Here is a 122,419-nt window from a genome sequence, read left to right as displayed (position 1 = left end):
GATTGTGTGTTCGAGTGTCACGGCCCCAGTCCTTCCATCATCTGCAAATTTGTACAATTAAAAAGTTGGGGGAAATACATAGTGTGCTAGGGAATGGTAAATGCTACTGAGTAAGAGCAGAATGGAGAGTTGTAATTTTTGATCTTTGGGGGTTTTGATTGTTTTGATTTGGGGGATGGATCTCAGGGGCTTGTGCATGCTAGGCAAGTGCTGAACAACGGAGACACCCCGGTCCCTGCAGTTTTCAATGGAATGGCCAGGAAAGGCCCCACTGAGAAAGGAGATACTTAAATAAAGAGCTGATGGAGCTGAGGGGAGTGAGCCAGGTGGATAATCTGGAGAAGTATGCTCCAGAATGCAAGTACAAAGGCCCTGGGGTAGGAGTTGGCCTCGCTTGTTTCAAGAAAAGCAGAGGAGCTTGTTGTGACAGTTCCCAAGGAACTGTCATGGTTTGGATCTAGAATGTCCCCCAAAGGTTTGGGTGTGGAAGGCTTGGCCCTCAGTGCAGCAGTGTCCAGAGTGGGGCTTTGGGGAAGTGTTTGGATCATCAATGGATTACTTGATGTATTCACAGTGAATGGACTATTGGAGGGGGTAGAAACAGTAGATGGTTAAAGACAGCCCTTGCTCCTTTCCCTCTCCCTCTCTCTTTCTCAGTCCGCCTGTCCCTCCTCCCTGCCCCATTCCTGGCCTCCACAGGTAAGCAGCTTTGTGACACCACCTACTCCCTACCAGGGTGTTCTGCCTCATCACAGATGACCAAACTCCAGAATCAACACAGCCGGGTGACCTGAATCGACACCTATGAAACCTGGAGCCAAAACAAATCTTTCCTCTTTAAGTTGTTTCTCTCAGGTATTTGGTCACAGCGACAGAAAGCTAATACAGGAGCATAGTAGGTAATGAGGTCAAAGAAATATAAGGCGTGGGGAGTGTCAGGCCTGTAGGACATTGTGGACTTTCCCTCTCAGAGCAACAGGGAGCCTTGAGCGATGGGCTCAGACTTACATTTTAACAGATGCGGTCCTTCCCTGAGAGTGGACTTGGAGGCTAAGGCAGTGAGAAGGCCAGCCAGGAGGCCAGCGGAGACTGTGGCAGAAATCTAGATGAGAGACAATGGAGTGACCCCCCTCCATTGGATCATCACAGCAGGGTGGTGTGAGAAGTCGCCATCGCTGGAGGCATTAGCTCTCCTCTGTGGGAGCTTTGAGAGCTGACTGTGGAGCAGGAGGGAGCCCACCATCTTCTGCTTCCACCTGCACTTCCTACAACCGCAGATTCAGTGCTAGGACAGAAATCGTATGGACTGAAAAACCTGAAATATTTCTATCTGGCCCTTTACACTATGTGTGTGTGTGTGTGTGTATAAAATGTTATATATATATATAATGGGGCTGGGGTTGTGGCTCAGTGGTAGAGTGCTCGCCTCACACGTGCAAGGCCATGGGTTCGATCCTCAGCACCATATAAAAGTAAATAAGAAAAATAAAGTTATAAAAATATTATATATATACCATATATACACATGTATTATACACATATATATGTGTGTGGTGTGTGTGTGTGTGTGTGTGTGTGTATATATATATATATATATATATATATATATATATGCTTTTTTTTTTTACCAAGCCCTGTTCTGAAATTGGGTTTCAAAGGTCGAATAGGAGTTTGCTGGATTAGGAGAGTAAGAACATCCTAGGTAGGAGGACCCCTTTCCTCTGGGGAAAGGTCACCATCATGAGATCATGGGGATTGTTTGGGGAACATGAACAGATTGAACATAGGCATGTGTGAGTCAGTGAGGCCCAGGTGGCAGCCCACACCTGTAATTCCAATGGCTTGGGAGGCTGAGGCAGGAGGATCGTGAGTTGAAAGCCAGCCTCAGCAATAGCGAGGCACTAAGCAACTCAGTGAGACCCTGACTCTAAATAAAATACAAAATAGGGCTGGGGATGTGGCTCAGCAGTTGAGTGCCCCTGTGTTCAATCCCTGGTACCCCCCAAAAAGAATGTGATTAGATGAGGCTTGAAGCCAGGTGTGCTGTGCACACCTGCAATCCCGGGTGCTCAGGAGGTTGAGGCAGGAGGATTACAAGTTAGAGGCCAATCCAAGCAACTCAGTCTATTTCAAAATTTAAAAACAAAAGACAAATTTTAGCTCAATAGTAGAGTACTTACTTAGCATGCACAAGGCCCTGGGTAATCCTCAGGACCACACAAAAATAATAATAATAATAAATAAAAGAGGCTTGAGGGAGCCTGTTTGCCCCCTTCTGCAACCCCCTTCCACTGTGTAAGTGGACTTGGAAACCAAGCCACTGTCTCTGAAGCAGAGAGTGAGCCCTCACCAGATGCCAAATCTGCTGATGCCTCAATCTTGGACAGAACTGATGAGCTTCCCGAACCGTAAGCAACAAATGGCTGTTTGCAGATTACCCATCTAAGGTGTTTTGTTACGGTGGCTTCCCGAACCGTAAGCAACAAATGGCTGTTTGCAGATTACCCATCTAAGGTGTTTTGTTACGGTGGTCCAAACAGGCTTAGACAACATTCATGAAAATGTAGTCAAAATTATAAAATTTCAGTGGATTACATTCCAGCCTATAGGAAGTAGGAGAGGCAAGGGCATGCTGCAGTAACAAACAGCCCCTCAATCTTGGCTCAGCATGATGTCTTTGTTCACTCTGTGTGTCCAGTGTGAGGAGGGATAGGGGTCTCTGTTTGTGGAGAGGCTAAGGGGCAACTCTCAACATGAGCTTCCATGACCTCTGTGGCAGGAGTGAGGGACTGTGGGGGATCAGGTACTGATTCTTAAAGCTACTTCTCAGAAGTGACATGATGCTTCTGCTTTTCAATGGCTAGAGCAAGCCACATGGTCATACCCAACTTCAAAGAAAGTGGGAAATGCAGCCTTCCCTATGGCCAAAGGAGGGAGGGAAGAACTGAAATCTATGAAATCCCACGTGACTTCTACCTTGATTGACAAGGTGAGAGGTTCTGTTTTGTCTGTGAAAACAGAAAGCCCTCACGCTTAGTCAACTCAACTCATCTTCCCCATCAACCTTCAGCATAAAGTCTCTCCAGTGTGTTCAAATGAGCTCAACACGACGATGCGAATGCATTTCAGGGAGTTCTGGCAGGGGCCCGAGTTGAGAGGGCCAGGGTTCTACGGGAGCAAGAAGAAAGATCAGAATGAGTCAGACTCTCTTGATGGTGAGAGAAACCCAACTCAACATCAGTGTGGGCGAGTGAGTACACCACTGGAAAATAACCAGAGAATCTGCCAGAGTACAAGGAGGGGCCAGCCAGTGGTGGAGACATCAGGGTGATCCCTCGGTGGGCCTTCCACGGCTTGTCTTTCTGCACAGTCACTCCTTCTCCTTTCTCTGGCTTCTTGTGGGGATGGCCTTGGGCCTGAGCCTAAGCAGCTCCATGTTAAAGCTCCAGTTTGACACCTGCGGTCTCCCCAGGGACACCCACGGAGCCCCCCAATGTGGCCCTCGGCACAAGCACGTCACTTCTCCCCACCCTGACAAGCTCAGAGTGAACCCTCTGGCATGTTGCCCTGGCCCCATAAGAAGAGTGAGAAGCAAGAAGATCAGGGAGGGGACCACCAGACCAGAGGCTTTAACCTCAGGACAAATGACGTCACTGAGAAATCCAGTAGTAGCTGATAGGGATCGAAAGCGGGGTCAGAAACCCCAAAATTTAGCATAAATGATGGAGCAAGTGAGCAGACAGCGCTGACACGGGTGCCCTCACCTGAGAGCCTGGGCTGACACCCCAGCTCTTCTCACCTTCCTGGTCCTCTGTGTTGTCCTCACCACTGTCAAAACCTACAGCCACCTCTTGACCCTGGTGAGAGCCGCGACTTCTCCCGACGACCGCCTCCTCCACCAACTGGTGTCAGCTCCACCCCAGGAGAAGCCTGCCTTGGCTCCTGACCTCATCTCCGTGGGCTGAGTGAGTGGGCACCTGCTGGACTTAGAGCCCAAGTCTTGAGACTTTAGATCTGGCACTTGAACTTATCACTCGGAGGGAGTGTCTGTCATGAGCCTGTCATGAGTAAGTGTGTTTGCAGTGCTTGGAATTAACCTAGAATTTTTTGCTGTGAATTGATCATGTCTGTTGCAGTGCCCAGCAGTAGGACTTTGTTTTCTTGATTAAGAACCTATAGAGTGAAGCTGTATGGGGATCTGAGTGAATAAAGCATTGAAGGAGGCAGAAGTACGTGGACATTCTTTGTTTCTCCCCTCGACTGCGTAAGTCACACCTTTTGCTCATCGCGACAATTCTTCTGCCCAGGAAGGAAGGACACAGCCCCTACAACCCACAGCACTAGGCTGGAGAGACACTGACCTTCTCCCCTGGGTCCCCGTGGGAGGGCGAACAGAGCCAAGGTGGGTGGTGCGCCCGCCCCTGAGCAGCAGCTCTGGCCAGGAATCAGGAGCTACCACTGGCTCAGCTTGGGACCAGCAGCTCTGACGACTCCTGCGATGGCTGCGCATGGGCAGAGCCAGCAGGAGGAGTGCACTGGTCACACAACAGCACCCAACTGCCCTCTGAGCCCTCCAGGAGGTGCCCTGGTCTGGGGAGGTGCCCGAAGCCTCAAAAGTGGAGAATGGTGGGAAATCCTGGATGACAGGCGGGAGGCCTGGGGAGGGAAGTGGCAGAGAGTGAGAGGGCTTGAGGTCGAGTAAAGGCTGCACCCCTCGACAGCCCAGGCTGCACCAGCACCAGTTACCTACTCGCCATCCTGGGGGTCCTCTTCTGGGTCCCAGGGTCTCCTGACCACTGCTGCCAATCACGCCTTCCTGGCAGGTCCAATGGACTTGTTCGGGGATGATGCAGGGAATGGCAAGGATCCCAAGAGCCAGAGTGGTGGCCCTGCCTTTGGCAGGACGAGATGGCAGTCAGTGACACAAGCAGGCCCACGTCAGGGGGCCAAGGGACCTTCTAGGAGGTGAGCAACGCCCCCTTCCTTCCTCCCCGCTCTGCCACAGCCTGAGCCTCCCTCTCCAGCCCAGGCCCAAGGCCCAAGGTCAACTTCATTCATCCAACTCGGCTCCTACCACATGCCAAGCCCTGGGCGAGACACAAACGTGAGAAAAACAGGCTCCCTGTCCTTAGAGAGCCTGTGGTTTCAGCCACAAAGACACTGAGTCAAAGACACTGTCACACAGGGATGTGCCCCCTGTGTCCTACCCGGCGCCGGGAACCACGCCAGCAGGGCGGGAGGAAGCCTGCCGAAGAAAGGACGCCAGGCTGGGGGCTCCAGGTGGAGGGCGCTGCGGCCAGACAGCCTGGAGGTGCCCATGAGACAGAGGTCCTGAGTGACAGTGAAGCAGACGGAGGCAATGGGGGGCCATGTGTTTGGAGAAGAGGCGTGGCCAGGCCAAGGTCAGGGTTCAGAAAACTCGCGCTCCTTCTCTTTCACCCAGGGCCTCTCACATGCCAGGCAAGTGCTCTGCCACTGAGTCACATCCTCAGTCCAGAAAAGTCTCTGTCCTCTGGAGGCAGGGAGGCTGGGCAGGAGGCTGGCTGCTCTCTCTCTAGAGTGGCTACGGAAATGTAGTGTCACCAACCTGTTAAAGCTCATGAGAGGGGTACAGGTGGGAGGGTGATGATAAGTGCCACTGTGACAATGCTGAGCTGGCTGGGAAGGGCAGAAGTGGACCTGGAGCATGGGAGACAGCCCTGAGCACAACCTGGGAGTTGGTCACATTTCACAGGACGGATGCTCAGGCCAAGGCTGAGTCTCACTACTAACTAGGAGTTCAGGAGAGAGCAGGATGGAGGCTGGAAGGCTGAGGGGAATCCAGCCTCTAGAAGCCAAGCTTTAGAAAGAGTGTTTCAAAAAGAGGGAAAAAAATCTGGTCATGGGGTGCACATCTGTCGTTCCAGCTACTCTGGAGGCTGAGGCAGGAGGATGGCGAGTTTGAGGCCAGCTGGGCAATTTAGTAAGACCGTCTCAAAATAAAAAGGGCTGGGGATGAGGCTCAGCAGTAAAACACTAGCCTAGCATGTGTGAGGCCCTGGGTTCAATCTCTAACACACACACACACACACACACAAAAAAAAAAAAAAAAAGAGGAAAAAATTAAAAACTAAAAAAAGAGGTTAAATTGCACCTGGCCTGCCTGCTGTCAAAAGACGAGAGAGATGAGGACTAGCTCAGACCCTGGGTTTAGTGACAGAGAGGTCCTGGGACCTCAGCTAGAGGCCTGCGGTAGAGCAGCACCCAGCTGGGAGGGGTCCAGAGGCAGGGGCCACGACAGGGGAGAAGGAACAGGGTGGGGCTGGGGTGAGGGACGAGGGAGAGGTGGGGCTCAGGGGTGACTGTTAGACATGACAGCCACTTGAGAACAATCCAGGGGTGAGGGACAGATGCCCGTGGGAGGGCCCAGGAAGGGCAAAGGTGGGTTTGGGGCAAGCTTCTGGGGGACTGGGAGAAGGCTGGGAACCCCGGCAGAAGCTGTCTAGCGGCCTGGCCTGCTTCCTGCTGAAGCCACAGGTGGTAGGACAAGGAAGGGTGCTGAGGTGAGCAGGGACCGGAAGGAAGGACCCCTGGCCACTCTGCCGGCCTGGTGGGCCCGGAGAGGACCACCTTGCAGGCTCTCTCCCGGGCCCTGAGCAGCAGGGCGCAGCAGGCGGGGCGGAATGGCGGCTCTCGGGTTACAATTGGACAAGCCCTGGCAGGGCCTGGACGCCTAGTAGGCATGGCTCTCTTCCAGGCCACTCGGGGCACCTCAGCTCCAGGATCTGAAGCTTTCTGAGCGCTGACGTGAAGCCACCTGTGGAAAATTCCACACCTGACCTCACGTGACAGTCGGAGTCCAGTGAGACGCTTCCAGCAGTACCCCACGTCGCCTGCGGACGGACAGTGAGCAGGCGTGAGGAGCACGGGTGGACCGAGTTTAGACTTGGGCCCCCCCGCAGGCACCTCACGAGGCACAGCAAAGGTTCTAAACCAGGAACCCGACACCCTCCTGGTTCCCAGTGTTTCAGATGCGGGACACACAGCCCGGAGGCTGAGGCTGTCAGAGGGCAAAAGGGCTTGGGGGCGGGGGGAGCAATGGGGGAGTAGAAGTCAGAGGGGGAACTAGGGCTGATACCCCGGGGGCCTGCCCTCCCTCGAGAGGCAATCACCTAGCTCTTTCATTGTGATCATTCTTCTATTTATTATCAGCTATTGTCATTAACCTCCTACTGTGCCTAATTTCTCCTAGGTGTGTGTGAATGGGAAGAAACTTGGTGCCCACAGGGCTCCGTGCCCTCTGTGGCTTGGGGGTGCCTCTCCCAGAAAAGCCCATCCCTGGCAGGGGCAGCAGGGGACACCAGTCAGCCCTTGTAGCTGAGCCACCTGAGTTCAAGACCTCCTCTGGCAGGGACCGGGGACTGATGTTGGGCTGATTTCCTTACCTCTCACGGTCTCCATTTTCTTGTCACAGCATGGTGATGACCACACCTGACTGCTCCAATGCGGGACAGTGTTAGGGGCAGTCAGGGCACAGAGCAACACACTGGGGACCGGGCCTGGGTCCCAGGGCAGCTGGTGACTCATGGATCTGCCCATTTCCTCAGCTCTGAGCTGGTGATCATTAGTGCGTACCAGTCCCCTCACCAGGGAAGGCTTCATGAGTAGGGAAAGCTGAGACTCTGAAATGTCAGTGTCAGACTATTTCCCCCCCCCCCACCCAGTTTCTTGGCAGTGAGAGAAAACAGTGGGTGAAAAAATACAAAATACTAACAGGTCATGAGCACTGAGCACAGAGCCGGGCCCAGAGGAAGTGCCTCATTAACATTCTAATCATCATTATTAGATTAATTATTATTAATTACCAGTAATAAGAAACTGGTGTGAGTCTGTGGTGGGTGGAAGTGTCAAGACAAGGTGCCAACAGTGCAGAAGGGGGTTCCTTTGGCATCGCTTAAATCCAGCAAAGGGACCCATGGAAATGTGGGACCTGACCCAGGGCTGGATGTCTGCCCCACTGAGAGTCCCAAGGACAGAAGCCCATGGGGAGTCAATCTCGGTACCAGAGAGCAGCACATCCATAATGAGAGGCCATATATCAACCACCGGGTGCTGAGGCTCAAGCCCAGGACCTGTGCAAGTAGCCAAGTGCCCCACCTCTGAGTTACATCACTAGTCCCTTGACCAGGGCGCGGGAAGCCAGCCCTGGCTCCTCCACGGCAGCCCAACTTCTGGCTGCTTTCCATCCTGGGACATGCTGCAGGGTGACCTCTGTCTGAAGCAAGTCCAGCGTGGCTTCAGGCTGTCCACTCACCTCGCAGTCTGCCGATGGGGAAACTGAGCCTGGGGAGAGGAACGCCTCCCACTTCCCATGGAGTCAGCCATGTGTCCAGTCTGAAGTGCAAGGCTGGGCTTGGGTCGCAGCCCTCTTCTGTCACTGAGCATCAGACAGGGGCCATGCCCTCCACCGCGGGCCACAGTTCTGCTGGGACTCGGCCGGGCACTGTTCTGTGGTTTGGACCCCCCCACCCTGGCAGGTGAACAGGGGAACCAGCCGGACTAGTTACAGTTCTGTGGGGCCCAACAGGCGGAGGGCGGGTTCTTCTCTAGAAACTGGCAACAAGTCCCCTCCCTGTGGGTGGCCGGTGAGGTCTCTCTGCAGGGTGACTTGGTGTCACTAAAGTCACTCACCCCTGGGAGAAGCAGGTTTCTCAGAGGGAGTGTCCTAGGAACTCTAGGGGCACTCTCTGTCAAACCCCATATAATTGATTTTTTATTACACACTCAGCACCTGCTGCCAAAGGCTCTTTTTTTTTTTTTTTTTCCCTCATTTCTTTCTTTATTGTTGGCTGTTCAAAACATTACATAGTTCTTGATATATCATATTTCACAACTTAAGTGTGAACGAATTACATTGTTTCAGAGCCCGGAAGTAGGCTTTATTAGGAAGCCAGGTCACAGAGGACAGGGAGGGCAGCTGGGGCGGGATAGGGCTGGGTTTCCATCCTACACACTAACTTGGGTCCCTGCTTACAAGTTTTTTCATTATGACATAATTTCAGATTTAAAGAAAATTTAAAGTATAATAGAGCATTTTTAGATGCTCTTGGCCCAGACGCCTCAAAGTGCCCTTATAATAACCCCTGGTATCTACGGTGGGGGGCTCAGCAGCAGCAGCTCATTTCCCTGAAGCTCTGAGCCTCAAGGTATAAGAGTGGCTGGTTTCTTCTCTCTCCCTGGTTTACCGCTGACCACCTTCTGGCTGTGTCCTCATGAGGCCTCTCCCTGCGTGGGCAGCCTAGACATCTGGGTGTCCAGACTGTGTCTTCTAATAAGGAGACCAGCTTGATGGGATTAGGACTGCCCTTTCACCTCCTTAAAAACCCGACATCCGCCAGGCGTGGTGGCGCATGCCTGTAATCCCAGCAGCTCAGGAGGCTGAGGCCGGAGGATTACCAGTTCAAAGCCAGCCTCAAAGCAACTGTCTCTAGACTAAGACCCTGTCTCTAAATAAAATATAAAAACAGGCTGGGGATGTGGCTCAGTGGCAGGGTGTTTGAGTTCAATCCCCGGTACCTGCCCCACTCCCCCCCAAAAACCCTAACATCCAAGTATAGTCACATGCTGAAGCACAGGGGCGGGGCGGGGGTAGAACTTTAACAGATAAATTTGGGGAGACACAATTCCATCCATATATTATCTCCAATTTTTTTTTCCTGAACCATTTCAGAGTAAAATGCAGAATGAGGCCTCTTTGCCCCTAAGTATTCCGGTGCATAACTTCCTGAAATCAAGAACATTCTCTGACACTGCCATCATTTTTTCTTACTTTTTCCTTCTACATTGCCATAGATCAATCATCAAAACAAGGAAATTGACATCCATAAAATGCCATCACCTAACTGTAAACCACAGACCCCTTCGTCCCATTACTGGTGAAAAAGAAATGTTTTTTGTGCTGGGATGGAACTCAGGGATGCTCCACCACTGAGCTACGTCTGCAGCCCTTTTTAAGTTTCTTTATTTATTTTGAGACAGGGTCTTGCTGATTATTGAGACTGGCCTTGAACTTGCCATCCTCTGCCTCAGCCTCCTGAGTCACTGGGATTCCAGCCTGTGCCTGGAATCGGTTCTCATTAACTTAACTGACAATATTAACTTGGGAGTCTCTTAGTGAAGGTTTGGATCTGCCTAATTTCTTCAATGTTAGAGTTATTATTTTCCATCCATAGTTATGATTGTCTTGTGGGGAAATATCTTGAAACTATGTAAATATCTTGCTTCTCATTGAATTTTCATACGCACTGATGACACCTGCTACAATCCATTACTACCACGGTAGTAATGGCGGCGTCTGGATGGTCTTTTTTTTTTTTTTTTTTTTTTTGCAGGTGGAAGGCCCAGGGATGGAACTCAGGGACATTCGGCCATTGAGCCTCATCCCCAGCCCTATTTTGTATTTTATTAGAGACAGGGTCTCGCTGAGTTTCTTTTTTTTTATATATATTTTTTAAATATTTATTTATTTTTATTTATTTTTAGTTCTCGGCGGACACAACATCTTTGTTGGTATGTGGTGCTGAGTATCGAACCCGGGCCGCACGCATGCCAGGCGAGCGCGCTACCGCTTGAGCCACATCCCCAGCCCTTTTTTTTTTATATTTTTAATATTTATTTTTTTAGTTCTCGGCGGACACAACATCTTTGTATGTGGTGCTGAGGATCAAACCCGGGCCGCATGCATGCCAGGCGAGCGCACTACCGCTTGAGCCGTATCCCCAGCCCCTCGCTGAGTTTCTTAGCACCTCACTTTTGCTAAGGTTAGCTTTGAGCTCGTGAACCTGCTGTCTCGGCCTCCAGGGCCACTGGGATTACAGGCGTGCACCACCGCACCCAGCTCGGATGGTCATTTTCCAATGCCATCATACCTTCTGTTTGAGAAGGTTCCCTTTTCCCCTTGGTCTGTTTACATATTTACGTCAGTATGGACTCACAGATTCTCATCTTATTCAATAGGTTATAAGTCACTATTTCCACTACTTATTTTGTTTTTTGTTTTTTAAATTTTCAGATTTTCCCATGACAGCAGTTAATTAATTAATTATTATTATTATTTTTTTTTAGAGAGAGAGAGAGAGAGAATTTTTAATATTTATTTTTTAGTTTTCGTCAGACACAACATCTTTGTTTGTATGTGGTGCTGAGGATCAAACCCGGGCCGCACACATGCCAGGCAAGCACACTACCGCTTGAGCCACATCCCCAGCCCAGGAAGAAACTTTTAACTACAATGTTACATGATACCCCTTGACCAGAAAATGAACCACATCCGTGGGAAGCAGTCCCTTCAGGGTCCATAATGAAGCCCTGACTGTCCTGCTCCTCCAGGCCAGGACTCTAGGTAGCAAGGGCTCTAGGTAGCACGGGGACCACGGGTGCTGTGCAGGTCCGCGGATCACTCACTAGTTGAGCACCTCTGTGCATCAGAGGTGGCCCCAGTTCTTGAGAAGCTCCAGAGAAAATGGAGGGTGGAAAAGATAGACAAGTCACAATTGTGATGTTTCTAGAACTGAGGACTTTTGTGCCCCGAGAGGCAACCCGAGTGGCTCTCTTAGCTGTGCAAGCAGAGGGCAGTGAGCAATTGGTGTGGGATGTTATTTTGAGTCCTAGAGAAAGCTGGCTCAACATCTGGTCACTTAGGAAGCGAGTGGGTCAACTGCATGGGAAACCTCTGGGAGGTAAGGGACAGATGTCACAGTGCCAGGGAGACCAAGGCTGGGAGGCAGGAAAGCCTAACAAGGACCTTGAAGTCTAGTTACACTTGTCAAGGGAAAGAGCCTTGAGGTCCTACACCCTGTGCGGTAGAATAAGCATCCCAGAGCCCAGGCTGCTGGAGTGACAGCCTCCCGGCAGTGAGAAATCCCAGCAGAGGCAAAGGGGAATGAATGGACTGCAAGCCTTCTCCCTGTTGCCTCCGAAATCTCGGCATGAGGGGGACTCCCAGCCACTGCACCCACTACTCACGGACGCTGCCCTCCTTGCCCATTAGGTGTACCTCCAGAATATCTGGACCAGAAGTCAGTCAGACCCGGATGCAAATTCCAGTTCTCGTACTTCCTGGCCGAGTGACTTTAGAACGTCTCACCAGGTTGACCAAAGTGCCCAGTGTCAAAGTTTCCACCCATTTATTCCTTCAACATGCATTTAGTGTGGCCCTCCTCTCCCAGGAACTGCACATGCTGTAGTGACAAGATCTCAGGGTCCTGCCTTCTTTCCATTCTGGTTGGAGAAGACAGACTAAGAGTTAGCAAACATATAGACTAACACCCTAGAGAGATACTAAACTAACACTAGAATAAACTTCAGAGGTGAACATTCCTTTAACCAAGGACGGGAAGTCCTCTCTAAAACAGTGACATCTAAGCTGACCTGCAAGATGAGAAAAAGCCAGGCAAGTAAACAGACGAGGACACAGCCCATGAAGAGAGCCTGTGGCAAGAATGAGCTTGGTGCTTTGGGGGAACGGGCCATATGGTGTGGACAGGTTGGGTAGAGGCCAGATGGGCAGGGCTCTATAAACCTCCTGCCTTAGCCTCCCAAATAGCTGGGACTCCAGGTGTCATCCAGCCCTGTGACATTGATTGGTACATGAAAGCCCTTAAGGATTAAAGAAAGGGCTGGGGACATTGCTCAGTAGCACAATGCTTGCTTCACATGCACAAGGCCCTGAGTTCCACTCCCAGAAGAAGGAAAGTAGGGATACGGCGATGGCTTGAAGGTTTCTATGCGGACTGTTGGAGGTAGAGCTAGTTGGACTTAGGATTTAGAAAAAGAGGGATGGACAAGACTTGAGCATTGAGACGCGTGTGACCGGGGAAGCCGGAGGCAGGGCTGACCATCAGGAGTTGAATTTGGGTCGAGTCATGTTTGCAGTCCCTATCTGACACCCACGTGGAAGCGTGGAATGAATGGGCACCTGGCTGCGAGTTTGGGACTCAAAGAAGGTATTGGAACTCTGGAAACACAAACCTGGGAGTCAGGCACACAAGTTACCTTTGCAACCACGGGACTGGATGATATCATCCAGGCAGAGGGTGTAGTTCAAAAGAAAGAGGCCGGGACCGTCCACTGTAAAATGAAGCAAACGACACTTCCACCTACGAGTCTCTCCGGAGGTGTCACATGAACGTATCCCTGGGTCCTGGGAACAAGGGCCAAGAACCCAGGCAGCGCCAAGACCGCGGCGGCCCCAGGGGCGGGGCTGGCGGGGCGGGGCTAAGGCTCTCGGCTGCCTCTCCGGGCCCGGGGGCGGCTTGGCGGTGACGTCACCGCATGACTGGGTTTTTATGAATGAAAGGAATCCTGTGAGTGAGTAATTCCGGGAAGCTCGCTTTACAACTCCGCGCGCCCCGGCCCCCTGCGCCGCCCGCTCCACAACAAAACTCGGCTCAGCGCTCCCCGGAGCTCGGCTCGGAGCGCCCCGCGGTTCTGGCCGGAGGGGAGACGGACCCGGGCGCGGGCCGGGACAGCCGCGGGGACAGCAGCGAGACGCGGGCGTGCGGAGGGCGCCAGGCCTAGCGGGCCGAGAGGCGGGTGAGAGACGCGGGTCGGGGACGGCGCGCAGGACCCTGGGGCGGCAGGGCTCCTGCGCCCCGGGGTGGTGCCGGGCGCGGGCGCCGGGGCCCGCTCCGTCGGTGGCCCTGGGTATCCCTCGCCGGGTCGGCGCGGGGGAAAAGGAGACCGAAGTCTGGGGACACCTAGACGCGGCCGAAGCCAGCTGGGCGGGGTGCGGTGGAGACGGGCCCCTTCCCCGGCGCCGGCCCGGGCGGCGGAGCGGGAGGAAGGGGCCGCGCAGGCCGGCGGGCGGCGGGGGCGGGGGCGGTGTGCACGTACGTGACTCGCAGGGAACAGTCCCTGGCCCGGCGCCCGCGGGCGGTGTGTGCGCGGTTTGTTTACGTCCGACGGCGGCGGGCGTGCGTGTGTCCCCTGGCAGGCGTCCTGGGCTCCTGCCCGGCGAGTGCGTGCGCGGTCTACTCGGGGTGTGTGCGCGTGTCCGCGCGTGCCCTCCCCGGAGCTGGTGCGTCCCACGGTGACGTCCCACGGTGACCACTGGAGTAAACCGAATAGGGTCACGAGCGAAGGAAGCGGCCCGGTCACAGGGTCTGGGAATTCTCGCCGGGCCGCCCCGTTGCCATCAGCCCGGACGGCCCAGCCCCTGCCCTCCGCGGAGTTTCCCAGGGCCGCAGCCATGTGACTCCAGTGTTTGTCCTCCGCCCAGAGCCGGCGCCTGCAGCCACAGGGTGGGGCGGAGGTATCAACCCCCCGCCCAGTTGAGCAGGGGGCGAGGCGAGAGCGACCTGCAACAGAGTGGGTTGGAGCCCAGGTCCTTGATCCCAGGTTTTCGGGCTCCCTGGGGAGGGCGGACCCTTGGGACTTTGTACACCTCTGGACTGCCCATCCCCTCAGTCTCAGGAAGAACAAGAAGGGCCAAAAAACCCACAGCAGAGATGGGGATAGGGAAGGATCTGGCTCATTGGGATCTGGTGGCTGTACCTGCTGGGTCGTGGAGGATAGGGCGGAGCTAGTCCACTCTCCACGTAGTTTCAATTCAAGGTGGGACTAGTTGGACTGGGCTCCTGCATGAACTGTCAGATCCCAGAGGCTACTTAAGGACCTGGGCCAGTTGGTAGACCTGGAGTGTCCCTCCACTCGCCCCCAACGCCCCTCTGGCCTGTAGGATCAGCAGGCAGTAGGCATAGGTGTTTTTCCTCTTGAAGGGTTGGTGGGAGGGGTGGAGCCGATCTAGCCCCACCCACCCACCATCCCGGCCCAAAGCACCTACCCGTTTTGTTCTGCAGCCTCAGGATGGGCTGGGGCTAAGGCGCCCTCTTACCTAATGTGCCTTCCTGCGCCCCCCACCCCCCGGGTCTATGGCATTACGGGGGGGGGGGGCAATTGAGTTTGCTGTTTGCTGGGGTGATCTAATTTTGAATCTTTGAGCCCTGGTGAGCTCTGCTACCACATCTGGCGACTGTGTCCCCCTCTCCCCTTGTGTCCCTACCTGCAGTAGGAACTAAGCAATTCCCCAGTGGCAGAGCAGGGGAACGGGCCATCTGGAGTAGTTTCCACACACAGCCTATTTTCCTGGGCAACTGTAGGAGAGAGAACAGAGCCAAGCCCCGGGCCATGGGGGTGTCCAGGAGCATGTGAGGTGTGAGTAGGGGCACAGGAACCAGGCAGGCCCATCTCCAGGGGTCAGGGCCAGGGGATGAGGGAAGTGGCTGGTTTGCTCAGTCATAGATGGAAAGTGAGTAGTGAAAGGTTCATTCTCCCCTCCAGTCATCCTGGGAACCCACTAGGGCCCAGGACCCAACCTGGGTTCCTCACTGATGCTTTTAGTCCTGCATTGCCCCTGGGCCTTATGGTGGGCCAAGTGCTGGGAGACGACAAACCAGATCCAGAGACACCCCCCCCCCATCCCTGGAGTTTACAGCCAAGCCCAGGAAACAGCATTGAAGGAAGAGCCACAAAACTGTACGCAAAGCCACAGCTGAGATGGGCTGTGGGCAGTATGGGGTGGACGGACATCACTCTGGCTTGAAAGTATCTAACAGGGTTCTGATTTAGCCAGCAATCCAGGCAGGTTTCCCAGGGGAGGTGACTACTCAGCAGAGCCTGGTGGAGCCGTAACTGTCTGTGAAGCCCTTGAGGGCAGGGGCTTGATTCCTCTGGCCCAGAGCCCAACACAGAGCCTTTCACACAACAGGTGCTTCTTGGATGTTTACTGATTGAATAATCGAGCACCTGGTTCATGTCCTTGAAGAATTCCATGACACATGGAGAAAAAGGCCTGAGACCCCAGGGAAGCAGAAAATCAGGGCATAGGCTGTGGGACTCTTTTTTTTTTTTTTATACTGGGGATTGAACTCAGGGGCACTGGACCACTGAGCCACATCTCCAACCCTATTTTGTATTTTATTTAGAGACAGGCTCTCACCAAGTCTCTTAACACCTTGCTTTTGCTGAGGCTGGCTTTGAACTCGCGATCCTCCTGCCTCAGCCTCCCAAGCTGCTGGGATTACAGGTGTGCGCCACTGTGCCCAGCTAGGCTGTGGGCAGCCTCCCCAAGTGAGCAGATCCTGTAGAGTTCAAGTCATTTTGTTCTACACACACAGTCCCCTTGTCCCTTTTGGGAGACAGTAATTAGGGAGGTCTGCTGCTTGCTGTTCCTTCCTTGTTAGCCTGATCCTGGGAGGGAGTGGAGGAGACGTGTTGAGGCCCCAGGGACCCCCGTGGGCTGGAGGAGAGGCTGGTAGTGCCAGTCTTTAAACATGCCAGTCGTGGCCAGGTTTGTAGTCTGGGGTCCATGATGACCCCTCTGAGCTCTCTTGGGGCTGGAGATGACGGGAGGCAAGACTCAAGGCCAAGGCTGTGGTCCTGGTCCAGCTGAAAGAGGACGTAGCCAGGCTGTGCAGGCGGAGCAGGATGACCAAGGCTGAGATGGCATTGTGTCTGGTGCCTCTGCCCCCAGGATGCCCTCACTGATTCCCTTCCCCTCCTGCAAGGCCCCCTTTCTGCTGAGGGTCTGGGAGCTGCATTCTGGGCTAGAATCTCTAACCTCAGAGATGGTTCTTGTAGGAGGTTCCCTAAGCTTGGGGAAGTTAGGCATGTTGGGGACCTGAGGCCCAGAGAGATGGGGTGACACACCTGACGCCGCACAGCGAGTGAGTGGGCTGCGCAGCTGGGGCGTCTCCCCAGTCCGCCGCTGCCCTGTCCTGCCTGTTCTCCGCCGCTGCCCTGTCCTGCCTGTTCTCCACCGCTGCCCTGTCCTGCCTGTTCCCCCTTCCAGCAGGGAGGAGGCTCCACAGCGCCGCTGCCAAGAACCAGGAAAACACATTTTTTCCCTCTGTCCTCACAGAGCAAGCCAGAGGGGTCAGCAGCCAGGGCGGAGCCTGTGCCAGTGGGTGGGCCTGTCTATAGGGTGTCTCTGGAGTGGCCCCGGGGGCCAGGCCGGGTGTGTGGGAGGGTTCACGGCCACCGCCTGGGCAGCCCACGACCGCGAGTCAGCTCACCGCGTGGAGCGCCCAAGAGTGTTGGGAAGCCAGACCTGAGGTCCGCTCTGCTGTCTCTGAGGGAGAAGAGCAGCAGCTGGCAGGGCCGGGCCAGGTCAGCCAGCCTGACGGAGGTGGAGGACACGTCCTAGAAGTCCCGGCCTGGGCCTTGGAGTTGAAAGCCCAGGGCCGTAGGAAAGCTCCCGGTTCTTGTGACTTTGCCTCGGCAGCTGCCTAACTGCCGGGCCAGGACGTCCCTGGGCAAACAGGGTGCCCCAGCTCTCAGCAAGGATGCCGTCAGGGGGCTGAGGCAAGGCAGGAGGGGGTGGGGGACAGGCGGGAGGAACCGCTGAGAGTCTTCAGAGCGCAGCCGGCTTCGGTGGCCTCCAGAAGAGGGGACGGCCGCCGTTCAGCCTGGGCTTCCTCTGGGGGCTGTGCTGGGAAGGATTCCGAGGCTGTGTCCGCGCTCAGTGTTGAGAGAGGGTGGGGGCTGAGTCTCACCTCCCTGGGGAAGTGCTGTGATTGGGCCGTGGTGTCCCTGGAGCTGGGAGCAGAGAGAAGGGGAGGTGATGCGGATGAGCCAACCGTGCGCAGCCGCGATCTTGTCTAAGCTGCCTGTGTTCCCTACGTGGATGCAGTTACGATCCTCCCGTGCTTTACAAATGGGGAGACCAGCTCCCAGAGGAAAAGTGACCCGAGTGAGGGGCCAGGCTATGCAACCCAGGTTCTGTGCTAGGCACAGCACCCAGTACTCAGCACCAGCACCCAGCACCCAGCAGGCTTAGTTACCTGCGCCAGAAAAGGCTTTCCCTCTCCCATTGGGTCTCCGTGTGGCCCAGACATCACTCAACACACCAGCTCCCCAATCCGCCCGTGGAGAGGGGCCCTGGATACTTGAGTGCCTAACCCAAATCTTGGCGTTCCAGAGCTGAGGGGGCCTGGAGACTGTCAAGTCCACTTCCTCTGTGGGCGTAAACAGGACACAGGGAAAGGGCTCTGCCAGGGCCACACTGTGAGGAGGCAGGCGGCCCCGGTGGCCTCCTCAGGGTGGGCTACTCCAGAGTTGTCAGAGGCAACTTCACAGAGTTGTCAGGAAGGCCAGGGATGGAGTGGAGGGAAGGGATCAGGATTCAGTCCTGGGCTTCTACAGCCTTTGGAATTCCTCTCTCTTTGCAGGGAGGCAGCCACTCACCTGCTGTGTGACTTCAGGCAAATGATGCTCCTCTCTGGGTCTCTACCTCCTGTTGGGCAAAATGGGGTTGGGGTGGGGGCAAATGGCCTGTAAGCCTTTCCTGCAGGTCCCTGTGTGACTCTGGCCAGCAGGAAGGGCACTGAATCAGAGCGGGACCCCAGTGCTGGCTGCAGGCCTGAACCCCGCTCCTCCTGGATGGTCACTGACCTCTGCAGTTATACCACTTGCTTCCACCAAAACCCCATGAGGCAGGTGTTGTTCTGTTCCTACAGATGGGAAAGTGGAGACCCAGAGAAGCTGAGCAGCTCACCCGAGGTCACACAGCCCGGAGAACACGGGGATGGGACTGAAACCGGGCTCGCCTCTGACCACGCCACTTTCTCTGTTTCCCTCGCCCTCTGCGGGCCCAGCTGCACATAGATGGGGTCCCTACTGCTCCCCTCCTGTTCTCCTGGCATCTGTAACCTCTCCACAAGGAGGCAGAGGGAAACAGAAAGAGCTGGAGACCGGGCCGGGGGCTTCCTCTGCACTAGGCTTGGGCTCGGAACTGGGTTTGGACACTGACCAGCTGGGCGACTGCATCAGAGACTACCCAGCCCCTCCCAGTGCTGGCTCCTGCCCTGCAGGGCCCTGCGCTGGGTGGCCTTAAACCCCCAGGGCTGACTCAGCTCATCGATGGAAAGGAAACCCACCGTTTTGACCCTGGGACGGCGGCTGTGGTGGGGAGGGCCGAGGGCTCGGAAGGGCTTCCTGGAGGAGAGGTCTGTGCCCAGGGCGGATGGATGAGCAGGAGTCTGGTGGGAGAAGTGGGGAGGAGGGAACAGCGGAAAGTGTCACAAGGTAGGGGACAGCCCAGAGGCATGAACATGGGGGTGGGAGGAAGTGAAAGAAATTCCTCCTGTCTGGAATGCAGAACGGAGCCCTGTGGTGGGAAAGGGCCAGGGCTGACACGCAGGTCCTGGGGTGCTGCGCGGGTGGCCTGGACTGCATACTCAGGATCGGAGGGAGCCATGGGGGTGGCTTACATTCACCTGGTGGAAAGATTCTCCAGTTGCCGTGGGGAGGGGGGGCTGAGGCCAACGGCAAGGCATGCTGGACTCCCCGGGTGTGTGGCAGGGGCAGCGCCCTTTCAAGAGGCTGTGTGGCCGGTGGGATATGAGTGGTGTGTGGACATCTACAGGTAGCATCCGCTGAGTCAGGAGGCTGGCACGTTCCATATTTGTCCAGACAGGAGGGGTGGGCAGGGCGTAGAGGTCCCCAAGGACAGCTGAAGGGGCAACCAGGGCCCGAGCCCCATAGTGGCTGGAGGGCCAGGAAGGGAACCCGGCCAGAGCCCAGGCTGAGCCTGCGTTTAGCAATGTGGGCTGCAGCTCAGGGGTCCACCCTACGAAGTGGGCCTTACCCCCTGCGCCCCCACCAGGATCTGTGAGGAAGTTCCCAGCTGCCTAGGGCCTTCTCTTGGTTGTTAGAAGAACACTTTTAGGCCCGCAGGGAAGGCACTGGGGGCCGATGGCCGCCCCTCACCAGTCCATCTGCCCAGGGACAAGTGGAGTTAGTGCCCAGCAGCCCCAGGCAGTTGGGGAAGTTCTCCTAAAACTCAGGCCTTGGGTCTCTCAGCACACCCCAGAAGCCTGGTGGCTCTTAAGACCCTCCCAGCCCCAGGGGCGCAGTGGCTCTTCTCTCCGAGGAATCTCTTGAAATGCCAACTTCCCTTTTCTGTCTGCTGCTTCCCTCTGAGGTGCCAGACCCCTGACTGTGTGGGCCTGCAGGGGCTGGGGGTTCCCAAAAAGCCCTGGACTGTCCCCACCTCAGCCTGAGTCACCCTGAGAACTCAGCCACTAGCACCCTAAGCATGCGCTCTGGCCAAGCGCTCTTCTAAGCCCTGGGGAGTCCACGGGTGCAAGCTCTGTCCCTCCGGGAGCAGGCACTCTCGGGGAGGCAGATGCTGAACAAATATGTAAAATGTTTGTAACTAATAATTATAAATTGAAAAGTGCTGTAAACACAGGCAGGGGCGGGAGAAGGGGAGAGAGCTTGTGTGGGTCTCTGCCAGCGCCGGGGTTGGTTCTACGCTGAGATTTGAAGAGACCTGAGGGGTGGCACAAGCTCTGCGGTAGCTAGTGGATACCCATGCAGGCAGAGCAGGCGCCATGCAGGGGCCCTGGAGCAGCACATGGGGGCTGGAGGAGCCGCGAGGAGGGGTCCAGGCGGAACAGAGACGGGGAAGCCAGTGGCTGGTCAGAGGCGATTGCGCGGGGCACATTGGGCAGTTCCTTGTGGCCACTGTGATGACCTGGCTTTACTTCCAGTGAGATGGGAGCCCTGGAAGGGTCCCAAGACTGGCATGAGGTGATCTGATTAACACCCAACTACTCTGTCACCAAGGGGAAAGCGAGCATAGAGGGGGTCACATACCCGCCAGAACCCCATGGTTGGCAAGGGGACCCTTCCAAAAGGCTCAGGTATGTCTGGTACCAGGTCCGTGCACTTTCCATTTCTCTGATGTGTCCCCAGGAGACCCCTGGACCTTGCCAGGATGTGTCAGAGGCTGGGCTGACCCATGAGGTCTGACCCACAGACAGCTCAGACCGGCTTTCGCCTCCTGGGTATCGCTAATGACAGTGCCTAGGGTGCCACACCTCAGATCACAAAACACCTGCCTTTTTCTTTTTTTTTTTTTTTTTTTTTTTTTTTTAAATGGCAGTCATTTCCATTTTTATTTTATTTATTTATTTTTAATATTTTATTTTTTTAGTTTTCAGTGGACACAACATCTTTGTTTGTATGTGGTGGTGAGGATCGAACCTGGGACGCACGCATGCCAGACGAGCGCGCTACCTCTTGAGCCACATCCCCAGCCCCGACACCTGCCTTTTTCTTTGCTCCTTACCACTGTCCCCTCCCCAGGGGAATTGTCCCGTGAGTAAACTGAGGCGCACACTAAAGCAGAGAGAAGATCAGATCCACAGGGGACAGAGGATCCCTTCTGAAAGGGGCATGGTCCCCTTTGGGAGGTGGGTCCCTTCTCCAGCCTAAAGTGATGACCACTGACCTCTTGAATGTCCCCTCCATGAAATGTTTTTGGTTTTGTTTCTTGAACTCGGGATTGAGCCCAGGAGTGTTTTACCAGTGAGCTACATCCCCAGACCTTTTAATATTTTTTTTTTTTTTTTTTTTTGAGGCAGGGAGGGTCTCACTACTTGCTGAGGCTGGTCTTGAACTGGTGATCCTCTTCCCTCGGCCTCCAGAGGAGGTCTCCTTGCTGGGATTATAGGCGTGCACCACCACGCCTAGCCCTCCATGAGTGCTGTATTCACCTCCATTCCCCAAGGGCCAACCATATGGCTGGCAAACAGTAGCTGCTTGACAGGTCGTTGTTAGAACATTCAGGCCCACAGGGAAGGACTGGGGGCTGAAGGTTCCTCACCAGCCCAGGGCTGCTACCCCATCTGCCCAGGGACAAGCTGAGTTAGTGCCCAGCTGCCCCCAGGCAGCTGGGGAAGCTTTCCCTAAAATACAGGCCTGAATGAGGGTGACCTGGGGAGGGGACTGGGATGTCATATCTTGTTGCGGTGCTGGCTGTACTTTGGGAAGTCACTGTACACGTTTTGTGCATGCGTTTTTTGGTTTGGGTTTACTGGGTGGTAGTGGGGGGGGGGAGTCAGGCCTTGAGCATGCCAGGCAAGCACTCCACCATGGAGCTGCACCCCCAGCCCCACCCAAGTTGTTGCACAGTCTCTCTGTAGGTTATACTTCCATGAAACTTTTTAGAAACATCAAATAGGCATGTCTTAGCTTCTCGGAAGAATGGCCTGTGGGCGGTGCCTATTTATTGAGAGCCCCCTGCATGTCAGTCTTGGAAGTGGGCAGAAGGATGAAGTGGTAAGGCAGGTGATGGCCCTATTCTTATGGCCTGAAATTTTGGTGGAAGAGGTGTGGGAGGGAGAGACAAGGCATAAGCCAGAATTGGAACCAAATAGAACTTCACAAAAGATGATTGTTATGAGGCTTGATAAATGGAGTTAATGATATGACACAATGTGGGGATTGAGTCTGGATGGTCAGGGAAGATCTCTCAGAGGAGACAGCATTGGGCAAAGACCTGGATGACCAGGAGTCACTATGGGGAGAGAACAGTGGAGAAAACAGCAAAGAAAACAGTAAGTGCAAAGGCCCTGAGGCTAGAATGATCTATTTAATTAAGAAGGCTGCACCCTCGGGGTCAGAGGAAGGTGTTAGGCTTCAGTTCTCAGGTAGTGAGTTTGGATTTTACTCTAAGTGTGTGTGTGGGAGGACCCCAAAGTGATTTTGACCTCCTCTGTCTCCTAGGTCTGCAGCTCAGAGGGCACCTTCTGCAACCATGTCTGTGGATCCCTTATCCAGCAAAGCCCTGAAGGTGAAGTGTCTGCTCCTGTTGTCCTCTGCTCCCTCTCTGCCCACACAGAGCCTCCACATCCTAACTTCCCCTTCCCTTCCTGGCCTCCCTAAGGGTGGGTGGCTCAGCCGGCATCAGGCATTTATGGTGGCATGGGGCCAAGTCACTTCCCACTCTGGGCCTGCTTCCCCATTCAGAGGTGCTTTCCGGGCTGGGTTCTGGCTGAGTCCAGGACTTGACGCTTGGTTAGATTTCTGCAGAGCCCTGGGGTGGCCTCCTTTCGAGTTCTATCCTGGTTTGGCCTGGTTTCTCCTTCCGGATTCCTGTTCCCTTCAAGGGCCTGGATCAAGTCCAGCCACCGCCTCTGTGGCCAAGGCGGCGACGGAGGAACACGGGGCTGGGGGGGAGTGGGGGAGGGAGAGGACCGTCCCCAGCGCGGGTTGCGCGCCAGGCCCGGGACTCGCGACCCAGGGGCGGGAGCGGCTGCGGCCTCAGTTTCCCCCGCCCGCAGGTCAAGCGCGAGCTGAGCGAGAACACGCCGCACCTGTCGGACGAGGCGCTGATGGGGCTGTCGGTGCGCGAGCTCAACCGGAACCTGCGCGGGCTCTCGGCCGAGGAGGTGACGCGGCTCAAGCAGCGGCGCCGCACGCTCAAGAACCGCGGCTACGCCGCCAGCTGCCGCGTGAAGCGCGTGTGCCAGAAGGAGGAGCTGCAGAAGCAGAAGTCGGAGCTGGAGCGCGAGGTGGACAAGCTGGCGCGCGAGAACGCCGCCATGCGCCTGGAGCTCGACGCGCTGCGCGGCAAGTGCGAGGCGCTGCAGGGCTTCGCGCGCTCGGTGGCCGCCGCCCGCGGGCCCGCCGCGCTCGTGGCGCCCGCCAGCGTCATCACCATCGTCAAGTCGGCGCCGGGCCCCGCCCCCGGCCCGGACCCCGCCCCCGGCCCGGCCGCCTGCTCCTAGTGCGCGCCGCGCCTCCCCTTCCCGCCACGCCCACCCAAAGCCACGCCCCTCCGACGCGCTCCTCTCCCAAAGTGCCTGAGCGCCTTCTGTCCCCAGGTCCTGTTTTTCTGCGGTCACCTGTCCCTGTGGTGAACACACATTTCCTTCCCAGGCTCTGTCTTCCTCTTGCAGTTCCCCAAACTGGGACCTAATGGCCCTGGCGAGGGGCAACTTTGCTAGGTTGCGGGGGCATCCGGGTCCAGGGTCTTCCTTGCTGAAATTCCGCCTTCTTAGGACTGGAGTGAAATCGGGTGAGGAAGGCATGCTCATTGTTCGAAACTGCTCGAATCATGCCAATGTCCAACCTCCCAGGATTCGGGACTAGGTTTGGCCCTGTGAGTGACTTGCCAGGCAGGGAAGCTGCACTGAAGAGACCTCCCACCTCTGCTTTGGGTCCAGGGCGTGCCGGGCTTCCTAAAGCTAGGAGGGTCATTCGAAATGCTGAGATGGGGCAGCCGTACAGTGGACAGGACATAGCCAAGGCGACATATCACTTAGTGTCTGAGCTAGAACCAAAAGCTGGGCCTTCTTACTGCTGCCCCAAGATTCCAGCCATGATTTTTGAGGGGACAGTGAACAGGGACTGAAAAAGGTGGCAGGAGGACCTCCCTGGCCTGGGAAGCAGTTCTCTGTAAGGGAGGGAGAGAGAAGCAGAGGGAGAGAGAAGGTGACAGGTGGAAGAGAGGGAGGGAGCCGGCCTGGATCCATGCAAGGCTCTCCTTGCAGCCAGGGTGCCCTGGAGCTGGCTAGTCCAAGAGAAAGGGGAATGGAGGTGACCACTATGACAGATGCGGAGACCAGGAGACAGATCCACAGTCCCAAAGCCTGGAGTTGGGGTCCTTGGATGTAAGGAACCCCTTCAACCTTTGTATCCTCTGTGGGGTGGGGGCTGGCCACTGCCACTGTTTGCAGTCCTCCTGGAAAGCCCAGCCCCCCAACACTGTATACAACCGCCCCTCCCCACTTTTTATTTATTGCACGAATCTAAGTTATTCTCCCCAGCCAGAGCCCAGCTCTTGCTCCCTGGGAAGAGTGGCATGTGGCCCTGAGCTGGACTTTATATTTTATACCTACAAATAAATCACATTTTATCTTATATTTAGGGAAAGCCAGGTGGCAATCACAAAAATATGTTTTTTAAAATTGCCCGGCCCCAGAATTTATTTATTTTCTGACTTACAGTGAGCATTGTCTGCCTTCTGTATTTTGTAGACTTTCTGAATAAAGTCAAGATCTCTTTTTCCATTGAGAAGTGTACATCCTGGCCTGTTTTGTGTGTGTACTGAATAAGCGGCCTGAGATGGGGTGCTCAGGACCCTTTGGAGGGTGGGAGGGTAAGCCCCCATCGCTAGGTGTTGCTGGCTGATATGGGGACAGGAATAGAGGAGGGCAGTGCCAAAAATTTGTACCTTCCATCTAGAGCCTAGGAGCCTCCTTAGGGTAGTTCAATTCCTGGATTTTAGAGTCATCTTTCCAGCTCTTTTATACCAAGGTCTGATTTTCTATGATCAAGTCAGAATTTTTTCCCCAGTTCTGGAAAGCACAAGGAGGCATGGGGAGAAGTGGCTTCTTGAGTCCCAGCCTACAGGACTAAGTCTTACTCCTGGGCCTTATTCCAGGCCCATATTCCTGTCATCCCAATCTGCCAGGCCTCAGAGGGCCCCTTAAGGCGGGTGGACAGTGGTTGTGGGGTCAGCAGAATCAGAGTTTGGCTCCAGGGTCTCTTTTCCTTGCTGTGGAACTTGTGGTGCTTAACTGGGTTTCTTGCAGCCTCGGCTTATCCACCTACAAAGTGGAGGTGCTATCAGAAGATAGGCAGGAAAGCACTGGGGCCGGAGAGGTTGAAGGTGAGGAGCTGCAGGTGTTCACGGTCACACAGGGCCCGGGTGAGGACCCTGTGTGTGGCTGGGTAGGGAGATGGTGGGGCTGGGGAAGCTGCAGAATTTGAGTGTGGGAAAGGGCCAGACCACAGGGCTTAACTGGGTCTGTGGAGCTCTCTTCCCCTCAGGCCGGGGCTCTGGCGGGTCCTAGATGTGTGAAATGCTGAGCACAGGCCTGGGGCATGGGCAGCAGGAAGCCTTGGGAGGGACCAGTGGCTGTTACCTCGAGGTTACTGGGAATTTCCCCCACCCACGCTGCATTCCTGAGAGCTCCTGTCAGCTGGAGGCTGGGCCCCAGCAAGGAATGAGGGTGGAGGGAAGGTGCCTGTTGCCTAGGACCCCCACCCCAGCTTCCTGGCCCCAGGGTCCCAGGGTAGAGGCAAAGGGGAGCTTGGTATTCTGGAGGATCCCTGGAAGTCCTTGCAGAGGGGCTGCCAGTGACACTGGTTTCCCCCATGGCGCCCAGCCCTTATGTCACAAGGAGGCTGAGCTCCTTGTGACCTGCTGGCTGGGGGAGGAGGTGACACTTTGCCCAGTGGGGACCTGGATGCCGATTTTAGTCCCTGGCAATGTGACTCCCCTCCATCACCTAGACATCACACTCAGGAAGGACGAAGTGGACACCCCCCCCCAGGTGGAGGGGGGCAGGAAAGAGGCAGGGACAGAAGCTCACCGCAGGCAGGGGGTTTCAGTACAATCTATATTATCTCATATATATATTTCTTCCTCACTTTATTTGCTCACTTCTGTCACGCATTTAAAATGTCACAGAGACCAAAATAGAGCGGCTTTCGGTGGAAACTCATGGCAGTCATACGACGAGATACAAAACTAGGGACTCTGTCTTCTCATACATCATACAATTAATTTTCAAGTATTTTTATATACAAAGGGCTACTCTATCTGGAAAATAATAATAAAAAAAGACAAGGTAGGTTATGCATCCTAGGAAGGAGGAGGGGATGCAGCAGTTGGGAACACTTTCCCCATCCCTGTGTCCCCAGGGACTGCTAGTTCCTGCCACTTGGCTCCCAGCTCTACCTACCACGCTAGAGGACAAGCGTGCCAGAGCAGCCGAGGACAGAGGGGGCAGGAATCAGCAACACGCTTTGGCCTGGAAGGAGGGGCAATGTGTCAGGGAGGCAGACTCGACTCATGGAGGCAGACACGGGAAGGAGCCAGCACCGCTCCTGGGACAGCCTGTGCCTGCCAGCTGCCGCCCACCCAGACGGGAGCCCAGGGCAGGCCTCTGGGCCGCACGGGAAGGAAGGAGGTCAGGAAGGTTGCTGGGATCAGCTATTCTACCTGGACCCTCCCCTAGATCCAGGGGCAGGAGCCTGTTCATTCCAGGAGTGACCAAAAGAGCTTCTGGCAAGTGCCACCAGACAGGGGACCCTTCTCCCTCACTGGATCAAGGCTACTCCACTCCAGACCCAAGTATTGCCTGGGTTTCAAGCAACAGAACGCCCTGCTACACAAACGTGCACTACATCACGAGGCTCTTCTTAAGACAGGCTGGCAAAAAGCCCAGCCTGCCTGGGGACTTCAGCCCTGGATACACGGATGTGGAGGGCAAGGACAGGAACTGGTGGTCCCTGGTCACTCCTAAGGCCTGTTAAGGGCACATGGCCCAGCACTGCAGGATCCTGAGTGCCAGCAGCTTAGTAAGGAGTCCCCAGGGGGTGTCTGGGGCAGATGCAGGCTGAGGAGGGGGCTTTTATATGTGACTAAGGCACAGAAGAGATGGGCTGGGGGCCAGATGAGGCAGAACACCAGGCCCTGTGTGGACAGAGGGCCCTGGAGAGGAGTCTGGGACACCCTCCACCTCCTGGCTCCCTGCTGCACGGCCATCCCCACTGTCCTCCCCCAGGAGCTGGTCTGAAATGTGGGACACAGACCTTTCTCCTGAATGGGAGGGAGAAGCCCCGGGGAGAGGCTCAGCAAAGGCTCTGACTACTCCGTCTGGGGGGAGGACTGAAGCCCGACTTGTGAACAGCCAGGCAGCTGGCTCTGCCCCAACGCCTTCAAGAGAAGGACCAAGTGAGAGGGCAGTGCAGGCTGCTGGCTGCCCTTAAAGGGCCAGGAGGAGGTGGGCAGAAGGCGGCCTTGGCGAGGACACCTGGGGCCCACAGGCCCCCTGCTTCACCAGAAGGGCTCCGAGGCACCAGAGCACCCTTCCTAGAGGTCCCCTGGTGTCTGGCTCTGATCCTTGCAGCACGCCAGGCAGGCCTGGGTCAGGAGGGACAGCCACAGAATGTCCACGTTCCCTCCTCCTGCCCAGGTTGAGGCAATCTAGCATTGGACAGGGTGGACACAGGGGGAAGCAGGCGGGAGGAACCTGGGAAGAGCCTTCCCTAGGCAGGGAGGAGCAGGCAGGCAGGGAAGAGCATGGCGTGGGGTGGGGGGCACGACTTCAGCATGAGCTCCTCCTGCAGGAAGGCCCGGGAGGCTGCAGCCATGGCCCACACACAAGCACTTAGGCCTGGGCATGGCTGGTCCGAGGTGCCTCCACCACAGGACGGGCAGCAGGGGTATGGGAGCTCTCCCAGTGTCCTCTGCCCTGGCCCGGGCAGGCAGGATTAGCCATGTATAAATATTCCTAAAGGCTCACGGGAGAGCCTGTGATGTCCCCAGACAGAGGGTGTCTGGCTGTTCCTCTGAAAGCGATATGTTTCTGGTCCAATAAATAAGGGCAACACCGAAGCTGTGTGGCCTCCTGGCCCCGCGGTGAGGCTGGAGGAGGACATGGCCCGCCCTTGCCCAGGTGCGGGTCCCTCCCCGCAGCGCCACACCTAGAACTCATCGTCAGAGCTGAGCAGGAGAGTCTTCTCGTTGTCGCGGGCTCCACTGAGGCTGTGGGAGCGCGAGAGGCTGTGGGCGCCGCTGCGCCAGGTGGGCCCAGGCTCCAGAGTGGACTGCTGCGTGTACTGCTGGTAGGCGGGAGAGAAGTTGTGGATGGCGTCCTGCACGATGTCGTGTGGGTTCATGGTCTCCTTGAGGCTGCTGGAGATGCTCTTCATGGGGGCGCAGCGGCCTGAAGGAGGAGGCAGGAGGTAGGGTGAGGGGTGGGCCCCTGCCCCGACCCCCAACCCAGGCTGTCATCCAGTCATTCCCTCTTGAACCAAGAACGGGTCCAAGACATGAGAAAGGACAGGCAAGAAGCAAACTCCGCTGCCCAGCGGGAGGGAGCAGCCAGGGCATCCTGTGGGCTGGCCTCCGGCCAGAGGCAAAGTGATACACCGTTTGGGGAAGCCAGGGCGGGAGAAAGGGACCCCAATAGAGACTGGCGAGCTGCAGGCATGAGCCTGGAATGCCCCCGGCTCCGCAGTGCCAGGCCCACACCCTGCCCCGGGAGGGTTCCTCTGTGGGGAGGGGACCAGGCTGGCCGCTGGCTTCCCCCTAGAGAGGACATGCTTCTTCCTAATCCCCTCTAATGATGCGTTCCCTCAGGCTCAGAGGGGAGAAATGGCTCAGGCCACCAGGCACAAGTGAACAACCCAACTCTGGGTTCGGAATCAGACCCCAGTCTCCCCACCCCCCATGTCCTCTGCCATGAAAACAGCACTGAAGGCCCTGCTGCCCCAGCAGGGGGCCCTGTGCCCCAGAACCACACAGGGCATGTTCCAGAACAATGGGAGATCAGACAAATGCAGGTGGAGGGGCCTCGCAGGCAGGTGCTGGGGCTCTCCCACCTTAGGGGTGCCTGCAGGGAGGAGAAGGGCACACAGAGGAGCTACAGAGAGGCATGCTGGTGACAGTGACCAGAAGTGACGTGCAGGACAGACGTGCAGACAAGAGTGGGACCTACCGTAAGGGCCGTATGTTGGCACTGCCCACGGCCAAACCCAGGGCAAATGCAAGGCAAAGGGGCAGGGAGAGAAGCCGGAGGCAGAGAAGACAAGAGAGCTCAGTGAGCACTACGCCCACCCCAGGCCCTTGGCCCACCCCCACCCGGGCACCTCAGCGGCTCCCACTGCCCCCAACCCCGAGGCCTGAGGGGACATCTGCCCAGGGATGACTCTTCCTATGGTGCTCACACTCACAAAGGGCACCCCGGCTAGAGGTGTCCCCTGTTCCACCTTTTCTCAGGCTTGGCCAGAGCCACCTCTGCATGGAGTGGCCATTCCTCACCTCAAGGCTCAGCAGAGCTGGCCTTCACCCTAGGGTGACAGGGGCTGGGCACCTCAGAGGCTGGGCCAGGAGCCTTTGCCCATGGGCCCTGGGCCTAGGCCAGAGGGAGGCAAGCTCGGCCAGCAGCAGCTGTCCCTGGCCTGGCAGTACAGCCAGTCAGGCTACTGCTTGCTGGGGTGGGTGTGTCTGAGGGGACAACGAGCGCAGGATGCCCAGGCTGGCGGTAGGAAGCCTCTGCAGAGCCCAAGGTATGGAAATGGTTCTCCACTACAGCCCTGCCTGCTCTGGGGACAGTCCCAGGCTCCAGGCCCCAGGCCCCAGGTAGCATTCCCATGGATATAGGCTCTGCCAGACCAGGTCCAAGGGACAAGGCCCTCAGTGCTGGGTGGGCATCTGTAAGATCCTCCCCACTTTGGGGGTAAAAATGGGGGTCTGGAGGGGAAATAGGAGGGGGCCTCCCAGTTGGCAGAGAGTTGGACAGTGTGACCAAAGACTGAAGAGTGATTGAGAGCCCAGCGGCAGGAGTGCCCGCAGGACAAAGTCCAGCAGAGGAGTTTCAGTGCTCTTTCCAAGCAGGGCAGCGACGGGGAGGACCTGGGCTGAGAGGCTCCCTCTCCTCGCCCTGCCACCTCCTCCTTCTCCTGAAACAGGTCCCCATCCTCCCAGCCCACTGCTTATCCAGTCACCAAGGAGCTCTAAGGCAAGTGCTGCCCCAGACAGAGTGTGGGGCAGGCACGGGGTTAGAGGGCTCCAGACCTTCTTGGCACAGGGGGTGAGTCTGCTACCACCTTCCAACTAGGAGATCAGCAGGTGTAAAGAGAAAGCTGTCAGACCTCACACCACCTGTTTCTTAGGAGTAAGCACGGTATTTTGTTTTTAAAGAAATTTAAAGAGGCCTGTAATCCCAGTGGCTCAGGAGCCAGCCTCAGCAAAAAGCCAGGTGCTAAGTAACTCAGTGAGACCCTGTCTCTAAATAAAATACAAAAAATAGGACTGGGGATGTGGCTCAGTGGTAGAGTGCCCCTGCGTTCAATCCCTGGTACCCAAGCCCCAACCAAAAAAAGAAAGAAAAAAAAAAAAGAAATTTAAAGAGGATAGAAGTGGAGGACAACAGAGAAGCAAGGCCTGGCCATCGGGAGCCTGGGGATCTGCCTATTCAGTCTCCTGCCAGTCTTTCCCGTCATCCCTGTGTCCACACTGGGACCTACTCCAAGGGACAGGTGAGCTTAGCTTCCAGGACCATATCAGTAGTGCCAGCGATGGGGAGGGGTCTCTCCTGGTCCTGCCATCCCCTCTCCCCAACCTCTGAGGCCCTTTTCCCACTGGGGTTCGCCCCTGCAGGGCACTGGAGGATGGCAGGTGCTCTGGAACTCTGCTCCCCCCACTAGAGTCACCCCAGACCCTGGCTCCTTTCCCCCACTAGAGTCACCCCCAGACCCTGGCTCCTACCTTGAGCGTCCAGCCTCTTGTCAGCATAGGCCTTGTAGGTGAAGGCGTGTCGCAACGCCAGGGCTGCGAAGAACATCTCCACGCAGATGATGAAGTCCTGGTAGCCAGCGGCGACGGTGCCCTCGCCCACCGACACGCGGGCCGAGTGGATCTTGGGGATGGCGCCACACTTTTCCAGGATGGCCAGCAGCATACCTGAGGGGAGGCGCCACCTGGCCCGTGAGGACTTTCAGGCCCCTCTCCCACACACCCCCAGACACCCTCAGGCCCACTACAGTGGTAAGGGAGCATGGCTGCAGGACAGGGTTGGTGACACAAAGCCAAGGCCTCCAGAAAGCCACTCTCCCAGCTCCTTGCCAGTCACCTAAAAGAGGTGACTGAGACATCCATTACACGGGGTCCCTGGGGTCCTCCATCCATGAATTAGCTCTGCCGGAGCTTCCCAAAGCTTCTCTAAAAAGCCCTGGAGGGTGCAGAGAGCGCCCCATGGGCCAGGCTCCCTGAGTCCCAGGCTGGGACCACCTAGGACAGCCCTGTGGCCTGAGCTCCACAACCCTAGGACCCAATCGCAGGGACGGTGGAAAGGGGCTCAGAGGCAGGGGCCTCATGAAGCTGGAGGGAGCTGACCTTGCCAGAAGGAGAGGAAGATGACGGACTTGACCATGAAGAACTTGAGCACAGGGCTGTAGGGGCTGAGCAGCTCCCGGGTGGCGAAGTAGAAGAGGAAGAGGGCGTAGAGGGCCAGGCTGACCGAGATGTTGTAGATGATGGTCACATAAAGGTAGCCGCTGGTGACGCTGCAGAGCGGGCACATTCTGGTTGGGACCAACCTGCCCTGCCACACGTGACCCCCGCACCCCTCCCCAGAGTGCAGTGAGCTGCAGGAGGGAGGGATGGCAGTCAAGGGCACGCATCCCAAGTGGGACAGGGCTGTGCGCCCACGGTGCTGGTCGGCCTGCTCCCTCTGCTGTGCCGTGCTGTCCCAGGTCTGGGCCCACTGCTGGGACACACTGGCAGGAAAACCAGAGTCAGGCTGGAGGCTACAGACTGACAGCCAGTCAGTGGTGTCCAAGTGGTTGACCCCAAGCTTGCTGTGTGACCAGGGTACAGCTCTGAGCCCAGTTCGCTCACCTGCCTGGGTGGGGCTGTGGCTGGGTCACGGGCAGTATGTGTGAAGCACTGACGAGCACAGGGCCACCTTCACTGCCCCACATGAAACCTGGGGCTCAAGCTGGCCTCTCGGGCTCTTCCCCTCTCACCCCCACCTTCAGAGTGCTCACTGGCCTTCACGGCTCCGCCTGGGGAAGCCATGCAGCCTGCGAGGACATAACTGAGGGGCAGGCTCACTCCTCGGCCAGCGTCAGGCCAAGTTCAAGGTGGGCACTGCCAGGCCTGGGCTCAGAGCAGCCCTGGAAACCCAGGAAGGGCACAGGCACCCTGCTAGACCAGGGCACTGGCATTCCTCCCACACACCCGGAGGGACGACCCACTGCTTACTCGAAGTCCCCGTCCCGGTACTTGCCGAAGGCCTGGAGGATGACGGTGCTGACGGCCATCAGCGGCTTCACCACGCAGAACTGCAGCGTGGCCTGTGGGGAGAGAAAGGAGGCAGCGAACAGTGAGTGTGCCAGACTCCTCCTCGGGCAGGCCTGTGACAAACACTGGGGGGGGCACGCAGGTCCCCAAGGGGACTGCTGGCTACAGGAGCAGAATAAGCAAGAGACAATGACAACCCAAAGAGACCCTGTGAGGAGACAGGCATGGGGAAGGAAGGCCAGGGGAGCCCCAGCGACGATGAGGGACCATCAGGAAGGTGGCCAGCGACAACAGGGGCAGCTCCATACCAGGCAGAGGGAGCAGCTCATGCACAAGCCCAGGGCAGAGTGGACAAGCGCAGGCACGAGATCTGGGGAGAGGAGGCTGGGGCGGGGGCTGGGCCGGGAGCTCTAGAGCTCCTGGCTGGTTCCCTGTCCCACACTGGGCCCAAGGCCAGGGTTTCTGTCAGGCTGGGCGGGTGGCGGACTGCGGGGCAGCAGGTGAGGAAGCGGCTGCCCAGACGTGGGCTCTGGAGTCTGAAGGCCGAGTCCGTGCAGGCCAGGCTGACTGCTTGCTGCAGTGGCAGATCTGACCTAGTGCTGCCTCCCTGCGACAAGGGAGGTGACCAGCCCCACAATGCAGGATCACTGCTGGGGAGTGAGGACTCTGGGAGTGCCCCCCCAGAGCTCGGCAACACCCTCTGCAGGCTTCCACAACTCTCACACAGGACACTGTACCCCAGAACCGAGAATCACCAGTCTCCTGAGAGCAAGTCAGCCCAAGCATGGGGCCTCTCGTGGAGGTGGCTGGAGCTCTGGTCATCAAGGCTGAGCTAGGGAGGTGTCAGGGGGTACAAGGAGCTGGGGCAGCATGAGCTGCTGCAGAACCCGCTCCTGTCCCCAGGACCCGTTCCAGTCTGAGGGGCCCCGGGCAGCTTGCACTGGGGCTGCCCAGCAGAGTGCAGGTGACCCTGATGGCAGAGCTGTCAGAAAACCCCACAGAACTCTTCTGGCCCTGAACCTGGCCCAGAGGAAGTGGGACCCACACCCTTTGGGGAAAGGGGAGAGCGGTTCCCACCAAATGTGCATGGGGAGCTGCTGGGTGGTGCCTCCCTGTGATGTGAGACCACAGCATCCCCCGTCACAGAAGGGAAACTGAGGCACAGAGCAGCTGGCGTGGCCGCAGAAGCACCGGAAACTGAGTCGGCAGGCCCAGAGCCACTGCCCAACCACACCTGGGTCAGGGCAGATTCCCGGGCCATGCTGGACATCGCAGTCACCAGGAAGCCTGCAACACAGGCCAGGCTGGCACCACCACACACCTGTCCCGTGGGAGGGGTGGCTGGTGGTCTGGAAATCTACTTTTGGCAAGCACTCGAGAAGAGTCAGACACTGGGCTGCTGCAGGACACTCAGGCCCCCTCGCAGCAGCTCTGGGTGTGAGAAAGGGACCAGAGGCTTCACCATTCTTTCTCATCCTACCTCTCCCACCTCCTCCAGGAGGAGAGCAGAGCATCTGAGCACACAGGCTGGGGAACCATTCACAACAATGTGTGGACGACAGAACTTCAAACGAGGCTGAGTCACAGCTGGACCTGGGCCTGGGCAGCTGAACCTGCTGTAAACAGCCGGAACACCCCACCCAGGCTGGCAGCTCTGCTCCTTCCCTGCAGCCTAATGGTGAGAATCTGGTTTCAGAAACACCCTGGAGAAGGAAGGCCTGGAAGCTGAGCTGCACACTTGGCTTGACCGGTGGAAGCTTTGTGGTATGCCACGCTGGGCCTGGACCCTGCACAGAAGCGAGCAGAAGGGCCAGCCCTCAGGCAGGCCACGATGACTTGGCCGTGGGTTTCATTTTCCCTGTGACTTACTCGGTGATGCTGAAGGGACAGGCAGGGGCCCTGTGGAGACCAGGGCCAAACCAATGAAGACTGGATGTGTCACCTCAGGTTCTACCTCCCTGAATGAGCCAGTACTATGGTAAAGGCAGATCCATTACCTCACCTGTTCCTTACCATCACCCCTGGAGATAAGTGTTGTTATGTCTACTTTACAGAGGAGCAAACTAAAGCACAGAGAGGTTAAGTAGATTATCTGAGGTCTCACAGTCTGAGGAGAAGCTGGAAGTCAAACGTGAGTAGTTAGAGACCTGGGCCTAGCACTGAAGGACACCACCACATGTCTTCCTCCAGGCTACTCTGGGCCCCAGGGAGGGCAGTGAGAAAACCGGAAGTCACTGGACAGGAGGGAGAAGGGAGCCACGCGGGTCTGTCTGTCATGTGTCTTTAACGCCAATATCCTCCAGAGCCAGCCACAATGGATGAGTTTTCTCTGAGTCTCACACATCAAGACTTGGTCAAAATGAGCAAGAGTTTGAGACCGACCACCTGCTCTTATCCAGAGCTGTACCAGAAAACCCCAGGATGCAGGTCACTGTCCATCTGAGCACATGCTACTCACCCGGTGCCTCCCAAACAGGTTAGGGCTAGAGTCGGGCACCTGGCAGGACCCCGCAGGTGGGGCCCAGGGCAGCCTACAGCAGGGGCCTCCCTCCAGGGCACAGGCCTGGCTTCTGGTCCCCAGCCCGCACCTCCAGACCCAGGCGGCTGCCACACACACACCTGTTTGCAGAAGCGCAGGAATCCAATGGAGTAGGTCTTTCCCCAGAGGCAGCAAGTGCCGTACATACAGCTGGACCTGGGAGAGAGAAGCACAGACGGGGCTGGTGAGTGGGGAAAGGTGGGGCTGGGCAGCCATCCTCCCCGCCATCAGACAAGCTGGGGGCATGGAGCTGGGACAGCACAAACCCAAGGGGGAGCATAGCTCAGCCTCTGCAGGAGCAGCAGGTGGTGAGGGAAGAGGGCTGCCTTGGCCCTCAGCTGAGAAACCAACTCAGGAAGCACAGAATTAAAACCACCAGAGACAGACAGGAAAGGAAGGGCGACAGGAAGAGAAGAGACGAGCCACGAGACCTTCCCAAGAGTCCTAAGGAAGGGGTTTGCTCAGGAGTGTGGGAGAGATGTCTGTGTCCAGCTGACACCAGGACAGCCTGAAGAAGCCAGGCCCAGGCGCGGGGCTCCAGGGAGACTCTACTCACTCAATGGGCTTCCCTCGGATCTCCGCCATGATGGAGCTCTCTCCCCCGAGGTATTCATAGCACAGGCTCAGGAAGTTATAGATGACCAAGGCTGCGGAGAGTGTCCAGAAAAACCACTCAGCCCAGCAGAGCGGGCAGGCAGCTGGCGAAATTTACACAGCAACCGAAAACGAAAGAGCCACAGCCAACAGGGAGGAGCCGTGGGACACGAGACTGCCCCAGAGGCCGCAGGTTAGCACCGTCTAAATGGGAGAGTCTAAAATTGGGTGCCATTTATCCCCAGTGTCTCAGTGGCACCTACACTGTGGTAATACCCTAAAGAAAGGCACAGAGCGACAACCATAAATCCAGGATGGCACAGGGAGCGGAGGGCGAGTGCCAAAGGGCTGAGGGCTGGCGTGTGTACATTCTGGGCGAAATGGTGTCGCTCGCTAGTTATCTACTAGTTTGGTTCACCAGTCTATTTGTGTGTCACACTTTTACAACACAATGCTGCTGGGATCTCAAGAGACACTGTAAACAAAGAGGGAGAGGAGAACCTCCATCCGGCCATGTGCCCGGGTGGCCTGATGCGTGCCCAGCTCTGCACTCTCTGACTGCACAGGACAGCTGCGCAGGCGGCAGGGCGCAACCTGGGAAACTTGGTAGGCTCCTTCTGAAGTGGGACACAGCGCAACGTCACCATAGAGACCTGAAATCTTCATGGGTGAGCGATGGCCTGGGAAAAGTAGATGGAAATGTGCGGCTGCAGACAGAGGGGTGTGCGGCCAGGGCTCTCAGGTGTGCCTCACCTGGAAGGAGAGCAGGAGGAGGAGCCAGCGGGCCCTGCAGAGGGCGCCACCAAGGGAAGGCACCCAGAAAAGCAATGAGGACGGCAGCAGCCAAGACCTAGAGCATGAGGCAAGAGGACAAGGGCAGCCAGAGGGCTCCTGCCCATTTGGCCCCATCACCTCTGCAGCACAGTCCCTGAGGCCCCCGTGCCACCCAGCTTGTGCTGACGGGATCCCTGCCGCTCCCACACCTCCCAGTAGCGCTGAAGGCCATTCTCACCCCAGAGCGGGTCCTCACCCTCTGGCATCTTTGTGCTCTCAGCTCCCACTGCCTGGGGGGGCGCTTCCTCTCTGCACTCCTAGGACCCTGACCCCAGCTCTGAAGTCTCTGGGGACCAACATGGAGTCTCACACTCCCTCCACTGAACTGAATCAGCAGACACTTCCCAGAATTTCCCACAGTGGGCATAACACCCACCTACTGGCACAGGTCACTCCTAAGATGGCTCATAGCACAGGTCAGTCCTGAGATGGCTCGTGGCACTGTGCAACCAAAGCTGTTGATGCTGTGACCAAACACTGCAGTTCTGCACGGGATGCCATGTCACTTAAAAATGGTATGCAGGGTTAGGGTGCAGCCGAGCATGCGCCTAGCACACTTGAGGCCCTGGGTTGATCCCCAGCCCCAGAAAAAAAAAAATCTGTTTTCCTGAGAAGATACAAGACTTAGCCACACATAATCAGGCCATGCCCCATGGCTGATAATATGGAAAATAAATGCATGTCTCAATGTTGAAAGAAAGAAAAAGAGAGAGAGAGAAAGTAAGTCACCAACCAGCCTCACAGGTCATGACTCCTGAAAGGGGGCGTCCTTGCTCAGGATGCAGGCTCAATGCTTAGCACACACCAGGCATGGAAGAAACACTCACCTGCCTTGACTAAAGCACGGAAAACCCTGGTGATATGTTTTTAGGCAGAAGTCCTTCAGCAAGTCAGAAAGGTGTATATTCGGGGCCCTTTATCCAGGGCTCCAGACTCCAAGCAGCACTCTGCATAGACACAGCCCACAGCACTAACCTTACTGTGACTGTCCCTCTTCCCACACAGAGCAGAGGGCTTGCAACTCGGATGGAACTCAGTTTCCACCTGCAAGTTCCACCCTGAGTGGTCCCCAGGGCCCAGCTGTGGAGCGCGTCCTCTGGCAGGCTGGAAAGCCCACCTCCCCCAAGGTGGACCCTCAAGACAAGCCACAGGGACCTGGGGTCATCTGGCCCCTCCCAGGCAAGGCCATCCCTGCAATCTGCTCCTGAGAGGAGCTTGGCATGAGCTCAGGTCCCTTCCTGTGTCATGAGGGGCACGAGCACCCTCCTGAGGCCAGGGTGGGGCCACCTGATCATAGCCAGCTCTGCACCCAGCCGGTCAGAATCACTGAATTTCATACATCTCTTAGTTCAAGATTCTTGACCTTTTAAAGGTGCCCCAGGGCCAGCTCGTCTGTAAAATACCAATTTGCTGACAGTTTCCTTTAAAGAATCATTAGTGACTCAATAACAGACTCACTGATTCTTAGAGAAAGGAGACCATACAATTTCCTTGGATATGACTCAACCAACCCAAACCAAGGCCTGCTGCCATCTGGACAAACCCAGCCCCTTCGTAGGAAATAACGGAACTGCACAGAACACCATCCCCAACGTTCCAGCAACAGTGCCTAAAATGGACCCTCCACGAACATTCCAGAAACAGCAAGCAATCCAGTGGCCTGGACACGAGAGAGACTCAACCAGGAACAAAGTACTCAGCAGCAGGCTTGTCGCCCATCCCCCTGAAGACCACGGTTCCAATTCTGGCCCCTGGAGAGGTTCCCAAGTTACAAAATGGCCCGGTGCTTCCCTAATCACCCACCAGAGCCCTGCCCAGGCTCCGCGAGAGGCCCTGAAGCATGTTAGTGACAAGAGACCCGCAGGTCAGGCATGTTTTTCCTCTATCCTTTTCTGGGCCCTCAACTGCAAATTTCTGCTCCATTCTAGCCAGCAAATCCTGAGCTAGAGACAAAGGTGATCAGAAGAGAAGGACCAGGACAGAGATGAAACAAGGGTTGGACTGGGGTCTTGAGGACTGGAGAGAAGACGAAGGGCCTTTCTCTTCATGCAAATGACAAGCACCCAGCCACCAGGCCAAACAGGCCTTATATGGCCCCAGGGCAGATCCCAGATGGACTTAAGCTTAATGGGGAAATTTTTTTCTTTTTTTTGTACAGGGTTTTAACCAGGGGTGCTTTACCACTGAGCTTCATCCCCAGACTGTTTTAGTTTTTATTTTGAGAGCTTTTGCCAATAGGAGCGTGCATCAGAGGCAGGAGTCCCTCGGTACAGACAGTATAACAGGGTCCCTTCCAACTCCAAAATCCAAGACTTCCTGTTTTCACAGCAGCTTCTCAAGCCTGGAGTAGCCTGGACAGGAAGTTGTACCCCAAGAGAAAACTGTGCTCCCAGCTGGAGACCCTGCTAACCAACAGCTCAACAGGGAGAATCAGAACCGCTAGGAAGTACCCTTCAGGCTTTTCTGCCAGCAGCTGCAGGCACATCCGGCCAATCACTCAGTGAATACTCGCGGGCAACACTGGGTGCCATGCACTGTGTGCCCACCTGATGGCCTTGGGCACGCTGGGCCACTGCAGGCTAACCTCCTCTGCACCCCTTCAGCACTCACAGCTGGCCTCAGGCCCAGCTGTCTCTGCTGCACAGAACACTGGGGATCTAGACAGCCATGGGGCCCGCCAGGTTCCAGACCCTGGAAGACGAGCCTGAAAGACTGCATTCTCAACACTATGGACAGACACCTCTGCTGAGTACACGGGGCCTCAGGACATTCTTCACCCCGTTCAGTGGCAGGTGACTGATACAGGCAATGGTAGGTACAGTGTGCCACCCACAGCAGGCAGGAGACCTGCCCTTATGCACGTGCCCCGACTCTGCACCACTCCAGCAGTGCTTCTCACCACCCCCAGTGCTGTGTCTGGCTTCTCTCTTCCACAGATTCCTCTGAATGGCTTCCTCTACCCAGATCCACTGCATTCTTGTCCTTCTCGGCTTCGTCATCAGCCGTCAGCCATGGCCAGCTGGAGCTACTACCAAGCAGTGTCCTCTGGCAGCAAACCAACCCTTGGCTTTGGGGGCCTGCACTTGGGGCCCCCAGCTGTTCAGCGGCTGCACTCTCTCTACCTGGGAGATGGCTCGCTTGGGCCAGACACCAGAAGCTCCGTTTGTCTCAAGTTTGAAACAGGGTGAATAGAGCACCATGCTCTACCTGTTCCTCTCACACATGTAAAATCTCTTTGCCTATTGATCGGATTATGTCATGTGCCCTGTACAAATATGGCAAAATGAATCCTACTCTGTATAATTATAAGGCACTAATAAGAAAATTTGGAAAAGTAGTAAAAAAATAAAATAAATAAAATTTTTTTCCCTACCAAGAGTTCCTACTTCTCTAGGGGAGAAGCTGGTCCTGTCCCCATATTTGCCAAGTCTGGCTCAGAGCAGCTCCCAGGATCCGGAGGCGGAGGGTAGCGGGTGGGAGGGCTGGAGGGGGTGTCTGGCCCCTGGATTATCTTGGGCAAGTCTGCTGCCTACTGGAAGCTGTTTCCACAGGTGTTTAACAGGCTCGATGATGTGTACTCTATCGGTGACAATGAGCTAAAGTGCTGACAAACATGTGATAAAACTGTGTCACATAACACTCGTGACAAAACAGGCCGCAGAGGGCAACCACAGCAGTCACATGTCCGCCTCAGGTCCTCTTTAGGGGGTACTCCCCACCCCAATCACAATCCAATAGCAGATGCACGCAGGTGGCTGGTTCCTGCCCCGCCTCTCAGCCCCTGCGCCCTGACCATGGTGTACCCAGTGCTGTGTGGACTGTGGCCCTCACCAGAGGGGTCAACAGAGCAAGCAGGGGACCTGGGCAGGCTACCTATGCTACCAACTCAAGGTTCACAGACAACATCCCCACCTCCTCCCGCAAAGCACAGGGAAATGAGAACAAGGGGCAAGGCAGACCTGTAAGGAGAAGGAGATGGCAATGGTGGCCACTAGTGACAGACATCAACAGAAGCTCTGGATGACATGTTGAGGTCACTGACCTGGGCAGGGGAGGAGCCAGGAACTTCATAAAACAGCCCTGGGCGTGCGAGCAGCTCTGGGGCTTTGGAGAGGGAAACTGGAAAGCGCGCCAGGTCCCCACGGAGCTACTGAATGCCACTTTCTAGAGGGACTGAGACAGAACTTGGCCCAGCTGAGGTCAGTAATGGGGAGACGTGCAGAAGAGGACAACTAAGGCTGGACAAGAAGGCTGAGGAGCCCCAAAGGTCCTTCTCTGCACCCATAACTTCGTCTCTCCTGTTTCCTTCCAAGCAGTAAGAGTAGCCTTTTCTGGGGAAACAGGCCCAGAATCAAAAGCCTGCACGTGCCAACTGCCCCACTGCTGCATAAGAAAGACACGTGGTCTGCCACCCCATCGGGAGGCCCAGCAATTAGATGATTCATTCTCAATACAAAAAATAGCCAAGACACGAGATATCTGAGGAGAGCTTCTAACCAGATGAAAGAACTCAGGAGACAGAGGTGATGCAGGAGCAGCAGAAAACTGCAACTGACATCCCCAGAGAGAGTAGAGGAACACTCTGTCTCATGCCAGGAACAGGGGCCTCTACAAAGAATAGAGAAGAAAGAGGACGTGGTGGTGCATGCCTGTAATCCCAGCCTCTCCAGAAGCTGAGGCAGGAGGATCATGAGTTCAAAGCCAGCCTCAGCAATTTAGACAGGTCCTAAGCAACTCAGCAAGAGCCTGTCTCAAAATAAAAAACATTTAAAAATAAAAAGGGCTGGGATATAGCTCAGTGTTTGTAAAGTGCCCTTGGGTTCAATCCCCTAGACCAAAACAAAAACATAAACAGAAGCTAAAACACGCCTTCAAAATTCAAAGACACAATGATTTCCAACTTTTTTTTTTTCTTTTCCATACTGGGGATTGAACCCAGGGGCCCTCTACCACTGAGCTACAACCCCAGCACTGTCTATCTTTTTATTTTTGAGGCAGGGTCTCCCTAAATTGCCAAGATTGGCCTTGAACTTGAGATCCTCCTGTCTCAGCCTACTGAGTAGCTAGGATCACAAGGAGTGCATCATCATGCCCAGCTCCAATCTGGCATTGTATTCCTTGCACATGGAACACACAAAAATATAATAAAGATACTTTCAGATTTCAAAAAAGAGAACTCCCAAGTGTCCTCTTCCTCAGGAAGCTCGCAGAGGATGCGTTCAAATCAGAGAACAAACCAATAAGGGAGAAATGCATCCAGGGAACAGGTGACACAGCACCGAAGCAAACACATGTCCCAGGAAGATGGGGAGTGATGGCACCAGGGCAGCGCTAAGCAGTGGAGGCCGGAGGGTGAGCAGTCCACCCACAGCAGAGGGAGCAATGCAGCTAGGAAAGGCCGGAGCCCACAGGTTCCGTGCAACAAGCCCAACAGCGTACAGGGCCAGGGCTGGTCTTTAAAAATTCAGTGGGTGCACTTGGGAATAAGTGGACAGCAGACACAGAACACTGAGCAAACTAAGAAGCAGGACCAACAGTCCCCAAAGGAAAACCCCGCAAACAAATTGAGATACATAATGATGCAATGCAGAATTAAAAAAAAAAAAAATCACAACAGGGCTGGGCTGTAGCTCAGCTGGTAGAGTGCTTGCCTGGCATGCACACGGCCCTGGATTCAAACCCCAACATCACAAAAAGAAGAAAAAAAAATCACAACAGTCATTTTGAAAGATGAGGGTAAGCAAAGTGCATGTGAACACGTGTGTGGGGGTGCGGGGTCGCCTGCAGCAAGACCTTCCACAGAGCAGGGCACTACCAACACCACAGCCAGCTGGAAACCAAGAAACAAGACACTGTTAGGTCATTCTAGAACAAAACAGTTGAAAACGCTGTAAACCTGAAGTGTGGAGCTGATGAGGCAGTTTTGAGTTTCAACCACATGCATGTATTACTTTAACAAAAATAACTTCTTAGCATGTGATTTTTTGTTGTTGTTTGTTTGGGGGGTTTTTTTGTTTTGTTTTTTTGGTACCAGGGATTGAACTCAGGGGCACTCGACCACTGAGCCACATCCCCAGCCCCATTTTGAATTTTATTTAGAGACAGGGTCTCACTGAGTTGCTCAGCACCTTGCTTGGCATGATTTTAATCAGCTTTTTGTTTTGTTTCGAGGCTACTGTGTGATGCCCAGACCTGGCATGGGCTGGCTGGGGTAAGGGTTCTCTGGCCCAGGCCCCTTGCAGGCCTTGGGGTGCCGAGGAGAGGGTGTGGAAGGGGGAAGGTAAACAAGTGGGAGGCCTAAGTTTCAAGGGGTAGCTACACAGACAGAGGGACGGGGTGGGGAGAGACCTGTGTGGAGGTGCGGGAGGGACAGGTAGGCCAGGCCCGGCGCACTGGCTCAGACTCCAAGAGCTGGTCAAGTCCAGGGTAGCTGCCTGCTGTGGGAAGACTCCCTGGGAGAGCCCAGGCAGGAACAGTAGTGTTGCTAGGGGATGGCTGAACAGGGGACAGGCTTCCAGGGCTTCTTGGGCTGGGAGGTGGGCCAGGGCAGGCAGCAGGGTAGGGGCATGGGGGACAGGGACAAAGAGGCTGCTGGAGTGGGGTGCCCACAACCATCTGCCACCACCTCTGGGACACAGAGCAAGGGCCAAGCAGAGGTTCTCTGACTGTGCCCCTGTCTTCTGCTAAACACTCCAACTTCAGGGCCAGCCAAGAAGGGGGTCTAGTCTCACTAGTCCCCCTTGGCAGGAACAGCCTTTTGCTTCTGGGTGAAGGCTGTCCAGGGCACCCATGCGAACCTGGCACCTAAGGGAAAAGGACTCTCGGCCCTGCCCCAGTCCCAGAGGTTCCCCTGGGGACTCCAAGAACAACAGATGCCACAGCTAGAGCCCTAGTCCAGCTGGGGGTGGGCCCCCGCATACCTTCGCATTCTCTCCTGGAAGCACGGGGCAGGAGCACTGCGAATCAATGAGGCCCCACCAGTTAATAAAGTCCCTTCTTTGTTCAAAAGTTATGGGGTGGGCTGGGGGTGTCGCTCAGTGGCAGAGCGCATGCTTAGCGAGGGCGAGGCCCTTCGTTCCATCGCAGCACCAATACAAAATAATTATTTTATAACACTTCCCATGTGCGTGGCTCCACCTGGCCTGGGCCACACACCTGACTGAGCCTGCTTTCCTGGGGCTGGGTCTCCTGAGGCAGAGAATGAACAAGGACTGTGACCTGTGTGGCCGAGGAGGGCAGTCGGGGTGCTGGCAGCGTGCAGCACGGGAGCCTCTCCAGCTGAACCACGGGGGAGCGAGTAGGGCGAGAGGGGGCAGGCCACAGGGGGGTGGGGAACGGGTTCCCAGGTGCCAGGGAAATGGCACAGGGACAGAAAACCCCTGATGCGTTCTTGCTAGAAAAGAGGCCAATGTGGCTGCAAAGGAGGGGGCGAGGGCAGGTGTGGAGGTGGAGGGGGACGCAGCAGGGAGGGTGCTGTGTAGGCACCTCCATTTCCTTGCCACATTCAAAGGCATTTCCATGTCCTGTGAGCCCTGGGGATTCACAAGGCTCCACGTGGGACAGGAGGAAAGACTCCAGCTGCTTGGGGTTGAGCGTGCTACACCCCAACATTCACAGAGCCCAGTCACAGCAACCCTTCCAGGGTCAGCAAAGCAAGCAGCTGCCGGGCACGGATGGACCCGCTCAGCCTGCATACACGGGAACCACCCCTGCCAGCTCGCCCCAAGCCAGCGGGCGGACACAGGGAGCCCTCTGCACAGCCCAGGAGGGTAGGCAGTGGGCGCTAGAGCAGGTATCTTGAACTCGGAGCTCTCTTTCCCTCCCTGCTGGCCTGCTCATGGCCAGGTCTGGGCCCACCGGACCATGACCTGTCTTGGGGCCTCTGGACTTTCCCTCCTCACCACCTCCATGTGAGAGTGCTCTAACCTGCAATCTCCAAGTGTCATGGTTTTAAACTTCTCTGTAGCCTGCAGGGTGGGCCCCACCTCTGTCCCTACTCCCAGCACAACCTCTCTCCAGCCACTCGCCTCTCTCTGGTCACGATCAACCCCTTGCACACGCCCGCCCCCCATGACCTCCTGGTCTGGTCGGACAACTCCTCTCTTCCAGGGATAGCAACCTGCTCATCTCTTTGTTGTGACTACTTAGGGGCCACCGATTCCAGAGGGCCGGGAGGGTGAGGGCTGGCTTTCCTCCTCACAACCCAGAGCTTGGCCCACGGCTGAGGTCAATGCAGGAGGCATAGAACCAAGGCCCACAACAGGAAGTGCATTAGAGCCTCTCATGGGACAAAGTCCTCCAAAGTAAGACATATGGGGATGGAGGACCAGCTGTGCCACCAACTTGCCATAGATAACTGGGTGAACCCCAGCCACCTGTACCTGGGGTTGCCTGAGGCCTCGATGCACAAGAGGACCCCCCAGTGCCGCCTGCCCTACCTGGAGATGCCAGACCTGAGAAAAGAGATGCAGGCGAGGCCCCAGCTCCAGGCAGCCACCCAGGTTCTGGGAGCCCTGCAGCAAAGTGCACAGTGTGCTGCCACCTATGCGTTGACCACGTGCTGACCCCAAAGTGGGTAAGGAAGTGAGGGGTGAGTCAAGCCAGTCCTCACGAGGGCCAGTGCCCCTCAGAGAGGGCCCCAGCAGGCCCACCAGCTCCCAGCCTGTCTGACGCCCTCCCTCCTATCCCTGCCCTCCTATTGCCCTCACCCTCGTAGCAGTCACGAATGGTGCCGAAGTACACGTAGTACTGGTCGTTGGTGAAGAACAGGAGGCTGAGCCAGGAGTCGAAGGCGTAGATGGGGACGATGAAGAGGATGCGCACGATGTAGCGCTGCTCGTTGGGGCGGCTGTAGCAGCGCAGGTGCATGTAGATCTGCAGGCAGAAGCACAGGGTTGGCCAAGACCCCTCTGTCACCATGTCCTCCCCGCCCCCCGCCCTCTTGCTCCTGCTCCTTGGGAGAAGGCACCTGACAGGAGGACAGGAACATGTCTCACTTCCGGCTTTGCCCTTACTCCTTTTATGGCCTGACTCAGGTCACTGACTCAGAGCCTCAGAGGCTCGGTAAATACGGGTGACAAAACATCCATTGTACGAATCACGCAGCCACGGGGCTGCATGAAGCTGTCAGGAAACATGCAGAGGGGCTCACAGGCCAGGCTTCCAGATAGAGGGGACTGTGAGACCTCACCCAGGAGCACAGCAGCATTAAGGACAAGGCCAGAACTCCCAGCCCTGCAAGCTCCCTGGGGTGCTCTCTGGGGGTGCTCCCAACCCCTCCACCTTCCCCAGAGCCTGGCCTCTGGGGTCTCCCAGCAGCAGCACTGAGCCATCTGGCTGTGGCCACCCTGCTCTGTCCCTTAACTGATGGTGGAGAGGGCGGGGCAGAGGCAGCCCCTGTAGGGGACGTGGGCATGCTTCCTGGCTGAGCGGCCACAGCACAGGCTCACAGTGCCCCGTCCCCACACTGAGGCACTTTGCCGCCAGCAGTTAGCTGAATGAAAACGGGAGGTCAAAGCTGCCGCAGAGGCCGAGAATCACCCAGCCCAGCCCGCAGCCCCTGCAGCCCCTGAGTATCTTGTCCCAGCTCTTGTGACATCACTCTTGGCCCAACTGAGACCTGACTGAGGAGGAAAAGAAAATTGCCTTAGATGTACAGGGTTTGAAAGGGACAGTTGCAGAGGAGCTGATAGAGGAGCTGCCCTCTCACTGGGCAGCTGCCAACCTCCTCCCAGCTGCCCAGGCCCAGCCGGCCCACACCAGCCCCCTCTGGGGCCAAGAGCACAAGAAATCGGAGACTTAACTTCTTTCCCTGTCCTCCCACCAACTTGCATGTGACCAACCAGCTCTCTCCCCCTGGCTCTTGGGCTCTGAAGCTTCTCCTCTGCAAGGGGTCCCTGCATTGCAACTCCCTGTAGCTTAGGCTGGACACAAGACCAGTCCAGCCAGTGACAGGTGAGCAGAAGTGACAGTGATGGCCATGACCCCTCTGTGTCATTTCTGGGTTGAGGTGGTCAAGTACCCAGTTGCCTCCCACACCCCATCTCCCTGGTGGTCAGAAGAACGAAGCCTTCAGCCCGCTGATGCTCGAGCCGCAAAAGCCAACCTGACCGGCGCTCGGCTGAGTCGGACATGAGCAGGAAACCAGCTCTACCAGGGGAGGTGCTGAGAATTCGGGGTTACCAGGCTCCTCTAGCCTGGTGTGCCTACCCCAGCCATATCTTGTTAAGACTAGAAACCCCTCAGGATCCTTCTTGAGGGGCCCAGACAAGCTGTGTACCTGGTGGCAGGTGATGAGCAGGGCCGTCCACACGAAGAAGCCAGAGATGGCCTGAGCAGCAGTGGTCATCAGGAACACAGGCTGTTCCATGGCTGTGGGGCTCCCCTCGGGGGTCACAGAGACGCTGGGTGAAGCTGCTGCAGTTGTAGGCAACGCTGGACCTGGGGCCAGCACAGCCCCCCTTACTGTCATGGTGCCCACCAGCAGGAGGCTCTCTAAGAGAAACCCTGGGAGTGGGGACAGCTAGCCTAGAGAGAAGAGATCCCGGGTGAGTGGCGGCATCAAAGAGTCCTCCAGGTCTTGTGCCACCTCCATGAGCCACCCTGACCCCAATCGTCGCTACAGCCCCAGCTCTGCCCTTGCCTACAGTCCAGGCCACACACGGCACTCTTGTGAGCCTTTTGAGACCTTAGCCAGACCAGGCCGTTCCTCTGCCAAAATTCTCACAGCTCCCAGCTCCTGGACTAAGCTGATGTCCTCACAAGACTACCTGAGGGCCTGCCATACCCCTCTGATCTCAGCTACTACATGTTCCCCCCCGACAGACGCCCAGCTACATGGACCCCTTGAACACACCACCCCTGCTCCTGTCGCTGGGCCTGTGCAATGGCCCCTTCCTCTGCCCGGTCACGTGGCTCACTCCACCCTTCCTTCAGGCCTCTACCTTGACCACTGGCTCCAACATGGCCCTCCCCCAGTGGCACACATGACCCCTCTGCTTTATTTTTTTCCAGGACACTCAAAATATCTGACTCTGTCTAACCAACTATATTTACTCATATTACCTATTAGCTGTCACCACTGTCCCCAAATAGAATGTAAGCTCTCTGAGGGCACAGGCTCTGCTCTGCAGCACTTGGAATAGAGGTGGGCAACAGAGCATTCTGTAAGCACCTGCTGGACACAGTAAAATCACTTTATTGATCAGGTCACCTCCTTAAAGGGCCTGCATTTTTCTTTACCATTTCTCCCCAATTTTCTTAATAGCTGACACCCATTCCTCACCCCCCAAGCTGTGCTACTGTGGTAACTTTATGCCTTCTCCCAATTTCTGCACCTTCAAACTGCTTTTTTTTTTTTTTGCAATGCTGGGGATGGAACCCAGTGCCTCACACACTGCAGGCAAGTGCCTGGCCCTGAGCCCCACCCAACCTCCAAACTGCTCACCTTGTAACTCCGCTCCTGAAGCTCCCTTCCTAGAAGCCCGCCCTGTGCACTTTCTCCCACTAGACCCTTCTCTCCATCTCACGTGCCCTTACTGTTCTCTGCCGCAAGTGGTTCCATCTTTTAATCACCCATTTACCCTCCTGCCTACTATGAGACAAGACCCCCTGAGCCCCCAGCACTCAATGTAGCACTCAGGCTATTTATGCTGAATTTTTATTATTTTTTTAAATTTATTTACTTATTTTAATTAGGTAGATGTGACAGGAGACTGCATTTTGATTCATTTTACACAATTGCAGCACAACTTTACATTTCTATGGTTGCACATGATGTAGCATCACACCACATGTGTAGTCTTACATGTACCTAGAGTTATTTATTTAAATTTATTTTGGTACTGGAAATGGAACCCAGGGGTCTTTTACCACTGAGCCACATCCTCAGCCCTTTTTATTTTTTATTTTAAGACAGGGTCTCACTAAGTTACTCTAGCTCGCCTTGAACTCATGATCCTCCTGCTTCAGCCTCCCAAGTCACTGGGATGACAGGTGTGCACCACCACATCCTGCTGCTATTCACTTTTATTATTTACTGATTTTCATTTCTTATTTCAAAAGGAATTTGAGATGCCTCACAGAGAAAGCAAAGAATAATAAAGGGTTATGGAGAGTGGCACCAAGAAAATCCTGGATGGGAAAGGGAAGCTGAAGGTATGGGACACAAGGAGGCTTCTCAGTGGAAGAAATGTCTTTCTAGAAAGAAAACAGGTCCCAGTCTAGTGTGACTTCAGTGTCCCTGGTAATAAATAAACAATTTCACATTAAAAAATAACCCAAAGAGGGCTGGGGATATAGCTCAGTTGATAGAGTGCTTGCCTGGCATGCATAAGACCCTGGGTTCAATCCCCAGCACCATACACACACACACACACACACACACACACACACAAAGAGTAACCCAAAGAGCTAGGCACAGTGGTGCACGCCTATAGTCCTAGCAGCTTGGGAGGCTGAGGCAGGAGGATCATGAGTTCAAAGCCAGCCTCAGCAAAAAACGAGGCACTAAGCAACTCAGTGAGACCCTGTCTCAAAATGAAAAATAAGGGGTGGGGTTGTGGCTCAGTGGTAGAGAACTTGCCCAGCATGTGTGAGGCACTGGATTTGGTTCTCAGCACCACATATAGAGAAATGAATAAGGGCTGGGGCTGGGCTCAGCAGAAGAGCACTCGTCTAGCATGTGCGAGGTGCTAGGTTCGATCCTCAGCACCACATAAAAAAAGAAATAAATAAAATAAAGGTTTATCAACAACTAAATTAAATGGTTCATCAACAAATAAATTAAAAATAACAAAAGGGCTGGGGATGTGGTGCAGTGGAAAGCGCCTCTGGGTTCAATCCCCAGTACCTACCCCCACACAAAAAAGAAATAAAATAAAAAAGTCCAAGACAGACACTGCCCTCTGCCCATGAGGACACCGTGAGGAAAGTAGATGGGGGTCCTCACCAGACACAGAATCTGCCAAGGCTTGATCCTGCACTTCCCAGACTCTAGAAATGGGGAAAACAGGATAGTGTATGGCCTTTTGTAGTGTTGCCCCCTGGAGACAGGCTGGTCAGTGCTTCCAGTGACCTGGAAGCCTAACTCTACCAACCATGAACCCAAGGACAGCTGAGGAAATCCAGGAACAAAGCAGAGAGGCTGCTGTGGAAGGAACCTGGATGGAGCAAGGATCCCAGCTCCCACCTGCCCTGGTGCAGGTTCACCGGGCCCCAGGGAATCTGCTGCAGGACCAGGGCATCCCCAAGCCCAGGACTCAATCAGCATTTTGACCTGAACCCCAAGTCATCCTCCCAGGGTCCCTTCCAAGTCCACAAGCTGATATCCAAACCAGAACACAGTGACACCAGGAGGGTTCCCTGGCTCTCCCAGTGTGCCAGCACCGGGCCTGACCCTGCGATCCAGAGGCTCCTGGTCTGCTGCTCACTCACCTCCTGCCTGGGTCTGGCTTCTTGCCAGGGTCTCCAGCATCCTCTGCCTCCATAAGCCACTGGCTCCTGCTCTGAACGGGCACCCACACAGAGCCCTCGCATTCCTATTTTCTTACATAGAAATGTCCCTAACACACCGACTAAGAACTGATTAAAAACTCAAAACTGGAGAAGGCATCTATATTAAGAAACTCAAAAATGGAGGTGTCTATATAAAGACTGGTGGCAAGTTCTTAAAAAAAAAAGACAGTGACAATCTAATAATAGCTCTGTAAGCATGGCTGCTAGGTTGAAAACCAGTGCCAGAAATGTTTCCTCAAAAAGATTTGGGTTGTAAATCACCACATTTGTCTATCGTTGCAAATTAAATGAATAAACATGGGAGATGGAGAAGCAGGGAAGCCAAGATACCCCTAACCCTTCACATTTTCCCAAATGTCACCTCAGGTGTCTTTTCCCGGCCCTCTGAGTAAGTAGCATTATCTACATTTTGGAGATAAGGGAAGAGATGCAGAATTTAGTTTTGCAGTGCTCCCCAGTGGCACCAAATGATCCCAGGGCTTTTATAGTAACCCCAAAATACTTAGAGCAAGATCCTGGCTCACAGTCGCAAGGCCCAGTGTCCGTGAGTGGCCAGTGCTGGCACCTCTTCAAGGCGGGGGTGGCTTTGCTCCCTGGACCCAGAGCAGCCCACAGAGTCTGCTCTGTGCTAGGCCCTGCAGACTGCCCAGCGTGTGCTGGATGGGACAGGAATAGACACTGGGGCCCAATCCTTTCATACTTGGGGCAGGAACCTCCCTGGAAAGGGACTCTCGTCTCCCCACACCCAGCCCCAGGCCTTGGAAAGCAAAGATAACTGTGCCCAGTGCAGGCGGCTCCTTTGCTCCCCTGGTGAAGGGGGCCCTCCATGGCTCCCCTTTCTCGGTGCAGTCTATGGACCCCAAGATGGGGGGATACAAGAGATCTAGCAGGGCCTCTTTCTATTTTTTCTTCCAGTACCCAGATTGAATCCAGGAGTACTCTATCATCGAGTTACATCTCCAGCCCTTTTTAATTCTACTTTGAGACAGAATTTTACTAAGTTGCTGAGGCTGGCTCAAACTTGTGATCCTCCTGCCTCAGCCTTCTGAGTGCCTGGGAGTTGTTAGATCACAGGTGTGGACCATAGACACCACACCAACTCCCATTATTTTCTCAATTGATCACACCATAACTTCTGCCTAGAACAGGCAGAGGCCCTGATGCACGATGCTGAATACATGTCGTGAGGCTGCTGGACTCCTGCTGAGCACAGCAGACCCAGCCTCAGCCGTGGGGGCTCACAGCCACTCTGCTGGCACTAAAGGACAGGGGTACCTGGAGACCCTACCCCTCTGCACTGATGAGAAATGACAACCCTGGCTTGCTGGCCTGGCCCAGTGATGGGAACTTTGGGGCCGGGTCTTTAGCAGCAGAACCAAGTGAACTCCCTGAAGTCACGGACGGAATTCCTACCAGACATTGCCGTCTGCGAGTTTGCTCAAGTGACTTCCTTCGAAGCCTTAGTTTCTCCCATCTATAATATTCCATGATAAGTCACAATTGACAAGGGAAAGTTCCAGGTTACAGAAGTCCTATTAATAAATGCAGACAGACCAACAGAAAAAAAGTGACTATTTTGTAATTCCTAATACAAACAATGATGTAACTTGATGATAAAACTAGAGGTGAGCCAGACGCAGAGGTGCACACCTGTAATCCCAGCAGCTGGGGAAGCTGAGGCATGAAGATCACGAGTTCAAAGCTAGCCTCAGCAACTTAGTGAGGTCCTGAGCAACTTGGCAAGTCCCTGTCTCAAAATAAAATATAAAAAGGGCTGGGGATGTGGCTCAGTGGTTAAGCACCCCAGGTTCAATCCCTGGTATGAAAAAAAAAAAAAAAACAGCTGGGTGCAGTGGCGTACACCTGTAATCCTGGCAGCTTGGGAGGCTGAGGCAGGACTGCGAGTTCAAATGCAGCCTCAGCAAAAGTGAGGCATTAAGCAACTCAGTGAGACCTGTCTCTAAATAAAATACAAAATAGGGCTGGGGATGTGGGTCAGTGGTCCAGTGCCCTTGAGTTCAATTCCTGGTACCAAAAAAAAAAAAAAAGGAGGTGCAGTGAAGTGTTGATGGAAAACCTGGCAATGCACAGATCAAGCCGTGGGCACAGGGCAACATCAGTACCACTAACATGAGGCAGCCCCCCCATCCCAAGGCTCCCGGAGGGATATAGTGTGAGCATGAGGCCCCACCCTCGGCAGGACTTTTGGCCTGTGTGAGGTGGAATCTAGCCAAGCCTCCAGAACCAACCACCAATATCCAGAAAAGAGACAGAGGAACAGCATTCATGACACCATGAAAAGCAATGGCCATCCTGGACAGTGGGACAGTCCATGGGACAAGTGGCCTGGGCTCTAAACAAATTAGTGGCTTAAAAACAAAGGTGGGCTGGGCATGGTGGCACACGCCTGTAATCCCAGCTGCTCAGGAGACTAAGGCAGGAGGATCAGGAGTTCAAAGCCAGGCTCAGCAATTGAGGGAAGCCCTTAGCAATTGAGTAAGACCCTGTCTTTAAATAAATAAAATACAAAAAAGGGCTGGGGATGTGGCTCAGTGGTTAAGTGCCCCTGGGTTCAAACCCCAGTACCAAAAAAATGAGAGTTGAGGGGCAATTATAGGAGATTAGAAAATGGGCGGAATACATGAGCCGACACTTTGTGGCAAGAAGCATCCAGCACAGGCTACTCTGGGCAACAACTTAGAAGTTTCTTATAAAACAAACACACATCTGCCACACAACTCCATGGTTACTGTTTCCCCTGGAGAAACAAAAACTGATGTCCACACGAAAACCTCCACACTCCTACACCTGTAATTGCTAAAACCTGCAAACAACCCAAAGACCTGCCCTTCAACAGGTGAAGATTAAACACACTCCGAGACGCGTCTTGGCCATAGAAACCTGCCTGGCAATAAAAGACCAGGCGCTACTGATACCTGCAGCAATCTGTATGGGACCCCAGGCATGATGTTTAATGACCTCCTAGCCAATCTCAGGCGGTCACATACTGTATGATCCCATCTATAGAACATTCTAAGCCAGGCACAGTGGTGCGTGCCTGTATTCCCAATGATTCAGGAGGCTGAGGCATGAGGATGGCAAGACCCTGCCTCAAAATAAAAAATAAAAAGGCTGCAGGTACAGCTCAGTGGTAGAGTACCCCTGAGTTCCATCCCCAGTACACACAAAAAAAGGTCTCAAAATGACACACCACAAAGAAGGCACACAGGCCAGTGGCTGGCAGACATCAGTGGCAGTGACAAGGGCCGTGTGGGGAGTTCCCTCCAGGTAGGGAAACAGTTGCCTGCTGACAGTGGTGTGGCTGCATGAATCTAAAAGTGATCAAACCACACACACAACACACTCCCCCTGAGCAAGCAGTGAGCGCCGAGTGGTCTCTAGTCCAGTTCCTAGTGCTGTTTTCACTTCCGTGTCCTGGCTTTGATGTCACCGAAGGAGGCATCTGGGAGAAGGCCCGGGGGCCCTTTATGCTATGTATGTAACTTCCTGTGAGGCTCCAATTACTTTAAAATTCTCTATCAGGTAGAAATACATACTGACATCTTTTAAAGATAAAAATAACCTGGCAGCCTCTGAGAGTTTCCTTCTTTTTTCTGGAGACACAGTCTCTCTGCATTACCCAGACCGCCTCCGAGGACTGGGATCACAGGTGCACACCACCTGGTCCAGCTTGGAGTTTTCTTTCTAAAGCGGGAGAGGGGAAGATGCCATGGCACCACACCCAGCGGCAACTCGGAGGCTACAGTCACTCCCACGACTGCTCGCCTGTGTCTGAAATTTTCCATAAAACACTTCAGACAGTGGAACTGTAGACTCTTCTACAAAAATCTGTACTGAGACGGGAAGCAACTGAGGAACTGATCAGGTAATCTCGTGGAACAGCAGCGAAAGAGGATCAGAACTGACAACCTAGGCCAGCGCAGTGGCACCTGCTGCCATCCCAGTGATTTAGAGGCCAAGGCAGGAAGAGCACACATCGGAGGCCAGCCTTGGCAACCTAGTGAAACTTTGTCTCAATATTTTAGAAAAGGTGGGGTGGCTGAGCACACACCTGTAATCCTAACTGCTCAGGAGAGGGAGGCAGGAGGATCTAGAGTTCAAAGCCAGCCTCAGCAAAAGTGAGGCACTAAGCAACTCAGTGAGACCCTGTCTCTACATAAATACAAAATAGGGCTGGGGATGTGGCTCAGTGGTCGAGTGCCTCTGAATTCAATCTCTGGTACCACCCCCCAAAAGAAAAAAAGATGGAGATGCTAGGGATGTAGCTCAGGGTTGGAAAAGCAACACCACCAATATAACAGGGGCTGGGATTGGCTCATGGGAGAGCACTCCAGCAGCGCTCCCCAGGTCCTGGGTTCAGTCCTCAGCACCACAAAGAACTAACATCAAAAAATGAACCTAGTGGCTGGGGCTATAGCTGCATTGGTAGAGGGCTAGCCTCACATGCATAAGGCCCTAGGTTCAATCCCCAGGACCACAAAATAAATAAATAAATAAATGAACGTAATGGGCTGGGGCTGTGTGTGGCTCAGCAGTAGAGCACTTGCCTAGCATGTGTCAGGCACTGGGTTCAATTCTCAGCACCACATATAAATAAAATAATCATCCATTGACAACTAAAAAAGATTTTTTAAAAAAACTGAACATAACAACAGTTACATTTTCCTTTTACAAAAATTTTTCAACACATTTGGCTGCCTTTTCTACAATTGGCTGTTGAAGACATGCTTCTTAGTGCTGGTTTCAAAACATCTTTAAGCGTGTTGAAGATGTCCTTTCATAGGAAGGGTGTGTTGTCATAATGAATGAGAAGACACTGCTCTGAGACCTGGACTAGAGCGAACATTCAGAAAATGTATATCTGGAATGTTTCTACTATTACAGGACTTTTTTTTTTTTTTTAAGTATGTCTGACACTGATTTTTTAAAAAAATGCCAAAACTCTCATATCTAAACTAAAAAACTATGTAACAGAATTTACTAGTCTGTTAAAAATTTTCCAAAGCATTTGAGCGCGTTTTGGACTCGTGTTAAGATCTTAAAAAAAAAAAATACCTTTTATTTCATTTACAAAAACATCTGACTGGCAGCAGGGAGGATGGAAATGTACTAGCCAAATTTCAAGGAACCCTTTGCGTATTCAGGAGATGGGCTGTGAAATGAGTGAGCAGACTTGGAAAGGGCCAACGAAGCTTCCTCCGAATGCGGTCCATGGCCAGGGCCAGGATCCTTCTCAGGGAAGGCCCAGGAGAAACAAACCAAAGGCTGAGCCAGGCCCTGCAGAGGCTGCCTCCTGAAGGAGCGCACTGCCCAGACAGCCAGGCGCAGGGAGCCAGGTGCGGGTACCTTCAAGAAGCTCAACTGCCCTGTCTCCTGCTGTCTCTGACTACCTGGAGCAGTCTGTCCTGCACACAAGGAGGCAACCCAGCAGAGCCCTCTACCCACGTTAGTACCCACACACTGGGGAGGTGGGGGGTGCTCCAAAAGCTTTGTTTTGTTGTTACTGGGAAGAACCTGCAACCCAAGAAAAGTCTGATGCCACAAGTACTGGGCTCAGGCCAAAGGCTTCCCAAGGGCAAACGCCACTCCCCGTTCCAACCTCTCTGCCTCTCTGTCCTGTTCTTCCCTGGACACTGCCCCACACGTGCCTCCAGCTCCTCAGTCCAAGGCCTCAGATCAAACAGATACAAAGCCAAGCACTGGCCCAGCCCCCTCGGGTGACCCACCTGCCCACCCACGCAGCCACTCCACAGCTGCCCGCTGCCCGCAGGCTGCTCTTTGTCCCAGGCCGTGAGTGAGGGAGTAGAACTGGAATCTCACACCCGTCACCTGAGTTGGGCCTGGGAGGGTGACTAGAGTCTGACTTTGCTCCTTGGGGAGCAGAGCACAGGTGTGCACTGTCCTGTCACCGTGGCCTTTGAGCCCAATCTAAATGAGGTTAGGAACTCAGAATGTTCTAGACTTCAGAGAGAACTACAGTGCTGTGCACAGTGTGACACTCCCACAGGGATGTGGGCAGCCCCCCAAAATCAGATACACAGAACTCACACAGGGAAAGATGCGCTGATCACCCCAGGCAAGATATTTATAAAGACTATAATTAGACTTGCATCAATTCAGGTCAGATTTTTGCCACGAAATTAGTCTGCTGCAGACTTAGGAAAAGCCTTTGGGATTTCTGAGTGCTCTGGATTCCAGAACAGGGCAGAAGGGGTATGGCCAGGGTGGTCCTCTGGAGCTGCCAGACCACCTCCTGGGTGGCTGACGTATGCTGACTTTCAAACGTGACAGTACCCCCCAGTCTGGACCTGAAATCCACTCAAAACACGTCAGGAGCTGGCCAAGGGACATGGGCCTGGCTCCTTGGTAGGGAGTCCATGGCAATGGCCTCTCTCCCAGTCACCTGTCTGAGTGCCAGCAGGCTGGGCCCAGCCCTTGCCCATGTGCCTTAACCTCTGGTCCTTGCAGGCCCATAACCGTCCCCTCTTAACTCATCCCCAACACTGTGGCTGCCTGTGCTCACTCCAAAGTACTGAAAGGGGCAGCTGCCCTGTTCCTGTGTCTGGCTGACCCAGCACAAGGCCAGGCATCTGCGGGCATCTGGGAGAGAAGAGAACCATGCAGCCGCCTGGGGGACTGAGCACCTGGCCTTGAGCCACCCCACACTCCACAGGCTCTCTGTCACCGGGATCCGCCCCATGGCCGAAGGACCAAGGTGTCTGGCTGGGGGAAGCTGGGGAGGACAGATGATGGAGGCTGAGTCCATCCACGGTCTCCAAGGGTAGAGAGGCCACGCCAACAAGGGCAAGGGCACCTGCAAAGGGCTTCTTCAAGACGCAGCCCAACCCACCTGGTGGGGACAGTGGGAAGGTGAGTCTGCCAAGATAGAGATGTTCCCACCAACCAGGATGCTCGGTCAACGTGCTGTTTGCTTCTGGCATAAGGAGACCTCCACCCCCGACACAGCTAGATGCTCCCTGGGTGAGGGACACTGACCCAGGCACCTGTCTTCTTCCTGACTGTCTTAGCTACGTCCGTCTCAGGTCCTGGACACAGCTGGCCCCCAACATGCCTTGGCTGGACAAGGGAACGGTGATGTCTGCCCTTTACAGTTCCTTCCAACTCTAAAACTGTGACTCTCCATCAGCACACAAGCCCTGGGGACTGGAATGGTGCCTGGTTCTCACTGGCTCTGTCCCCAACTACCACCCATCCATCCCTCATTATGTTTAGCATGCCACATTTTCCCTGGCCTGCTATTTTCTTTTGCAGCCTTTACCACAACTGAGATTATATTTGGTCACTGAACTCCTCTTGGAGAGGCAGGCTCCAAGAAAGCAGGATGGGATCCTCCTTGGTCCCCACCATGCCTCTGGCTCAGGGACTGGCTAACGTGGATGCTGAAAAGTATTTGCTGAACAGCTGCTTTAGGACATAGCATGGACAAAGGCATGGAGACAACGTGTCGCCTGTGGATGCTGGGCAGGCGGGTGTGGAGAGCACAGTACCAGCTGTGGGATGAACCTCACGGCGGGGGCGAAGGGTGCTCTCCAGCTCACAAAGCCCTCTGACAGCCATGAGCAGTGGGTCTGATCCAGGCAGAGCACCCAGGCGGGTGCGCGAGTTCTCTGAAGAGCCTTAAGAGCAGCAGGAGGCTGGCCCCACGGAGCCACAAGCCACAAGGCCTCTCTGGCCCAAGGTCCAGGCTCCAGGGCCTGGAGCTGCTGGGAATGAGGAACTGGCTGAGGCCAGCCCAGTTTATCCAACAAGTCAGAGTGAGCGGTCAACTTACAAATGTCCCCTCTACCTCTCACCAGACAGCCAATAAAGTTGAACCAGCCACCAGGACATCAGAGGACAGGGGAGCAGGAAGGGGAGGTGGTGTGGAGTAAACTTCAGCCAGCCACAGGAAGCCTGAACTACACCAAGCCCAGAAAACTGATGCAGACTCCCATGTCCCCCAGAACATGCCCATCTGCATACTTCTCCAACACAGATGGGCTCTGACTGATCCTTCTTCCCCAAACACCATCCATTTCCAGACAAGCCATGAAGCTACATAAAGCCCCCTGGCCGCCACCCTGGGATCCGAGCATCCCAGAGCACTTCACCACCTCAGCCTGATTCTATTCTGAGTCATTTTCACTTTGTGTTTGAGGGACACCTCATTGTTGTCCACCCTTTAAGCCATGCATGGTGGGCTGAGGTGCATGTCCTAGCCCTGAACCTGAGAACATGTCCCCGTCATGGCCAAGGGGCCTCTGCAGGTGTGCTGACTTGGGGATCTGGAGATGGGCCACCCTGGACCCCCGGGTGTGAAGAAGGCGGTGTGACAGCTGAGGAGCAGAAGATGCTCTGCTGCTGCCTTGGGAGAGAGAGGAGGGGCCACAGTCAAATAATGTGGCAGCCTCCTGACACAGGAAAGGCGTGGAACCAGCTCCTCCCACAGAGCCTCCAGAGGAGGGTGGGCCCTGCTGCACCTCCATTCAGCCCAGTGAGACACTCTGGTTTTCTAACTCCAAAAACTGATAAGCATTTGTGCTCTCAGACACCAAGTATACATGTGAGGCCACAGGCAGTTTGCCCTGATTCCTCACACCACCCTCCCTGCGGTATCAGACCAATCCCCAGATTTCCAAGGCTGCAAGAGCCCTGGCCCTGAAGCCAGACCACCTGGCCGGGACTCTCATCTCCACCACTTCGCAGCTGTGCGGCCTAGGCAAGTTCACAACCTCTCTGTGCTGCATCCTCATCTGTAAAACGGGCGTGCAGCCACATCACCTCAGGGCAGCTGTGGGGATGCACATGTTGACAGGAAGTCCATGCCAGGGCCTGACACATGTGATGTCACCTGACACTAGTGCTCCTCCCTCCCTGACATTTCATCCTCAGGTCAGGCTGTGGGATTTATGTTCCCAACAGTCTCCAAGACCCAGGCCAGTCCTGTCTCTGGTGACCTGCTCTGTTGTTAGTTTGTTTGCTTGTTTTGTCTTGGGGATCAAACCCAGGAAACACCGTACCACCAAGCTACATCCTCAGCCTAGTTTGCCTTTTTTTTTTTAGTTGTAGGTGGACACAATACCTTTATCTTATTTATTTTTTTGTGGTGCTGAGGATTGAACCCAGTGCCTCACATGCGCTAGGCAAGCTCTCTACCACTGAGCTACAGCCCCAGCCCCAAGTTTGCTCCTTTGAAACCTGCTAAGGTCAGATTTTCATTCATCAGTTTCAGATCCCAACCCTTTTAAGCTGTAGCCACAAGCACTCACTCAGGCAGTTGCCACCCACAGACAGAGCTAAACTGGCAAGTTCTCAGGAACATCTCTGGAATGTTAAGCACCCTGGGTTGGTTTTTGTTCTTGCATTTCTTACCCATAGAGGAACTTCCATCTCCACATAACTCGAGGTGGAATCTGACTTGGGCACTGTTAATCTGAACTGACCCTGCTGTCCCCACTTGGGCTGCCTGGGAATGACAGCGAACTCTCCTGCCTCAGGGGCCATTCAGGCTGTTAGCAGTGGCTGGGTGGCTGCCTTTAGAGGGGAGGCAGACGCACATGGGCACAGGTCTGCAACCACAGCCTGCTCCTTCTCCAGAGGGGCTTGGAGGGAAGGAGCAGCCAGCACTTGCAGCTCTGCCTGGTGGGCCGGGATCACATGCCCACACGCGGCCATAGGGGTCCACATCTCCCTCCCACTGCCTGCCAAGCACACAAACCAGCCCAGGCCACTCTGGGCTCCACAGCTCTCCCGTTCGGGGGCCATAGTCCCCAAATCTCTAAGCCTGCAAGAAAAAATTATCCATTTACGTTCCCAGCACTCAAGGGAGGAGACGAAGGAATGACTAGGACCAACAGAGATCCAGAGGCTTTCAGAAAGGACCACTGAATTCAGCCTTGGAGTTCATCTTCTTACTATATACCAGCCTGAATTTTGATCACTCTAGTTTTCTCCCAAATTAGAACCAATGGACCAATGTGTGTGTGTGTGCGTGCGCACCCTGTTGGGGATCAAAGCTAGGGTTTTGAGCATGGTAGGCAAGAGCTCTTTTACCTCTAAGCTACACCCCCAATCCTTTCTGAATCTTGAGACAGGACCTTACTAAGTTATCCAAACTAGCCTTAAACTTGTAATCCTCCTGCCTCAGCCTCCCAAGCAGCTGGGATTACAGGAATGTGCCACAACACCCAGCCAATGCTGTCTCTGAGCCCCTGTACATGTGACCACTTTTCCAGCCAGCTAAAATCCCCTCTGGCACTGAACAAATGAGTGCAAAGTCCTGAACCCCAATACTACTATGCCCACGAGAGCAGGTGTCTAAGTCAAAAACCCCATAGCTGCCCCTGAGTCTGTCCCCTGAGACCCTGCCAGCAGGAAGCTCAGCTCCACCCCAAGACACCTGAGGAGAGACCCCAAGCTGAGCTTCATTCCTGTAAACAGGGAGTGAGTGGGAGAGCCAGCCCCACCCCACCGCTGTGCACATGCAGCAGCCGGAGGGCAAGCACAAGACACTCCACAGAAGAGGCTGCAGAAGAGGCTGCGAATGCGTGAATGGGAGATGTTCAAACACAAACACCTCTGCTGCAGGGAACAGAACAAAGGACCACACACAACCCCCCGGGCCACCTGGCTGGGCCACCTGGCTGACCGTCAGAGGCAAGAAGCCAACTGCCAGAGTGCTCTCTTGGCTGCTATTGTGGGTGCTCAAAAGCAGGCTTAAGAAGCACCTGTGTTGGAGGCATGTGCAGCAGGTCCCCAGGGCCATGGGAGCCTGCATATGCTGGGGTCTAGTGCAGCCTGCCTCTCCAGGACAGAGGGTTACGTGGGTATTTGCACATGTCAAAGTCCACCCAGCTGTACAGCCGAGATGTGTGCACATCACTGTAATAAGCTAGACCTCCATAAAAAGTTCAAAAATACATACCTTGGAGGGGCTGGGGTTGTGGCTCCGTGGTAGAGCACTTGCCTAGCACGTGTGAGGCCCTGAGTTCAATTCTCTGCACCTCATATAAATAAATGAATAAAATAAATGTCCATCGACATCTAAAAAACTATTTTAAAAAAAATACATACCTTTGAGCACTTTCTATGTGTTAGGTCCAAAAGGGAATATACGACAAGATTCTGACCCTTTAACAGCCAACAGTCTAGTGGGGAAGAAAATGTACTCGGATATCACCACAAGGTTGTGCAGGGAAAGGTCATGGGAGTAGGTGGGCCTTGTTTCGGGGGAGGTGGCAGAAAAATTGATTAAATGTAGGCATTTTGGAGGTAGCCAGACCAATGCCCAAGTCCCCCCCACAAGTAGGGTCTGCTCTTCGTCCTCCTCTGTAGAGGAAATCACAGGAGCCCCAAGAAAGGAGCCCAGGCAGGGGCTTGTCCTTCCTGCACAGAAGGGATTTTAAAGTGACAAAGACAGTCAATGTCAGTGGGGGAGGTAATTTCCTCTCTGGGCTGAGGGTGGTATTTACCAAGGAACCCCCAAGCCCTTGTCCTTCATCCCTTTCACAAGAACTAGGCATGATTTAAAGGTCCTGAGAATGCTAGGCAAAGCCACACCCCCAGCCTAGATAAAAGTTTTTGATTAGATGGTAGTCAGGGGCCTGAGCGAGGCTGTCCTTGAGGAGATGGACAGTCTTGATCTTCCTACAGTGGGCAAGAGGTGAGGCTACAGTTCTTGTGTTTTTAAATTTATCTGAATTTCTCAAAAAGGTCATACATTCATATTTTGACAGTCAAAAGGAACACAGCATGCCTAGTCCCAGCTTCTCAGGAGGCTGAAGCAGGAGGATTGCTTGAGTCCAGGAGTTTGGAGCCAGCCTGGGAAACACAGTAAGATCCTGTTTTTTTGTGGGGGAGGAAAAGAGGATACACAAGGTCTCCAGCACCAGCTGACCCTAGAGGCACCATAATTCCCAGCTTCTCACCAGGCCTGATGGCACATGCCTGTAAACCCAGCAACTTGGGAGGCTTAGGCCAGCCTCAGTACCTTGATAAGACAAAAATATAAAATAAAATTAAGCCAGGCATAATGGTGCATACCTGCATGGATCCCAAGTTCAAGACCAGCCTCAACAACTTAGCGAGGCCCTAGGCAACTTAGCAAGACCCTGTCTCAAAATTAAAAAAAAAAAAAAGGGCTGGGGATGTGGCTCAGTCGTTAAAGTACCCCTGGTTCAATTCTTGGTACTAGAAAAATACAAGATCTTAAAAATAAAAAAATTAAGTTAAAAAAGGGTTGGGGATGTGGCTCAGTGGCAGAGCATCCCAGGGCTCAAGCCCCAGTACTGCAAAACAAACAAGCAAACAGACACCCCCAGCTGGAGATGCTCTGTATACACATAAGCACTTTTATGCAGAGGCTGGCTTTTAGACCCAGTGCCCTGTGTGCTTGCTTCTCCCCCTCCCTTAGAGATTGTTCTGTCTCAGCGTGTGGCATCCTCACTTTATTTTTTACAGCTGTGCATCTTCTGTGATTTAAATGAGCCATAATTTATGGCTCCCTCTGAATGGATACAGAAGTTGCATCCAATTTTTTTTTTTTTTTTTGGAGGGAGGGGGGGTACTGGGGATTGAACTTAGGGGCACTTCTTGACCATTGAGCCATATTCCCAGCTCTAATTTGTATTCTATTTAGAGACTGGGTCTCACTGAGTTGCTTAGCATGCTTCTCTGTTGCTGGGGCTGGCTTTGAACTTTGAACTAGATCCTCCTGTCTCAGCCTCAGGAGCTGCTGAGATTACAGGCAGCCACCATGCCTGGGGGCATCCAATCTTATACTATTCCAAACAAGGCAGCAATGACTAATTTTGCAAATAAGTCATCTGCACCTGTGTTAACACATCCATACGATAAATTCCTAGAAGTACAGTTGCCAGGTGTTAAGAAATGTAGTTTTGAGAACTATCACTAGAGAGGCAGAATATACCTAAACTGTTCATCCAAGAAATGAACTTCAAAGTTAGATACAATACTGACCATGTGTAGTTTTAAGATGTCCAGAGGAAGAAATGGTAGAGAAAAGCTGAGTTTCAGCAAGCAGAGCTCTGAGTCAGGAGATTGTGCTAGACCCAGATGAGCCCCAACTTGCTCAGTGCTCTGGTCAAAGTTGTTTTCCTAACTAGGTAAGAGGCTAGCCCTGGAGCTGGGATGTAGCTCAGTGGTACAGTACTTGCCTAGTATGTGTGAGGCCCTGCGTTTGATTTCCAGCAGTCAAAAACGGGATTGGATTAAAAAAAAAAAAAAAGGCTAGACCCACTGGGCCTCTCAGTCCTTCCCAGCTCTGGCTCTGATGTTCTGGTCCCAGGGTTAGCATAAAGGGACAGACTGGGTCCCCACACACTCAGCTGTAACTGGCCTTCTTGGGTAAAGGTGCCAGTGCACAGAGGAGGAGTGGGTGGGCTTCGCAGGGAGCAGTGGGGCAGATCCCAAAGCCCAAGGGCTGTCAGCTCCCAGACTAGCACAGCCCAGCAGGGTGCACCTACCGCTCCTCCGCTGCAAAAGCTTCAGGCCATAGCAGCTGTGAGGGACACCCAGGCTCACTCTTTTTTTTTTTTCCATGTCAAAGAGCAGGATTTGTTCAAGAGAGAAGGGAAAAAAAACAAAGCCCCCACAGGCAAGAGGGGACCCAACAGGGGGTGCCCACACTCACTCTGACTGGCTCTGTTCCTGGCCCATCACAAACCTGTTACATAACTCATGTGCTCAACAGCTGTTGCCATCTAAGCATTGCTCAAGCTAGTGACCCACGGAGAATGGAAGAACTCTCCAGAAGGAAACTGAGTGTCTTCCCTGAGGATGAGGACAGCTGAACATATGCAGTGAGCAGGACAGGGCTTCCTGCCACCTCCCAAACGAGGGCCCCTGCTAATGAGCGTGGATAAAAGGAAAGGTCTTCGCCCGGCTGGGTGAAAGATGCCCCTGAGAGAAAGAACCCTCCCAGCCCTGCCGGCCTGCACCACCCAGCTCTACTGGCTGAGCCAGCGGGAACTCACACCTCACTGCACCCGGGCTGTGGCTATTATAATTTTCTAATCGATACACGGTGCATCAACCATCCTTCATAAAGTAAATACCCACTGTCTTGGAATCCAGATTTTCACAAGTCCTATTTGTTTAAACCCCCTTGAGAAACTCACATACAGATGCACTGCCATCTCCTGGAGGTGAGGCAGGGACCCCAAGAGCCCCAGGAGGGCTCACTCAACCTCAGTTAGAGTTGCCTGTGTGCTCCAGGTGGTCTCACTACCTGAAAAGCTCTCCCCGGACCTCCACCTGTCCCAAGCAATCCTGAGCAGCACACCTCGGCAGAGCATCTGAGGCCCCCACTGTTTTGACCTGAATCCTGCCAATGTGTTTCACAGTCTAGGCAGCAATCCAAGGTGCTGGGCTTTCTAGTTTGCCACACGTTCTCCGTGGGCAGGAAGTGTTGGGGTGGCCACTCAAGACAGAAAGGGACAGAAAGTTGGGTGCTTCCATCCCCAGGATCTCAGGCAATTTACCCTCTGAGCATCAGTCTCTTCATCTACAAAATAACAACAACAATAAAAATAGCTTGGCCTGGTAGCACACACCTGTAATCCAAGCAACTCAACTCCAGACGCCATGACAGGAGATCATTAAGTTCAAAGCCAGCCTCAGTAATTTAGTAAAGCCCTAAACAACTTAGTAAGACCCTGCCTCAAAATAAAAAGTAAAGGGTTGGGGTTGTGGCTCAGTGGTAGAGCACTCGCCTAGCACAAGCAAGGCACTGGGTTTGATCCTCAGAATCACATAAAAATAAATAAGTAAAAGGTATTGTGTCCAACTACAACTTAAAAAATAACAATTAATTATTTAATTAAAAGATAAAAAGGGCTGGAGATGTAGAACAGTGGTAAAGCACCCCTGGGTTCAATCCACAGTACCAAAAAATAAATAATTCTTTCAAGGTTCCTGGCCATTGGGAAAATTCAATGAAAAGATAGATATGAAATGTAATTGGCAAAGCCCAATGCAAATTCCAGTGAGGACAAAATTAATACAATTAGTTGCTAATATTAATATTAATACCCTCACACAGCCTTTGCCAACCCCTGTCACTGTGCTGCGCGGGCACCCAGCTTCACTGCCCATCCCAGATAAAGCAGAAACCACGGGTGTGGGAGGCAGAAACCAGGAGGCTCTGCCAGTGGCTACAGCACACCACGGGGTGAGTTATTTTTCTCTGGGAGCTTTTCTGTAAATGATGACCCAGCGGGCTTGGGGGAACGGCCCCGCCCAAAGAGTGGAAGTTCTCAGCCCCTTGCCAGCAGGTCAGGGCCACCCTCAGTGCAGACTGTCCACAAGGGTTGCAGCAGGAGAAAAATAAAAGTACCATATGTCCCTCAGGGTGGGGAAGCTGTCTGATCTGAAAATCCCTTTCAGGGTGACAGATGCAGTAACATCTGGAGGTCTCACTCCACCTGCTTTGTGGGGAGGGGGATCCAACCACTGTGGGACCAGCGTGACCACAGATCAGGGCTTTGCAGCAAGGAGGCAAGTCTTCAGAAGGATCCCCAAACAGACTCCAGACTGAGAAAGAAGCAACCCAGGGGGCTGGCCTCGAACATGAGAGGCACTGGGTTCACCCCTTAGCATCACATAGAAATAAATAAATTAAATAAAGTATTGCATCCATCTACTAGAAAAGCAGCAGCAGGGGCTGGAGTTGTGGCTCAGTCATGGAACACTCACCTAGCAGTGTGAGGCCCTGGGTTCAATTCTCAGCAGTGAATATAAATAAGTGAAATAAAGGTACATTGACAACTAAAAAAAAAAGTTAAAAAAAAAAAAAAGCAACACACACACAGGCACCACACTCACTCACATACACACAATCGCCCTCTCCTGCCTTCTTCAGTCAAGTGACCTGCTCACACTCCAAGCCACGCCCTTGTGGTGGCTCAAGGCTTTCTAACCTGGGAACTCCCCTGAGTCTTGTGGCACTGGGAGGAGGGAAGGGGTATGAGAAGGGGGGGGCCTCAGAGAGAGCGAGTGACCCACTGGAGGCTATCACCCCAGTTTCTGAGGCTCAGCCCAGTACCCTGTCCACCACTGGTGCCATGATGGTGATCCAGGATACAGACTGGGACCTTCATCTTTCCCGCAGGGAACTTGAGACAGAGCACCAGGGCTCTGTTTAGGAATTCTCTGATTTTTCTATGACTAACTTCAATTTTGAGGGTAAGTGTATTTGACGGAGCGTAAGTGAACAATGAGATAACACAGTTCTCGCCCGAACATCCACCCAAACTTCAATAAATCATTTCTTGACTGTGAAAGTGGGGTGATTTTAATTCTTTTTTTAAAACATTTTTTATTATTTTTCAAATATTTGTTTTATAGTTGTAGTTGGACAGAATACCTTTATTTCACTCATTTATTTTTTATGTGGTCTGAGGATCGAACCCAGGGTCTCGTGCGTTCGAGACGAGCGCTCTACCACTGAGCCACAACCCCAGCCCTTTAATTATTTCAACCTTTTCTATGTTCTGAGTTTGCCAGCAAGCACTGTGTCTTGTTTCTCAAGGTGGAAACACTGACAGGAACACTGCAAACTTCTCACCAGGATAACATTCGCTGAGTTGTGTGTAGCTTTTTAAAACACAGTAAAGCTGGAAGTGACGCAGGTTAGGCACAAAGGTTTTCTGGGTGGGATCTTCCCCTCTGGCTTCCTCCCCACCGAAGAAGGAAAGAAGGTGTCTGCCAGGCTTCCTGACTCTCTCCTTAGGCCTGAGAGCTCCTGCACCTCCCATGGGCGACTGCCCTTGGAAAACCAAAATCTGTTTAATGGACACCACAGGAGCCTGATGACCCCACCTTGGTTCCAATTAACAATTCTGTTCTGATTGCCCTTGTTGTCACTTTTAGAGAATTCCAGTTTTATCCTGTGTGATAATGCCATTAACCCATCCAACTCTTCATCTGCTCAGTCAAAAGCTATTTCAGAACCTATCTGTGCAAGATTTCATGCCAGACACGGAGCAACACTGAGCCCCGTTTGAAGACTGGAAATGCTGCCCATGCGAAACCACATGCCAGCCTTTTTTTTGGTCCTGGGGAGTGAACCCAGGGGCACTTAACCATGGAGCCACATCCCTAGCCTTTTTCTTTTGAGACAGGGTCTCACTAAGTTACCTAAGGCCTCACTAAGTTGCTGAGGCTGGCTTTGAACTTGCAATCCTCCTGCATCAGCCTCCTGAGCTGCTGGGATTACAGGCGTGCGCCACCACCTGCTTATTGGCCAGCTCTCAATGCTGCACCCAAGCCCAGGGTTTCAGCCACATTAACGCAACAGCAGAAGCGCTCTGGGTATCAGCCTAGTTCTGGTTCTCAACTCCCTCTGCATGTGGCTTCCTCTCCAGTCCTTCAGAAAAGCAGAGTTCAAGGAGCACCTAATGAGAAAGCCGGTAGCCCCCCCTCTTCCCATGTGGTGTGCACTGCATTAAGGTACCTGTGCTGTAGTCCCTTTGGCAGAGGCGGAGGTGATGGGGGGGAATGAAGAGAAGATCCCGCACGGAGTGACCACCCGATTCTCTCTCCACAGCCCCTCCTACTCTCCTGCTTCCCCTTCTGATCTGAGGCTGAAGATCACATTCCACGAAGATTTATACTAGGTGCTGAGTCCTTGTATGGGTCTGCCATACAATTCTGCAGACGTGAAATCAGTCGTTGCTTTGCACATGCTGTTCCTCTGCCTACAGCCCATCTCCTCTGCCTTTTCACATGGTGACAGCTTAATCATCACCTCACCAGGAAAGTGTCTGCCCAGCAAGAATGACCTCATAGCACCCAAGACAATTTTAACTTGTGTGTTTGACACCTGTCTCCCCAGCTGGACTCAGCTCCCTGGGGCAGTTCCTCACATACACAGGCCCTCAATATCTCTTTTCTGAATGAAGCAAGAGGCTTATAGGGTAACAGTACAACCTAGTGTGTGTTGAGCATGTACTATGTGCCAGGTGCCTTGACAAGCTCCAAGTAGACATTTGGTCATGACAGCCCCATGACAGCTGCACTATTAGTGCTCCCATTTTGCAGATGAAAGATATTACATTATGCACCCCCGCCCCCATTTTTAAAGAACAGGAATTAGAACCTGGTAAGCAACTTGCACAAGGCCACAGGACTAATAACAGCAAGGATCTGAACTATATCTCTGAATTATCTCTTCAGGTCACCAGAACTGCTCCCTTCATTATCTCCCCATCTCCCACCTGTTCCCATGCTTCCAGTGACCATTTCTGACCCTTCCCTGAATCCTCATCCTCCTATCCTAAGGCCCCCAATTCAGAAGTTTTCCTCAACTCCTGCCCTCACATCCTTCACCCTATCAGCTCCCATATCCCTCCTGCAGCTGTGCTTCAGAGTACTCTGCAAAGACCCCAACCAGAACATCAACCCACAGCTCTCAGCCGCACACGGAGGGATGGCATCTATTTCCCCACACCCTAGTGGGACTAGCCTGTCATTGCATCAACAGGCAAACCCCAGCAAAGCGGACAGGCAATGAGCTCACAGATGAGACCCAGCAGGTAAACCCAGTGTCCCTGCTCCACTTCCAGCACTGTCCCTTGCTCCCCTCTGCCTGTATTTACAGAGCTGCTTGGATGATGAGCCACGGCTTCCAAGGCACTCCTCTGTGGCAGATCTGTGGCATGAGAGGTCAGTGAGGATTCATGAGTCCTGCTCGTGGAGACCTTCAGTCCGTTAAATAAAACAAGCTCCAGCTCAGTGAAGCCTGCTCAGTCAGCAAAAGAGGCCAGCTGCCATGGCTCCAGAGGTTCCCCCTGGGTACACAAGCCTTCAGACTAGAAGCCGCTGGGAGAAGAGAAATGAAGACCAGCAGGACTAAAAGGATGCAGGGACAAGAGGGAAAGCACTCTGGAGGAAAGCAGGTCTTCTTGGAGTTATCTGCAGGAAGGAAGGACGATGTGGGATGATGATACTGCCAGGTGACACAAGGGTGAACATGTCACTTCCTTTTGGAAACTTTCAAGACTCCTTGGCGACCACATCAGGATCAGGTTCAAATTCCTTAGCATGGTCTTCAAAGGTTTTCCCCAAGACCCATCACAGCCACATCTAGGAGGAGAGGCATTTCAAGCCTCCACAGCTGCCCAGGGTCCCCCTCTACCTAGAATCTCTCCCTTCCTCCATGGGTCCAGCGCCCCTTGTCCTTCAGAGCATAGAAGACTTGCCGCACATCCTAGGACAGTGGGAAGAGCAAGGCTCTGAAGTCCGATCAGCCTGGCCTCCATGCAGGTGACCGCCCCTCTCACTGGTGGCGCAAGGATGAAACACAATGACTCAGGAAAGTACTTTGAACTGTGCCTGGCACACAGTAAGTGCTCAATAAACGAGCTGTTGTTCCTATTGTCCTTTGGGCCCCTTTAGGGCCCTCTGTTTCCACCACAAGTAGAGCACTGTCTTGCACATACTGGTTACATGCTGGGCTCCCTCAGCCAGCCACAGCTTTTTCTAGGGCACCACCCATGATTCTGGCCTTTCTTCCCCAAGTCTGGCACAGTGCAGGGCACACAGTAAGTACTCAGAAAGTGCTTGCTGCCACAAGAGCCTCAGCCGAAGGTCCTAGAGCAGACCCCACTCAGAGCTCCCCCAGCCCATCTGCCTCCCTGAACTCACACACCAAATCCCCAGTCTATCCGCTGCTACTTGGTTTCAAAACAAAGGGCTGAACCCTGCCTTGCCAAGGCTGTTTCTACTCCAGGGAATGCATGGAGAGCCATGAGCACAGCAGGGACTAGAAATAGCACTGAGCCCCTCGCAGGGAGAGGGCTGGGCAGGCCAGCCAGCAGCCAAACCTTCACGACAGAGAGTGGGAGAAAACCCCTCCAGGCAGGAGCCCAGGCTCCCAGAACTCAGCAGACACAAAGTGAACTAGGACAACAGGTCACTCATCTGGCCGTATGTGGAAGCTCTTCTACCCCAGTGGGGACATTTAGAAGGGACTCCTTGTAAAATCCATCACCACCATTAGAGCAACTTATAACACATTCAAAACCCCCCAAACTGCAAAAAGCACCCCAGATTGCCTATGGTTCTTGGAGAGAATTTACAGTGCATTTACCTACTGGCCATTGGGGTCACCTAGATTGGGGTCACTCTCTATTTCCATCTCTTTAGCAGATTGTGAGCCACCCTAGAGCAGGCCCTTAGAACCCATTCATCTTCAGATCTCTGTGCTCATCTTCAGCATGGTCTCTGGCACATACTAGATGTTTAATAAGTTAGAAGGCAACAAGATCTGGAAGCAAGGGAGGTCCTTGGCTCAAGGATGACTCCATTCAGGACTCAATGCATGATGGACAAGTGAGCCATGAATTTCCTCTGGGCCTCAGTTTTCCTCATCCATAAATAGGGATAACAACAGTTCTTTACTCATACAACTGCTGTGAGAATTAACTGTGAAAGTCTACATGGGAAGCACAAAGGAATATCAGATGGCTCAACTGTCCCTTTGTGCCACATTCCCCTCCCCCAGCACTAAACCCACCTCTGCACTCCTATTCCTTTGTTTTGTGTTTTTCACATCATTGTGATTACTTGTTTCCAAGTCTGTGTACACTCACCCACCTGAAAATTCCTTGAGGCTCAGGGCCTCAAGTGGGCACAGGCTTGGCTTCGAGGGCTCTCCCACCCCACAGTCCCAACTTTAACATGCACAACACTCTCAACAAGATACTCGGATGTGCAGAACCCAAGGGCCCACCGAGCATGTTGACAAGGGACATGGAAAGGGACGTTACATGCATAACCTGTCAAGAAAGTCACACCTCTGAGACCTTCACCTCCTCTGCAGGTGCAGGTGAGCTTGTCTGCCAGGCTGACTCTGCAGCACACCAGCCTCCAGGGCACAGATTCTACTTCTTTCCTTACATAAAACACCCAGCAGTCAAATAAATAATACATGGCTTTCACCTCACACACAGGTATCAGGCATGCAAACACCTGCTTTACCCAGGATGCCCTGGAAGGGAGGGAGGGGTGAAATGTCTGGCCTCAAACAACCCCTCCCCCAGAAGACATGGACTGGATATCTGTGCCCACTCCCAGCCTCACTCCCTTGCCATGGCCTGGAGTCACCTGGCACTGATGCAAGTAGATCCAAGCAAGGGGCCCAAGGGAAGAAATGCACAACCCACAGGATGATACCCAAATCAGCCTCCAGGGTCTCTTTGCAGGCAGACAGACTTGGAGCCCCAGGTTCCCCTCCAAATACGCGGAACAGTGAATGGGGCTTGTACACCATCCATGCACGCTGCCCTAAAGGCCTCCCCAGCCAAGTACCCTCCCCAGGGTCACCGCCACCGCACAGGGCTCAGATGCCTCCCCCATCACTCGGCAGTGCCAGGCGCCAGCACACCCACCCGAGCGCACACGATCCACTTGCAAAGGGCCTGCGTCCACCGCCCCTCTCGCCGGCCACCCCCACGGGCAGGTCCGATTACACTCCAGACGCGGCCCCCGCCACGCTGGCGGGGAGGGGGGGCAGGCACACCCACGAGCCGCCCGCGACCCGCGGCGCGGAGAGGGGGCACAGGGCGGGACCGGCGGGGCCATGGACGTTCCCTCCCTCCCCGGCCAGGCCAGCGGTCTCCGTCCCCATCCCTCCCTGGGACCAGAGGCCGACGCTCCCCGCGCCGGCCTCCCCGAACCGAGCAGCCCCCCGCCCCCGGGAGTCCGCGGCCGCCCCCTCCGGCGCGAGGCTGGCCGGGCGGGGTACCTCAGGAGCCCATGGCGGGGACGTGTGCGGGCGACGCGCGGCGGTCGGGCTCTGCGCACGGGGCGGGCGGGCGGCGCCGCAGCCCGGAGTGTCGGCCGCCGCCGGCGCGTCCAGAGCCCAGCGGAGTGCCGCCGCGGCGCGCTTGCGCACTGGGCGCGCGGCCGGGAGGGCGGGGCGGTGAGCGCGCGGCTGAGGTCACCCGCCCGGCCTTAAAGGAGCCTCGCCGCGAAGTCCAGCGCAGCGGGCCGCTCGCTCGGAGGGGGTGACCTGGTTCTCCTGCGCTAGCACACCAAAACGCGTCCCCGCAACTCCGCCCATCACAGAGCTTCCTTGGGCTCCTGGACTCAGAACCACCCGTTACAAATTCTGTGGCGTCCTGTCGCCGCTTCAATTCTCTTAACCCTAATTTCTTCCAGTTGAGCCTGTTTTGAAGGTGAAACTAAAAACAGTGTCTATTTGTGGCGTGAAAGATGCGTGTGGAATTGGGGCGTGAACGTATACCGAGTGCTGTGTGCAGGAACACGAAACAAATCGGCAAAGCACGGAAAGCGGATTTTTCTTCCCATTCTACTTAGCTGCGCTTCGTTCCTGCCCCTCCTCGCTCTAGATGGCCCGACCAGCCACACTCTGCAGGTATCATTCCAGCCGCCTGACCTATTTCTGTTTGCCAGGTCCACATCTTCAGCCAGTGAACTGAAAAGCATAAAATGAAATCAATTAAAAAAAAAAAAAAGACAATTCAAAAAAATGCAATCAAGTTCTGGGTTGATGAGCAAGAGCCCCAAATTTATATTTCCCCCCCACCTCCCCCAACTCTCTGCTGACATCTCTTGCTTGGAGGTCCAAGGTCATACATACCCCTTCTACACACATGCAAATCTGCTCTCTCCCAGCCTTCACCACCACCCCACCAGCTGTGGCCAACTCCATCCTTCATTCTCTGGGTCAGAACTCCTTTGGTTTGGGTAGTGTAGGGTGGGGGCACTGAGGATTGAACCCAGAGGCCATCTACCACAAAGCCACACTCCCAGACCTTTTTATTTTGAGACAGTGTCTGAATACATTGCCAAAACTGAGCTCAAACTTTCCATCCTCCTGCCTCAGTCTTCTGAGTCACTGGGATTACAGACATGTGCCACTGTGGCCCAGCACCTGGAATCATGCTTGAATCCCCTCTCCTGCCTCTATCCACATAGGCAGGCAGGAAATTCTGTTGGTTCTATCTGCAGGATATACCTAGGCTCTGACCTCCTCCACCCCACCCCCACTGCTGGTCTACCCAGGGTTGTTGCAAGTCTCTCCAAAGCCATCTTCCTCTTGCTCTCTGTCTGGTCTATGTCAGTGTGGGAATCAGAAGAATTATTCTGAAACCCGTAGAACACTCACCTGGCATGTGCATGGCCCTGATTTTAATCCACAGCACGGCTAAATAAATAATAAGTAAATCCTGAGTCAAATACAGCATTTTTCTCAAAATCCTCCACTGACTCCTCTTTTTTGGAGAGGGAGGGGAGTACTGCCCATTGAACCAGGGCTTCACATCTGCCAGGCAAAATCTTCTACCCCTGAGCTACACCCACAGCCCTTTTTCTTTTTTATTTTGAGACAGGGTCTCACTAAGTTGCCCAGATGGCCTTGAACTTGTGAACCTCCTGCCTCAGCCTCCTGAGTTAACTGGCATTACAGGTGTGTGCCATTATGCCCAGCTCTCATTTCATTCAAAATAAAAACTGGAGCCCTTACAAGTCCGAACAAAGGCTTGATCTGCCATTCTCCCTGCCCAGACATGCCTGACCTCATCTCGGACCCTTCAGGCTCTCCACATGACCCGCTGCTGTTCCTGGAACTAGTGGAACACAGTTGGCTTCAGGTCTTTCCCACTGGCTGTTTTCTCTGTTACTGTTCCCCAGATACAGAATGATTCCCCCTCAGTGTCCAAGGGTTTGCTCCATTGTCCCTCACCTTGGTAAGTAGCCAAACCCCTCACATGCACACCCTGTCCCCCCTGCACTACGCTCTGTTTTCCTAGTAACATTCCATTTCTATCACATTAGTTTGCCTATTTTGCTCTCTGTTTTCTCCCAGTGGAACATAAATACAAAGAAGACACAGATTTTTAATCCTTTTAATTCCCCTGTGTAACCCCAGTACTTAGCACAGGAGTTAACAGAGCAAACCTGGGTACACAGTGTATTCGTAGCATGAACAAATATCCTGTGAAAGCAAAGTCCTTCTAGAAAAATCCCTTCCCAGCCCAGTTATGAAGTCCCTGCGGGCTCAGGACCAGGATTATCAATTACATTGTGATCATTTGTTAATGACTTCCCACTTCTCCCTCCCTCCACAAGGACAAAGTCCTGGTGCCAACCAGGCTATGTCTCGCATGTTTATAACCAGACCCAACCTGGTATCCACCGTCCTAAGCAGGGCCTTCAGGCCGAACCACACCCAGTCCCTGCTCCACAAGGACGCTCACCCACTGGTCTCAGTTTACAGAGGCCCAAGGCTGCTGGGGGCAGAGGCAGGTGGTGGGTATTTTTAGGCATGGGTCCTCAGAAAGGGGCTCAAAGACAGAAAGTCACCTGGCCTGGTGACACGGCAGGTCAACAGGTGGCCCTGGGAACTTTCCTTGGTTGCTCCTCTTTGGAGATACAAGCCTCTCCGGTCGGGGTCTTTGCTCAGGATTTCCAAAAAGAAGAAAAGATTTGCCCCTGCCTCTCCCTATCTCCGCCCATCCGCCCCTCCTGTGGAGGCTCAGAGATCTCCCTATCTCTGTCCTATCTCCTCTCCAGGCCTGTGTCCACCACCCTGGTTTCGGCCACCTTAACTTCTGGACAGTTATGGCGGTCTCCCAGCCCACTGGCTAACGAAGAAGAAAGCCTTCCCTCACCGCAGGCACTAGCCCTCTCTACCCAGGAAACAGCTAGGACCAAGGCAGACTACCGCCTGGTTCCTCTGTTTTCGTGCAGTACGGGAGCTTGAACCCAGGGCCTCCCACAGGCCAGGAGAGCGCTGAGCTACATCCCAGCACCTTTGTTTTGAGACAGGACCTTGCTAAGTGGCTGGGTCTGGCTTCAAACTTGTCATCCTCCTGCCTCAGCCTCCTGAGTAGCTGGGATTACAGGTGTGCGCCACCATGCCCGACTCCCCATTCTGTTTTAATTAGTTTCTCCCTAACCAAAAAAATAAAAAATGAAATAAAATAAATTTAAAATAACCTTTGGGCTGGGGATGTGGCTCAAGTGGTAGCGCGCTCGCCTGGCATGCGTGCGGCCCAGGTTCGATCCTCAGCACCACATACAAACAAAGATGTTGTGTCTGCCGAAAACTAAAAAATAAATATTAAAATACTCTCTCTCAAAAAAATAAATAAATAAATAAAATAACCTGAAAATCACTTAAGAATTATGAAATATATTATGTCAGATTCCTACACACACTTAATCATTTCCATGGGGGAAACAATTAGGAATGATATTGGGTAAAAAAGGTAGTAATACATTTGTGTTATAGCCTGGTCTGAACTCTGTAAAAAAGTGCTTAGAGGAAAGATCCCAAGAAAAGCTAACAAATGGTTTATCAATTAGTTCTTTCTTTTTAGTATCTGGGATTGAACCCAGGGGTACTTAATCACTGAGTTACATCCCCAGCCCTTTTTAAGATTTTATTTAGAGACAGGGTCTCACTGAATTGCTTAGGGCCTCACTAGTTGCTGAGGCTGGCTTTGAACTTGCCATCCTCCTGCCTCAGCCTCCTGAGCCACTGTGTTACAGGCGTGTGGCCACCACACCTAGCTCCTTGGACCAATTTTGAAGCGAACCTGCCCCAAACACTGACTCCATCAACTCCACTCCAGCAACCTCTTTTGGTTGAACACCAGTGTCCCGAGGCTGGAGCACCACCTGACATACTCTTCCTCACTCTGACCTCCATCCCTGTCCTTTTCTTAAATTCCTTCAAGTCCCTGATAAAGCTTCAGTTTTCCCAGGTATGTGGTTAAGAGGAAAAAAGAAAACATCACACCCTGGAAGACACATCGGCTGTGTCCTGTATGCAAAAATGTATGCGTGTACGTTTACCTATGGGTGTGCGGTTAAAGGAGCAGGAAAATTCTAGAAGTCCATCAAGTCCTTTCTGTGTCCCCAAGCCTGACGTTCAGGGACTGACAGTCGTGTCTTCAGCGTCTTCCTCACAACTGCTGTTTCCTGAGTGCTCACCCCGAGAAAGGCCAAGCACAAAGCTCTTGGAGAACTCAGCAAGCAGCCGTGACTGCCGGCTGACTGCCAATCGGCAGACGAGGAAACTGAGGTGCGGGAAGGCAACGCTCCTTGGCGATGCCACAGGAGCAGCCTGGCACAGAGCTGGCCCCAAGCATGTTTGTTAAATGAACCCAGGACCCACTTCCACCCCTCCCGGTGGGAATCAGCCAGGAAGAGGAAATGACTGCCACGCAGCCCTCCCGGCAGGCAGGGTGGTGACGTTCAGCAAGCAGAACTAGGCCATTCCTGGGGGGGCACCACCTGGGGCGTGGGAGTGAATCACAGACTTGGCCTGAGATGATTGACAGGAGGCTGTGAGACGAGCCTGAGCAGAGACCCAGGAGGGAAGAAACCTCTCTCTGACTCGTTGCGCATGGACCTGGACCCGTACCTCCAACACAGGTAGGTGGGTCCCTTTTTAAACTTGCTTTGCCAAAACAGACTCGCCAACAAAGCAGGCCACAGAGGAGGATTTACGGCCAGTGTCCTTGGAGTCGCTGGAACAGGTTTTAGGTTCTTTACAAAATCCCTAGTTGCTGCCAAGGATCCAGGACCACTGTCGTCAGGCAAGGCAGGCACCCTGTGGGTCAGGGGCGTCCCGGGACCTGGGGGTCTGGTCCTGGAGGATTTAATGGAGGACAGGGAGCCAGAGACCTGGGTGTCCCAGGCCTAGGACTGCAGGGACGCATTAGGCCTCCTGCCTGCCCTGGGTGAACCTGGATGCAGTGCTTCAAAGGGAGGGTGGGGTACACCTTAATTGCAGGTGCTTTGAAGGTGCCGGGATGAAAGCCTTAGAGGTATAATTACCTGAGAAGATTCTCCAAGAGTCTAGGAGGAGCCAGGCTGCTGTCTGCCCGCATCCATGATGGGGGGCCTCCAGGGAGGCCTCCTTAAAGGGGCAGTGCTCTTCCCTGCAGCCCAAGGCCGAGCCTTCTGCTCTGCTCACCCCAGCAGCTGCCTGGGCGCTTCCCATCCCACCAGCCCCAGGAAGGCTAAGCCCTGGGGGTGCACTCCCTGAATCCCAATAGGTTACCAGACACGGCCTCACTTGGGACAGAGGAGGATGGTGGTGCCTCCAAGCTAGGGTGAAAGAAGAGGCAGCAGAGGGAGGAGGAGGAGAAGGGGCAGGTGGCTTGTAGTCCTGGGAAGGAGCTGGCCAGTGATGTGAGGGGCTTGTATTTTTGCAGGGAAGAGAAGTACAGGGAAGGGTCCACCCTCAGGGTTCTGGCCTCCAAAACACTCGCAGGCCTTTGATTCTCACAACACCTGCTACGTCCATCCGGAGAGCTGGGCTCAGGCCCCACTTCCTGTCTCCCTTGGGTTCAGGCCCCTCCTCTCCTCCTGTTCTGACTCTTCTCTGCACAAAACCTACAGAGAACACAGAGCGGTGGTCCGTGTGGGCACGGAGTAGGGCAGGGGTACTGGGTGTAAAGGAGAAAACTGGGAAGAAGCAGGAGGGGACTTGCTGGAGTATCCACAGCCACCTACATCTTCATCCAGTGGGTGATGACACAGCTGGACAGGAATGGGTAAAAGCAACTGAGCTGAATGCAGGATGTGCACATTTTTTTGCGGGGGGGGCGGTACAGGGGATTGAATTCAGGGGAACTCAACCACTGAGCCACATCCCCAGCCCTATTTTGTATTTTATTTAGAGACAGGGTCTCACTGAGTTGCTTAGCTTCTCACCATTGCTGAGGCTGGCTTTGAACTTGCGATCCTCCTGCCTCAGCCTCCTGAGCCGCTGGGATTACAGGAGTGCACCCCAGCCTCCTGTTTGTTAACTGTACCCAGGACCCACTTCCACCCCTACTGGTGGGAATCGGCTAGCAAGAGGAAATGACTGCCACACAGCCCTCCCAGCTAGGATGTGCACACTTTAGACATACACTATAATTCGATTTTTTTTTAAGGACCTGGGGGAATTGATCAGCTAAGATCAGTTTTCCCAGCCTCACCCTTTTTAAGGCTGGGTTACATTGAGCCTCCCCTGGGCCCCACCTTGCTCCCTGGATGATCTACCCCTCCCAACTGAGCATCTGCCTCACGGGTGGCCTCTCCTAGGTTTGGGACTGAAAATGCACCCCTCCCTCATCCATGTCCTCATCTGCTTGCTTTTTCTGTCTTACCTACTGCTGAGCTACATCTCTAGTCCTTTTATTTTTTATTTTGAGATAGGGTCTCCCTAAATTGCCCAGACTGGCCTTGAACTTTCGATCCTCCTGTCTTAGCCTCCCTAGTTGCTGAGATTACAGGTGTGTGCTACTGTGCCAGATTCCATTCAGCTTTCTGTCCCTGATCCCAGGTCTCCGGGCAGGTAGCCCCAGAGCCTCCGGATCATCCTTGCCCTCTGGACACCTCCCACTGTGGTGGTGACCATAGCTCCCTAACCCTTCTCCCTGCCCTTTTCTCCTTCCTTCAGTCTGCCTGCCCACTATGGCCAGATTCACATTCCTAGGTTAGCATCCTGTGTCCTCTCCCCACCTTGCAGGTGCTGCTGATGAGTCAGGTGGTGAAGTGGTGTGGGCTGTGGTGAACAGCAGCATCTCTAGAGCTGATTGTTCCCATTTTGCAGATGAGGAAAGCAGAGCTGAAGAAGGATGAGCAGCTTGCAGGTAGGGCAAGGGAGAGCTATTTATACCCACTTCTGCAGACTCTGGCCTCTGCCTCCTCCAGTCTCAGCTGCTCCGAAGTGCCTCCCCCATCCCCTGGACTTGCAACTCCTTGCAAGGGAGTTGATCCAACTCCTGGGCCTTTGCACAATCTAGGAATGACTTTCTCCACCTCTCCAGCCCCCAGCAAACTCCCACTCACATTTACTTCAAGGTCAAGTAGTATCCGAAACACCTTCCTCTACACCACGTACCTTATCTTCCTTTGTCCTTACGTTGACAACTGGACATTACACGATGGATTCTGGATTTGGATGAGCCACTTGTAGCCTGACTCCTTCCCCTGACGAGGCTGTGGGCCTCTGGAAGCCAAGATTCACACTTCAAGTTTGAAATGTATAATTACTACACTCGTCACTCGTGAGTTACCTGAGCAGTGAAGGTCAAGAGCATGGGTGGTAGAGTCCAGTCTCTTCCATGCCTTTGTCTCGTCATCTACAAAATGGGGATCACACTACATTCACCTCACTGGATTGTCATGAGCAATGGACTGGAAACGGCCTGGCCCAGGTGAGTCCTTGTGAATTTAGCCCTGTGCCCATCCGTGGTCTTCTGTACTCTGAGGACCCTCGGAAGCACACATCATCCGCTCGCTTGCAGAAAAGAAAACTGTGACCTGGTACCCAAGGTGTCCAACTGGCCTTCTGGACTCCAACCCTGTGCTCCCCACCCCTGCCCCACCTCAATCTAGCACCTCTCAAATAGCCCTGGCACCCACACAAGCCCAGTCAGGTGCTTGTTAGCTGCATTAATGGAAGATGAGTCACAGGTGGCATGCTTGCCCTCTCTGGTCAGACCAAAATATCCTGGTGAATGTTTGGCGTTAAGTAATAAACTCTGACTGGGTGATGCATGATGGTCACTCCTCTGGCCTCAGCTTAATGTCATTACCTTAATGTCAACTGCTGTCCCCTCCCACATAGTGCACTCCCTGAAGAAGCAACACAGGAAGGACAAACCGGAAACTAGCGAGAATGAAGGGGAAGAGCCCTCCTCAGGAATGATTCTGATTATGGCTTTGTATAGCGTGACTTTTGTATCTGTAAACATCCCACATCCAAAATAATAAACCAAATTGGGGTGAGTGTGTGGGAATGCATTAATTCCTTATTAAAACTGATAAAATAACCAGAGAATATTTCAAGTTCTTTCTGAGCACTGTAATGTTTTTAAGGACAAGAAAAAAATATTTTTAAAAGCTTTCCTCCACAGGTTTATTTTTGTCAGTAATATTAAAATTGTTATTTTCAAATGTATTGTAGAATACAGCAAACAAGTAAACACACTAGTGTTATTACAATTTTCACTGTAAAAGAAATAAAAGATTAAGAGAAGGGATAAGCTCCTCAGATTTCTCTCTCAGGGCCACAGTTGGTAACTTTCCACTGTGTGGTCAGGTATCCAGCCCAGAAAGTCTCCAAGCAGGGAAGGGACGGGCGGGGGGTTTTCTGTGGGGTTCCCCAGGGCCTCATTGGGCCAAGTGTGTGTGAGTGGAAGGCACATCCTAGGTCGACCAGTTGACCATGGCGCCCCATCTTTACCCAGCCCAGGAAGGTCTTGCTCACTGTAGTTCCAGGGCCCACTGGCATTTCTTGGCTTTGGGTGACACCCCCTGACAGACCTGATGTCTGTGAATAAGAATCCATGGGCTGGGACTGGGGCTCAGTGGGAGAGCGCTCACCTGGTACATGTGAGGCACTGGTTCGATCTTTAGCACCACATCAAAATAAATAAAGTAAAAGCATTGTGTCCATCTACAACTTTAAAAAAGAAAGAACCCACCTTTGCTTCCACCTTGCACATGGGGGTATGAGTTCCAGGCTCATGAGCCAGGCTGAGGTCACCAGGTCTTCAAATTCCAGCCCTGGAAGGAGTTTGGAACTATGCCCAAAGAATGCCTCCCAGAGCCCACCCCACAGGGCTGGCCTCTCAGCAAGATGGCTTTGCTATCTCTGGGTTCAAACAGTGCTTTTGGTTTAACGAAAAGCAAACCGCGTTACACACCTGAAGCACACACCTATAATCCCAGTGACTCAGGAGGCTGAGGCATCAAGTTTAAAGCCAGCCTCAGCAACCTAGGGAGATACTGTCTCAAATAAAACATAAAAAAGACTGGAAATGTAGTTTATTAGTACAGTACTGCTGGGCTCAATCCCCAGTACCAAAAAAAAAAAAAAAAAAGTAAACTGTGTCGGATAAACCCACTTTGATGGACACTCTTTTACATGCTCGTGAGACAAAGGCCCACCAGGTTCAAGGCTGCCCTTGAAGACTACACTGGAACTTGCCCAGGCCCACCTGGGGAACCCCCTGGAACCTAGCTCCAGTACTATTTCTCACAGAGCTGTGTGGCCAGTCATGCGGAGGACACTAGCTGTCCTCTGCTCCCTTGAGGACCCTTGTTTTGGGGCAAGGTGGCCAGGGTTCAAACCCTGCTCTGCCATCTGAGCGCTCAGCCCTGGGCAGGCCATGCTGCCCTGGACTGTCTTTTGGCATAAGGCAGGGCCGTCGAGAGGTCCTAGCTCCCAGAACTATGTGGACAAGGTGGTGAGGAGCTTCAGGGGACTGCTTTGCTGAGCATGGCCCTGGGCGTGGGCATCACTGGCGGAGGCAGGGCGCATGCTCACAGCCCGCCCCAGGACCCCTGGATCAAAGGCTGTGCTTTAAGAAGCCCCATGAAGTGAGGTCTTGTCCCCAGCCCCACACAGCAGGCCTCCCAGGCTGCTGGGGAGAAGACGACGCAGGGCAGACACGCAGACGGAAGGCTGCAGCACCACATTATCCTCTTCTACTTTATTACTTCAAATTAACAACCACAATAAAGCTCAAAAAAGTCCGATATTTACACAGGAAAAAAGTACAAAATTCCCCCCAAAGTTCTTCAGTATTTTTTTCAATTTTTTAAATTACAAAGTAATAAAAACCTTTGCTCTTTAATTAAAAAAAAAAAAAAGGAAAAAGGGGAAACAGAGGTAAATAAATTAGGAAATACACACACGGAGAAAACAAACAAAAATAAAATAAAATAAACAAAAACAGGTGTTAACTAGGAAGGATGGAAAATCCAACACTTAGCCCTGACCCCAGGCTCCTCCCCAGAAGGCAGGGCCCAGGGGAGGGGGACCCCAGGTGACTGTCAGGACCAGAGAAGTAGTTGATAACCCAGAGCAGGTGCTGGCTGGGAGTAGTCTCCACAGTCTCTGCCCCAGACCAGGCAGGAATGGAAGATGGGACCGCCACAGGCTGGCATTTGGGGACTGGTGGTGGCAAGGACCCGCTGTGCCCTGAGGGATGTGGAGGCCACTGTCCACCCCCACATCCCTTCCACGGGGATAACAAACTCAGCCTGGCAGGTGGGGACGGGGCATCACTGCTCTGGGACACAGGTCAAATACGCGCACGCACACATACACACAAGGCAATAGTGGCCACCACCTCACTCAAGGCTTCATGGAGAGACAAAGGAAGGACCCAAATGCTCAGGGGGATGCTGGAAAGTCCAGCACAGAAAGTTGGCCACTGTCATCTCAGAGGGACAGGGACTGTGCGCATCTCCTTGGTTCCAAGGCTCAGGGAGCCCGGTGGAACCCGCCTTTGACTGGCCGCCTTCGACTGGGCTCCCGGCGTCCCTGCTGGCTGCTCTCCCACACTGAGGGGCGCCCTCCCGGCAGGCGGATGGTGGTGGCAGGAACAGGTGGCTGAAGTGGGGCCTTGGCATCTGGCTGGTGTGAGCCGGTGTTGTCGGGGAGCATTTGGCAGCCTGAAGGCTGGGGACAGCGGGCAGTGCAAGGGGACACGGTCCTCAGTGCTAAGGGCATCCCATCTTTTTGCCGTTGGCAAAATAAATCAAAGAAACAAGATCCATCGTCGGTTTTGTGCTGGGTTTTTTCTTTTTGTTCATTTGAGTGGTTTTTTTTCCATCTTTTTGTTTTGTGTTTTTTTAAAGAAAATACAGTGAAGACACTAGAGGGGAAGAAAAAAGACGCATGAGGCGCCCCGCTGCCTCTGTTCCCCCACTTGCTGGACCCCTTCACCCTAATTTCTCGTCCCTGAGGCCACCCCTCTCAGGGCCCAGAGCTGGCGCAAGTCCAGCACACAGTAGGTACTCCATTTCCCTGGGAAGGGAGCAGACTCTGTCTCTGCCCATCTGTGGACAGACAGGCTCCTGGGCTAAGCTGGGCGTCCGAGGCAGGGAGCCCAGTCCCACGCCCCAGCTCCGTCTGTGGGCCAATTGCTCTGAGCGAATCATGCTCAGGGTGTTTTGGTAGAGGTCACGTCCGTCCCCCATCTGGTGAACCACTGCACACGGGCCACTCACTGTCCCCAGGGAGCTCAGCTCTCCACCCTCCCCGGAGGACCACCCTCACTAGGCCAGGCCTAGTCACCACCCGGCTTCCTGCCAGGCAGCAGCAGCAGTCCCACCTCGGTGCACACTGGCCAGCGGCCTCTCTCTGCTCGCCTGTGCTAGTCCTTCCCATGAGCTAACCTGTTTCACAGCCCGGAGGCCGGGGCAGGCCAAAGCCCTGTGGAAGGTCAGCGTGAACCAAGGTTCCAGAAAGTGTCAAGGACAGGGGTGGAGGGCTGATTTCCCAGAAGTCAACCCCCAGCCAAATGAGCCCTGAGCCCTGCTGGGAACCTGCAGGACTGGACATTTGCGCTCCCTCGAGGATCCTTGTTTTGGGGCTAGCAGGTGCCATCTGCCGTCCCCCCCACCCCAGGGCCATGTGCTTCCGGGCCTGGCTGTGCTGGCTGGCTTGGGGCAGGTCCCACTCACCTAAGCAAACACTGGTCCAGCGATGGCTCTCCTCACTTCCCGAGGTGGTCAAATGGCACGCTTGTCTTCGCAGGGGGTGGGGTAGGAGCAGAGAGAGGTGGGTGAGCTTCAAGGCCAGGACCTAAGTCTCCCTGCTGTGTAGCTCAGCCCCACCCCTGGTAAGCCCCGGGAATCAAGGGAAGGGGTGATCCCAGAGACCCTAGGAGGTCCTCGTTTGTAGACAGAGTTGGCAGGGGCAGGGCACAGAGACACACAATGTGACTGCTTTAGGCCACACCCAAGTCAGTGGGCCAAGGAGGGGTTCACTCTCAGGGACAAGTCCACTAAGGCTTCTCCTGCGTAGTCAGGATGGGGGCAGGGCTCCCACTCCCCTCCAGCTGGACACAGTCCCTCCCTCCGACCTCTCCTAGTCCAAATATGACCTTAAGAGAAGCTACCAGGGGCTGGGGCTATAGCTCAGTTGGTGGAGTGCTTGCCTTGCATGCACAAGGCCGTGGGTTCGATCCCCAGCACCAAAAAGAGAAGCCATCAGATAGAAGCTCACCTGTCCCTCTATCCCATGCTCTTGCCAAAGCTAGTGAGGACCACTGGGGGCTTCCTGATGGCAGAGGTTGTGACCACCTTGTCTTTGAGGCCCTGATGCCCACCAAGATGGGCACCCAGCAGCGAGGGTCAGACCCCAGAACTGCCACTTGCTGGGGCACATTGTTCTGAGCCTCAGTCTCTGGCTTTGCTCAGTGAGGGGGGCTAATGAACCTCAGGGAAGTAAAGAGGGCAAGTCCTAGCCCAGGCCAGGGATTTGCTCTGGGGTTACCCAAGTCAAGGGGAGAAGAGAGCAGAGCCAGAGGCCTGACCTGCACGGGGATCTCTGGCTCTGCCGTGGCCGCTTGCTAACCTGTGAGGCTGAAATCCGGGAGACCTCCTGTCGCCCAGTGAGGTCTGAGGACGAGACGTTGGCGGGCGCGCCCCTGTGCAGCCGCATGCTCACCTTCCTCTCCCGGTCCACCCGTGAGATCGCTCTGGGAGAAGTATTGCCTGGAGGGTGAGGGGGGAGCAGACCTCAGCTGGGGACAGAAGCAGGACCCCAGCCCTCTGGCCCATCCCGAAGCTCACAGCCCCAGGCCCTTACTAACCAGCTTGCTGGATGCGGGAGGCGGGGGTGGAGGCCACAGGCTCGGCAGCACTTCGGAGCCGGTTGGCAGTGGCCCCCGTGGGTGGGCCAGGGGGAAGGGCTCGGGTTGTGGACCCCCGCAGCTGCCCCATCCTCTCCTCGCGTTCGTGCTCTCTCCGCTCTCGGTCCACATCCTCGGGGTTCCGGGCTGCACCCTGCAGGGACAGGAGATGGCATGCTGGTCAGCCCCGAGACCTGGGTGCTCTGTGCCCAGCACCTTTGCAGGACAGAGGAGAAGCGAGTTGGGGGCATCTCACAAACCCTCTGGCCCAGCCTCCTTCCCAAAGTGGGAATCCTTGATCTCAGAGGCTTGGAAATGACCCTGAGTCACAGAGAGGAGAAATAGCCACGCAACACTCAGAGGAAGGACAGACAGCACTGAGAAGCAGGGGAGCTCAGGCTGCACTGGAGCCCAGAGGAGTGGCTAACACTCCACAGTGACCAAGGGCAACCCTTGGTCTCCCGACCTGGCCCCCTCCATTTACCAAGAGCCCTTGGCCCCTCAGGGTCTCCAAACCATGCAGGGAAGGAGTTCAGAGGCCCATCTAGCAGAAGGCAGGGAACATCAAGGGGACAGGAGTCGCAAGGCTCGGGGAAGGCAGGGCCAGGACTTGGCCAGGGGACCTGGGGCCCAGCCTTGAACTGCCTGCCGCAGGATGGGAGCTCAGGGGAGCAGGGAAGCAGCCGGGCTAGCTGCCCTGCGACAGACAAGGCTGGAGAAGGGTGCCCGGTGCCCCTCAGGGCCCTGCCCTCTAGCCACTGCTGTCCCCACAGGAGGAAGTGAAAGGTCCAGAGAGGAAGTGGTGCGGGAGCAGGGCCTGGCTGTGTTACCTAGTTGGTCCCGGGGCCGTCCACAGGGAAGGGCAGGGGGCTGGCGTGAGGGGGGCCGCATCTGTGGAGGAGAGAGCTGCGGGCTGAGCAGGGGACCTCACATGGGCTGGGGAATTAGCTGAGGGGCCCTGTGCCCTGGGGAAGTGGAGCAGACCTGCCTTTGGGCACCTCTGGAAGCAGCTGGGATCAGAATGATCTGGAGTCCTAGCAAGGAGCCAAGCCAGGCTAGTCCTAGCCCCACTGCTGGGCAGAGGTGCCCCGGGCCTTATCCTTGTCTGACCTGGCCACAAAGCCTCACGACCTGCCTGGGGTCACACAGCCACAACAGAGCTGGGGACCTAGTCCTACCATGCACCTCAAGAGGACTATTCAAGGCCTGACCCAGCAAAACACCCCTCACTCCTCCCACTAGAAGCCCACCAGGCAGGCCTAGGCCCACCAAGGCTCCACCCACTCAGCCCCAGGCTGGCACTGGGCAGGAGCCGCAGCACAGCTTGACTCCTATGACAGGGATGGCCTCACTCCCTCGTGGGAACCAGGCTCAGGGAGGCTGAATGATGCGCTCGGGTGCCCGCCCAGCCCTGGAGCCAGCAGCTGAGTAGATGGAACACACCTGCGGCTGCCCCACAGCTCAGGCCACCAGCAGTCCACGTGCAGGAGAAAGAGAACTACTTACTGCCCCGGCTGCTATCCAACCCAAACAACCCCTTAAGAAATGCGCACCAAGGAGCTTTTCTGGCCTTTATTTGCCCATAAGAAAACATAAAACTGTCAACATCCGAGCATCCGCCCCTGCTGCGTGGACGTCTGTCCTGGGCTGTGTGAAACTTCCTCCTGTCGGTGGCTTGTCCTGAGAACACGTGCCGACTGCATCCCAGGGTTCAGGTGTCCAGGAATTCCAATGCCCTCATGCCGAGGAACACAGATAGGCTCCTCCAAGGTCAAGGTCAAGATCATGGGAGAGTCACTGCCCATGGTGCCCAGCATGGAGTCCTGCCAGCTGGTATGGCTTCCTGCAAGGTATGTGTGGGGGTCTTGGTCTTGGGGGAAGGCTGTGGATGGTCCCCACTGCACATCATGTGGCTGCTCCTGCCTGGGGCTCACGCAGAGGTGATGTTGCAGACGTCGGTGATGGATGAGACTATCAGTGGCCCTGCCTAGCTTCGGACTCCAGAACCTGACTCAAAGGGGACCCCAGGAATGGAGTCAGAGTGCCAGCAACGGGGAGGAGTGCCTGGCCCAGCTTGAGAAGACATCTTCTTGCTGGTCAGTCCCACAAGGGGAACTGTCAAGGAGCCATCTAGAACAGCGTTGTCCACAGAACTTCCCAGGACGACAGAGATGCTCACATCTGTCTCATTGGATGCAGCAGACACTATCTCGTGGCTCCCAAGAGCTTGGAATGTGGCGAATGTGACCGAGGAACTGCATTTTCCATTTTGATTAACTCTAATTAAACTCTCCATGTAACCAGCAGTTACGGAAGTGGACGTCACAGTCCAAGAGAATGCAAAGCCCTTTCTTAGAGCTGGGCTGAGCCAAAGAACTAAGTCCATCACAGAACCAGACTCGGGGACAACTTCCTATAGGGCAAGGGTCTGGTGTCCGAGGCCCTGAAACGCACTGCAGGAGGAAGGGGTGCCTGGGTGCCCAGGCACTCAGTCATGCTCTAAGCTGGAAGGAACTCAATGCCCATCTCCCTCTCTGCCCTCACAGAGGAGGGCAACACAGCCTTCTCCTCAAAGCCCTGACCTGCGAGATGGCCATCTTCTGCCTGGGACCCAAGAAGAAGAGAAACCCAGGACCAACACGCCAACCTCAGCATTCAGAAGGACCCGGCCTTGGCCCTTGGCATCTGGTGGAGCACCGAGGGACACGATGTAAAAGAAGCAAACCAGGACGAAGGCAGGAGACATTTAATGAGCTCAGTTTCGACACAGAGGCCACCCACGGGGCCTGGTCCTGGTCCTGGTCCAGGGCCTAACAGGCCCCAGGCAGGGCCACAGTTTTCTTCGGGCTCGTCCTGGCCTCAGGCAGCTGGTTCATTCCTGAGGATCCCAAGTAGGGCCTTTTCCAATACTCTCCACCACAGGGCCACCTCAGGAATGGGTGCCCCCACCATCCCAAGGGACATTTCCTCATGCCTGGCCCTATCAGGCTCAGGCACACTGGTGATGTCAGAACTGGGGCCCTGGAGTCCAGACCACAGGCCAGTAGTTTTGAGGGGGCATCTCCTCCACCTCCTCCACAGGCCTATCTGGGGGGCCTTGGGTGCCCAGGATCGCCGGGCACCTGGAAGGGACAGAGAGGGCACAGCTGAGTCCAACCTTGGTGCTGGCTGACCAAGTGGCAACTCTTGGAAGGGCCAGGCCTTGGAGGTCCTTACCAGTATGTGGATGGATACGGGGGCCCGGCATAGGGCCAGGGGCGGGGGCGGGGTGCTGCAATAGCTTCGCTGTCCCGGGGCTGAGCCTGGCTCGAAGAAGCCCCCTTTTCCAGAAGAGATGTGAAACAAGACACACGATTTCACGGACTCCAGAGCTCCAGGCACGGCTGGCGACCACTTCTCCCCACCCCACCCCCAGGACCCTTAAAAGAGGGAGACAGAACAACTGCCTAGCAAGACCCAGGGTCCCATGACCAGGAAGAGAGAAGCCACTCTGAATGGGTCCAGGCTGGCTAGGGGGGCCTCGGTGAAGGCGGTCACCCAGGACGTGCAGAACAAGAGGAGCAAGATGGAGCAGGCCGCAAGGAGGGCAGCGGGAGGGCCCAGCAGAGCCGTCCACGCCCTGCCCCGGGCCCCCAGGACAGACTGGAGGCTGAGCCAGGTCCTCCTAAGCCTGCCCACGCCCTGCCCACTGTGGCAGCACATGCCGTCCACACTGATGTGGCTGGATAGGGGTGGCTCTGGGACCCTGGCGAGGTCACTTGTGCTGTCCAGCTCATAACTCCCATCTGTAGGGAGCCCTGCCCCCCACCAGGCCATTCTGGCCTTATGAGGCAAGGCCTTCCCCATCCAGTCCCCCAAGCCCGCCTTGGCCTCCGGGTGACTCACGAATTTGAGCATGTTCCAGTCGAAGACGTAGTCGTAGGAAAAGCCCTGCCGGTGGAAGAGGTTGCGGAAGAGCTGGCGCAGGTAGGAGTAGTCGGGCTTGTCGTCGAACCGCAGGGAGCGGCAGAAGTTGAGGTATGTGGAGAACTCGGCTGGGGGGTGACAGGGAACAGAGGAGGTCACTGTGAGGCCCGCGCTCCCCGGTAGCCACCATTGCCCAAGCCACCCACTGTCCCTCTCAAGAGTTTCAACCTAAGAGGGGGCAGGATGAGAACAGAACCACAGGCCTCCCTATGCTACTAGTGCTCGCGTCCCGTGAGCACAGCCTCTTCTCGGAGCTGCTCCGGGGACTGTGGCCCACAGCAGCCACAGCTCAAAGGGCGGCCAAGGGCTCTGTAGTGGACACACTCCCAACACGATCTAAGCAACAGCAGGCAAACAGCCACTTCCTCCTCTAACAACTTGGGCCAGGAGAGGGCTCTAGATGGCGAGGCACGAGTGTGGAAGGGGACACCCAGTCTGTGACATCAGGCTGGGGCTCCAGGCCTCCTACATGCCGTGTAGCCGCAGAGCCCCGGGTAGTCCTCTTGCGCCCGTCCTCCCCACCTGGTACTCACAGGGGTAGCCTTTGCAGAGGACCTCAATGGGCGTTGACATCTTCTTCTCGCTGATCCGCTCATACTTCTGGCGCTTGGTGGCTGCTTTGAGACCCTGCCAGGGCAGGGAGCCCAGGTTGAAGTACATGAGCACGTAGCCCAGACTCTCCAGGTCATCGCGACGGCTTTGCTCTGCAGAGTCAGAGGCAAGGTGAGGGGCAGGGTCCACACAGGCCCCGAGCTCCTCCTCAGGTCGCATTCTTTACTGCATATCTGGCAGCAGACGGCCATCTCCAGCGCCCGAGGCAGCACCTTCCCACCTCAGTCTGGGTCCAGCTTTTTGGCTCAGGGGTTATTTCATTCAGCAACTATGAGTGGGCACCCGCCACCTGCCCACCCCACAGAAGCAGCACAAGCTGTGGCACGAGGCGGGCCGAGGTCAAATCCGGTCCCAGCACTCACGAGGCTGTGTGCCCTGGAGCAGCCCATGTTAAACTGGCCCGAGCTTCCCAGAGGAACAGTTGGGGAGCATGGCCCCCCCACTCAGTGGGGTTGCCAGGAGGACAAGGCCGGGCATGAAGGGGTGGCCAGCACACACAACTCTACTTATGAAGGGAAGATGTGGACGCTGGGTCCCGGCCTTAGGGCAGACTCAGATAGAGACGCTCAGTGGGCCAACCAGGAAAAGTACCCGGGGGCCTCCGACTGAGGTGGGGGGAGGCAGGCGGCCCGCGGCCCAAGGCGCCCTTGTCCGGGAGCTCACTCACCGATGCCCAGGTGCGTGTTGATGGAGGCGTAGCGGGCCGTGCCAGTCAGGTTCTTGTTTTCCCGGTAGGGGATGTGCTGGTGGGTGCGGGCATCCCGGTACTTCTTGGCCAGGCCAAAGTCAATGATGTACACCAAGTTGCCTTTCTTCCCCAGGCCCATGAGGAAGTTGTCGGGCTTGACGTCGCGGTGAATGAAGTTCTTGGAGTGGATGTACTCGATGCGGCTGATCTGGGGGGTTAGCCGGCAGGGTCAGTGGAGGGGCCGCTGCCACATGCCTCGGGCCAGGCCCCAGAAGAGCAAAGATGGCAAACGCACCCAGGGTCCCTGCCCTGGCCAGGGAGAAAGGTTTGTCCCCAACTATGAAGGATGGCTTCAAGGTGCAGGCCAAGGAAGGCTGCCGGGAGACAGTGACACCAGGATGAGCTCTCATGTCGCGGCAGGGAGTGGGAGCCAGAAGGAAAGGTAAGGGCGAGACCCAGGAAGGAGGGTGCGGGGGAAGGACCGTGGGCCACCATAGTGGCCTGCCGCCACGGGGCCCAGAGGCAAGCAACTGGGGGAGGGGCAGGTGGGAGCACCGAGGAGGCCTAAACCGGGCAGAGGCGCGAGATGGCGCACCCAAGTCCTGACTCCACTTGGCTTCCAAAGGACACCAGAGTCAGGGTGTGACTTTTTTTGGAGGGATGGGGGTACTGGCAATTTAACCCAGGGATAGTTTACCACAGAGCCACACCCTTGGCCCTTTTTATTTTTTATTTTTGGTGGTGCTGGGGATTGAACCCAGGGCCTTATGCATGCAAGACAAGCACTCTACCAGCTGAGCTATATCCCCACAGCCCTATTTTTTTTTTTTTTTAATGTTGATGGACCTTTATTTTATCCATTTGTTTATATGCGGTTCTGAGGATCAAACCCAGTGCCTCGCACATGCTGGGCAAGTGCTCTCCCCCTGAGCCACAACCCCAGCGCCCCCAGCCCTATTTTTTATTTTGAGACACAGTCTCACTAAGTTGCTTAGGGACTTGCTAGTTGCTGAGGATGGCCCTGAACTTGTGATCCTCCTGTCTCAAGCCCCCTGAGCTGCTGGGATTATAGGTGTGTGCCCCCATATCTGGCCCTTTAAGAATTTCCAAAAACTCAAATTAAGATCCACGCACAGGACAGGTCCTCTGGCATGTCATGCTCAGCTCTGGGCCTCCGGCATGACAAAATATCTCCAGGAGCTTTACTGAATTTCACCCTGTGAGAATCTCACGATCCTCCTCTGCGCACCCACAGTCTAAAATTGGAGTGTGCTTGCGACAAGACAAGATCTACATGGTCCCCACTAGGTTCAAAGTTCGATTCTTTCCTCCCAGTACTGGGGACTGAACTCAGGGGCTTACACATGCTAAACCACATGCTACACTGACTTTCACCCCCAGCCTTTTTCGATTTTTTGGAGACAGGGTCTTGCTTGCTAAGTTGCCCACATTGGTCTTGACTTGTAATCCTCCTGCCTCTGCCTCCTGAGTAGCTGGCTATGCATTTTATATTTTTAAAAAGCTCTCCTCTGAATGGAAAGGGCCTAAGGATCTACACCTTCTCTGGCCTAGGCACTGTGTGGCTTCCCACTTAATCCCAGCACCCCAGGGAGGGGGAGACTGAGAGCAGGTGACGGAGGCTCAGAGGGGCTCAGCAATTCACCTCGGGTTCCCACACCGGGATAGGACACAACCTGTGTGATCACCACAGGGCAGAACCGAGGGCCCTCCCCAGACCCTGACCTGGCAGCGTGGTGCCTGGAATCTGCATTTAAACAAATGTCCAGGACGCTGAGGCCAGCAGTTAAGGTTCCTGGCCCAGGAAACAGGTCTGTCTTGTCCCTGTCCCTGCCCCCTCCCCTACTTTCCTCTGGAGGCAGGATGCAGGGTTAGTATCCATGGCCACTAGCAAGATGGGGAAGTGGACGCTGCAGGGCAGCTGGGCAGGCCACCTTGACAGTGTGCAGCAGGACTCACCATCTGGTCCGCCAGGAGCAGCACCGTCTTGAGGCTGAACTTGCGGGAGCAGAAGTTGAAGAGGTCCTCCAGGCTGGGCCCCAGCAGTTCCATGACCATCACGTTGTAGTCGCCCTCCGCCCCGCACCACTTGATGGACGGGATCCCCACTGGGGCGGGGCGACAGGGCTGTCAGGGCGGTCCCTCCCCACCCGAGCCACCGGCCCACAGCAGCCCTCGCCTCACCTCCTCCCTGCATCATCTTGTAGAACTTGCTCTCGATGTGCAGCTGCGGGTGCTTCGTCTTCACACACTCCAGCTTGATGGCCACCTCTTCACCAGAGGCGATGTTGGCACCTGCCCAGGGTGGAGGGGCAAAGGCCCAGGTGACTCCCAGCCAGCCAGGTGGTTGCCATCCAGCATTTGAGGCTGCTGTGGCTCAGGTGTGGGGCCAACTGGGCATCTGCCTCTCAGGGACAGAGAGGTGGCCAGGAGGCTTCTCGAGGGAGAGTGAGCAGTACCATGTACCACGGGAGGAGGCAAGACGCCCCCAACTGCTCAGAGAACCCCAGGTCAGGGCTGCGAGAGGGCCCGATGGGGGAGGGGACACACAAATGGTGCCCAGACCACAGAAGGGGTGGCACTTAACCCCAGAGACAGGCCGGCCAGTTGGGTGTGGCGGGCTGAGGTGTATGTGGAGGGACCAGAAGCCCAGAGGGATGGGCACTTTGCCCCCCCTGACACCCTGAGCTGCAGAAGGTACTGACCAGCACCTGCCTGCCCACCAAAGCTGCCCCCCTCAAAGGTAGACAGAACGTTCTGTCCCAGGACGTCCCCTCCTCTATTATCGGAGTATCATTCCCCCTGCACAGACGAGAAGGCTGAGAGCCACTCAAGGTCACTCAAGCCACTCAAGGCTGGCAATTGGGGGACTGGGGAGCAAAACCTAAGTGGGCGCGGTAGCACCTGCCTGCATTCCCTTGGGAGGCTGAGGCAGGAGAATCACAAGTTCAAGACCAGCCTGGGCTTAGCAGGCTCTTAGTTTAGTTTAGCAGACTGGCTCATTCAGTAAGACGCTGCCTCTACACTTAAGAAATAATAAATATATAAGGGGCTGGGGTGCAGCTCAGGGGCACCACAGCCCTGGGGTCAACCCCCAGCTCTGCTGGCTTCGGCGTCTAGGTGTAGACAGGGTCCTGCCTGCAACCCCTGTGTCTTCTTACTGCAGCCTTGAGGGGTATGCATGGCCTAAGAAACACCCTAAACACACCAAGGCCTAGCTCGCAGCCTGGGCCCGCCCCAGGGCTCCAGAAGCCACCAGAAAGACCAAATCCAGATAGAGCCTTGCCTCAGTGTCTCCAGCTGCAATGGAGGCTGAGCTGCAGGGCTGGGGCCACCTGCAGGGCAGCGAGTTCCCCTCAAGGGCCAGCAGCGCCTCCAGCTCCAAACACCAGAGCAGAGTCACACGGGCACCCAACAGGAAGCCAGGGAACAAATACAGAACATCCCATGGGGCAGGATACCATCGGCACCTCAAACCAGGGGAAAGCACGGGACCAGACAAGGAACACCCTGGCCCACGGCGGACACCACAACCAGGGGGTCCAAGTGCAGCGAAAGGGTCCACGAGGAAGGGGATGAAAAAAGTACAACCACTCTGCACACACCCAGGAGAGGAAGCAGTCACCCTCGACCAGCAGCCCCACTCCTGAGCACAAGCCCTAGGGGACATCTGGGGAAAGGACAAGGATGTACACTGGAACCAACAGCCCTGATGCCTGGCAGCTGAGTCGCTGACAGCAATGTGGTCACATAAGGAGTCCCAGAGATGGTGATACTTTTAACCCGGCAATCAGGCCACTCCCGGCTCCTCAACACTGGGCTAAAGACAGCAGGCCAGAGCAGCCACCACAATAGCCAAACAGTGGAAATGACCCAATGGCCCAGAGCCGATGAATGGAGACAGAGAGTGGTCCATATACATGCGGAATATTATTCAGCCATGAAAAGGAGCGGAGTACTGGTAACACATACCTCAACACAGGTGAACCTTGAAAGAAAACATTCTGCCCAGCCAAAGAAGCCGTACACAAAAGAAAATGTGGTTCTATTATATTATATTCATTATATAAAATGTCCATATCCATAGAGATGAAAACAGATTAGTAGAGACCAGGGTGGGGAGTGGCTGCTTAACAGGCATGGGGATTTCTTCTGGGACGTGCTTTGAGACTAGATGGGGTGGTGGCTGCACAATGTTTTAGTAAACCACTGTACTGCACATTTATTTATTTGGTACTGGGGATTGAACTGGGGGTGTTCTACCACTGAACCACATCCCCAACCCTTTGTTATTTTGAGACAGGGTCTAAGTTGATAAAGCTGGCCTCAAACTTGCAATCCTCCTGCCTCAGCCTCCCGGCTGCTGGGATTACAGGCATGTGCCATCTTGCCTGGCTTGAACTGTACACTTTAAAATGCCTGATCTTATGCTATGTGGATTTCACCTCAATTTTTAAAAGAGGAGGAAAAGCAAGTGACAGATGAAAGTACAGTTCTATTTGTCTCAATTTCAAAGCTCTGTAAAGATATAGTTTAAGGATACAAACGTGATAAAACCTCAATGAAAGGGAATAATTTAAAATGTCAACTAGTGGTTATCTCTGTGAGGGGAGGCAGATGACAGGACAGGCAGGGGTACTGAGGGGCCTTGAAAGGGACAAGAATGGCCTCCTCTTTCAACTGCACAGTTCCCAGGGAAGGGTCCCATATGACCTTAGGGTTAGGCAGGACTTAAAAAGACCCCCCGTATGGCAGAGATGCCAGACGTGGTACAGTGCCCGGGGTTTAATCCCCAGCACCGCCCCAAACAACTGCAAACCCACCAGAAATGAAGCAGAAAGAAAAACTACTCAATTCTTATCACAGACAAAAAGCTGACAGCTAACAGACTCCTACAAACCAGTAGGAAATAGAAGCAGGAAATAGGGCAAAGACCGTGAAGCGCCTTCCCAGAGGAAGACCAACTACGAAGGGCTCGCTCAGCAAAGGCCTCGATTTCTCTTAAGAGAAATGCAAACTCCAGTGACCCCCAAAGACCATTTCTCAGCTAGGACCATCAAAGGTCCTCAGTGAGATAGGGCAGGTTTGCTGGCAAGTTTGCTGGCAAGGCTCGCAACAGGTGGCTCCTCCCCAGGTGGCCAGCGTGAGACAGTCCAGCAGCACCTGCACATCTGAGGGTTCAGCCAACACCGACACCCCTGCACTGTGCAAGCCGAGGCCTGGACAAGGCTGTCTGCTGCAGGCTGTTTGCAGCAGCAAAAGCTTGGAAATGACCCAAATGTCCATCATTGGGGAACTGGTTAGAGAAAGAATAGCCCATCCACAGGCCAGAACACAATGGAGGGAGAATGAGGAGGCTCTCTGTGCAGGAGAGGAAGATCTCCAAGGCAGGAAGCGAAGGGCCAAGGACTGAACCACACTGTCCTCTCCTTCCAGCTGCGGGGCAAGCTGGGGAAGCGGCATCTGCCTTTGGTTGTATCCACACAGAGCACTGCAGACAAGAAACGGGAGGAAGCAGCCAGGCGACCAGGGCGCTCGCTGGATACTTTGTTAAATGCAACTCCTCCACCAGGAACTGTAACCGAACAGGGTAACAACGCACCCCTCCAACTGGCCTACTCCCGGGTTTCTGGTATATTTCCAAGGATGTACGAGCAAGGGTAGAATGTTTCCATCACCCCCAAGACATGGGTACCTTTTAGAACCCTCCTCAGCCTCTGTCCCTGGCCACCACTAATCTACTTTGTCTCTGGATTTGCCTGTTCTGGACATTTCACAAAAACAGAATCATATATGATCATTTGTTGACCTTCTTGAACCCAGGTGTACTTAACCACTGAGCAACATCCCCAGCCCTGTTTTGTGTTTTATTTAGAGACAGGATCTCATTGAGTTGCTTAGGGCCTCGCCATCGCTGAGGCTGGCTTTGAACTCCCGATCCTCCTGCCTCAGCAAGCTGCTGGGATTACAGGCATGCGCCACTGCACCCAGCTGTGTATTTTATTTTGAGACAGGGTCTCATCAAGTTGCTTAGGGCCTCATTAAATTGCTGAGGCTGGCTTTGAACTTGCCATCCTCCTGCCTCAGCCTCCTGAGCTGTATGATCTGATTCTTTTACTTAACAGTTTAGTGTTTGGATGTTAGTTCTATAGATATATATTCTGATTTCTGAGCCACACAAATTAAGAAGAGGTGACTAAGCCCAGTGAGCAATGGGAGAAAGCAAGTGCAAACTGTAAAGTGCTTCTGACACATTGGCATTCACTGCTTGGTAGAGTCCACAGGTCTCAGGGTACAGTGAAGACGTGGCATGGGAGGGGAGCCAGGGCATCCTCGATCCGCTGCCCTGCCCCTTCTCACCACAGGTTCACGAGGCAGCAGAACGCAGCAGGTACTCTCCATGCCAAGCCGCTGACCCCTGTCTCGACTCCCCACCTCCTAGCCAAGGCCTGGGTGAGTCACCTCGCACTCTGTGCCCAGGTGCCTCACCTGCTATGCTCCTGGGCTGCCCCAGGCACAGAGCTCAGCAGTGGGCTCTGGCACGCACAGGCATAGCTCTACCAATGTGAAGGCTGCCAAGGAGGGGGTGAGGGCGGCCCTAGGGAGCAAAGGCGCTCCTCCCCGGACAGCCGAGGGCTCCCAGCACAGGAGCAGGACTGAGCCAGGCACAGAGGTCATGGCACAGGCACAGGCCAGCGGGGGGCATGCAGCCAACTCTGAGTGGTTTGGTACAGCAGGACCCCAGACATTGAAGGAGGGTGGAAAACGAGGGCAGCGCCGGGATCTGAAGGCCTCGAGAGGCCAGATGAGAGTGCGGCCTTCCCTGAGGGCTCCAGCCAGGCACGAGGTCTGGGATCTCACCGATACTGACACTTGAGGCCAGAGAAGCCCTTGTGTGGGAGCTCCTTGTCGGGTGTTGGCAGTGCCCTGACCTCTACCCACCTCCTCCCAAGCTGTAGTAACTAACAGTGTTCCAAGACCTTGCCAGATGTCCCATGGGGGGAAAAAGTCAGCACCAAGATTTACTGGTGTACCAGAAAGGGCTGGAGGGGACCCGAGGGGGTCAGGAGACCCAGGAGGTGGCCACTGCAGCTGTCCAGGCAGGAGCTGCTGGTGGCCTTGCCCAGGCAGGGTGCAGATGTGGATGATGCCCGAGGCAGGGCCTTGGCCACAGAGAACTGCAGCAGCTGCATGTGGGCGGGGTGTGTGGGGGAGGGTGGCACACAGGAGGGGCACTTCGTCCCCCGAGCCCTGGCGCTGTCCTGCTAGAACTACTGCTTACATCTCTATCTGACATAATGAAAACCTCAAACTCCAAAGGTCGAGTGACCATATGCCACACAACTTACCAAGGACAGGGACTCAAGCTGTTGGGCAAAGCCTCTGGCCCCCAGAGTGCTGGAAACCTTCTGTCGCAGTGTTCTCCCCGACTGCCAGCCCTCTGGTGCCTCAGATCCCACTGAGGCTGCCAGATCGTCCTCCTTTCTCACAGCCACTAGGCTGAGCAGCAGAGAGGGAAAGTGCCTGGCCCATGAGGGACAGGACCCCCTGGGGCAGAGCAGGGCTTGAAGTAATGCTCCCAAGGCCCCTGCTCTCTCTCCATTCCACTTCCCTGTCATCCGGCTCACCCAATTCCAAACAGGTACTGAGCCCTGACCAGGAGCCCAGGCCCGTGCAGGAGCTCTGCTCACCCTCGGCCGATGCAGTAAAGCATAACTGGCGAGAACCGCGCGGGGCGGGGCCCATGGAGGCAGATGGCCGCAGCTTCCTGGCAGACGCTGCGTTGGGAGGTGAATGGTCTAGGAATGGTGGAGGGGGCCTAGGTGGAAAGGCTTGGAAGCCAGAGAAATGGCCCCATTTCAAGTGCAGAATGTGGCCCATTGGTTATATAGCAGCCACATGGGGGGCCTGGTGGGGACAGGAGTAACCAGCCTCACATGGGGCTCACAACAGACGCCATAGGGACCCATGGGGTGCAGGGAGGGGTTGAACCCACCTGCCCAGCAACAGCAGCAGTAGCAACCTTTGCACCGAGTGTCAGAGCCTGGAGTGTCCCCCTTGACAACCAGGGACCCCCATAACCACCTGAAGAGCTGAGGACAGGGATTCCTTTTTGTGTGTGCATGCAGGGGGACTGGGGACTGAAACCAGGGCACTCTACACTGAGTGACATCTCCAGTCCTTTTAAAAACATTTATGAGGCAGGGGCTCACTATGTTGCCCAGGCAGGCTTCAAACCTGTGATCCTCCTTTCTCAGTCTCTCAGGTCACGGGGACTGCAGGCATATGCCACCACACCAGGCTAGGGCAGCGTTTCTAAGCAGTCTAGAGAGTTGCCCAAGATGCACAGTCAGTGGGCAGGCCCAGGGCAAGCCGCCTCTGGACCTTGTGCAGTCAACTTGAGCCCCTTAACAAAGTGGGCGCACTCTCCTGGCCATCCCTCAGCAACAAGGGCTGGGAGCCCTGGAGAGCAGCTGTGGGGCTCGCAGTCGCACCCCTAATGAGGCCATCAGTGTTTGATCCTGGAAAGCAGCTTGGAAGCCGTGTCCAGCCCCACCTGCAGAGGCCATCTGGAGTCAGGCCCTGGCCTGGGCACTGGTAATGAGACAGTGGCCAGAGCTCTGAACAAAGAGAGCCAGCAAGGCCGGCCGGGGGGACCCACAATCCCTGCTGTCTCCAGGCCAGGAGGACACCGGCCTAGGGTGGTGCCAACGGGAGGGCACCTCAGGGCAGAGCCCCCACACCCTCGAACCACTGGAGTCTGGATGGTGGTGCAAACTGACTCCCTGACCCCCAGGCCCAAGAGGACCCAGATCCTCGGAGAGCAACGACTCCCAACTCAGCCCAGGGGCGGGACATGATGTGGAACCTGCTGGGCTCAGCAAGCAGGTGCTTTCCACGCCAGGTCCTCAAACTCCTCACAACCCCACCTCCACCCTGAGAAGCCCGTCGGGTGCAGTGGCACAGCCTGCCATCCCAGGACTCTGGAGGCTAAGGCAGGAGGATTCCAAGTGAGAGGCAACTTAGTGAGACCCGGTCTCAAAATTTTAAAAAGGGCGAGGGATATAGCTGGGTGGTAGGAACACCCCTGGTCCACTACCCAGGGCTGCAGAGAAAGGAAAGTTAAGAAAACCGACTGCCGCCGTAGAACTGTCACCTACACACAACTTTAAAAAAAAATGGAGAAGTCAAGGTTGGCAGAAGTCACCCCTCGCTCAGGGTGTACAGCTAGAAAAGGAAACACCGATATCCAAACCCAGGCCAAACGTACTCCACAGCTGGCAGAAGAGGGGTGAATCTGGACTTTTTTACAATAAATGAGATGACTGTGGAGAAACGGGAAGCCCTGCCTTCAGGGAGACGGTGGCTTTTCTCAGTGATCTGGGGAGGCCCCTCCCTCCAGAGGTTCCCACTTCCGTCTGCAGAAAGAGGGCCTGAAGGGTGCTGCCTAGGAGCGGGTGCCTGCTGTGCCAAGAGCCAAGTCTGCGCCCTGCAGTCCCGAGCCCAAGGCTCAGTGGTGAGAACGTCCTTTCCCCCACCTGTACATCTTCCAAAACAGGTGATGGGGACCTCCACCACACAGACAAGACTGCAGCTCAGAGAAAGTATCTTATCCCAGATCACACAGCAAACCAGGAAAAGACTGGGACCCAAAGCTGGTGCAGTCCCCAAATCCCAGGCTTTTCCAATCCTGCCATGAAGCTCTTGCACACCCTGGTCCCTGGTTTAGCACTTGTCCACTTGACAGTCACTGGACACCCACTGGGGCAAGCCACACGCCAGGCCCAGGAGAGAGTGGGCAAACTCGACACTATGCTTGCCTCCCAGGAGCTCAGAGATGCAGCAAAACCTTGATTTAAGTAAGTTTTGAGACAGGGTCTCACTACGTTGCCCAGGAAAACCTTGAATCCCTGGGCTCGAGTGTGGCTCCCACCTGGCCTCCCAAGGACTGGGACTGCGCACCACTGCGCCAGCTGGAGAAGATCTTTACCGGCTGCAGCCACACAGGCCTGCTTCCTGTTCTGAACCCCAGCACTGTGGGACGCGACCTGCCAAGCACCGGGCGGGGAGCTGCCCACCAGGCCAGCACTCCATGGCCCACAGGGCGCTTTCCCATGGTCACTTCACCTGTACCTCCAACAGCACTTGGCTAGCTGGGCTAACTTTACAGATGGGGACCCTGAGATCACAGGACAGCCACACAAAGTGAGGCCTAGAACACAGGACTGCCTGTCTTCGGCACCCACTCAGGACCGTGTGGTGTAAAGGCCACCTTCTCCAGTTTCCTGGGGCAACCTTGGGTGGTCACCCTGACTATGCTGTGCCTCATCTTCACCAGCAGCATCTCCAGGGGCTCCATGAGGGAGGTAACGTTGGAAAGGACATCCAGGTAAGTGTTCATAGACCTCGTGTGCCGTGCCCCGCCCCACACCTGAGAGCCCCAGCCCCCCTGGGCAGCAGATCTCCTCTGTGGGGACAGGGCCCTGACCGCTGGTGAAGAGGAACCCTCAAGGTCTGAGTTGGTGCACAGGCACATTGACGGGTCGCATTTCCTGCCCAGGACAGAACCAACTCATTTTCATTTCCCAAGCAGAGAAGCAGATGTGGCCCGGTTCTGCTTACCAGGGCACAGGGACAGGATGGAGGATAAACCCCAGGGGAGCTTGCCACCTTGCTCTGTAACCCCAAGCCCATCATCAAGGAACAACCAGCTTCAGACCAACACTCAGAGGCAGGGCTGCAACCCGACCCTGGGAGCAGCGCCCCCAGCAGGTTGAGAAGGCAGCACTCAGTGGCACAAGCACCACTTCTCCCAGGCCAGAGAGGGCTGAGATGTCAATGATTTGTTTAAAATGACAACATTGACCAAACTCAGATTTAACAGGAAGCACATCCGGAGGGAGAACTCCCTGGAGGAGGAGGACCCCCCCACCCCCGGGTCATTCCAAAGCTGCATTCCAGAAGGCCAACCACAGGGACAGCCTTGCTGGGGCCAGGTGGTAGCCTAGGCCTTCTCCCTACCATCACCCTTCTTCCAGGACAGAGGACACGGGATGCCAACCCAGCCTGGGCTTTCCCAGGCCCAGATGGAGACCCAGGTCAGCTGCAGCTGGAAATTGCAGCTAAAAATATCCTCCTCTGCCCAGCACAGCAAGTGGGAGCCCCGCCCTGCCAGACGGGGTTCCAGATAGAGCCAGGATCCCCCGGCTGCCTCCCTCCACCTGAGGCTTCCTTCTCCCCCTGGGATGCTCCTAGAGGCAAGACCAGCCACTGGAGCACAGTTCTGGCTTCAGATCCTGAAATCCTGGGATCTTTTCTCCTCCTCATCCCCAGGACCATCCCAGGGCTCCAACTGGGCCAGGCAGACTTACCCAGGTAGATGTCTCCAAAGGACCCACTCCCGATCTTTCGTCCCAGGCGGTACTTGTTTCCCACGCGTAGCTCCATGATTCACTCTCGCTGCAGAGAGAAGCAGAACTCGGGTCAGAGAACTGGGAGCTGGGAAGGGGCCTCACCCACCCCTCCCCACCAAAGGCCAGGCAAAGCCACAAGAGACTTGGAAGACCAACCATCTCCCTCCCACTACCCAGGAAGCAATTTGACCTCACTTTGCTTGAGGGCAACCAGGTGTCAGGTAGCCCAGCAGCCACACCCACACATCTGGGAGCAGCCTCAGCAGGTCCTGCACAAGACACTAGAGAAAACAGCCCCCTTTAGGCCCAACCTCTAACCCACCCCCAAGCCTGGCCAGTTCCCAGTGTGTTTTGAGGGAGGGGGCCTGATCCACACTGGGGGAGAGGCAGGACAAGGACCTGCCAACCACCACGTCCTCCACTCCTGACACCAAGAGCCTTTCACAGCCCTCTGCCTGCATCTCTTTGGAAAGACTGTCTGGGGCTGACTTTTTTCAAGATTAGGAGAGCTTCTCCCTCGGAACTGGCCCTGGGCTGGGGCAACCCAAGCCAGTTTTAAGTGTCCAGTCCCTGTGGGACTAGAGTCATTCTGATTTGAGAAGCTCCCCTTCCTTCTGCTATTCATCTAGGTACCCCAAGCCCACCAACAACAGGGACCTCTAAGCCACCCTGGCAGGGATCTCTGTACTGGTCTGGGGCAGAGGTCTGGGCACCTGTGCTCCTGCCAGCAAAAGAGGAGACTCACAGGCAGTTTTGGTGAGAATGGCAGGGAATGGCAGACTGGGAAACAGGGAGGGGGGTCCAAGAGACCTCAGCATGTTTACAAGAGGGTTAGTCTGCATGAGCAAGAGGGGACTCCTTTTGCAGACAGAAACTCAGGCCCAGAGAGACCAAGCCACAGCCCTCATGCCATCCAGCAGCAGTCAGTGCCAGGGTCCCAACAAGGAGCTGACAGGGGTCCTGCTGCCCCTCCCAGCCCCCGACCCTCACACACAGGGCTTCTTTCATGCCAGGGACGGAAGGCAAAGCAGGAAGATGGGAAAGCAGCTGTGCTGACCTTTCCCCATGCCAAGGGCTGCCCCCAGAAGCCAGGGACCTGGGAAGGGAGCTGGGAGAGACTCCTTCCTTTGGTGGTCAGGTTAGACTTCCCTGAACCGGGCAGAGCGAGGAGCCAATAGCTCCTGCCTCAGAGTAATATCCCAGTCCAGGGCCGGCTCCCAGGGAGAAGCCTCAAGCCATCGGCAGCCACAGGAAACAGCCTCCACCCGGTGGCAGCCAAACTCGGGGCTCTCCATCAGAGCCTCTGCCCACATGCCTGGCCTGGCCCAGCTGAGGCACCACGGCTTCCAGCAGCACACTCCACACTTGCAGGAAACCCACACGCCACACACCCCACATTCACACGCCGTCCAGCTGCCCGGTGTGTACCCGCCAAGGGAAGTGAGGAAAGCACACAAGCAATGAGCCCTGCTGGGGGGCCGGCGAGTACGCACACAGCCCCCCCCAGCCCGTTTCCACCAACGCTGATTCAGAGACCACACATGGCAGCCGGGGAGCCGCAGGTTAGGAAAGAAACATAAATATACCCGCATCCTATATTACATAAATACCCATGCCGGGTTATATAAATACCCATGCCCTCTGTCTGGGTGTCTTACATAAATATACTGCACATAACCCCACAGCCCCCCTCGCTCACCGGGCTGTCTGCAGAGAAGGGAACAGGGGTGCAAACCACCAGCCCTCCAGGACCCCCCAACTGCTCTGTGCCAGCCACCCAGACAGCAGGGTCTCCCCAGCGCTGGGGGCACAGGGCCCTAGGGAGAGCCTTGTGTGTCCCAGCATCCCCCAAAGGAGAAGGGAAAGGGTTCATCCGAGAATGGGGGAAGCTTTCCAGTTCTCTGGCTGCTTTTCCCATGAGGGTGGGGTAGGGATGGGGGGAGATAAACAAAGTAAAAAAACAAAAAACAGGCAGACATGGAGTCAGGAGTTTCAGTGGGTTAGAAAATGAGACAAACTACCAACCAGAGGGCCACATGGGCAGGTTTTTTACTTCCTGACACCTCCTCCCTTCCCTAGAGGCAGGACCCTTGTCACTGGACCCTAAAGATAAAAACTGAAGGGGTATCCCAGCCCCCAGGCAAAGGAGACCCAAACGCCCGGCCCTGTACTGGAAGCATCTTAGGACACCCTTCTTGCCCCCAATCCTTCTGCCTGAGAGGTTAGGCCAACAAGAAAACATGTAAAGAAACTAAGGGCAAACTTGGGGAGGGGGGTCCCCACACCCTGAGTTTGGGTGCTTCCAGTTGGGAACCCTCTCTCTAAGGTCGGGGCACCCACAGTTTTGCTTCCAGAGACCTAGAGAACAGGATTTCTCACCCACAAATGGGAGAATCGCGTCCGATAAATAACCCCCCTTCCTCTCTCCACAAAGGAAAACAAAGCCCTTGGCCTGGGCGACCAGGCACCCCATCACCTCAGGACTCCCCTCCCGCCAGCGGAACAGCCTTGCTGACCCAGGCTCTGGGGCACCCGGGCCAGGGAGCAGGGGGGGCCGTGATGGTCCGCGAAGCCGACAGAAGCCCAGGGTTGGCCGGGAAGCCCGAATCAACAGTATCGGGCGCCCTCAGCACCCCAGTCCCTCCCTCGGCGTCCCCAAGTCACGGCCCTGAAGCCGCCTCGGCGGCCGGGGCCTTGGACAGTCCAGCGGGGGGAGGCGGAGGCGGGCGGGGCCGAGGGGTCCTCCCCCCGCAGGCCTGCAAAATAACAGTCCCCCTCCTCGGTCCCCAGCCGCGCCTTTGTCCTCGCGGGCCGAGCGGGCGGCGCCCGGAGTGCCCCCCCAGCCCCGCGCGAGCGCGCGCGTGTCGCCCTCCGCTCCCGGCAAAAACAAAGAGGCGGAGGAGCCCCGTTTCCCCCCGGGTTTGCGCCCCTCGGCGGGCCCGCGGACCCCCCATATTTACCCCTCCGGGAAGGCGCCGGTGCCGGGCCGCTGTTCGGGGGGCTGCCGCGGGCGGGGGCGGCCCGCCGGGGCGGATGCCGGAGGATTCGCGGGGCCGCCCGGCGCGCCAGCCTCTCCCGGCCCAGCCGCCGCCGCCGCCGCCGCCGCCGCGTCGCGCCGCGCTCCTCTCCGCTCCGCTCGCCCCGGCCGGCTCAGGCTCTGGGCTCTCGCCGCCGCCGCCGCCGCCGCCTCCCGGCCGCCCGCCCCCGCCGCCGGCTCGCGCGCTCCCGCCCGGCGCGCGCCCGTCGGCTCCCATTGAGCCCCGGGCCCGCCCGCTGATGTCATCCCCGGCCCGCCGTCGCCGCCCCGGAGGATTTAAAGGGCCCGCGCCCTCCCAGTCTGGGGGAGTGAGGCGGGTAGGAGATGGGCAGCCAGGAAACGCAGTGTCCCCGGCCCCTGGAGGAGCACCGTACAGGAACGCAGCCTCGCGCCTGGGGCACGGGGTGCGCAAGCAGTCACCGCCACCGGAGCCAGCGCCAGCACCAGGTCCAGGTGGAGAAAGTGGGACGGGAAAGAGGAGGCAGCACTAGAGCGGGGTTTTCTATCCCCAAAGCCCCCTCCCGCCCTGCCAGGTTCTCTCTCCGCTCCGAAGGCCCGTGGTTATGCCTGGCACCACAAAGGAAGATGTTAGATAGTTGGGGTTCGGTGCGCCTCTAGGCTGAGTGCTATGGAGAACACAGGCCCTGTTGATTCAGGGGCTGGTGCAGGCGGAGGGGTGGAGGGGTGTTGACAAAGGGCCCAGGGAGGTAGCCTTCGGGGTTCAGTTACACCTTCCTCCCGGAGGAAAATCAAAGGCGAAGACCCTTTTCTTCTCGTGCGGCTCAGACTAAGCACAGAGCAGACCCTCACTGAGTGAGCAGCCCCACGCACTCCAGCACTCCCGTGAATGCAACACTTGAGTACACATCCAGTCAAGCCACCTGCCGGCTGCGAGCTTGGGGGGGGGGAGAAGACCCTGCCCTCCCTAGGTCACGGGCAGAATTAATTAAGGCTTCCTACAGGCTTCCAGCTGATGACATGTTCAAGACCGGGTTATTAAAATGATGATATTTACACTGTGCCGTGTGAAGCTCCAAATTATGACACACCTACATTCTCACACACACAATTGTGGCTGTAGACACACAAAATGCCCAAGCACACGGCAACCCAATCCCGGAAGCACATGTCCCAGGAAGACTCACTTCCATAATAACCGCATCTTCCTTCAAGCCGGAGGGACTTAGTCACACACTGTTCACACTGGTGGGAGCCCTACAGACCAGGTCCTTTTGCAGGCCATCAGAATGTGCCCAGAGAGGGCAAGGGGTTTATCCAGAACCACACAGCACACTACATAGCCCATTCTCCTAATGGTGTGTGGGAAGCTGGGCCTCAGAGACCGTTTCCAAGAGCAGGAGAGAGGAGGAAGCAGATCCCGAGAGATGATGCCTGTGGCAGTCAACTGGGACCTGCCCTCAGTGCCACCTTTGCTGGGGCAGGAGGTCACCAAACATGTGGCAGGCTTGATTTGGCCTGATGGTTTCTTCTTGTTTTTGTTTTGTTAATTGATTCCCAGTTGGCAGATTTCATATTATAGATCCAAATTCCTGACTTGTCTTGAAGCCTTGGGAGATCTAGCACCCTGGGCACAAATTCTTACTTAGCCACATGCCACACTAGCTTGGGCAGCAGCCCAAGGGCCTCATTCTGTGTCCCCACATTAGCCCAGGCAGTGGGACCCTGGTACAACTATGCCCTCTGGTCCTCACCACTGTGGCCTTCCAACCTGGGTCCTGCCTCCCAAACTTGGCCCCTCCTGGTCTACAGCACCAACTAAGCACCCTGGTAGCAATTTCACTGAATCCTCTGCAAGGACAATAAATTGAATTGTGCCCCCCGGCCTCCCGTTTACAGAAGGGGAATCTGAGGCTCTCTAGCATAGATCAACCTCACTGGAGACTCAAACCTGGAACTTGCTAAAAACCTCTCCTGCAATCCTCACCCAGACTGCCTTCAGAGAAAGGTCAGCAACCCACTGTCCCAGCTTCCCTTCCCCATTCCAGGACTTGTGGGCCTGCCTCCCACCCACCCCCCACTCCCACCAGCCCTGAGGGAGATGGATCAATTCCTAGGCCACACTGTCTGAAGAGCCTCTGGTCCCCAGGGGCCTATAAGAAGCCCAGAGCTCCTGGGCCCTCCCAATCTCTCTCCCTTGGGCCCCACCCACTCTCTCCTTTGGATGGAGGGACCCTCGACACACCCTGTGCCCAACAAGCTGCATTTTGGGTCCAAGTCCCATTTCTTCCTACTCCCCCATGAGTCCAAGCGTGAGTCCTTCTACAGAGCTCTGCAGCTAAGCTCTAAGGGGAAACAGACGTGATGCAAATCAGCTAAGGAGCTGAGGCTGTTCCAGAGCAAAGAAATCTTACCTCCTTCCAGCCAAACTTCCTCTCCAAGACATCCCTCAGCGACTCCCAACTTTAAAGCCCAAGGGCGGGGCCACTCAAGCTCCCAAGCCACCCTCCCCGCCACCCAGGGGATGAATGGAAACTGTGGAATCCCAGGCCACCAGGGCTGTGCTGGCTTTCCAGGGCTCTGCACAGACTCGGGAGCTGCAGTACTCACTCCCAGCAACCCTTCCTAGCTGATGTTTGTACCCGATTCCTAATTTCAGACCCCTCAGAACCCCGGGGGCACTGCAGAGCACTGGGCTGGAGGCCTCAAGGACAGCACAGGCAGATGAGTTAACAGATGAAACCCTGGGACAGGGAGAAAGGTTTTAGGACCTTGCAGAGGAGCCTGAGTCTTACTAAAAATATGAAGGATGGTCCTGAAAACGGCCCTCCAAAATTGGTCCTCAGTCTCCCAGCTCTCCTCACTCAGCTTCTAAAAGGCTCCTTGCTCCTGCCATGCTGCCTCATAGAAGGAGCCGGGCAGGCTCCAGCCAAAGGGCCTTAGCCCTGGCCCTTCCGAGGGCTCGCGGGGCCTGACTCAGTCACCTTCACAGGGAGGCCTGCCTGCCCGCGCCCAGCTCTCCTGGTCTGCCCCACGTTTCCCCTGGCCCTCATTACTATCTGGCATACTCTATATGGTACTTTTTATTTATCTTTTCTTATTTTTTGTCTGCATCCCCCACTCGGGAAACTAAGTCGCATGAAGGCAGGGACTTAATGCTATTTTGGGCACCACTGTGTCGCCAATATCTGGAATAGTGTCTGGCACCTAGGAGGCATTTAACAAACAGCAAATGAATGGACTGTGAAGAGGCAGCCTCCCTCCCTCTGACCACACGTGAAGAGCCAGCCCCTGGCTGGGCCAGCCCTGTGTTGATTCATGCAGTGCCGGTATCCACCCTGGGAGGAGGCTGCGGCCTGCCAGAGCCACTTCACCCAGGGTAGCAGAGGATGTCCCTGCTGTCTTCCATAAGGCACCTGCCCGGACCCTCTAGGGAGGGGTGGTCCAGCGAGCCAGCTGACGCTGCCACTTTTTAACCATGTGACACCAGCTAAAGTCCTTAAACCCTCCGAACCTCATTTGTAAAATTGGGATCATACAGGTAATAATGCACAAAAGCAGCCTGGCCCGAGGCGGCGTGAGGGGGCGGGGGCTGCTGCACTTCCGCTGAGTCAGTGAGCAGCGGCAGAACCAGCCCACCTGACCCGGGCGCCCACCTGACCCGGGCGCCCACCTGACCCGGGCGCCCACCTGACCCGGGCGCCCACCTGACCCGGGCGCCCACCTGACCCGGGCGCCCACCTGACCCGGGCGCCCACCTGACCCGCCCGGACTCCAAGCGCCGCAGGCTGCGGCCCCCCTTCCCCTTCTCCATCTTGGTCTTGGCTTTGGGGTGGGGCTGCAGGGGGGTTCTCCCGGCCTCTCTCAGGTTCTGCTCCTGTCTCTCCCAAGACCTCTGAGGATCAGCGGCCCATGGGCTCCAGGAGCCCCCCCCCCCCAGGCCTGCGGGCTGAAGACACTGCCTTAGTGCATTTACTTCTCACCAGTGAGACCTTGGCTCCCGGTGCCCAGACCCTCTATGATGGTCCGCCACCTCAAAATCCTGCAGGGGAAGTGCCCTCACAAGCCTCTCCTTTAGATGCTTCTCCTAGGTGACCTCACCACACGGCCATGCCTGGTCGCATCATCCTTGGGCAATGGTTCCTCCCACCTCCTCCAGCTCCAGGAGGGCGGGGTCACAGAGGCCCAGGTTTGAGTCCCAGGCCAGTCATTGGACATCAGTGGAACCTTGGGGAATTCACAGGCCCTCTGTGAATTCTGGGCAAAGTGACCTCTAGAGGTCTTCAGTGTCCCCCTCTGTAAAGTAGAGGCTAGGCTGGATGGGGAACATCCCCTACACGCCACACCCTGGGCCCTGTGTTGAGAAAGACTCTGGGGTTACAGAAATCTTGGCTCAGTGGGGAAAGGCTCCCCGTGCCACACCCCCATCTTCCAAGGTGAGTGGTGTAGTCAGGCGCAGTGGGGCACACCTGTGATCTCAGTGACTCCTTGGAAGCCAAGGCAGGAGGATGTAAATTGAGGGCCATTTTGGGCAATTAGTAAGACCCTGTGTCAAAGTTTAAAAAAGGCCTGGGGCCGGATACAGTGGCCCATGCTTGTCATCCCAGTGGCTCAGGAGGCTGAGACAGGAGGATTGCGGGTTCAAAGCCAGCCTCAGCAACAGCAAGGCCCTAAGCAACTCAATGAGACGCTGTCTCTAAATAAAATACAAAATAGGGCTGGGGACGTGGCTCAGTGGTTGAGTACCCCTGAGTTTAATCCCCGGTATCCCCCCCACAGAAAAAGTGCTGGGTACAGTTCAGTGGTGAGGACCCCTGGGTTCAATCCCTAGTACAAAAAAAAGCTAAACTAAACGACCGTGAGCAGGGCCTGTCAGCTCTCCCAGCTATTTCCTGAGAGGCCGCATCTTACCTTGTGTCTTCCATCTGGTTCCTGTAGCTACCTGTGAACCAGCGAGATTGTGTCCTCGGCTACTGAAAATACACCATGTAGGAAATTCACATTCTTTTCTCGGGGCCTGCTCCAAACTGGCCCCTACCTGCCTGATGCTTCACTTCATGGCCCTCAGGGCTTTGCTCCTGTGGTTCCCTGGGCCCAAAGATCTCTGCCCAGATCCTTGAAAGGCCTCCTGCTCATAGCTCAGGTTACAACTCAAAAAGCCACCCCCTGGGCTGGAGACACAGCTCAGTTGGTAGAGTGCTTGCCTTGCATGCCCAAGGCCCTGGGTTCAGTCCCCAGCACCACAAAAGAGAAAACAGAAAGCCACCTCTCCCTGATGCCTTCTTTGACCGCACTCTTCCCCTCTGCTAGTCATGCCTGCTTTATTTTCCTTATGCTACTTAGAATTGCCTGCAAACACCCATTTATTTTTAACATCCTTGAACATCTGCTCCAACAGAGAGCAGCCCTCCCGTGGGTGCCCCGTAAACCCCCGTGCGAGGCGCACAGTCCTGGGAGGCCTGAGGCCGGGCACTTTCCATCTCTGGACAGACTGTGCCAAAAAGCCTTCCCTGAGGGACGGGCCCTGTCCTGTGGCTCCTCCTGACCCTGTCCACCCTTCCTCTGGGCTTTCCGTCCTCCCTCTCCACCTGGCAGAGGTGGGCAGACCCCTTCTCGGCCTTCCCTATGCTGCTGTCTCCTTCAGGGAAGCCATTTACAGAGGATCAAGAACCCCTGCCACATGTCCCCCAGGCACAGGGAGCACTAACAAATCCCCCAGTGTCCCCAAAGGCCCCCTTGCCCTGCTCCGAGCTGGGCCCTGCCTCTTCTTCCCTCTACCTCTGGGCTCCCTGTCCCTCTGGGCTCAGCTGACCTTCCACTCAGCACCAAGTCTCTTGTTGCTGCCACTGCCACCGGTCTCCAGAACTCGCTCCTTCCACCCTCTGGGAAGCCGAGGATTCCTCTTCCCAAGACACAACCACTCATTAGCTGGCCCACGGGACTCCGTGGAGAGCCACTAATGATCCCGATTCCCACACACAACCTCCTGGGCCCGGCAGAGTTGTGCGACTCATCGGGTCCTTGCCACGTCACAAGTCTGTCCACAAACATTTCCTGATGCCACAGAGCCTGAGAGGTCGGCCCCAGCGCCTGCGTTACCCACCCCCCCCAACTACAGGGGCTGGCCTTGGGCAAGATCAAAGACTGGGGAGCACCGCAGAGAGATCACGCCCTCCACCCCTGCGCAGCCCCACTGCTGCTCTCCCACCTATCTCCTCCTGAGTGGTACTGGGTGGGGATGGCACCCAGGGCCTCACGCACTACCACTGAGCTAAGCCCCCAGCCCTGGGGTCTCTCTGTTGCCCAGACTGGCCTCCAGCTCCCGGGCTCAAGGCATCCTCCTGCCTCGACATCCCAGGCCTGGGATTGCGGGCTCCACATGGGCCCTGTTTTCTTCATGTGAAAAGCTACACAGTACAACTGCGAGACCAGTCCCCGAGTCCCCTGCCCCACAAACATGCCACCTCCCAGACCTGTCTACAGAGAAATTCCAACACACAACCTCCTGGGCCAGGCAGAGAGGAAAGGGGGGGGGGGGTCTTAAAGTCTTAAAGGTTGGTGGGAGGTCGGGGGAGGAACAGCCCAGCCCAGCAAGTAAGGAGAAACCTTGGCCATTTGGGGGTGGGCGGGGCACCTTATGGGGAAACCATCAAGGGGAACCAGGGCTCCCCTCCCTCTGGGGAGAAGAGTAAAGGGGAAGGAGGAGGTGGGTGGGGTCTCCGGTCCCAGGCAGCTGACTATGGCATTTGTCCACTGGCTCTGCCAAGAGCAGCTCAGGGCTTGGCATGGGGAGAGGGGCGAGAGCGGGACTTCACTGGATGGACGCCCCCAGGCTGGGCCCTGACCATGGAGTCCACACAGTCCCTCAGGCTGGAGATCACCCCACCCCACCTGCTTTACAGGTAGAAGCCAGAGGACCAGAGAGTTTAAGAGAATCTAAGGGAACGTTCACAGGGCAAGCCCCCCAGGAGCCGCCTCCTGCCTGGGGCCTGGATCCCACCCTGCCTTTGTCTCCCCCAGCGCATGCCGCATGCCCACAGGGCCTCCCAGACAGGGCTCCCAGATATCCGAGGCCCCCACCACCGAAGAGTCCTTTTGTCTTTTAAGACACCAGGAACCCACCCCCCCACTCTGGAAGCATCCAGGGGAGGGACCCTGCTGACCACGAAGGCAGCTTTCTTCAAGTAGATGACTGTGCCCCAGCAAGCTCGCTAGGTGACCAGCAGAATGCGGGAAGGAACAAAATGGAATTTATATTCTTATTTTGTTTTTAATCTTAGCCTTCTAAAAGTTCTTTTGTGGGGGTACTGGGGATGGAACCCAGGATGGATCACTAAGCTACATCCCGGACCTTTTTATTGTGACTCAGGATCTCACTAAGTTTCCCAGGCTGGCCTCACACTTGCAATCCTCCTGCCTCAGCCTACGAAAGAGCTGGGATTAAGGGCTGGGGTTGTGGCTCAGTGGTAGAGCACTTGCCTTGCATGCGTGGGCCACTGGGTTCGATCCTTAGCACCACATAAAAATAAATAAAAATAAAATAAAGATATTGTATCCATCTACAACTAAAATTTTTTTTTTAATTAAAGAAAAGAAATAGCTGGGATTACAGGCCTGTGCCACCAAGCCCAGCTCTAACTCTTCCATTTCAGTGTATATTATAACGTACACATTAACGCAGCAGAACTTACATGCCACTCAGCACAGTGGTTCACGTCTATAGCGCAAGCAACTGGGAGTCTGAGGCAGGAGGATCACAAATTTGAGGCCACACTGGGCAATTCAGTGAGACCCTCTCTCAAAAAAAAAAAAGTCTGGGGATGCTGCTCAGTGGTAGAGTGCCCCTGGGTTCAGTCCCCAGTACCAGGAAGAAAGAAAAAGGAAAAAAAAAGCCCAACATTACTCTGAAGCTCGTGGACAGGGGGGCTGGGGGCGAGGCTCTGGTCATCATCGGGAATTTGGTTCCTGACCAGGCCAGTGGTAGAGACTGGAACGCTTCTGAAAGGGGTGTTTCCCAGGCCCAAGGCGGGACTTGATGCTGAGTCCTGAGGCTAATTGTCTCTCCAAGTGACTAAAGTGTGACTGTGGAGTGAGCCACCACCAAGTTTCTGTAAATCCAGGGGTGACTGCCCCAGTTGTGTTTCAGGAAGGAGAGTCGCCCGGGTCCCGGGTGCTAGGGAGCCTGACCTGCCCATTACTGTGCGACAGGAGAAGTGGAAGGGACGGCTGGGGTGGACCCTCAGTACAAGGTCATCCTGCCACTTGGGCACTCTCCCCTCCAGGGCTCAGGGCCCCCTGTCACCCATTCGGTAAGTACACCAGTGGGTGCCCATCACAGCAAAACCTAATTGGGAACCCAGAACAGGGGCTGGGGACTGTGGATTCCAGGAAACATGGATTTCCCATCTGAATTGAGGTGTGGCCACAGGTACCCCATCAATTGAGCAGACAAGTGCCCAGGCCCCCTCTGAAGATGGCCAGGGAGTTAAGAACTGAGGGGGTCAGGAGGGTGGGGCCACATGATCTCCCTCGAAGGCAGAGGAGGCCTGGCTACCCACTGATGGACAGGCCTAGTAAATAGGTAGATGGGGCATTATTCCCATTTCACAGATGAGGAAACCGAGGCCCAGAGAACAGAGACTTCTGCTCTTTCTAAGCAAGCCTTAGCTGGTCCACATGCAGTGATGACTCAGGCTTGACTCCCATCCCCATCCCCCACACTCCTGCATCTGCTGGTCTGATAGAGAGACCCCTGGGGGAGTTGGGAGCCATGAGGTCCAAACCTGCTCCATCCCTGCTCCCCGTGTGGAGCGTGAACAAATCATGTCTTCTGAGCCTCCGTTTCCTTGTGTGTATAATGGGTTGATTGCCTCCACCCCCACCCCCTACTTCTCTTCCCCAGAAGCACATTCCAAGAGGCTGAACCCATCTGGGATGCGGGAGGTCAAAGGGCGGCCTCAGGGGTGCTGTGTTTGCCTCTCACAGAGTGGACTTCCCGTCTGAACTGAGGTGTGGCCACAGGTACCCCAGCGACTGAGCAGACTAGTGCCCAGGCCCCCTCTGAAGATGGCCAGGGAGTTAAGATGATGTGGACGGTTCCTGCTGGCTCAGGTCGACCTGCCCCAGACCCGCTGACTTCACCATTTCTCCAAGACCTCCTTCCCCTCTCCCCAGCTCTTCTCCTACTCTGGCCCCGAGCGGCTTCAGCTGGTCCAGATCCCTCCCTCCGGTCCACAGTAGTCCTCACATCACCCTGGGAGTGGCTTTAGGTATCCATTTCCCAGCGGGGGTGGGGAACATGCTTGAGAGGCAGCGAAGGGCCTGTCCCACCCAGAGCCTGGGCTCTTTGTACATCACTTCCCTGTCTCCCCTCAGTTCCTTCCTCTGAGGGTTCCGAAATGTACCCAACCATGGCCAATCCATCACATGGAAAATTATGCAGCCATTAAAAAGAATGATTACATAGACTCAGATGATCAAGAACACCATGAGAAAATGGTGAGAGGAAAAGCAAGACATAAAAACTGTGAATAGGGTATGATACAATTATATTTAAGTGATCATAAATAAAAATGACTAGAAGGAACAGACCCAAGTAAAGGCAGTGGTTCTGCATGTGTCTTCCTTTTCTTTCTTTCTTTTCTTTTCTTTCTTTCTTCCTCCCTTCCTTCCTTTCTTTTCGCAGTACTTGGATTGAATCCAAGGGCTGTACCACTGAGCTACATCCCCAACTCTTTTCATCATCATCATTATTATTATTATTATCATTGAGACAGGGTCTCACTGAGTTGCTGAGGCTGGCCTCTAACTTGCCTTAGCCTCCTGAGTAGCTGCGATTACAGGAGGCCTGAGCCATCATGCCTGACTTGACTTAATACCACAGAAGATTTCCTATTCTTCTCCATTTACCAAATAGTAAATCAGCTCACGCTTCTTTTACAATGAAGAAAATATCATGTAAAAAATATATATATAATAATAATACATTTGTGGCCTGGCTCGGTGGCGCACGCCTGTAATCCCAGCAGTTTAGGAGGCTGAGGCAGGAGGATCGTGAATTCAAGGCCCGCCTCAGCAATTTAGCTAGGCTCTAAGCAACTCAGCGAGACCCTGTCTCAAAATAAAATATAAAAAAGGGCTGGAGATGTGGCTCAGTTCAGCGCCCCTGGGTTCTAACCCTGGTACCCAAAAAATAAATAAATAAAATTCTAAAATAACAAACATTTGTGGTGAAGTCTCTGAAAACTTGCCACTTCCTCCTCAACTTCCTTTCTGTCTCAGATCCCTCCCAAGCCTGCGTCCTCAGGACAACGAAGCCACGACCCGGAGACAAAGAAGGGCTCTGGGAGCAACAGGCACCTCCGGGGACCCGCGCTCAGCTCCTGCTCCCCGCGACCAGCCTCCCCGACAAGGCGTCCCCTCCGCCCCGGGAGGTCGCGACCCCGGCGCGGCCCCCAGCCCTACCCCCAGCTGCGGCCGGCGCTCACCTGGCCCGGGAGGTCGGCTCCGAGATGCGCACACCTGTCGCTCCAGGTGAGGAGTCGGCCGGCCGGGCGCGCGCGGGGCGCAGGGAGCCGGCCGGGGCGGGGCGGGGGCGGGGCCGTGACGTCACCGCCAGGCCCCGCCCCGGCCCCGCGGCCCCGCCCCGGCTCCCGGCCTCGGCCCCGGGTCGGTGGTCTCGTGCTTGCGCGGTGAGGTGCCCGCAGCTCCACGGACGCGCACGCCCAAGGAGCCTCCCAGGGCGGCCCTGGGGCCTGGGGGACCTCAAGGACAGGTTCACCCCCTGGTTTAGCTCGAACTGTCTGGTCCTGGACTCCGGGTTCAGGTCACCTGGGTGCAGGACGGTCCCGGGGTGTCCTTCTGTCGGTGCCCCCCCCCCCCCGTGCCTCCCTGGATCCCACCCTCCTGGGCCGGGTGGGGGAGGGGAGGGTGGCGCCCCGCGGTTGGCTGCTCCTATCTTGGGATCTCCCCACATGCGGGGTCTGTATCTGTCTTCTCTGCATTATCTGAGATTGTATTTGACAAAATTCTTTGTTGACGCAGCAGCCGGCTTATGGTGGTCAAGGGCAGAGGTCAAGGGCTTTGGAAAGGTGCCCACTACCCAAAAGCTTTAGAAATGTGTTTGCCTTGGACCAGCAACTCCATTTTTGGAAATCTGTCCTGAGGAAGCTGTCTAGAAGATGCGTGTTCGTGTGGAGTTCATTATGAGGAAGAAAATTAGAGCGAGGGTGTCAACAAAAGGGCATTGGTTAACAGCACCAACACCACGGAGTATTACACAAGCATTAAGAGTATGTTTACAAACAGTTTATGATCACATAAGGAAATATGTTACAATGCGGAGAGAATAAAAGCAGGGTGTAAATATGTAGTGACAGCAGGATTACAGTTGAACTTCAAAACAAAATACAATTTGTTCGTACAGAGGAACATGGAAGAAACTGTGCACGGAGCCACCTCCCCAGCCCTTTTTTGTATTTTATTTAGAGCCAGGGTCTCACTGATGGCATCTCGCTGTTGCTGAGGCTGGTTTTGAACCTGGCTGAGGCTTGTTCTTTATCCTTCTCTTTTCACACATTTTCAACATCCAGTGGACTTATTTCACTCTTATGAAATTCCTTTGTTTCTTAAGTTCCCATTAATTGAGCACCTACTATGATCGTATAAGCCCCTGTACAATCCTTGCACCAGCCCTGGGGTAAGAATTATTGTATCCCTCATGTTACTAGTGAGGAAAAGAAGTTCTGAGAGTTTCATTACCAGGGTCACATGAGTCCCAAGGGCCAGCCAGGCCTTTCTGTGTTACCAACAAGGGGACCTCTTAAGCAGTCTCCTCATTATCCGCTGAGCTAAAAGGGCCACCAGACTCAACTGTCTGACAGGAGCCAGGAGGGAACTGTCCTGTCACCCTTGGTAATAATTTCAAGGGGAGGCGATGCAAGAGGGGCCCTGGGGTGTGGGGGAAAGAGCCCAGCATGCCCTTCCCTGGACAGGGGGCCCCTCTCTCCCACCCAGGAGGTTTTGAGCCCTGCCTGGAATCCCTCAGGGAAGACAGACTCCCAAGGTGGAGTTGAAGGCTAAGAAGTCAGCTAGTTCAGCCACCTCGGTTAATTTTATATCTTTAATATGTTTTTCTGATTATGAAAGTAATAGATATTTAGTAGAAAATTGGGGAACTCAATATAATATGAAGTAGAAAATAAAATTTAACCCAATACTCGGCATGGCGGTAATTGAAACGACTTGGGAGGCTGAGGCAGGAGGATCACAATTCGAGTTCAGCCTCAGCAATTTACTGAGACCCTGAGCAACTTGGTGAGACCCTGGGGCTGGGAATGTGGCTCAGTGGCAAGGCACTCCTATGTCCAATCCCTAGTACCAAAAAAGAAAAAAAGAAGAGTCGCTGGGCCAATGGCACACGCCTATAATCCCAGCAGCTCAGGAGGCTGAAGCAGGAGGATTGCGAGTTCAAAGCCAGCCTCAGCAACTTAGTGAGGCCTTAAATATTTTAAATATTTTATTTAGAGACCCTGTCTCTAAATAAAATATTTTAAAAGTCTCAGTGGTTAAGTGCCTCTGAGTTCAATCCCTGGTACCAAAAAAAAAGTCAACCCATTTAATACTTTACCTTTTATTATTGCATATATATATATATATATATATATATATATATATATATATATATATGCCTTTATTTTATTTATTTATTTGTATGTGGTGCTGAAGATGGAACCCAGGGCCTCGCACGTACTAGGTGAGTGCTCTATGGCTGAGCCCCCGCCCCCGCCCAATGGCAAAATTTAAACATACAACAATTTGAAGTCACAGTACCGTGTGGCCGTCCCACCTTGTAGGGACACTGTTTGGTCGGTAGCTTTAGGGTCCTTAGCCTCATCCTTCTGTCATCAAGCTTCCTATCCGCCTTTCAGCCACCGTGTCCCCTGGTGGCGTCCACTAGGCCTGCTACTCCACCCTTCAGCCAAGCCGAGAGAACCCCGGGTCCCTGGGTGAGAAGCAGCAGCTGGGGGCACCAGCCCTGTGTGCGCCGCTCGGTGCAGCCCTTCACAGGAGCGGACTCCACGACCCTCTCAACTGCCCTTTGTGGGTGCCTAACATTACGATGGCCCTTCGTGAGTCACACCAGGAGATTCTGCAGGACAGGGAGACGGGAAGCCCGGCTCCTGTTGGGTAAAGGACAGGGCAGGCAGAGGACCCCAAGGCAGGAGTCCGGGAAGTCTTCCCCCGAGGGAGGGACCGCGGCAGCCTCCGCTCTGTGTAGGCTTCGCCTTGGGGAGTGAGGCAGCGGAGGGGACCCTCCACCCGAGTAAGGCCTGAGGTGTGACTTGGGCTGTGGCCAAGGACTCCGTTCCTCACCACACAGGACCTCACACGAATGTCTGCCCTTGGGCAGGAGGAAGAGGGCGAGGCCCACGGCATGCTTAGGCCATGAGAACAAGGTATGGAGAGTGCATGGAGCGCTGGACATGAGTGGACCTCCTCCGGCTGCGAGAGGGGCCTGGGTGATGCTTGAGAGCCTAAGAGTTGATGGAAAGAGGCCTGGGAGGTCAGCAGCTCCCGTCCCAGGAAGGAAGAAGCCTCCCCAGCCCTCGTCCTCAACACCAGCCCCAGGATTCTGGCCACAGGGATCCACCCAGATACCCCAAATGATGAGTTGGAAAGAACTCCTGCAAACCCTAACTCAAAGTGCTTCTTATAATGTATTTGATGTTATGTGCATAGAATAACTCTGGAAGGTTCTAGAAGGAAGACATTATTAGCAGGTCATGCTTTCTTCACATAGTTTTGTCTTTTTCCCCAGTGCTAGGGATCAAACCCAGGGCCTCATACATGCTAGGCGAGGGCTCTACCACCAAGCCACATCCCCAGCCCATGCTTTCCTTAATATGTAAAGAACATCTAGAAGTCAATAAGAAAAAGAAAATGGAATGTAAACATGACTAGGAATATGAACAAGAGTTCACAAGAAAGGAAACACGGACTTTTTAAAGGCAGGTAAAGATGGCAACCCCACTGGCAATAAGAAAAAAGGAGATTTAACCTACTGAGATTCTACTCTTTCCTGTGGGTCCAGGAAAGACAAAGAAAATCGGTCCCGTTGAGTGTGAGGCTCCAGGGAAGGAAGCAGGCACCCCCACCTGGGGAGTACCTTGGCACACGCGGAAGCTGGGAGGGCTGTGTCTGTGGAAATGACATTGCACATTTCTTTTGTCCCAGGAATTCAGGCTCAGGTGTGTTTTAATCACCTGGGAGGGAGTGGCCTAAGCCCCTGTGTGCACAGCATTAATACCAGATAATGAAATGGTCACAGAACATCCAACCAATGGAACCCAATAAACCGTGCAGATGGATCAAGAGGCTCTTTCCGTACAGATGGAGAAAGCCCTGCACGGAGTGTCTGTCAACGGGGAAGTGGGGTCCCCAGGACGGTTCCAGTTTGTGGTTATTCACTGTACAAAGGCAGGGAGGGGCCACACCAGCCTTTTCTATGTGTTGATATGGCTGTCTCTGGCTGGCACTCGGAGAGGCTGGAGACAGGGTGGTTTCCTCCCAGAGAGACGAGAGTAGCTGAGGACAGGGAGGAACCAGGGAGACCTGTTACTTCTTTGGTAACTGAATTTTGCCCGACATGAAGTCTTTTTCTATCCCCCAAATAAAAGTGAATTACCCGGTGCAGTGGCGCATGCCTGTGATTCCAGCAACTCGGGAGGCTGAGGCAGGAGGATTGCTAGTTCAAGGCCAGCCTCAGCAATTTAGCAAGGCCCTAAACAACTCAGTGAGACTCTGTATCTAAATAAAATATTTAAAAGGGCTAGGGATGTGGCTCAAGTGCTTAAGCACCTAGGGTTTAATCCCTAGGACCAAGAAAACTAAAAGTAAGAATTTCAGGGTCCATTTTACAGGGAGGAAAACCAGATGGGCCAGCAATCGGCTAGCTCCTCCCCTACAAGGCCCAGAATGGAGGAGGGCGGGAGGGCGGGAGGGCCAGGGGAAGCTGGGAAGCCAGGAAACCTGCTCTGGTGGTCTTGGGAGGGCTCTTTCCCTAGGTTCCTGGCTTGGTCTCCATAGCTGCCTCTCCTTCATTCAGATGAAGAAACTGAGGGTCACAGTGGGAGCATGGCACCTGGGCTCACAAGTCCCATCCATGGCACCCCACCTGCCCTGGCCCCACACCATGCCACCCCAGCTGGCGTGACGAATTTCTCATTTAACTGGCGCCAGCCCCTTCAGTCTAAACTTTCTGGTCATTTGACCAAAGTGGACCATTGTTTGCCTAAATTACATTTTATTAAAAGAAAAAAAAAATTGGCTAAGCGGATTGAGAGAGTGGTCACAGGACTGGAATGGCTCGGGGCTGGATTTACCAGGGACTGGACTCAGCTGGCCCAGTCGCTGGATTATTTAGGGAGTTTACTTTAAATTTAGCAGAACTTGGGTTCTGAATAGGCCTGGATTTGGAAAGAAATTCGATTCAATTAACTGGTTCCTTGACAAAATTAACGGGGTATTTTTTTGGATTGAATTATGGTGTTTCTTTCAAAACTTAATCTTCCTTTTCTCTCTGAAGCCTTTCTAGACCTTTCCAGGGGCTTCCAGGGGAGACAGAGCCTCCCACCACTTCTTGGCTAATCTCGTGGAAGGCTGCTTCTTCCTGTCCACGGCAGCCCTCACCCTGCCTGCGCCCGGCTTCCTGGTCACACCAGGTGGCTTTCAGGACTGCTGCCACCAGGGGCTCAGCTCTTTGGGGACAGGATCTACTGGTTGCCAGCACCTGGCAGAGACCTTGTCCTCGAGCAGGGGATCTGATCCACAGGAGTGAATTTGACTGACCTAAGCTTCTGACCCCAAGGCCACAGGACCATTCAGCTTGGTTCTTCTCCCTCTTTACAGCTGAGTGGCTCTTGGCTCAGAGACGGGCAGGCCCTGGCCCAAGATCACACAGCCCCTGGATAGGGAATGTCAGGACTCCAGGCTCCTGGAGGGCAGGACTGAACCCAGGGGGTGTCCAGGCTCAGGAAGAGATGGAGCAGGAAGACAGGAAGGTGGAGGATCTCGGCTCCCGGGGCACAAGGCCGAGCTGAGATGGGGTGACAGAAGATTCCCCACACTCCTGGGAGGTGAGGCGGTGCCGGTAGTCGTGGGAGGAGGACAGGAATGTGCACACACTCAGTCAGGCACTGGCAGATCCCAGGATGCCAGGAACGCTCGGGACTCTTGGCCAGATGCCCCCAACTGCACAGGGAAGGGAGGCTGCTGAGGGGCAGCCAGCTGTGCCCGGGAGGTGGCAGGAGGGTCTTGGAGGAGGAGGTTCACCACCCTGGGAGCCTCCCTTTTTCTGCCTGTGAAATGGGGATACGGATCCTGCCTTTGAAGCCACAGAGGTGAAACCCACTGCCCAGTAGACAGCAGGTGCTCAGTAGAGTGGGGTCCTTCTCTCTCCTCTCTCACCCCTCGAGGAGGTCAGGGTCAGACAGTCCAGAAAGCTCTTTTTGTCCAGTCTGTTGTGTCCAGAGAGCAGTCCTGGCCCTGGCCAGAGATGCCTCCAGAGGAGGAAATTCTTTGAACTTCTGGATGCTGATGGGATGGGATGGGATGGGATGGTGGCGGTGACAAGCTCGGGCCCCGCCCTGACATTCCAGCAGGTTGGGGCAGGCTCAGCTGAGCGCTGACGGTAGCTCCGGATATCTGTGTGAGTGTCACCTGACTCTGTCCCACCCTCGGGTCACAGTCCTCCGTGACTCCTTCTGCCCTGGCTCTTGCTGCCTAGTGACAGAGCACATCCCATAGGAATGACTGCCCAGGAGGCCACATTTCCTAGAAGGTTGTAAGCAAAGCCCAGAGAAGAGAGGCACTTACCTGAGGTCACGCAGCAAATCTGGATCAGGGCAGGACCCACAGCCCCTGAGCCCCTGATTCTGGCTGATCCCGGACTGTGCACCGACACCAGGGAGGGCCTGGAGTTCTCACCATGGGAACTTCAGGGAAGGGGCCCCCACCAGCCGCACAGGAAGCACTAAGAAGGGGGAGCAAAGTTGACCTTGAAGGCTGGGAGATGCCATTCCCAGAGAGAGGGAGGGCGGAGGCCAAGGGCTGGGAGGTGGGGCAAGGTGGGCTTCAGGATCTAGGCTGTAGCAGGGGTCCTGCCAGGCTACTCCTGGAGGTGGGCATGGTGCCCGCAGGGTCTCATCAGGATCTGGCCCAGGGTGGGGGCCCAGCAATCCTCAAGAGTGACAGGAGAGGTCCGCAGGTCAGGTGCCTTGAACCCCAGACCAAAGCCCTGAAGAGAGTTTTGTAGATCATGGTGTTCCAGAAAGTGTCAGCTGAGGCCAGACCTGAGGGTCTCCCGGCAGGCAGGGGTGTGTGTGTGTTTGTGTGTGTGAGCTGGGCAGATGCAGGACTGTAGGACTCTGACTCCCTGACATACGGTGTCTCAGAGGTGTCATGAGCATTCAGGGTCTTGTCTAGTATGGCTGTGTGAGCAGGGTGGGGTCTGAGGGGCTGGGAGGTGGGGACTGGGCAGGAGGACATGAGTGTGTGCTGGCCATGCCCTGCCTCTGGGCCTACCAGCCCCTTTCTCATTCTGTGTCCCCATTTCTTGTCCTTGCTTTTGGAGACACTCCCCACCCCTCTACAATGTTGGGGAAACTTCTTCTCCTGTTCTATTTGCCCAATTCCTGATCATGCCTTCATTTTAAAAAGGTTTTTTTTGTTGTTGTTCTTTTTAGTTATACGTGATGGTGGAGTGTGTTCCACCTGCGTGGAGTCTAGCTTCCCAGCCTGTGGTGGCACATGGTGTGGAGTCACACTGGTCGCGCATTCATATGTGACATAGAAAGTTCTGTCCCATTCATTCTGCTGTCTTTCCCATCACCCCCCACTGTCCTCTCTTCTTCATTTTTTTAAAGTGAAAGTAATTCTACAAGTTGTGGTAAAATAGACACCAATAGACACCACAGGAAGTTATTTTTTAA

At 54.9% G+C, this 122,419-nt stretch overlaps 4 protein-coding genes across 11 annotated transcripts; 2 read left to right on the top strand and 2 right to left on the bottom strand.

Annotated features, from left to right (window-relative positions):
* The first annotated feature begins 13,340 nt into the window (after window positions 1-13,340).
* On the top strand, window positions 13,341-24,851 carry Maff (MAF bZIP transcription factor F). Its single transcript, XM_027928679.2, has 3 exons — window positions 13,341-13,572; window positions 22,552-22,618; window positions 23,109-24,851. The coding sequence occupies exons 2-3, from the start codon at window positions 22,583-22,585 to the stop codon at window positions 23,553-23,555; spliced, it is 483 nt and encodes a 160-aa protein (XP_027784480.2). The 5' UTR covers window positions 13,341-13,572; window positions 22,552-22,582; the 3' UTR covers window positions 23,556-24,851.
* Window positions 24,852-26,189: 1,338 nt separating this feature from the next.
* On the bottom strand, window positions 26,190-71,969 carry Tmem184b (transmembrane protein 184B). 3 transcript variants are annotated; one of them, XM_071609477.1, is made up of 10 exons: window positions 71,860-71,969; window positions 46,837-47,084; window positions 45,266-45,431; window positions 35,686-35,776; window positions 35,210-35,285; window positions 32,552-32,643; window positions 31,682-31,851; window positions 31,055-31,249; window positions 29,283-29,303; window positions 26,190-28,508 (listed from the first exon to the last, which is right to left on the bottom strand). In XM_071609477.1, exons 2-10 carry the CDS (start codon window positions 47,026-47,028, stop codon window positions 28,267-28,269), a joined length of 1,245 nt encoding a protein of 414 aa, XP_071465578.1. In that variant the 5' UTR covers window positions 47,029-47,084; window positions 71,860-71,969; the 3' UTR covers window positions 26,190-28,266. The 3 variants fall into 3 exon arrangements, with proteins under 3 accessions (XP_071465578.1, XP_027788070.2, XP_071465577.1); XM_027932269.2 differs by lacking the exon at window positions 29,283-29,303; XM_071609476.1 differs by lacking the exons at window positions 26,190-28,508; window positions 29,283-29,303; window positions 31,055-31,249; window positions 31,682-31,851; window positions 32,552-32,643 and adding an exon at window positions 32,653-34,377.
* A 9,594-nt stretch (window positions 71,970-81,563) lies between these two features.
* On the bottom strand, window positions 81,564-115,008 carry Csnk1e (casein kinase 1 epsilon). Of its 6 annotated transcripts, none has more exons than XM_027931876.2 (12): window positions 114,917-115,008; window positions 101,393-101,480; window positions 92,205-92,315; window positions 91,980-92,128; window positions 89,982-90,210; window positions 89,236-89,406; window positions 88,622-88,770; window positions 85,567-85,627; window positions 84,698-84,890; window positions 84,460-84,599; window positions 83,565-83,629; window positions 81,564-82,753 (listed from the first exon to the last, which is right to left on the bottom strand). In XM_027931876.2, exons 2-11 carry the CDS (start codon window positions 101,466-101,468, stop codon window positions 83,613-83,615), a joined length of 1,296 nt encoding a protein of 431 aa, XP_027787677.1. In that variant the 5' UTR covers window positions 101,469-101,480; window positions 114,917-115,008; the 3' UTR covers window positions 81,564-82,753; window positions 83,565-83,612. The 6 variants fall into 6 exon arrangements, with proteins under 6 accessions (XP_027787677.1, XP_071465573.1, XP_071465575.1 ...); XM_071609472.1 differs by lacking the exon at window positions 114,917-115,008 and adding an exon at window positions 104,395-104,534; XM_071609474.1 differs by lacking the exon at window positions 114,917-115,008 and adding an exon at window positions 103,814-103,832.
* LOC139705069 (basic proline-rich protein-like) lies at window positions 103,994-104,962 on the top strand. Its single transcript, XM_071609268.1, has one exon. The coding sequence runs from the start codon at window positions 103,994-103,996 to the stop codon at window positions 104,960-104,962; it is 969 nt and encodes a 322-aa protein (XP_071465369.1).
* Window positions 115,009-122,419: the final 7,411 nt, after the last annotated feature.

The sequence above is a fragment of the Marmota flaviventris genome, chromosome 3 (assembly GCF_047511675.1).
Source record: "Marmota flaviventris isolate mMarFla1 chromosome 3, mMarFla1.hap1, whole genome shotgun sequence".
In the NCBI taxonomy this organism is placed as follows: domain Eukaryota; kingdom Metazoa; phylum Chordata; class Mammalia; order Rodentia; family Sciuridae; genus Marmota; species Marmota flaviventris.
This window is presented reverse-complemented; position numbering and strand designations above follow the sequence as displayed.

Coding starts and splice junctions, on each gene's coding strand:
- Maff (XM_027928679.2), top strand. CDS start 22,583: ATGTCTGTGGATCCCTTATCCAGCAAAGCCCTGAAG. Junction 22,619..23,108: donor TATCCAGCAAAGCCCTGAAG/GTGAAGTGTCTG, acceptor CCCCGCCCGCAG/GTCAAGCGCGAGCTGAGCGA.
- Tmem184b (XM_071609476.1), bottom strand. CDS start 47,028: ATGACAGTAAGGGGGGCTGTGCTGGCCCCAGGTCCAGCGTTGCCTACA. Junction 35,777..45,265: donor CATTCGTGACTGCTACGAGG/GTGAGGGCAATA, acceptor CACTCTCCGCAG/CCTTGGTCATCTATAACTTC. Junction 34,378..35,209: donor TCCTGCGCTTCTGCAAACAG/GTGTGTGTGTGG, acceptor GCTTCTGTGCAG/GGTCCAGGCCCAGCGTGGCA.
- Csnk1e (XM_027931876.2), bottom strand. CDS start 101,468: ATGGAGCTACGCGTGGGAAACAAGTACCGCCTGGGACGAAAGATCGGG. Junction 92,316..101,392: donor CTTTGGAGACATCTACCTGG/GTAAGTCTGCCT, acceptor CACCCTGGGCAG/GTGCCAACATCGCCTCTGGT. Junction 90,211..91,979: donor TGCTCCTGGCGGACCAGATG/GTGAGTCCTGCT, acceptor CTAACCCCCCAG/ATCAGCCGCATCGAGTACAT.
- LOC139705069 (XM_071609268.1), top strand. CDS start 103,994: ATGGTCCGCGAAGCCGACAGAAGCCCAGGGTTGGCCGGGAAGCCCGAA.